We start from the raw sequence: 120,175 nt of genomic DNA on the forward strand, positions 1-120,175 counted from the left end.
TACGACCACTACGCATTATATTGAACGCTTATGAATAGCCTTCTTGTTCTTTATTGAAGCCTTCAAGACTACCAACAACATCAACAATTTTGAAGGCTGCAAAGCGTTTAAAGGCTAACGTATTCAAGCCAAGTCCCGGATACCATCGCACATTAGAGGTTTTGATAAGAAAAGCCCGGTTGGCTGCACAACCACCACGTGCAAACGTAATAAATGTGGAAAGCCTCAACATCAACGACGGTCTTGATAAACATCCGTCAAAATTACCAACGGAGTGGCCAATCTTAAAGGCTAGAAATCGTAGCAAGGCAAACCTAGCCAAGCCAAGTCGCGCATACAATCACACATCTCGAAAGCAATGTAAAGACGGGGGGGTGCCGGACGTTCAAAACTGACGCGACTGCAGACCGTCGGGGTTTCAACCCCTCCCTTTATCGGACGCGCTCTCCCGCTACACACTCGCACTTTGTCGCAGGAAAGTCCCGGCCTAGCCATGAAACGTCACAGGTATCCCCGAACGAGACGCGCGAGCTGCGACGGTTTGCTCGACGTATCGACGACCTGGCGCTTGTAAGGACGACGAAGCCGTCAGCAGCTTACGGCAGCCGAACACAAAGAGCGATTGCCAGTGGAGCGGTGATGATGCATTGTCTGACGCTGCAAGCCCTGCTATTGGCCTACCTCGGGCAAGTAGATCGCTCAACTTCTTTTCCATTCGCCGAACTTCAACTCGAAGATAAGAAGGATCGAGCCGCGATCAGCTGTTTCTTGGCGCCTCAAGCAATATCGCTCGCGCTTTTTTTTTTCTTTTTCTTTTTTTGGCTCAGGTGCCCACTCGTTCAGACGTCTTGCGAAAGTGGCTCGTGTGACCCCGTGCGTCGGGGCGCTATGCCAGCCCGAGAAGCTAGAAAAATGAAATAAATAGATAAGAAGAATATCGAAATAGCGGCAGGTTGACACGGTCGAGGGCTGTTTTGAACGCTTGTTCTCAACATAACGTGTCTGGCGGTCAGTGTTTTACGCGATTAAAAAAAAAAGCGCTTGATTATTGCGATGTTGACTTCGCTCGTAAAGTGGTGTGCCCTTGGATCTGCGTGTTATTTGTACGAGCGCACCTGTTGAGCGGCTGGAGCGCTACGTAAGAAAGCAAAACGAAAAAAAAAAATGAGAACATGCGGTTCATTCGAGGGTAAAGATGCGCAGAAACGAGCCCTCCGACCTCTTGACACATTTCAAACAGTCGTTTGAAATGTGTCGAGTCGTTTTTGAAATGTTTCTCGTTACTTCATAGTTACACTGGCGCATCATATGCATGATTTCGCGTTTTACATGGCATTCTTCCGCGTATAAGTTTCAGTCGCGAGTGAAATTTTACAGCTCAACACACGAGAAACAGCAATACGATGCTATACCGTATACGCTCGACTAAGAAGGGCCGCTCCCCAAACTTGGCAGCACAAATTTTCTGGGAAAAAAAAAGCCAGCAAGTGGCTGCGTTGTCTCGTTCCGAATATGACACATTTTGCAGGAGCTTACTATATATATCCTATTGTTAGGAATATATAGCGCGGCTATGAACGGGTTTTTTTTTTTTCGTAAAAGGATCGAACATTAAACAAAAATCTTACACATGTTGAATGGCCGCACCCCACTATGCGCACCCCGTCAAAATCGCGAGAGAAAAAAAAAGTGCTGCCCCACCACAAGTGTATACAATATTTGGCCTTTCTTGCGTATATTTACCGCATATATCATATAATACGACCACTTCACATGCCTAGGTATGTGCCCATTACAAAAAAAAAAAAACGTTACAAATGTACATACGATGATCTTCGTTTGCTTTTTTTTTATCACTCAATTCGCTCTTTTTGATATCTTATTTGTACTCACTGTTATACTTGTAGGGGACTTGCAGCATGCGGAAAAGATGCGTCCACCGTCACTTACTTTATGTTCAGCCAACAGTGGAGCACGGGTTACTGCAGCGCTGCACATGACAAGGTCAGTCTGGCACACTGGTTGCGTTCGGTTTTGTGACCGTTGCGATATTTTTTACTACTACTACTACTACTACTCGTAGTATCTTCATTTCATTTCTTGTCATACAAGAAAAGCGAAAAGAGAGGCAAAGGGCGTTTCATAGGCCTCTGTCACGGTGTAAGAATAGTTTATATTCTTACACCGTGGCCTCTGTACCTGTAGTTCCGTGACCGACAAACATTTCTTGCACAAGCAACAAAATTTTGCTACTACTACTCGTGGTATCTTCATTTCATTTCTTGTCATACAAAAAAAAAAAACGAAAAGAGAGGCAAATGGCGTTTCATAGGCCTCTGTACCTGTAGTTCCGTGACCAATAAACATTTCCTGCACAAACAACAAAAGTTTTCGACATATCATGTGACACATGCGCGGTAACAAGGGAATACTGCAAACAAAAACAGGTAACACGTGATACAAAATTAACACAAGCGCGTAGCCAGAAATGTCTCCGGGGGGGGGGGGGGGGTGACCACCACCTTCATTTCGGAAAGGGCACCCCTTTAAAATGGCCATTTTTTTGGTTCTCTATGCCATTGCGAAAAAATATTCGGGGATGGGAGGGGGGGGGGCATGGGTTTTGTGTGCTACTTCCTGGCTACAGCCCTGACTTCATCATCATCATCAGCCTGACTACGTCCACTGCAGGACAAAGTCTTCTCCCATGTTCCACCAGTCAACCCGGTCCTGTGCTTGCTGCTGCCAATTTATACCCGCAAACTTGTTAATCTCATCTGCCCGCCTAACCATTTGTCTCCCCTTCTGACTTGACATACTGCAAATACACAAGTCTTACACTTGAAAAAAAAAAGATTTAAAAAAGTGGAATAAAACTCAATGCGTCGTACCAACACAATGAAATCCCAGTAATTATTTCCAGTATAGACTTTCCAGTAATTATTTCCAGTAAGTTTGCGAAAAATTTGTTATAATAGTAATACCATGTGATTTTACGTCCCGAAACCAGGACATGATTATGAGAGGCGCGTAGTGAAAGGGCTCCGGAAATTTTGGCCATGTGGTGTTCTTGACCGTGCGCTGACGTCACACAGAACACTATAGCCTCGACCGTTTCGTCTCCACCGAAATACGACCGCCAAGGTCGGGGCTCGAACCTGCGACCTTTGGGTCAGCAGCAGAGCACCAAGACGCCACTGATCCACGGTGGCAACCGCGGTAGACTTGCGAACATTCGTTGACTTATATTCCGGGAATTCTCGTGTCAAAGCATCAGGTAAGCTTTCAGGGGACGAATATAAGTACACCGGCGTTTTCGACCACCGCCCACACCTGAAATTCGGGCGCCGTGATCGCTGGAGTAGAACCCGCGCCTTCGTGCTTACCAGTGCTGACACCAGGCCGTTTCCAAAAATAATAATAATAATAATAATAATAATAATAATAATAATAATAATAATAATAATAATAATAATAATGTTAACAATTTGCGACCTTGAAAGTTACATACCAGTCGCCCCGCCGTGGTGGTCTAGTGGCTAAGGTACTCGGCTGCTGAGCCGCATGTGGCGGCATCGAATCCCGGCTGCGGCGGCTGCATTTCTTATGGAGGCGGAAATGTTGTAGGCCCGTTTGCTCAGATTTGGGAGCACGTTAAAGAACCCCAGGTGGTCGAAATTTGCGGAGCCCTCCACTACGGCCTCTCTCATAATCATATGGTGGTTTTGGGGACGTTAAACCCCACATATCAATCAATCGAGTTACATACGAGTCGAGATCACCGAAAAATCTCTGCGGGTAAATGATGTTGGCTACTACGAAGGTGATAAATTAATTTTATTAGAAACATTCGCGGCCGGTACAATCTGAATTCCGTAATCAGTAATAGTTCTAACGTTCCTCGTTCACATCACGGTGCACAAGCATACTTAATTAGGGTTTTTTTTTTTTATGAAGGTGCATAATCTCATGGCCGTGGCACACTTTTGGACTATCTTGTGCAGTTAAACGGCCTACGGATAACCTAAATCAGGCCTAAATCAGTGCCTACGGATAAATTATTTCTTCTCAGCTTTATTGTCGTTAATTTCGCGATCGTAGCTTCGTATTAAACCAGAAAAAAACGAAGAATTAAAGTTTCATTTTTAGGGGGAGAAGCTCCTCACCCCGTGGATCGTACGTCCCGTGCCGTCGTCGTAGTAGTAGCCAGTTTCAAGGTCATTTCAAAGTGGTCATTTCACAGCATATCCTCGAGGTGAATGATGACGAGTGGGGCGAAGCGTCCGTCAGTCCGTCCGTGCTTCATCGTCATCGTTCACCTCGTGGATATGCTCCGATTTTTTTTTTTTCAATTGCGCACCCACATCGCAGCACCTAAATGTCATCGTGACGTCACAGATTTCAGTGCCTTTCGTCGTATTTTGGCGAAGTTGGTTTTGAACTTGTAATGTCACGCTTCGGGCTTCGTTAAAACGCAACTTAATCAGTTTTCTAACTGATAAAGAATATGTGTAATAAGCTCCAGCAGACGTCCTCAAAATATGTGACGTCACGGCGCGTCCTCAAAAATATGTGACGCCAATTCCGCTATGGGACCCTCCTTTTTTGCTAGCTGCACGTCATTATTCTGCATTTCCTGGCTCACGAAACATCTCGGGTCTGCACAACGGTATTTTCAATATTGTGGAAGGGAGAAGTTACTGTGACGGGACCTTTTTTTTTGTTATTGTTGACATTTCTTTATGATGATGATGATGGTGGTGGTGGTGACCGTCCCCTGTTTACGGCGGCACTATTTCGTCGAAATCAGCCACTGGTCAACTCTGACTGGCCTGGAGCTATGGTGGCTCACCATACTGGAGCTCTGCTAAGGTCTCCCCGATTGGATTAAAATGCCGTCATTACGAAACTCGATAAGTTGACAGCAGGGGCGAATCCAGCCACTCATTTTTTGTTTGGGGGGGGGGGGGTCTGAAGTAACGTTGGAGAAGGGGGCATGGCCATGACCTTGCATTTACTAGCTGAAAAATCCTTTATTAGCATAAATATGCTCATGCGTGCTCGCACTAGTTTCACTTACTTGTCCTAATTGGTGATAGCAGGTGGACTACAAGCACTGAAGTGAGGAGGGAGGGGCGCTGATAGACTTCAGGGAGCAAGGGCGATCGCCCCTCCCCCCCCCCCTCTAAATCCACCACTCGATGGCAGTATATGAAGGTGTATACAGGATAGCACCCCCGATCACCGTAGTTTAGAGACGCCAAGGCCAGTGTGACCAAGTAAAAAATAATAATAAAAATAAACTATGTAGATGAAGAGAAGAAAAAAGTAACTAAACTTGCTAACCTGCAGCGGTGGCTCATAGCGCTTGATTGCTGTCCCGAATGTCGCTGTATCGAATCTCGGCCAAGAAAAATGACACAGCTACGGTAACACCGTAGCTCCAGTTAACGCGGTGTTACCCAGTTAACGCGGTTACCCAGACAGCTAGCTTTAGTCAAAAAATAAGATTACGAGGGCGCGACCAAATTCGTTTTTGTTGTTGTATTAAGGGGGGGGGGGTCTGCCAAATTCTTTTTTTATCAAATTCGCAAGCATCAAAATTAAAGCAAATACCTCCTGTGAGTGGGAAGCATTTAATTTAGCAGCTTCTAACTTGCCGCTTTCGACGTTTTTTTTTTTTTGGTACGCATCCAAAAAACAGAGTCCGCAAAAAAATCAGAATTAAAACAAAAGAAAGCAGCATAGAACATGCGACGTACATAGTGGGGAGGGAGGTCGAAATTCCAGGCCACGCTTCCATAGGAATGCATGGGATAGTAGCCTGGGAACTTCTGATCCCCCCCCCCCCCGGCCCTTGTACGTATGCTTGCTTGTGTGCAGATACGTAGAAGTTGCAGCAATACACCGGCCGCGCTATGATGTAACAATAGCGCTATCAAACGTGTCGCGTCCGAATAAACTGCGCTATCTGCCGTTACAAAACCGTGCATCCGTAAGTGATAAGACACGGATGCGGACGCTGGCCGGACGATACGCGATTCTCAAACGGTGGTGCGCGATAAAGATAAAGCATAATGTTCTGTCACAACGCTCAATAATTAATTGAAACTTACTATCGGCGTCAAATAAAAAAGGTCACAGTTTCGCTGCAATTAAGAGCGAAGGGATGAATGCGATAGCAACAACTCGGAATGTAGCGCTGATAACGGCAAGCAGATTGAAACGCACAACGCGCTGCTCACGCACAAATGACGCACGAAAACAACGCACACGGGACGAGAGCGAACTAACAGCGTTTACCGCTTGACACGTAACGACGCACGAAACTTAGGTGAGTGCAAACTAAGTACGTACAGATGAGTACAGATGAGTCCAAACTAAGAAGTGCCCCAGTTGTTATACTTCGCTGAGTATGAAAAGCGCGCTCTTTTCGCAAACGGGGCCTGCGCAGCCAGCGAATTTACCTTTGTGTTGGGCACGGCAACTAACGAAATTGTTTCGGCGAAAGACGAAGGCACATGATTCTCCCCACCAAAAAAATAAGCCCCCCCCCCCCCCCATTTGTGAGGCGCAGTACGCGTGGGAGATAAGGGCGCATCGCGACGAGCTGGGGCTTGAGCGTGGGCGGCTTTCTTATTAAAGACGATAGTCTCTTTTTTTTTTCTTGAGTGTTCATATATATAGATACCTATACATAAACGGTGAATAAAGGCGACGGCGAAAAAAAAATGGCCCCGTATCTGCATCTAATCTGCAAACGTCGTCGAAAGACGATAGTCTTGCCTGTGAAGAGAGTGAACAATTTAGTTGATGTTCTGCGCAAGAAAACCGGTGTATGGTACTCTGGAGGCGCTGCGTTATAGTGCTTCGAGCGTGCAGCGGAGGCGAACGAGCGCATCAAGTCACGTCACACGTGAGACCATCTGGCAGTTTTCTGCGAAAACAAAGCGCGTGGCTCTGAGACGGTTGTGCGCACCCGTCTCAGAGGTGATAAGGGGTAGAACGCAAGGCGACGGGTAGGTGCCACCACCATCGTGTCTTAGCGAAGCGTTGGAAACACTCACTTTTTCGTGCAAGCGTTGCTTGGCCAGCGCAGCGTGATAAGCGCTACAGTCCTTAAAATTACTTATGTATGCATTTTCTAGTAAAAGATGCACATGCAGAATATATACGTCTTGTTATGGTGCCTGAGACTTGCGCAATAATTGCTTATTAATTGACAATTTCACAAGTATGAACGCTAAATCTTGAGCAACATTGGTGGGTGCTGCGGATGGGGTCGACCGTGTCAAGTACCTGGTGACGTTAAGAGTGGACAAACAGACAAATGTACAGACCTGACAACGGTAGACAGACAGACAGACAAAAATTTTTTGCGTCAAAAGTCCCCCAGGAATTTTCTATGAAAAGCCGGGACTGTGCACATGATTGCTATCGCAATAAACACCGAACAGCTGCAAGCATTCGCAATCGTACAGGAGGTATTCACGCGACGTCATCCGCAAGGGGCGCTAGCACGGCAGTCGCCATACTTGTGGTCTCGTGCTCGATCATCGTCGAGCCACAACCAAAGTTATCGGCAGCATGTGTTACGTTAATATTCTGCTAAACAAACGGATTAGTGAGGTGCAGTGCCGCCAAACAACACGCTGTCATATGCCGTATCACTGGCGGACCACGGCTAAGGCGGCGCCCCCATGTAGGAAGAGCTTAGTGAATACCAGCTTCCCTCCAGTCATCAATAAGGGCACGCATACCATTCGGCAGCACTGTGTATATACCCATCTCTCCGTGGTGTGTTAACTGGTAAGCACGTGCTAAACGACTGCGAATGCTTGCCGCTGTTTGGGTCTCAGCTGATGTCGATAAGGTACAAAAATTATCAAAGCACTCCTCACTACGCTTATTGCGCATCGGAACCAGGCGCGGCGAGATTGTCATCATGATCATCATGGGGGTCAAAGTACAGTGGCTAGAATATATTCTAGCCATTTTAGTGTAAGTCGTAGAATTTTCAGCGATATTTGCTACTGGAAACTGTGGGCCTGCAATTGTTCAACCACGCTGGGTATGGTGGGTAACGGATTTGCCTAATCTTCGTGCTTTTGATTTCAAACGCACTTGTGGCATTGGTTGTGGTGTTTTGGCATTTGTTTTGAATAAATAGAATGGATCGTTGTGAACAACGTGAGCAGATGAAATCGGCGGGCCTAAATAAAGGTCCCGGTGGTGAGGTGGAGCTGGTGAACCTTCGTTGAGCTTCGTCTTACAACAAAGCGGCTCCAAGCCAAACAGAGTCGAAAGAACGAAGCTTATAAAATTAGTCTTTAACCAATCATTCTCATGCATGCCGAAGCACAACTCAGTGGAGCTCCCATAGATGCTAGCACGAGATTTTCCTCTAGTGTTTATAAGCAAACTCTATGGTCAAATTATTTTGATTGAAGAGATGTTCTAACCCTGTACAAGTGTTTTCCATTGTATTAATTGTGGGTTCTATTACACTCCAGCTTCCGAACCTATACCAACTTACATCTACGACGCTATTAATGAGAGACATGCTGTGACTCATGCTTTTATTCCATTGTACACGCACTTCAGTGTCGCCCTGTCCTGCATGCCATCAATTGCTACGTCACATATCATTATCATACAAGTTCACGGCAATGTGATAAGCTTGATTTGGACATAGCAGAGTGCAGTCAGTGATCAGGCTTCCACTGTACATGAATGTGGCCATCACTATATTGATTGCCTCTGAACACAATCTCCAAGCCTTCGTGATAAGCACATCGACATTGAGTACAGTTATGTGATAAGAGTTGCAGTTACTACAGATTCCAGAGTGGGCTGTTTCTGGGAAACAATACTATCTAAGCAGCAATAACTAATGTGTGCAGCGCAAATGGACATAACAGCTAATACCTACCTCAATAAAAAGCACCCCTTCCTACATTCTGATGGTGTTGTCTTAATCTTTTTTTCTTGTGCTTTATGCCCCGCAGTGCATCAAGGAAAATGAAAGGAATTTCTGGACAGTACACGGACTATGGTAAGAATATTCACAATTCTCACAAAAATGCACAAATGTTTTGATGTGTAGTACAAAGATTCTTCAATTTTTTCAGAGCTTCCACTTTACTGGTCGCAGAGGTCTTTGTTATCAAGAAAATAATTTTATTGTAGAACAGAATTCATATGACCTAAGAACATACTTCCTATTACATTGATTTGCCTGTTAATCACAGATACAATGTCGCAGAACAAGAAATTTGGGCCCACGGCGTGAATCTTTAGGTTAAAAAAATGGATCAATCACTTATATTGACTTAGCTTAGGCATTGCATTGTACTATGAAAGTAACTGATATGCTTGGCGCTAACTGATGAAAATCACTGGTTAATAATGAGTCTGGTGCTATTCTCACCCCACCCACCATATTTTATTCTTTTAATTAACATTACATAAAAACATGTTTCCAACAGTAGTATGCTTGTGAAATCTTGTGAAAAGCATCAAGCCTTACTCATTCAAAAACTTCAATATAATCCCTTAATTGAAAGTAAAGCTAGTATAACACATTAATGGAAATGTCATTATTTCGATTACATTTCAATCTGTTCAGTGTGTAATGGAAACATTTGCCACTGTGACTCTTATGACTACAATCTTGTTCCCCGTTTGCAGGCCTTCTTCAAACTCCTCAACTCCAGAGTTCTGCAATCGAACGCTTCGCTACAATGCAACTACTCTCGGCGTGAGTGTACAACCGTTTGCACCGGATCTTTTCACGATGTCTATCCGAGACGGGCATAAGTGAGGACAGATAAACTACAATGTCATCAGTGGAACCAGCAGCCTCGCTAAAATGGATTTCGGGAAGCCCAAGCTGTACAGAGCATAGAGCTTTCTATAGATACACAAAAGATAACTCTGGAGCTAGTGTCTATGGAAGCTGCAACGCACGGCTTCGGCAAGCACGGGAGTAATGGGTAGTACACGAATTTGTCTAATTTTCGTACTTTCGGCTCTTTTTGGCTTCGCGTGGCTTGAAGCTGCTTTGTCACGGGACCACAATCGGCAAATGTTCAGTAATTCGTCTTCACCACCTTTACCATATAAGCTCACCGATTCAAATCGAATTATGAAGTTCGCAACGGTTTGTCCTTTTAGCTGAGACAAAACTGAAACATGAGCAAAGCCACGAGTGTGTTTGATGCGCACAAGCATGAATACTAGGCAAACTTGTGCATTACCCATCATTCCTGTGGTGGCTGAACGATCATAGCGCCAGAGTCCCCTCTGGTTAATTTTAGAAAACTCTATGGTACAGAAAAGCAAAAACAGAAAAGGCCACACACTAGATCTTTTCATTATCCTGAAACTTCTTGTAATGAATCGAGCATGTTTCTACCTTTGCCACAGCCATACAATGTTGGTGTGTGTGCTTGCCAGATGTGATGTAAACTCCTCTATTGTGATACATATATCCGAGTTGATCTTCTGCATAATAGTGCGAAGGGGGAGAACAGAAGCAGTGCAGAAAAAAACAGACACCTTTCCACATAATCTTTGTGCTTTCTATGTGAAGCATCAGAGCAGCTAGCCTACCAATTTATTGTTACATATATTCACATTTTAACACTGTTGTGCATGAGTTTTCTGTTTGCCTAGATCTATTTTTTTATGAGCGTGACACATGAGTAATTGTCTGCATTCCTAAGTATTTAAACACTATTACTCAAGTCCAGGCCAGTGAGATATTATGAAAGGTAATTATTTAAAAAGGTATATAAATATAATATATTATAACAGAAAGCACAATTTCTGCTCTGTGCATATAGGTCCCTGTCCTCACGTGTGTTCACAATTTTTAGAAGTGCAGCACACGTATTATTCATTCTTGGTGACTCAATCTATTTCCCTTGCAGCCACTGGTACCACAACTTGACCTGTATTGGCCATCTCTGACTAGCAGCAACAATAATATATTTTGGTGAGTTATCAATTTTGTAAGAAAGTGCATTCTTCAAAAACAGAATCGCACAGCCAGGCTACAATACAGCGGTGCGAAACCAAAGATATTCATTTAGCCATTTAGATTCCCTCGTAACCTTTAGCAGATTCAGGAGACGGCACGTGCAAGCACGGGAAATGCTGAATATATGATCATTAAAAAGAAAAGTTTAAATTTGATGTTCATTTTCTCATCTAATAGCCATCCTACTGAAAGAACAATTGGCAGAAATTGAGTAGTGAAAGTTACAAGATTAAATCTGTACTACCACCATTTTAATCATTCAAAGGAGGTCTGTGATCTATATAAGTGCACTAGCAGCAAGACTACGCATGCAGTCTTTTATCTAACCTATGTTTGTTCTCTCTCTCTCGTCTAGGAAACATGAATGGCAAAAGCATGGCACCTGTGCCACCATAGTGCCCGAGCTGGATGGTCTCTACAATTTTTTCAATGAAACTCTAACCCTGTATCTGAAGTACAATATCACTGAGTGAGTTTCACGTAAATTTATTTGGCTGGCAGCATACAGCTGTTTCCCAGAGTTTTCAAAACATAAAAGAAAAAGCTCCCAGTTTCACGCAAAGTACAACGCAGTAACATAAATTGAGTAGCCATGGCAGATCTCGTTCTTTCCGAATTTTTGCCTGCAGTTTTGGTTGTGTATATATTACTGAACTATATTACCAGGGAAATACATTCCAGTTAATAAGAGTTAAATTGACAAAGAAATGAACAGGGTTTCAGAAATTGTCTTGTTACAGAAATAAAGCATGAAATTAATCACACTAGATGCAGTTGTTCTATTTGAGCATGAATTTTCTCTAAAAGATTTAATTTACTGAGAATCTCACTACAAAACTGCGCGAAAAATCGACAAGAAACAGAGAAGGCACACACACAAGCGCAGACTAGCAACTGACAGTTTATTGAAAGAAAACACTTATATACCTAAAGAAAAACTATGACGTGAAAGATTAGAAGTTGGCAGTGAGATAATCAATCTCTAGTTGGTGCAAAGTCACCGAAGGCCTCGCAACACACGTGTCGCCATACTTGTGTATATAAAAAGCCTCCGCAACTTCTCTCGCTGTCCTATCCCTGTGCCGTGACAACACCCTTGTTTCGTGAAATAAAGGGGAACACTTGCAATCCCTGCAATGTAGGCACAGATTCGACGAAGGGTGGGCCTTCAGCGATGCCCTGTGATCCATTAGTCGGTTGTTCAAACATCTTCCAGTTTGCCCAATATAGCACCTACCACATGATAAGGGGATAAGATACACCGCACCAATTCCACACTCTACAAACGTTTCCCGGTGTTTGACCACACAAACATACCACTTTTTTTCTTTTCCTTCAGCTTTCCTATCCACCATTGCGCACACTCGGCCCAACTTATTCCTGGACGAAAAAACGACATTAACACCGAATCTATGTCCCACCTTTTTCATGCGGTGGGAGAAGGCATGAAGATAAGGAATGCACGTGTAAGGCAAACGTTTATCTATGCCCGCTCTGTCATTACCTTCCCGTTTTAGTTTCTTCAATAATCTTTCACTTAGAAGACCCAGCCTTCCTTCTGGGAAGTTCGATAACCTAAGCCTAGTAAGCTGGTCATGAAAAGCCTCCGACATCTGATGCGGGCACGATTTGCACAAAGCAGATTCGAGACACGAAGTGGCGACACCATTCTTGACCAGCTTTGAGTTACAGGAATGAAAATCAAGAATGGGCTTAATCGACCTCGGCGAATACCGCCAGCACGTGTGCTCCTGCCCAATCCTAATTTTCAAATCAAGAAACTGAATGCAGCCATCTTTCGGGACCTCAAAGGTAAATTTCAAACCCCGTCCTTTCTCATTAAACATTTTCAGCACATTAACCCTGGACCTGACACAGTTGTCCATTTCAACAAACACCAGATAATCATCAACGTATCTCATTGTCTTAATCGCTAAACTTTCTAAGCCTCCCTCAAGGTCTCGATCTATCCTCCCCAAGTATACCTCACTCAGTTTAGGGGCAACACGGGAACCTATGCACACACCCGATTTCTGCCTATACACACCACCTTTCCATTCTACCAAAGTCGAGCGAAGATACATCGACAACAGTTCCAGGAAGGACGCAACAGAAACTCCGCACTCATTTTGGAACTGTAGGGCGTCGTTGTGGTCCTGTATGCAGTCTCTCACACTTTTCATCAAGGTTTCATGCTCCAACGAGTAAAAAAGGTCCTCTACATCTATGCTAAACACTGACATAGGCCCGGGGGGTACCGTCCTCAGGAACTGAACGACTTCCTCGGAATTCTTCACCCGAAAAGGATCCTGCACCTTTAGAGATGATAGGTGCTTTTGCAGAAATGCTGATACCAAACATTGCCAAGTTCCGCGTTCTGAAACAACCACCCTAAAGGGATGGCCCTCCTTGTGTGTTTTGACGGTGAAGAAAAGGTTCAGCAAATTGCCTTTCGCACCTCGCACCGCCGCAGCCAACCCTTCAAGCCTCAGTTGTTCCAGTAAGGCGACGGCCTTTTTCTTCACCTCCTTTGGTTTTTCTTCAACCCGCTTGAGGTTCTTGTGAACAGCTTGCATGCCCTTCTCAGAAAAAGTCCTCTCATACATGAGGACGAAACTCCCTTCCTTGTCAGCAACTAATGCCAGGCCATGCCAACTTCGCCAGGCCATGCTAAGCGCATTTGCAAGATACAAAAATCCGAGTGGTGGAGACAGGCAAGGCTGTATGAAGACTGTCTTAAGACAACCTGCGGTGTTGTGGCAGGTAGGGCTGTGTGTGCTAGATACAGGGAATGGTGCGCCACCAGGTTTCGTATCACGGAATTCCTTTGGAACACGTTGCGGCCCATGCTCCCGAAGAAGAAAAAGAAGGAAGCACGGGAACCCTCTGCCAAAGTCATCTCTCTGGATGGCATCGTTTTGCCGGAAGCTCATCTGAAGACTCTAGGACTGGGACCAAAATTCTGCTTCGAGCCAACCCTTGGATTTCCAGAAATCTTGGCGGTGGCACGTTCCGTTGCTGAACGGGTGCCTGAAGGTGAAAGGGGAAGGTGCGTGGCAGAAGGAGCTGGTGTGGTGACTACGCTCAGTGGAAGCACTGGAAGGAAGTGCAAGTTGAATTCCTTGGTGGATTACATGGGTTCAAGCAGCATCAGGCCATTAGTTGCTGACAAGGAAGGGAGTTTCGTCCTCATGTATGAGAGGACTTTTTCTGAGAAGGGCATGCAAGCTGTTCACAAGAACCTCAAGCGGGTTGAAGAAAAACCAAAGGAGGTGAAGAAAAAGGCCGTCGCCTTACTGGAACAACTGAGGCTTGAAGGGTTGGCTGCGGCGGTGCGAGGTGCGAAAGGCAATTTGCTGAACCTTTTCTTCACCGTCAAAACACACAAGGAGGGCCATCCCTTTAGGGTGGTTGTTTCAGAACGCGGAACTTGGCAATGTTTGGTATCAGCATTTCTGCAAAAGCACCTATCATCTCTAAAGGTGCAGGATCCTTTTCGGGTGAAGAATTCCGAGGAAGTCGTTCAGTTCCTGAGGACGGTACCCCCCGGGCCTATGTCAGTGTTTAGCATAGATGTAGAGGACCTTTTTTACTCGTTGGAGCATGAAACCTTGATGAAAAGTGTGAGAGACTGCATACAGGACCACAACGACGCCCTACAGTTCCAAAATGAGTGCGGAGTTTCTGTTGCGTCCTTCCTGGAACTGTTGTCGATGTATCTTCGCTCGACTTTGGTAGAATGGAAAGGTGGTGTGTATAGGCAGAAATCGGGTGTGTGCATAGGTTCCCGTGTTGCCCCTAAACTGAGTGAGGTATACTTGGGGAGGATAGATCGAGACCTTGAGGGAGGCTTAGAAAGTTTAGCGCTTAAGACAATGAGATACGTTGATGATTATCTGGTGTTTGTTGAAATGGACAACTGTGTCAGGTCCAGGGTTAATGTGCTGAAAATGTTTAATGAGAAAGGACGGGGTTTGAAATTTACCTTTGAGGTCCCGAAAGATGGCTGCATTCAGTTTCTTGATTTGAAAATTAGGATTGGGCAGGAGCACACGTGCTGGCGGTATTCGCCGAGGTCGATTAAGCCCATTCTTGATTTTCATTCCTGTAACTCAAAGCTGGTCAAGAATGGTGTCGCCACTTCGTGTCTCGAATCTGCTTTGTGCAAATCGTGCCCGCATCAGATGTCGGAGGCTTTTCATGACCAGCTTACTAGGCTTAGGTTATCGAACTTCCCAGAAGGAAGGCTGGGTCTTCTAAGTGAAAGATTATTGAAGAAACTAAAACGGGAAGGTAATGACAGAGCGGGCATAGATAAACGTTTGCCTTACACGTGCATTCCTTATCTTCATGCCTTCTCCCACCGCATGAAAAAGGTGGGACATAGATTCGGTGTTAATGTCGTTTTTTCGTCCAGGAATAAGTTGGGCCGAGTGTGCGCAATGGTGGATAGGAAAGCTGAAGGAAAAGAAAAAAAGTGGTATGTTTGTGTGGTCAAACACCGGGAAACGTTTGTAGAGTGTGGAATTGGTGCGGTGTATCTTATCCCCTTATCATGTGGTAGGTGCTATATTGGGCAAACTGGAAGATGTTTGAACAACCGACTAATGGATCACAGGGCATCGCTGAAGGCCCACCCTTCGTCGAATCTGTGCCTACATTGCAGGGATTGCAAGTGTTCCCCTTTATTTCACGAAACAAGGGTGTTGTCACGGCACAGGGATAGGACAGCGAGAGAAGTTGCGGAGGCTTTTTATATACACAAGTATGGCGACACGTGTGTTGCGAGGCCTTCGGTGACTTTGCACCAACTAGAGATTGATTATCTCACTGCCAACTTCTAATCTTTCACGTCATAGTTTTTCTTTAGGTATATAAGTGTTTTCTTTCAATAAACTGTCAGTTGCTAGTCTGCGCTTGTGTGTGTGCCTTCTCTGTTTCTTGTCGATTTTTCGCGCAGTTTTGTAGTGATGTTTTACCAACTCGCCCAGCGTTCAGTACTCTTAACTGAGAATCTATTGCACTTGCTACCGCATGTTAGCTTTTGTTTGCTTTTTTTTTTGTAACTCAAAATCACGATTATTTAAGCTTGAGGAACGTTCCGTGCCAGCAAGTTTCAGTGCCCACCACAAGTACGGCATAATTCAAAAGTACGTATTTCAAAGAAGGTCGTATGATTGTTCTGAGCCAGAGCTCTGCTGCCTTAACAGTTCCAGTATCTTCAGAACAGGTTTTACTCCTTTGCTGCAGAGTGAAGATAAACTGAAGATATATTGGCAAGCCATCGCTGTAGAAACTGTGACCAAAGCTACTTTTTAATGTTTGAACCCTACAAATTTAGCCGTTGTCATTGCACATTTCAGATATCTACTGAACAGTGGTGTAGTGCCAACCTCAGAGAAAACATACCAGGTAAGGTGGTTGTGTTGAATACAGTGTGCACCCGTGGAACACCATGCAAAGTTTGCACCCGTGAGACACCATGTAAACAACTAAGTATGTTGCCCCCCCCCCCCCCCCCTTTTTACAGCTACAAACAATTAAAAATGCCCTGCACGATGATATCAAAGGAGCAGCTAACTTCGTGTGCTACTCAAGCAGGGTAAGTGCATGGTTATGATGTCATTCACAGACAAATTTATGATGTCAGTGCTTGGCAACTGTATCACTAAACTTGATGCCATGATTTTGGCTATATGGGAAACTGCTGCACTTATCTGCTTACGAGTGTTCAACTCTTCATTACTGCCCTTCTTGGCTGGCTAACGATTTCTTGTACCTTTACATATGGTAGTTCATTCCAGCCTCAATATGTTGACCTTAAATTTCCTAGAGGCTTTATAATACTCACTAATCACACATACAATTATTAGATATCATCTTGCTGTCATACCTCAAGTATCATAAGTTAAGCATAAGACCTTACTCTCATATCAAAGTCAGATGCTTGAAAAAGTTATTCTGGAAGGGCAAGTTAGTCCGGTAGGCCAAGTGGATTCGGCACACTTAATTTACTTTGCTATTTACCACAGCTGTCCACACTTTCTCTTTGATTTCTGTTTTCATCGATAGTAAGGCTTGTTCACATCACTGACCGCAGCTTGCGTTTCGAAGTACTGTGTCCACAAACAGTGCCAATTTATTTTTGTTAATCGATCTTACATGTAGAGACACTAATTGTTTTTTTATGCCAAATTGGCATCTGTTGAAGCATCATCGTTGATAGAGCTACATTTTTAGAAATAGTGAACAATGTGATATCTCGGAATAATTTTGTAAAGCTCTGTCAAAGTAGATGCCCTATGTATAGAGTCGGTACATGTAAGTGGTAGAGCCTGAACCGAGTAACAGATACAGGTATTTTAACAGAACATCCAAAGCAATAAGCATGTCAAAACTGTATACGTATAGTGTTTCTGTAGTATTTATTACAAGGCACATTCGGTGCATGCAACTCAAGGTCTGTGCTGGTGGCCAATCCAGAATGGTTCGAAGTATTGAGCAGTGGATTATGGGCGTAGCAGATGTTCTTTGTTGTTGTTGGTTTTAAATGGGGAAGGGGGCAATGTTATCAGAAGGGGGCGGGGTTAAGCATACTTTATGCATGTTCGCGGTTTTTGTGTGCGAGCTTGTATACATTTGTACACATGCAAAACTGAAAACTCTCCACCCCCCCGCCCCCCGGCTACGTCAGCGTCTGGGGGAGGGGCGGTAAAGCCATTGCATCATACAAACGCAGAGTAACGAAAAAAAAAAATATTCAGCAACCCCACTGCTGAGAAGTGTGGCAGCTTGGGCTAGTTGGTATGGCATGACGATAGTTATAGCGCGAGAGCAAAACGACGACACAGAGACAAGTCTTTCGTGTCCTTCTTGTCTCTGTGTCGTCGTTTTGTTCTCGCGCTATAACTATCGTCATGCCCACTGCTGAGTCTGCGCCCCAATTCGCTGTAGCCTGAAACAAATTCGTCACATCGTTTTATCTCACTCCTCCGGCATCTCGTTACGTTCCGTTGGAGCAGGTCCAATAAAAGTATCGTTCGCCTTTCGTACGACCAGTTGCGAATGGATTACATGAAATCACGCGGTAATATTAGTAATAGGGTCCGCGCTTCCAAACCGCGCTCGATGACCAACGCTGCGTTGCAAGCCAACAACAGTTGACGCTGCAGAAACGTAAAACGAGACCTCACCTCCTGAAAGCCCGGTTTCCCTTTGGAAGCGTCGTTGTAGCTTGAGCGGCGTGTTTCCATTGCTCACCCCGCTGCAGCAAAAGGTAGTCAAATCGCATCACGGGCATACGCGCAGACAGTGGTAACGCCGCCTCGACCTAGTGACGCCCGTTCCTCGCACCTTTCCTTCGTGACAAGACTCAGTCACGAGAGACTGCGTGTTGTGCGCGCTGGTTCTTGTCTTGTCTCCTAGGAGATCTTGGCTCATACTGGTTCATTGATGAGACGACGCATCGCGAGCAGCACGTTGCTACGAGGGCAGCAGGGCGATTCATCCACACGCAGTCCTTGCTTGAATCATCATCACGGCGTTGTAAACAAACGCCACCTCAGCACGGTCCTCGGTTTTTTCTTTTCCTTGTCGCTCGTTTCTACTGGACTTCGGCTCACTCTCTCACAGTACACTGGCTAGACTGACAGACAGCGGAGACGTGAAAACGCCGGCTGCTTCGTAGTAATCCGAAACTAAGCGCCGCTTGAAGAAAAAAAAGCAAACAAAATGTTCATTGTTGCCAACAGTGATTTGTGGTCTCGATAGTTCTCGTTCTTCGCTTCTCGTTGCCAAAGTTTCGCGCTGTTGGGGCCCGAGATTATCCTCTGGAGCTGCTACTTTTTGTCCGTGATAACAGTTTAGTGCTTGTTTTCTTTTTTTTTTTTTTTTGCCGGCTCGTGCGAAGTTGGTGGGTCATGGGTGGCGTCAGGATATTTTTACTGGGCGGAAAGGGGTACTCGCGGCTAGAGTGACCTACCTACTCACGGCAACTTCCACGGGGTGCAGAGAGGCGGGTAACCAAATGGTAGTATATAGGTGTTCTGTAGGGTAACTCATGCGTTTTATTTTGGCTATGTTTGCTCTTGGCGGGGGGGGGGGGGGGGGGAAGTGGTGCATAGAGGTGGTGTAATGATTGCCACGCTTCAATTAAAAGTTACAATTAAGTAACAATCCTTATGTTTTCTCTGGACGCAATTCCATGTTAGCTTCATATTGAAAAAAGGTCCCTGTAGCCATTCCTTTCATTTCATCCAAATGAAAGGAAAGTGAATGCGCAAAGATGGCACTCCTAGTAATAATGATAATAATAAACTAGCTTTCACTGGAGAGATTGCATACCTACTGGCAGTATCACCCCTACCTTTTTACTTCTTAAGTCGTTACACAAGGACGCCCTTGTGCTTCTACGTTCTTCTTGTGCTGTTCTGGCGCCTGAAATTTTCCCTCAATAAGATGAGTAGGCTGGGGTGTAGCAGGGCAGTGAAAGAAAGGGATGCACACAGGGTACGAAGTGGCCTTTGGCAGGGACGTGTTCATTTGGTGTGTTAGTTTTGTTCATGTTTGATACTCTGTATACTGTGTCTGTGCTACATGGAAAGACATAGCGTCCAAAAATCGGTAAGCTTACCTTTCAATTCTTCATGGTTGGTTATTAAATGCCCCAGCATAAATTGAAGATTTGCAGTTCAGCAGAACAACATTGAAGTGAGTCATTGTGTAGCTACTGTTGAGGCTGTCATTGCGAGGATAGCCTTAAATAAAATGATTTATTCTCCCAAGTGTTCGCTCTCCGAAAAGCTCAACTGGTTATGGGTAGAACAAGACTGACCGCAAGCTATATTTGTGCCTGATCGTGTTGTTGAACTTGATGCTGCTCGTGCAGTTTAACTGCATGTCATCCATTACCACAGGGAGAACCAGCACTGCACTCAGTCACAACAACAACAAAAAAAGCAGCACCCTCGTAGCCATGGATGTTTATCCCAGAGGGAATTAAAGAATTTACATCAAAGCTACATCTATTGATGTATACCCACTTTCGTGACATTGAGCACTTCTCAAGCACTTCAGATAACCGACTTTCCTAGCATATGTCTGAGACACTTTTGGAGCAGAAAGTTGACGTCCTATCGAATTCTGTCTGCAACAGCGTAAAAACCCTTTTCCCCCTTGCGCTTGACGCTTCCTAGCGAAGGCAGACGAGGCAGTTTTGACCAAAAGTGGGATTTATTCTTGTAACCTACGTTTGATCACAACTTTGCGACATGCTTGGTATAGTTTTGCAAATTAGTGTCACCTTGCCATATTTTTATTTTGCCTACAAAGACACCCCCTCCCCCCCCATTTTTCATGTGACCCCCCCCCCCCCCCCCCTCGTCATGTTGGCTTCATGCAACTTGGCCCTTCGCCTCAAAAGGTTGCCAACCCCTGGATATAGTAACGACAATCTTTAAACACTGAAAAGTGCTGCCAACTGGCCAAGTCAATAAAGATGCCAGATTTTGAATACAGAGCACATAAATACCTTAATGTAAAAGGTTATTTGGTTGTTGCTCTTGAGCGAGCGTGATACGCTGGATCGTTATCATTTGAGTCAGTATATTATTCACGTGTTCGCGAAAAACATGGTGTGAAGTTTAGCGCTCGTGCTGTCTTCGTCTCGCTTTTTCCTTTGTTTTTAAGCGCAACGAAATTGAAGACATGCAGCCCTTGATAAGTGCAGCATTTCCATTAGCTGAGAAAACGTACTAACAGTTCGAGCGAAAACTAGCTGGCACGATTGTCTTTCACAGGTGAAGGCAGTCGCACGGCTGTTCTAAGGGGGAAGCTTACATTTTTTCTAACGTCGTAACCAAGTTTATAGTTATCGCATTCAAATATACTTAAACCTCTATATAACGAACCTGGATATAATGAAATACTGGTTATAACTAAGCAAATGAAAAAATAGTCTCGTAATATATAGTGTTAGGAATAAACCTTCATAACAAATTTTCAGATATAACGAACTTGTTTTTTGCATAAGATGCAACTTTGTTATAATGAAGTATTATGCACTTTCAGTTTGGAGATTGTCATCGTTACTGCAAATTACATTACTGAAACTGAACTTTCATACGTTGTTCAAGACTCTGTTCCCTCTTGCATGCACTTTGCGGCAGAACTACTCCGCACCCGTCCTGGCCGAGATTCGATTCTGCCTCGACCGGCAGCTGCAGCCCATCGACTGCAAGGCGAAGCACTCCGGCTGTGGTCAAGGCAATGTCTACTACTTGGCCTTTGACAAAGACGGCGCCACCTCGCAGACGTCGCCACTTTCGTGGCTCCTTCACTGTAGCTGGCTCTTTGCAGTCAGTGTCATACCGATGCCCCTGTACCAGTTACGCTGAGAGCTGCACAAGGCACCGACAAGCAGGGGCGACGCCAGGATATTCTTACTGGGAGAATACTGACAGCGAGAGAGTTCCTTCAGGGGGTCACTAAGACTGGGAAGTTATGCGTTATTTGGACTAAGTTTCCTTCCTTTTGGGGGAAGGGAAGCAAAGGGGGGCTGGCGAAAATTTGTGGGGAGCTACAGCCCCCCTTCTCCAACGTGCCCCCTCCCTGGCGCTGCCCCTGCCAACATGGCATGCTTTGTATGGCTGCATGATTACGAAATGTTTACCGGTGTCCTTCATCACGCGGTCGCTTTCGATCGTGATCAGGCCCGATGCAGATTGTGTTTCTGAATCCTGACTAGGGTCCTCCGAGTAAGCTGCAGTAGGGAGCAAATTTGCTGTCGAGAAAATTTATCCTAGTGGTTTAATCGCAACCAGCAGTGCATCATGTAACAAGGGTATAAGGTTTCTTTATGATCAAGAGTTTTACAATAAACTTCGTCGTCGCTAGAAGACGTATACAGTTGAAGGTTGAACGTCGACCACAAAATTTAGAATTGAAAGATCATGTTTAGTTTCTTTCCAACTTTAGTGGTCAACGTACAAGTTTCAACTTTGCATGGCACAGCACCTTTTTTTACTTGTACAGCCTGTGAGCTGCATCGGCACAGAACATTTTCTACATGTACAGCCTATCAGCTGCGTTGGAATATTACTAGCAGTGTATGTTCTGAACTGCCGACTTGCCCCACCTGGTTCTTAGAACATGAACAGTGTCGGTTGCGACCCAGAAAGCTTTGTTGTAGCCCTGGTGACCCTACTGTGCTTCCTGAAGTCGAGTGGACTTCACAAACTTTTGTACTAGTGCGTGTTAGTGTTCTTGTACACACTAACTGTCCATTTGTTATTTGTCCTATTCTTCACTCTCTACTATCTTTTTTTTCCATCTCTAACTTTTTTCCATCTCTAACTATTATGACCCTTCCACACGTGTAGGCTCGCCAACTTTCCCCTTTCTTTCTTTCTCTTGGGTGACTGGTGAAGGGGTTGCAGGGTCAACTCTCACACTAGTTCACAGCTAGTTAGTGCTCTGATCTTTTATGTTATACTCAAAGACAACTTACAAGATAGATTTTTATTTTTTCTTTTTTTTTTTGCTTAAAAGAGGTTACAATTGGCTGTACAGAGATTCATTGCTACCCAGGCCTGTGTAATATGGGATATGCGAAATACTAGAAGCAGGCCAGCCGCTCCAAGCACCACTGAGCCAAGCGTAGGCCAGCAATTAGCCAGGATGTAGCCAAGATACTGCTGCTAGCACATCAGGATAAAATCTCGTATTCACACTTTGCTTCCACTTCTATTTTGTAAATTAATTGAGACATCTGAATTAGAGAACTTGCAGAATTTCAGGTGTTGCACTTACGTATGCGCGCAAACATTGTGATGGTCAAGAGTCCTCAGGCCTTATTAATCATATTTTTTTATTGAACTGATAAACCACATAGATTTTACTTAGCTCTCGCTACAATTCTCAAATGAAAAAAAAAAGGGAAAACCCTATGCTACAGATGCAACTACTTTGGTATCTGTACTGCCACATTTATTGCATGTCATACAATAACTTCGAAGCAATGACATATAATATACAAGCAGGCCATTTATAACCCACCATGCATAGTGGTCTAGTGGCTGCGATCTTGTCGTGCCAAGACCACAGGCTCAATTTACAGCCACAGTAGTCATCTCTATGGGAATGAAAAAATACACGTGTTAGTTTATGTGCACGTTAAGGTGCCCCAGATGGCCAGAGTTGGTCGCAAGTCATCTACTACAGCATACCTAATAATGATACTGAGGCCGTGCTACTTTAAACTCTACCGACAAACAGCAACACACGGTGCTCCTTTCTGGGAGTCGCTAATTTGCAGCTATGATTACAGCTAAAATGCATAGTGCACAGAAGAATGTGTTTGTCACATGATACATGGTATAACTATCTAGAATGTCTATTAGGAGACAGCAAGTCTACAGTATGGTATTGTGGCTATTCAGTGTCTTCACGATTGCTTCAGTGTAGGGGTGTGCGAAAATCGGATAGTCCAGGAAGAGAATCGGGCACATTATGAATATTTAACGTCTATTTGTACATGTAATATATTCACATTCTAGCAGAATTGAATTGGAGTACACACAGAGTATGAGCAACAAATAATCCAATTCTTCCCATACACGTATCTTTCAAGACAGCATAAATGGAAGTTTGGTTCCAAAAGCCTTCTCGCATCATGCAGGCTTTTATTCCTACGAGGGTGGACTTAACGATGCTTTTGCACCAATATTTTATGTATTTTTGAGGTGCAGTTGACACTTTTGAAGTATTCATAAACTATTCTAAAAACTTTCGCTCTTCCATTCAATTCACATATTGAAGTGAAGATTATTCGATTCAATAATCAAATTTTTCGCATATTCGCACACCCCTGCTTCATGTCTATGCAGGTATGAGTCTATCACTGTTAGCAGAGGGTCGAGCCTAGTTTCTGATAAAACGGAGTCATGCCGTCCTTTGCCATTAGACTCCTTTGAGCAAGGTAGCAAACGTCGCCGTCAACTACGTGTCAATGACGAAATGTATTGAGGCCGCAACGCTTCACAGGCCTCTGAAGGTGAAAGCCTATTGTTAAGTTTTTATTTTGTTATACATTGTTTTTAGTTATACTATTTTACACTCGCACACAATTTTGTGCTTATTTTATTCCCCGGTTTTATTTTCACCAAGAAACGTACTGCACTCAACTGATTCAATGAACTGCAACATTTACACGACGTTCGAAAGGGCTGTGCATCTTATTTAACCTGTGCAGTAAAAAGCAGCCTTTGTTCTCTTATACAACGACTATGCACTTTGCCAGCTTTCGCGCTTGAACGGCATCTTCGCACTGACTTTTAATTTAAATGCGCCACGACTATGTGCTTGAGTGTGAGCCGGATTCTTGTGCCAGAATATTGTCCATGAATTGCATGTGATTTTTTTTTTTAAATGTTGACACACCAGTGAGAAGAAAATAAACAACGTAATATATTTAAGCTGTCTATGTTTGCAAGTTTTATTATGTCCCCATTTGCTCAACGCAATGTGTCCCAACGTCCTCAATGTGTTCCCAGTTGTGTCCCCAATTTCTCGACGCTCTATGAAATGTAGTTTTCAGATCAAAGTAAAAGATCTTGCTTGCACTACAAAACATAAACTGCACTTCACTTAAGATAAAACTATTCATTTATATTTTATGACAATGCAAAATGCTGTAATCTCATGCTTAGGCTCATGCAAAACACATCAAATGTTATATTAAAAAAAAAGTTTATTTGCTGTACAAGGAATCAAACATAACACTGCAAAAACAAACAGGTCACGTAACTGTGTCCTTTGTGGCACGGAGTTTCCAAAAATTAACTAGAGGGGACTCTGGCACTACGATTGTTCTGCCACCATGCGAATGATGGGTAGTTCACAAATTTGCCTAATCTTCATGCTTGCGGGCTCCAAATGGACTTGTGGCTTTGTATATCGCTATGTTTTGGTTTTGTTTGAAATAGTAAAAGAATGGACCGTTATGAATTTGGTAAGCCGGTTTGAATTGGTTTGCCTAAAAAGGTAAAGTGCAACTGCTGAACAAGTGCCGGTTTTCGTTTCGTGACAAAGCAGCTCCGTGACACGTGAAGCCAAGCGGAGCCTCAAGTACGAAGATTAGACCAATTTGTTCACTACCCATCATTCCTATGCTGATCGAACCACCGTTCATTGCAGATCCCATAGGCACTAGCGCCAGAGTTCTCTCTAGTGTATTTACAGGAAACTCTATGCTTTGTGGAGCAGACAATGCATCCTGCACAAAACTTGTTAATGCCACCGGAAAGAATGCTGGAAATCAATTTTTTGTAACCGTTCAACATTCCACGATGAGAGCACTCAACAAAATGACCTTGTTAGACACTTTGGCTTGAGCAAATTGCACAGATTACGTAGTAAATATCAACAAACAAAACTAGCAACAAACGTTGCCTCGAAAGACATTTTAAAAATTTCGCGACACTTTTTAAAAAAACTGCGCAACTCTCAAAAGTAGAGCAAAAAGAAACACGCGTTCGACGATTATTACAAGAAGCGGGTTAATCGCGACACACCTGACAGAACTCTGTGCCAGTGGCTTACAAAGATTCGAGGTGTGATGACATTAATGACTTCGATATAATGGCAATTGAAGTGTACGGCACACATTTTCAATGACATAGAAACACACTCCTCCACTTCTCACTGGGTTGTGAAAGCTATTTGCACATGCAATATTATGAAAAATAAAGACTTTAAACCATGGCAATATAGGAAAGTGTTGTTTCTGATAAATGATGAACAATGCATCATCAGAAGCTTTGCAAGCGACTAGAATGCAGATTTGACACTCACAGCATCGCACCATATTGCACAATAATTTGGTATGAAAGACAAAATATAAAAAGATATGAAAAAAAAAGAGACTTGAAAGTAGAATGATTAATCAAGCAGTATTTGTCTATAAAATCCAAGTTTTAAAAGCATTAGTAGTATCAAGTATTTACCAATTATCTCAAACGAAAATTTGCAGCAACACTTACGAAACATTGTGCACCTATAAGATAGCTTGCAATTGATTTCAAATCTGGCTTCAGTGAGATATTTGCTTTTTTTTTTTTACCTGTTCTGCAGTTGACTGCTTGAATACACAAGTTGTGCTTAATCGCTCTATGCAAAACGTGGTGCACGTAATGCCGCTGTGGATGAAATGCAGCACTGAAATGGAGTATAATGTCTGTCATGGAAAAAGAACTGCCCATCTAGAATGAACGTGAAGTTTTGACATTCCGCAGCACAGCCCAGTGAGAACGCCAACTCGTAACGCTAATAACTCTCGTTCTACAAGGCACAGTGGAATTCAGCAATGGAGCAGAAAGCCGCGAACGAAATTCCCCGGCATGCCAGAGAACAAAAATATGTGTGCACAACGTTTGACATACGGCACTCCGTGCTATTACACGACTGTAGCTACAGATGATGCACACCGAGCGGGCGGGTGGGTGGCCGTGCATACAAAAAGGAAGCGTCGCGCAATTTCACAAGGACTTCTCAGTCACATCATCGCTATGTACAAAAACGAGGGGATGACAGTGCAACAACTCGTGACACTCATTCCCAGGATGCAATGCCCGGTCGGAAAACCCTTTGGTTAGGAAGGCAGACGTCTCCGGGACGCAGCTGCCGTACTATAGATGTAGGTGGCACACAAGTGGGATCACATTTGCAAAGTTGCAACAACATACAGACAGGGCAGTTAAACTCCATACTCTGCCCGTGGCGAGGATCTTTGGTAGGACCGATGTTGTAAGACATAGAAGTAGACTACTGGCAGGTCAAAAGCTGATAGGCCTGCCGAAATGTGGCACAGCAGCCTGTTATTTACACAAGCTGCAAGCGACGCCTCACTCTACAATTGCATCCCTTCACAACTTGGCAGCAGAGCGTTACATTTTTCCCGATTCAAGTGTAAGCAAAATTAATGTCGTAAATTTCACCAGGTAAGACTGTTAAGAAAAAAAAAAGCGAGAATTACGAATGCTAACTGCAGAAAAGAGCTTTCATATTCGTTTGTAACTACTATTGAAAGTCTTTGCTTGTATGTGATTAAAAAAACAAAAGATACGCATGAATGGTGAAACTGCAGTTCCACCTACTTGTGCACTATGCTCAGTGGCAGCAAGACAATTTGCACACCACAAGACTCGAGAGCAATTGTTGCGAAGCATTTGTGTGATTTCCATTTCAGAACTAATACTGTAGGGCTTACTCAAGTCGTAACCATGTATAACTTACCCACACTCAAGATTATTATCACCTACGGCGAACTAAAATTTTGCGCCAACCGCCAAATGAGTTTGGACGAGCATATTGGGGCAAATTGAAGTATTAGGTCATCTGGAGAGAACGACACTACAACTTCAAGGAAGCATGCGCGAGCCTGAAGACAGTACTGTCTGCACTGAAGCTTATGCTGCTGCACATGGCAGCTTTCGCATGCCAGTAGTCTACTACACAATACAGAAGCGTACAACACCGTGCCCTTGCTGCAGAAAGATGTAAAGTTTCAGACGAAGTGCTTTCAGGCCTGAGAAATATCGCATGGCCTAGCAACGAAAGTGTAATACCCTGCTAAGCACGTACTCATAAAGTGAAGCACTTGCTACACGAAAACTGACTTTGGTGCCCTGCTTAGAAGAACACACACAAAATACACTGGTGCTAACCTGTGAAGCCAAACAACCTTGCACTTACGTATCAAAGCAATACTCCTTGTAATGCAATTAGGTGACACCAAAGTTATTTCATAATAACGGCGTTCACAAAAAGTGCCCCAGACTAAAGCATATAATGTAAACGTATTCAAGGTTGAAAAGCTAAATGACTTAGCTGTTTGAAAGTCTGAAAGAAATGTATGTACACTGAATGAAAAGTATTTAAAATAAATAAAATCAATCATAAACTTTGCTTTGGCTGTGCAGAAGGGTGGCCAGTACCACTCTTTACAAGAGCGTAAATTTGGGCGTTTTTTTCGTCGCACTTGTTTTCTCTTGGGCTCTCGCATTCTTCTGCTCCTTTTTCTTTTTTTCTTTAACTGGGCAAAGCTGACCTCATTAAAGTTCTTTCTGTATGGTTTCCTGCTGTTCCAAAATAGAAAGGTTTGTGAAGTGTAATTTTTCATGAACTGCTAATACCACTTATAGACAGATGGAGGAGCAGCTTAAAAGCTGCTGACCGCTCAATAATGTCAATGCAAACAAGGTGGTCTTGCCTGACAGCCACAACCAATTCCTTAATACCATTTTTTTAACAAGCATACAGAAATACTGCATTTTATGTTACCAAGTTCAACTGACATTTAATTTTCAGGGTAAAAACGGCAGGTTGCTGTGAACACTCCGAGTTAAATTTGGCCAAGCTACGTTTCTTACATAGGTTAGCTTTAATAAGTATATTTAATCATTCTTACGACTTTACGTGACCGCACGGTGTGAAGCAAACACTGCCAACGTATCACTGTATGCAAGGGCCAAATAATCCCGTGAACTAGAATTTCCACAAACGGCCTTCTTATGAGACTGGCGATAATAACAAAACTGACTTTTACATCACACCCGCCAGCCAGTACTTCAACTTCGCTTTTCTGCCTTCAAGATACAGCTAATAGGGAGTTTTCGAATAGGGGCCCCAAAGAAATATCGTCAAGGCCACTGCGCATGCGCAAAACCCAAACCACGTTTGGGTTTTGGGTTGGGGCGCTATTTCTCGAATTTAGCAAAAGCCCCAAAGCCTGCCCAAACGTTTTGGGTCAGACAAGCGTGACGGCACCCACTAAAGCGACAGCTTTCGGCCAAGACTAGAGTGACATGGAATAGGGGGAATGTCCAAGGCGCCGGAGACACTATTCGAAAACTCATCGCTCCTGCTTGACCAAGAGCGTTCGTACGCAGAGGGCTTTTGAAAACTCCCCAATTCAAAATTCCCTAATATTTCTGTGAAAAAAATACTTGCTCGTTTTATATACAATCTTCAACAGGGACTACAGAACAAGCTTTGCCCAGCTTAAGTGCACACTGAAATAAGTTTAGATGTACCCAAGGCAGTATGCCCGTTCTCAAATTTCACCCTTAAACACTTGAAGAGTTCCTGAAGAAATAGATCCTGAGAACTCTTGCTGCAACACATACTAAGTAAGATAAAATGACTTGGTTAAAAAAAGCACCGAAAGTTGTAACGACATTGGGTTTAAAGGCGACAGGCATGTCGCTGCCTTTGCGCTCAGTTCCTTCTTCAGCAAGAAACATACATTAAAAAAATTTTTAAGTGTGTACAGGATTGGTATGCTGCACGAGAACACTGGCATAAAATGAATTAACACATCTGGCACAAATCGCTGCGTAGTGCCCGCCGGGCTATACACCACGCAGAAAAATATGGCAACATACAACGCAATCACCCTGTCCCAGCAAGAAAAATAAAGAAACAAACAGCAGGTGTAAAAAGATATTACAACAAATGCAATGAAATGCAAACAAGAAAACAGAACGAGAATAAAGAACTAACGACAATAATAAGGTCTATATACAAGTATAAAAAGGCAATATAGTACTGGAAACAATATCTTTGGGCATCTAAAAAAGCAACTGGTTTTAGGACGACACTTTAGGAAGTTTTTGGGCATTTTAAAACAGCAACCGCACACTAGTGAATGTTGCAGCGAACTGTAGACTGCGACATAAGAATGACTCGCAGAATAAACCGAGACGGCCAAGCCGAAAACCAGCAAAACAAAAGTTTCAGGTCATCTGGGTGCCACAAGATAATGCAGCGAAGTGCTACAAAACAAACTGCCACAGACCTCAAAACATTAACTAATTAACCAACATTCACAACATTCAAAGTGCCTCGAATATTAAAAAAGTGCTGCATAAAACAACCAACAAAAGAATCAACAAACATTTACCGTTGGGCTTTTCCGCTAAAACGCAATAAGACAATGCCTACCTTGAAAGTGCTTCGCAATATGTTGTGCACCTCAATGAACTCTTTTGTAAGGCAATAAATAAACTGTGTTGACATCCAAAAAAGTGTAAGAAGATGGCCAATTTTGAAAGGAACACTGCTTCTAAGGACAATAAAAGAGCTGCGGGGGCTGGCTAAGAATAATTCCCAAAGATGGATATCCTCATCAGGAACGTTATCTACAAGCTAAAACTGTTCCTTCGAACAAAAATATGTATCAGTGCAGCTTTCTCACATTTTTTAGCTCACTACGACGTTCCCTAGATAAACATAACCATTAATACCATGTATAACCCACCAACATGTATTTTTAACAAAAGTAGTAGGTAATCTTTACGGACGTCTACAACGGAATCTAACACGTACTGTTGGTATTCAAGTGACACTTCGCAGACAATTCAGAGCAGTTGCCATGAAGCAAGAAAGCATGGCAGTGTCGTCATCTGATGCTTGTGGTAATGTTGAATGGTCCTTTAAAGCAGCTAAAAGAAGAGCTATTCTGCCGATAACGAACTCCTTGGCTTTCATAAAATCGCCTGATTTACTGCGTAGCTCACCTAATGGCCAAGGTGTCATTCGGGAAGCATCATATCATGATAAAGATCAGTCAAGTAGCTGTCATGAGATTTGCCTAGTTTTTCACAAGCACGGAAAGCAAGCCTACGAAATAAGAAAAAAGACACAGCTACCGATTCCGCTGCACTCTGAATGCAGTCCTTTTCTAAGTAAAAAACCATTACCTCATGATGAATAGGCAATCCAAGCCTTTACAAACAGCCAACAAATTTCTGATTAACACTTGGATTGCCACGAGAAAGAGAGAAAATTTAATTAGTTGTATTATTTAGGGTGCAACGAAAAAACAGCTGGTAGTAGACCCTGACCACAACATTCGTGTGCGATTTGTGGAGTGTACTCTCATTATTTTTATACTGTCAACATTCAGTTGAGACAGCAGTTAGTATAAGAAAGGCCTCTTCAATTTACCTGCGCAAGTTGTGGTCGAGTTCGAAGCAGAGAAATACAGGGCTTCACAAGTGGCAAAAAACACCTATTTTTACTGCCCGCAACTTTCATTTTTTCCAGCCATCCCGTGCTCGTAACGATAAAGTACATTAACCTTTATCGCTATGAGCGCAGGAGGAGGTGTAAATGTGTGATGATGTACTGTTGGGATCAGTGTTGATCGATACATAGGTGGCATTTTGAAGAATAAACTTTGGTCCAAATTTACCACTCATTTGTGCTTCCTGTTCCTTCAAGTCTTGCCCCTACTTGTAAAAAAACAAATTTCTATAAACTCGCCCGAAGTTCGGTTCCTGCACAAGCCCGACTACTCAGAACTACAGGGCAACTGGAAGAGGCAAATCCGAGAGGCACGAGACCCCACTTCACAGGTACCATACATATGACACGTACACTCCATAAAACACCACTAGATGAACGAGGAAAGCATCACCTCACAGCTGAGATGGCTCTTCCCCTCGAGACACGCTGCCGTGTAGCAACCTCGGAGCAACGCGAGCTGGAAAATACCTTTCGTACCAGAAGAGAGACGACTGGAAGAGTGGAGGTGGATACCCACAACGCTGCGGGTGCTACCTGTGCACAGTGGAGACAGAGCTGCTTCTAAGACAGAGTTGGTGGTCTCGGACGTCACCCCAGCCCCCGTTACCCTTTGGCGGCTTCAGGTTGCGCTGCATGCCGCGCTTGACCTGCGCGAAAGTAAAACGCGAGGATAACGAGGGAAAAAAACTTAAATATTGCAGTTTAGCCGCAACGGTGATGCAATAAATACAACAGGTAAAATTGTAAGTAACACGAAGTAAAGCTAGCAGCTAAATCCCTCAAATCAAATTTCACAAAACTCTACAAAACGCTGCTGTAAGGAAATATGGCCACTTCAGGAAGTGGAGTGCCCTTTCTGCTGTCTCATCTCTATGCATAGTAAGCAGTGAAAGCACAGCACGTACAAAGGTATACAAGCCATCTAATAATGTCTGCCAAATAAAGTGCATGCCATCACTCACAAGCCCACTGAATCAAAGCTATCAGTTGCTGCTCGAGAGATGCAGCCCCCCCCTAACGGCGCCCCTTCATGCTCCTTCACCCAATGAAGAATGAGGGGGTGGCTATTCTTCTCAACTTGAGAAGCCGTCAAGCAAGACCTCGCAAGAGGGGCAGTGTTATCGCATGCGCCCTTTGCGCAACGGAGATGGCCGTCTGGTCTAACCTCTACTTTAGCCCCACTTGTTCCCCGCAGTCTCTCACGCACTTCTACTATTGTTTCATTTTTATTTAGAGCATATGTTATCGCTATGTTATCGATTTGGACTTTAACAGAACATGACAACAATGGCGAAAGCCAACGTCTGCCAAGAGGGTCCATATAATTGTTACCATAATGAAAAATCGAAGCAGAAACTTCCAACTGGAGGATTGTCCCACAGTGTATAAAGACCACTTGGACTTGCATCAGTTACCTTAACATATGGCAACATTAGCATACATTAGCCATCGTTAGCAAACACCAGCAGACATTAACCATCAATGAGCCAACACCTGACAGCACTATCCACCATTAACCTGTGCGAAAAGTAAATTCAAAATCAGTGTGCAAGCCATTGCCAAAGGGCAGGTGTTAGTAGTATGCAACTAAATACTGGGAGGCAGCACAGGGTGCATGCAGATATCTCCAAATTAAATAGCTCATTCTCAATGAAGTCCAGGACCTATCCGATTTTATTTGAATGTACAAGAAAGGCAGCGCTTACCTGAATGCCCTTGGGAAACAAGTACGAGCGGGCGGAGCCTATCACATTTCTCGCCTGTTGCACCATCTTTTGACTCGAGCAGTTCTTACTCCGGTGGTGCACGCCACTGCAACAAGCAGGAAGGCAGAATGCAAACAAAAGAAAAAGAAGCCGTTTCCCACACTGCCAGTGACTATGAGCTTGTCTGACAATGCAATCGACCCTGCAGCTCTTTTTGTAAATCCGGAAATTTTCGAGCCTGTGGAAGTGTAGCGACGTTTGAAAACCCCTCCTGCAGGGGTAACTCCAGAAGGATTCTGCTTGAGCCAATTCTTCAGGAGCCTACACGATGTCAATTTTATTGCCACAAGCACTTCATTCTGTATTATCATGTAAATTACCATTTGGTGCAGACCACACTGGAATGTCCGAGAACCTTCAAGATTGTAGCAGGCTTTTGATAAGGTTGCACGTGCGACATGAGTAGTCAGGTTTATTCTAAAATCTATGTGGCCACCAGTCATATCATCGAGATGTCCATTCCTGTATGTATAAAAGCTGATGCATTTTAACAGTTACCAATTAATCAATGACAAACACACACAGTAAAACAGACTATGTAGCAGTATTCAGTTAAAAAAAAAACTACCATAAGCTATGCTACATCGCAGCATGCATGCATACCTCAAGAAAGTTAAAAGGTGGCCAGTCCCTTCTGCACTAGTTGCAATTAGCACATAAGTTTGAAAAGACCGCCTCAAAAGCAAGGCAACATATCGACGGGAATCTGAAGCATGTTTTCCTGCAAACGTATTGTTCAAAAATGTACAAAATCTAAAACATAACATCCCCCCCCCCTATCACAAAACGAGCCCAGATACAACCCCAACTTAGGCTCGGAAAGCAGTCATCAATGGCTAGTGTTAGCACAAGACGACGTGATAAGCAGGCAAGGAAAGCACGCACCACTCGCCGGTATGAAAGACGCGGGTGGACTTGACCACCATGGCCTGGATGGGCGCCGAGAGGCACATCGTGCTGACCCGGTACAGCGACCAGTCCCAGTTGTAGTCATCAAAGTGACAGAACATCTGCGTGATGCCACATGAGGGTACATTGTACAATATGAAAGCTTAGGCACCCTCTGAATGTTACACAGATGGTCTTCAGTTCACCAAGACATTACACCTACGTTTTTTTTCTGTGCACTGTACAATCATGAGACGGAATCCTAACCATGCCAGCAACATCCCAAGTGAGACAGATAAAAAACACACAGATAAATGACTACAGTTACCTTGATGAGAGCCAACAGACTATAATGCCAAGGAAAACATAGGGGGTGTTATTAATAGTAATTGTAATGTAAATGTTGAAAAAGAGAAGTGGAGGAAAAGGTAGACAAAAAGGTAATATACGAGAGATCATTGGTCAGCTGCCAGCTCACGTGCTACGTGACACCATCAGGCAAAAAGAGTGGTCCACACTCCCACATTTAAACGCAGATATATACCCCACAAAGTATACGGAAAAAAATATCTTTTAGTGCAATTTTATTTCTTTGCATGCACATTACAATTACTTCTAACAACATCCCCTATACATACAAACCTCATTATAGCAAAGTTGCACCTTACACGAAACTATAGTTCGTTATATCTGAAAACTCGTTATAAAGGTACAATTGCAATGTGATGTTTAACGTCCCAAAACCACCATATGATTATGAGAGGCGCCGTAGTGGAGAACTCCGGAAATTTAGACCACGTGGAGTTCTTTAACGTGCACCCAACTCTGAGCACACGGGCCTACAGCATTTTCACCTCCATTGAAAATGCAGCCGCCGCAGCCGGGATTCCATACCACGACCTGCAGGTCAGCAGCGGAATACCTTAGCCACTAGACCACCGCGACAGGGCTTTTATAAAGGTATATTCCTAAAACTGTATCTATAGCCATTTAGAGCAGTAACCAGTCGCACATCTTCCAATGCGACTCCTTTAGCTTCTAAGCTCGAGCAGTTGCACCACATATTTGACTGTACAGAACTATGCTTAAATGAAAGCATGTTTATTTAGAATAACCCATTCAGAATATTTAAAGGGTACTGGACTTATCTCCCTAAAAATTCCCTCCTCCAGGCTTTATATTTTCATGCACAACTTACTATCATTCATTACAACTTCAATAAATAACTTATCATTACCTCAGCTCGTGGACCGCTAAGTTCTCTCCATGGGCAAATACCAAAAAAGTCTTACTAAAAATCTCTAAATCGGCCCCAGAACAGTGCACATTTGGCAAATAAAGACAAGACTAAGTTTATCATAATCCTCACGTTTGAACAGTTGTCGCGGATTGTGACCCAAAGATCTCTGTAGAGGACCATTCCCATGTTGTGCTTGCTGGAAGACCACTGAAGAATCTCAACCTAGTCGGAAATTTCGTAGAGCAAAAGAGCACATTTGAAGTCTGGAATTTCAACAATCGTGACCAAATTAACTCAGCACTAAGAACAAGACACTCTACAATGCGACCATCAACTAGCAAGGGCGTAGTCAAAAATTTTTTCCAGGGGGGAAGGGTTGAACCACCTCCCCCTTGGCTAGACCCATGTGTACTAGAAAATACTGCAAGCTTCGATGCAATTCTCTCACATCAATGTTCAGAGACACCAACTCACCTCACATTTAGGACACATGAACAAATTACACATTACAATGCCTTTGAAATAAGCCTAATTAACTGGAATAAATCACAATTTATCTTGGAAATGCATAGCAGTGCCGTTAAAACAGTGTAAGTGTTCTTTTTTTTTTTTTTTTTGCACCCATAGTGCAACAGGAAAGCACAGACAAATGCAGTAGAAAAGTAAATGCAGTACAAGAAGAGACATTTTCATAGCACTGCTTTACAAAAAGTTGTAGCTGGCAAATAAAGTTACGGTATTGAGATGCCATCAGAAAACAGAACTGAATGAGAGGGAAACATTCCATAAAAATTTCGAATATCTGCACGAAGGACCAATGCTTTATGCACTGACAGAAATTGTGAGACTGCTTCAGAATATAGATTGTATGAAAATCATGGTACTAGTATTCATGTTCATTTAGCAGCAGCAATGTCTTTATTGTCTCATTCTAACTAAGGCAACCTAAATTAACATTCGATTCAACAAAAATCACTTTTGACAAGCACGTACGTCATGCCGCTAGCGTACACAGCACAACGTGCTGTGTAGGCTAGGCTCGAGCGAATATTCGAGCACTTCAAATATTCGAACAAGTACTAACGTATTTAAATTTGCTTTGATACAAACTTAAATTACAGGACATTTCGAAGTACTATTTGAAATTAACCAATAGGTGTACATTAGTTCACATGTAACGCCCTGTAAAGGTGGTTTCGCTACAGCGAAAAAAGTGCTGCGCATATGAAAAACAACTATCCAGGGGAAATCAATCCCTCTTCAAGGTTAAATGAAAACATATTGCCCTCGCATCGATTCATCTCTTTTTAAGATTAAAATCTTCTTATGCTAGCTGATATGCTCTAAGTATAGTAAATTTTAAAGCGTAACATCATCATTGACATTTTTTATCGAAAATCAAATTCTGCTACTATTCAAAGTTGCTTCCACTTCCTTTGAACCAAGAAGAATGACATTTGTGCATGCCTCATTTCAAACTTATAAACAAATTGCGAAGATCAGTTTGGTCATGAGAAATATGCTAATTTTTTTTCATAATACTCGGTATGTGCTATTCGAATTCAATTTAAAATGATTCGAACCAGCTCACTATTTGCTTCGAATTCCCTTCAAGCCAAAAATTCAATAAATTCTAGTCACGCAAGCCTAGTCTAGGCTTAAAGGTTCAGAAAACCATGAATGTGACGCCGACAGTTTTGAAGTTAGAAGAAATTACAAAAAATTAAAAGCATGAGAGAGTGTGGCATAAAAATCCTGTACACGCAGCACGCACCTGGTTTCCGGTTATGTGATAGTTGAAGGACTTAGCGTAGCTTCCCAGGACCAACATGGAACACTGTTTGTGACTGAAAAAATGCACAATAAAATGTATTAGAGATGAAGCGCACAAGAACGCAATAATCTCATTATAAAGCCATATTTCCATGTCACAAACATGAATTCACAACTCTTCTTTTTGAAGTAAGCACAGCTATGAAACAGTAGGAGTGCAACAAGTTGCGTATAAAAATATAACAATAACGAAAGTTTTGGATCCAAGTATTGAGAGCTGAAGCATGACGTACAAATAAAATGTATTTGTTGAAAGATAGTTTTAATGGTGGGTGGTTGAGCAAATTGATTACTAATCAAATTTTAACTCTAACATCTGTTAATTATTGGCTGGTCATTTTCAAAAATACCGTACATCCCGGATATATCGAACTCAAAGGGGATTGCAAAATAGTTCCAATATATCGATAATTCGACGTAATAAATATGCACACTTAAGGCATATTAATGCATTGCAGCTCTGAAACAGCTTTTGGAAATCGTAATAAGTGTTGATAAGACGATTCGCTCACAGAATGCTCAAGTAGAGGTCACAACTTCTTTTGCACGTTACTGCCTGCCTTTATTTCACATGAAAATAGACTGTAGACTTGTCTTGCTCTTGTACACCATCATGTTCATCAAGTCATTCTCATTAATCGAGCACTAAAGCTTTCGGAATAAACAAGTTCAGCCCCTTCAGCGGCAATAGCAGTGATTGACGATGAGCGCCGATGCAAGCTTTGTAGCGCGGTAAGATGTTTAGCTGTGGCATTAGCGTCTTCATAACCACACGGGCACAGTTCCGGGGCATTGGCAACGTCAGCCATGATATCAGCCTCGGTGCAGTAAGAAACAGCGATGTCGCCGTATGCACAGATGAAGTTACTTTCTGTACTCCTGTACAAGGTAGCACCGGGAAATGCTAATAAGTAGTAAAATTAACCAAGGAACCATTGTTAGCTAACATGACGCAGACTAGGTCGTCACCTGTCACCAAAGCTACCGATGAAACTGTGCACGACGGTGCCTTGCTTGGCGTCGTTCCCAAGCACGAGTTATCGTGTTATTCCTACGAGTGACACAATGTTTATTTCGACTTCCGATGGAAAATTCAGCTGTAACAAGTGAGAACTACTGAAGTGCACAAGCCGAAAGTGGCAACGCTTTCCACAAACAACAAACTTAACGACCACATACCCCCCCCCTACTGGTATCTTGGCGATGGCGATGACACTAGGGGTTTTGAAGCGGCAAGCCAAAAGTAAGAAAAAGCGTGGCCTCCGAGATCCGTATTTTACAACCGAAAACAACAAAAACACGTCAGTAGGTTGCGGATCCCAAAAGCCATACATTTTGTGCCCGCATGCAATGATGCTTGAGCAAACGAGGAAGCATTGATGTGATTTTGGCGTCCTCGGTAATTGGTCCCTAATTGGTCCCTTTGGAAACACTGTGTCCCCGCGTTACAACCTACAATTGATTGCGCATCACCTGCCAGAGCACTCACAAACACTGCGCAACCAACGAATTACACCGTCTCTTCGTCACCTGAGCCAGGAGCGATAGAAGCTTGTTAGAACGCGGCCGAAAAATGAGCAATCTGTCGGAACAAATGCACTTCCTGGGCTTCGGCCCGGCGCAGGGTTCGATATATCAGATGTTACGCTTTGCGGGAGTTCGATATACATGTGCGACAGTCCCATAATTTTGCATGGAAAATTCAAAGGGATGAGTCAACTGTTCGATGTAGCGAATAATTCAATATATCCGAGTTTCGTATATCCAAAATCGACTGTATTACTACTCTTCAGCCATGTTGTTGGGTTCATTGCCTCATTTTTTTTGCACTGTACTTTACATTCAACAGAAAGTCATCATTATGTTACCTGCATTAGGGTCCAAAATGTCCCCCTCTAACAATTTCCCTATTGCCAACCGCAGTGATATATTTAGACAAAGATTATGCCTTCATGCAGCCAAATGTTATATATTATTTCGCCTAGTAATGCGAGGTCTCTATCAATGAGGAAATGCGTAATAGCTACAGACACTCGACACTACCAACACTGTCAATGTGCTGAGTATGCATCAATGTTTTAACCCAACTCTTGCAACGAGCGCTTATGGGGCAATGTTAATTAAAAAGATTGATTGAATGATTGACCGCACAAAATGTTCATCACAAGGCCACAATATAACGGGAAACAGTTTGTTTGAAATTTTGTTGATGCAAAACTGCATCCAATAGTAGCAAGTTAAAAGCTCAGTTGCTATCCTGGCATAAATGAGACAGCTTGATGGAAGCGCCACAAAAAGCCCACCTGGTTTGCTGTTCAGCTTTCATAAGCCGCAGTACGTGCAGGAAATCGGGAGTGACGTAGTGGTCCTCTTCTAAAAGAATGAACGGTCCGGCGTGATCTTTCGTCACATTCAGGCCATCCATGACACGGTTCATCTGAAAAGGAGGCACTCGAGTTTTTGATTGATTATCGATTAGAAGTACAAGTGATAGATTTCACACGATAAATATGTTGAAAATGAACACAAAGTTGAACAAATGACGACTTTCTGGGGATGAGAGAAAAAAAACAAAAGAAAAAAAAGCAGACAAGGGTAATGGCGATCCATATACTCATTGTGCACAAGTTAATGATGTCTCTTTGCCTTAAAGGGAAATTGAACACAAAAACATATTTGCAGTCGTTACATTTTAATTACTGTCTTTAGAGAAATGGAAAAATAAGATTACTCTGTCAGCCAGAAACTTTTACTTTGTGTAAACTTGTAACTGTAAAAGGGTTAGTTTTCAGTACAGATAACTCTTACTGTAACACCTTCTTTTTGTTGATAACATGCCTGCAACTGGTATCGTGACTTTTTTTTTTTTTTTTTGATCCCACAAAAGTGTTGTCCGAGACCACTTACCCGTTTCTGTCATTCGTATATTGGACGGCTCTTCATTTAGTCGAGCAAATCATCACACCATCTTTTTTTTTTTTGTTCTCATTTCTTTATACACATACCTACCTTGTAATTACAGTGTCCAGAGGCCATGAGAATAAGTACATACTATTAAGCATTAACTCTAAGTAGTAAATATTAACAAAACTAAAAAATGGCAGTCCCTTTCATTAATGCTAAGAAAAGCAGAGGCAAAACCCTGCACTCTCACATTTGATTCACCTCATGCACATAATGGTCACTTCTGATAATTCGTCATACACTCCCCTTACTTCGCATTTCATTTATCCTTAATTACTTTTCATTCTCACCCAAGGAATGTGAGCATGTGACACTTGCGACTTCTGGTACCATTTAGTATGTTAAGGGGGGGCGCGGCAAGTAAAGTGCCGATTTTGGTCAAAATATGCGATTTTCTGATTTATTTTTTTTCGTAATCTTCAGACCTTCAACTTCCTTGTTCTAAAATATTACAGCGAAACGTGCGCTACAAATCCCGCAAATAGTGTTTTTGCCGAGGCTAGTCGCCGAAAAGTGCGAAAAAAAAAGCCCCTGAAACGGTGTTGTTCACGCCGCACAAACGCGCCAAGTTGTTGACCGTAGGCCGCCATTTTGGTAGCTTTGGAAAGAGGAGAAAGCCGGCTTCCCGATGGTCGCGGTCTCGTATTTCGCCGAGTGAAAATAAAAGCGCGAGGAGCAAGTAAAAAAACAAAAACGAAGAACGGCAATTGGCTGCGCGGGTCACGTGGTAGCAGGCGCGACCTCTTACTGGTCAAAGCTGCGCCGCGCACCTTGGCAACCTTGGAAGCGCGAGCGCATCTGCGGCCGCCGAGTCGAGAATCATCCGGCGTGCGCTTCGTTTTTTGCCAGTTGGCTGTTTTTGTGATAGTTCGCGTGCTTTTTTTACCAAGCTTTGTTTACATCAGTGGTCTCTTCTGAGTGCTTGCTCATACTGCGGTGCTATGTTGTCGCAAAAAAAGTTCCGGAGCGTCCACAAGTACGGCAAGCGTCGGAAAGCTTGGAACAAAGGGCAGACGACTGCGGCTGCCGTCCCAGTCGCAGTTCCGAACGGAGCATGCTCTTCAAGCGTCACGGAGCCTCTACTCAGACCCTTCGCTGATTGTTGTGAGGCCGAGAGTGTGGAATGTGCCACATCGTCGTATGTCAGACCGCCGGATGCCGTCGACCGTGATGGACGCTCTCGCGAACCCGATTGCGGTGGCACCGCGTCGGCAGCCGTTGCAACTCCGGGCGTGCGCGCGTCGAACATTCTATCGCGAGTTTCGGCCCAGATTCCGAGCAGTGAAGAAATCGCGCAGCGGGCGCAGACAAGGCGGGATGTTTTGGATGCCGTAGCATCGAAGTCCGCTTCAAAGCGGAAGCTCGAGCTTCTGAACGAAGGCTGCGACGAAAATGACGGCGGTAAGGACTCCACATTCTTCATTGTAAATAAGAAGATGCTGAACGGTCTGCTTTCGTCAGTAAAGTGCAACAAGTGCGACGAAGGGTCGATACGCCTCGAGACTACGCACTGCCTTGGACTCGCGGCGAGGATGGAACTTTTTTGTGACAATTGTGGCATAGTGAACAGTGCGTGGTCGTCCCCGAGGTGCTCCGGGCAACAAAAAACGAACCCCTTTGAGGTAAACGTGCGTGCTTTGAGGGCTGTGCAGTCAGTTGGCAGAAAACAATCTGCCATAAATGACATTTTTTCTGCGATGGACATTTCGCATCGAGCACTGCACCACAAGTCCTACCAGAGACTGCAAAGGAAGTACAGCCACCCTGCCACCACATCAGCTGCCACCCGCATTGAAGCAGAAAGTGCACAGAAGGTGCATGACATTTACAAGGACCTAGGAGGAGTGCCAGGCAACATTGACGTCATTTACGACGGCACGTGGATGACGAGGGGGCACAGAAGTCATATTGGCGTGGGCTGTGTAATCGAGCTGTACACAGGCTTGGTCTTGGACCACTGTGTCCTGTCCAACTACTGCCAAGGCTGTGCTGTTGGCCCCAAGCCTGGTGACGACAACTATGAGGAATGGCTTGAGAAACACAAGCCACAGTGCCAAAAGAACACCGATGCTAATGCAGGCCAAATGGAAGTAGAAGCAGCGAGGATCATGTTTGAAAGATCGTTTACCAAGTACAAGCTTCGATACATCAATGTGCTCTGCGAAGGTGACAGCCGTACGTACCTTGCCCTCACGCAAGACAAGGTGTATGGCTACATGTTGATTAAGAAACAGGAGTGTGTGAACCATGTGAAAAAAAGAATGGGCACTTCCTTGCGCAACCTTCTTGATGAGCACAAATCCAAAGGCCGAGGACTGAGCATGGGTGGCAAAGGCCGGCTGACGCAGGGCCTTATAAAGAAGTTGACGAATTATTATGGCTGGGCCATTAAGAGCCACCCCAACGATGTTCCTGGCATGGAGAGGGCCATCATGGCCACTTATTACCATGTAACATCCACAGACCAGGATCCACACCACGACCTGTGCCCAAGTGGGACTGACTCCTGGTGCCCGCACAATCAGGCATTGGCCAAGGGAGAGCCGCTGCCGCCTCACAAACATAAACTGCCCCCTCACGTGCGAGTGGCACTGCTGCCAATCTACAAGCGCCTCTCGAACAAAGAGCTCCTTGAAAGGTGTGCGCAGGGAAAAACCCAGAACGCTGTGGAGAGTATGAACAGCCTCATTTGGTCACTCCAGTCCAAGAGCCAGTTCGCCTCCCTTCGAAGTGTGGAAAGTGCAGTTGCAGATGCAGTCTGCCGTTTCAATGGTGGCTGCAAGAGTGCGCTGCAAGAGATCACTGCTCAACTGGGCTTCAATCCAGGAGACTGCTCTTTGCGGCGAGCAGCCGAAAAGGATGCCAAAAGGGTGAAGAGGGCTCAAAAGGCGCATTGTTCCACGACAAAGAAGCGCAAAACTGGGTTGCGCTCTACAGAGGCCAAGGCCACAGCATCTCAGGATTACTGCCCAGGAGGATTCTGAGTGTTTTAGGCATGTTGTGAACTTCCAAACAAGAGTGAACTTTCAAAGTCAGTTTTCTCAACTCTTGATTTTCGCCTATGTGCCTTCGCTAGAACATCTGTCATTTTTTAACAAAGACTGATAGAGTCGTTCCGTTTTTTGCACTAGGCTCAGGAGGCCTTTAGCAGTGCAATAAAGCTTTATCTCTCTTCTTACTCATCATTTAAAATTTTTAGAACACATTTTATAATTACTGCGATGTGTGCGCAAAACAACATCCATGTTTTGGAAATTTTATTTATGGTTACAAGAACTAGAAAAATCAACTAATAGCTTCTTTGCACAAGTTGATGCTTTGGGAACATAATAATATGAAAAAATAATTTCATTTAGCAATAATTATCTCTTTAAGTGTGAAGAGCATTAATTAGTATAATTATGCTTGTAACTCAAAAAGTACAAGAGGTATTTGAAAACGGTTTTCATATTTGGAATCCTCACAATCATCCACATACACACACCAAATTTCATCACAAACAGTACATTAATAAAAAAATTAGTTTTACTTGCCACGTCCCCCCTTAACAAGCACCAGACACTAGATTTTTTATTTTACACGAGCCACACGAGGCTTTCACCACAAAATAAACGAAGGACTTGCGGGAGCGCCGCCGTATTCATACCTTCCACCACCAATGATGCTTCGTCTGGGAAAACTTGGCTTCTCGGTAGTGGCCGAAACTGTCCGGGTGCAAGGCATTGTTGCATCCCAGCTTGATCGCACTGCAGTCAGAAACATAACATCAATCAAACACACATTTATTTTGCAAAGCATGCTTTAGAACGAAAGACATGTACAGCCGTTACTTTTATAAGAGGGAACGCACAAGCGCGTGGCAAGTAGCCTTGTGTTGCACACGTTGCACGGCGCTGCGGTGAAATGTAAAAATAAAACAAGAACGCGGTGCCGTTTCATTTTCTCCTTGCATTCCCGTCATGAACGTGCCTATCTTTATTTTACGCTTTCTTTTTTATATCTGTACACTGTTGGGAGGTTTCAGCGAACAACAATCATTCTTGATAAGGACAGTTGCTATCACAGCTTTGAGCTAATGCTCTCGCAACAGCTCAAAGGGCTAAAAAAAAAAATTTAAGGAAACTGTAAGGAGAGCTGCATCGAGTCTTTTTGAAGGAGATTTACTAATCCCATGAAAAGAGAATTGTGACGCTCATAGTTTAGGCAATACCATCGCAGCAATCTGAACTCATATGTTGCCTGCTATATTTTTATGGTGCGGGCTCAGGATTTGTTTTTCTTACCTCACAGTAAAGAATGTACTCATATGTGTTGCAACAGAGCTGAGAACTTACTCTTCTTTCTTAATGTTTCGGGGACAGTCGTTCTGGTTTTGGCCGGGAAATTGGTTCGGGTACAGCTGGATGGAGTGGGGCAGAAAGATCTGCATCATCTGCAAAGTGAGATATGCCCAGTAAGGCGTAGTGCCAGACAACACTTGACTGTAGTCCATTCTCCTTTCTTTAGTGAGGTTGCAGGCCTCACGCCTTATATTCAGCTAAGCAGCGTTTGAACATTTATGCAGACATGCTCAAACTTCATTATAGGTGCACTTCCATTAGTATATTAAAAAAACTTGTTATAAAGGTAATTCCTAACTCTGCATCGATTGCAAGACTACTTTTCATTCACTTCGTTATAAGAAATATTTCGTTATATCCATGTGCGTTACATCAAGGTCCGAGTGTACTATATTTCGAAGTCCCAAACTACACAACACCTAACGTGCATCTAATAAAGATAAGACATATTGTTAGCAACAGTATGATAATGTGGAAGTGCTACATGTTGCTTGGACTGTTCAAGTTTCAGCACAAGCTTTAGTATTTCATAATTGTAATCATCGTCAGCCTATTTAATGTCCTCAGCAAAATGAGATTAAGGCCTCTTCCAATGATCTCAAATGCACCCCATGTTGTGTGAGCAGATTTCATTTTATGCTTGTGAACTTTTCAAGTCAGTCACTCTATCTAAACCTCTGTCATCTTTTGCTACGTGCTTAGTCTCTTCGTGTATCCATATAATCGATCTAATTGACTTTCGGGTACAGTCGAGCTTCTAAATAACGGAATCACCAGGAAAGCGCTTTTTCTTCAATATCGCGAGAATTTCGTGATTACGAAAAGACAAAAGTATGCATGCCAACTGCCTAATTCACAGAACCAAGATTTATCCAAAGAAGCCGCTGATCTTGCTCTGTTTCACGATACCCCTCCTAAAGCGCCAAAAATTTGCACTTTCAAATGGCGATGGCACATTTATGAAAGGCCAGTCAATAGTGCGCGTTAGTGAAGTGCAGGAGATCTCGGTGTCCACACGGAGAGGCGCGGCAGCAAGGAATTATGCAGCAATTAATACGGTGACTTCTGGGAACCTGGATTTCTCAGACAAAAACAAAGTAGTATACGGCAAGATTTACAGAAACTACTCTATTGGGTGATACTACTATTTATTTTCCTATAATGCATTTTGTTAAATTATAATTCCTGACAATTATAGATAGTATGCAGCAAAAAAAATTTCAGCCATATTAGCATAGTATATTCATTTCGCATTTGAAATTAATTTGAAACAATTGCATCAGCATTACCGGCTAGAGAAGCTCTCTCTAGCAGTTGTACCACACGATTTGTCTTTGTATTTGACAAAGCAAGGTTGCCAAAAGGCACCTAAAGAAATAAGCTTTTGGAAATTGCGTATGTCTTGTTCTAATGCAGCTATTATAAATATATAAATTTGGAATCTGCCAGCAAAAACTGAATAAGTTAATTAAATTTCATTAAGCTTGCCTTAATAATAAAAAAAGATTGCTTTAAGACTTACGTCCCTTTCCGAGATGTTCTCAAGAGTTGACCTTTCACTCTGGCATGAAATGTTATTTGCCTTTAATGTCCCTTTAATGTCACCTAGAATGTTAGCGACCTTTGCTTGCTATCTATGTAGCACACAATAAACATGTGTAACATACCTTGCAAAAGTCGACTTTGTATGGCAGGCTCTCGACAACAGGGCTGTACTCGTCGTGACTGAAGATGACTAGGGTGCGGTTGATGTCACGTGCGGAGCGGAGTGAATCGATTAGCGCCACCAGGTAGTGCCACCGGTTGTGCACCTGAATCACTATCACGGGGTCGTCGGGCTGCAGCGGTCCAAACAGCTCCAGGTTGTGGACCATCTGTTTGAACGAATGGCGAACTCAAAGTGACTCGGATTGAAACAGTAAACTGGTAAAGTTGGTGTGCTAACACCTCTGCGATAATGGTGCACAACAAAGATGGCACCGTTTTGTTCGAGTGAAACTTTTTTTGTGTGGGTACTCCTACAAGTTGTACTGACATTGATGTATTAAAACCTTGTGCTGAATTCTATGCATTGAAATTTATGTACTGAAGTCATTTTAGAGTGCTCATCTTGATTTGAGGCATAAGAACTGTCACAAACTGAAGTGGGACATATGCCTTTGTCAGGCTATTTTTCCCTTTAACCATTGTCCCTGCAGGGAGCTCTGTATCCTGTTTATTATAAAAAAAAGCTTTACTATAACTTTCACTACTGCTACTACTCTACTACTGTGAGAATTAATTTTCACCTGAATGCATTGTGGCACTGTCAATAATGCATAGAGTACCACTAAAACAGACACTTGATGCATGCCAGAAAACCAGGGCACATCGGAACAACCTGGCACAGCAACATACTCATAATACAGAACCTACTAAAGCTGGTTGAATTAATTACACTCTCAGGGAGTGATGCAGCAGTACGTGTGCGCTGTTTTACCGAATCGCTATAAGAATAGACGAGGCACATTTGCTGGCAGGGAACCAGTGCACGTAACATGCATACACAGGCCTATCACTCATCTTTAAGAGTTGAAGGCAAGATAACTAATAAGACAGATTCATATGGACATGCACACATCTAAAATTATTAGCGGCTAATGTAGCCTAGGCCAGGCTTAATATCAAGTGTGCGCTATGCAAGTGAGCTGCACAACGTACTATGCAATTTCTAGGTGCTATGCAATGCTACGCAATTCCTAGGTGAATTTAAAAACTTTCGCGATCCTCCGATATGATGATGATATATGTTGTTTAATGGCCCAAGGGCCATTGATGGCCAAAGAGCGCCAGGAAATGATATCGGATGAGAGCAATGGTTATGTTAAATGGCTGTAAAAGGGCCTAAGATTCTGCGCTCTAAAGGTGCGTAAGACATATATTTATTAAAATCATGAAAGTGAAGTGAAGCATGCCTGGTGAGAATGAGTCTTAAGTTATGATGACACCATAGAATGGGAGTGTTATATTAGCACCGATACCTCGCCGGCGCCCTTGGTCCCAAGGGCTGGGAGACAGGTGCTCTCTTTGGATGTAGCATCCGCAGCAGCAGCCTCCTTTCAGAGGCCGTGCTACCGATCACTTGAGTAGATAACATGGAAAGTATTTACTTCCTTTAAGAATGCATTCAATGCATTATATTTAAAAAGAGGTTCGCGACCAATAAACATAGCTGGGTGAAGGGGTATGTGTTCCTTGTACGCTAGTGGAAAATGTTTTTTCCTGTAAGCCTCTAGCTCAGAGCATTCAAGGAGTATGTGAAGTACGGTAAGTGGACGGCCACATCTTTGACAGCTGGGTGGGTCACCACCGGACAAAAGGTGTGTGTGCGTGCTGTGTGTGTGTCCTATTCTAAGCCGACAGAGACTGACCTCCGTACGGCGTGTTTTCGACGTGGGTGGCCAGTTATCGAGGTATGGTTTAATCAAGTGTAACTTGTTATGAGTTTGTTGATCCCATAACTTCTGCCAGTGAGCCCTGAGCTTTTCCGTATGTTTGGTTTTAGGTCCATTATAGGGACAGCAACTGAAGAGTTGGCAGAGCTTCCGTTAATTGACCTGGCGAGCTGGTCAGCCAACACATTTCCTTCGATCTCGCGATGTCCTGGCACCCAGCACACGACGATATGTTGCTTGGAAGTATAGGCCGCGCAGAGTATTAAATAGAGGGATATAATTATAGGGTTTCTGTGTTTTTTAAGATTTTTCAACGCTTTTACGACACTCAGGGAGTCTGTGTATATAACTACCCTTGGCGTATTCAATTCTTTGATGTGTTTAACGGCTACGAATAACGCGTAAGCCTCGGCTGTAAAAATGCTTGTGTTGGTGGACAGAACGCCGGCATCCGAGAAGGATGGGCCGATCGCCACATAGGACACGCCAGTATGGGACTTGGATGCATCAGTATAATATTCTGGACAGTCGTATTTATGTTGCAGCTCTAAGAAATACATCCGAATGTGTATGGGGGAGGCATGCTTTGTGACAGCTACGAAAGATGTGTCACAGTCTATAACCTGCCACTGCCATGGCGGGAGCCGCAGAGCGGGGGGGCTGAGGTGGTATTCAAACAGTGGGACATCTGTTTCTTCAGCTAGGTCTCTGACACGCAGCGAGAAAGGGCGTGCCATTGCGGGTCGATTTTAAAAAAGTTGAGAGCTGGACAGGTCGTTGATGGTGGAATATGCAGGTTGCTCACTGTTCGCATTTACTTTAAGGAAATATATGAAGGAAGAATATGTTCTCTGCAGATGGAGTGACCACTCGTCCGATTCTACATAAAGGCTTTCAACTGGGCTTGTTCTAAAGGCGCCTGTGGACAGGCGGATGCCTTGATGATGAACAGGGTCCGACATTTTCAGAGCGCTTGGCGTGGCAGAGTGATAGACTATTGACCCATGCTCAAGACGTGAGCGTATAAGGCTTCTATACAGATTCATGAGGCACTTTCTGTCGCTGCCCCACGTTGTTCGTGACAGCACCTTTAGGATATTCATTGTTTTCAAGCATTTATTTTTAAGATGTTTTATGTGCGGTACAAAGCTTAACTTCGCATCTAAAATTATACCTAGGAACTTATGTTCTGTGTTTACGGGTAGACGCTCACCCTTAACGACCAGTTCAGGATCAGGGTGCAAGCCTCTTTTTCGTGAAAAAAAGGACACAGGTGCTTTTCTGTGGGTTCAGTTTGAACCCGTTTTCATCAGCCCATTTGGATACCTTGTTAAGGGCGAGCTGAACCTGTCGCTCACAGATCCCAAGAGAACACAATTGAAAACCTATCTGCATATCGTCGACATATGTTGAATAAAAGATATTACGTGGAATGTACAGACGGACGGAGAGAATTCATTTTTATAATAAAGAGCGTACAGCTGAGCACCCCACCCTGTGGCACTCCGGTTTCCTGTACAAAGGTTCGGGACAGAACATTGCTCACTCTAACGCAGAAGGTACGATCAGACAGATAGCTTTCAATGACACTGAACATATTACCGTGTATACCTATGTGTGAGAGGTCTCTCAATATTCCAAACCTCCACGTGGTATCGTAGGCCTTCTCCATGTCGAGGAACACAGATAAGAAAAACTGATTATGAACAAAAGCCTCACGTATGTGTGCCTCGATACGTATAAGATGGTCGGTGGTAGATCGGCCCTCTCTAAACCTGCACTGGTATGGGTCGAGCAATTTGTTTGTTTCTAAGTAGTGGAGTAAGCGGCAATTAATCATTTTTTCAAATAGTTTGCAGAGGCAGCTTGTTAACGCTATAGGTCTGTAACTTGATGCAGTAGAGGGATCCTTTCCCTGCTTCAAAATTGGAATTATAACAGCCTCCTTCCAGGAGGAGGGGATCACACCTGAAAACCATATGCGATTATAAAGAGAGAGGAGGGTTTCTTTAGTTTCGGAGGGTAGTTCCTTCAGCATCGCGTACATTACGTTGTCAGAACCTGGGGTAGATGTATTACAGCAGCTGAGTGCTGTTCTCAGTTCTGCAAAGCAGAATGGTGCATTATATGCCTCATTTCTTGCGGATTTTCTTTCTAACTTCTGTTTTTCTATTCGTGCCTTGTAATTCTGGAAGGATTCGGAGTAGTGTGAGGAGCTCGATATATGTTCGAAATGTGTGCCAAGAAAGTTGGCTTGATCCTCCAAGCTTTCCCCGAGGCTATTTACAAGTGGAAGGGAATACGTTTGTTGGCCCTTAATTTTCTTTACCTTATTCCACACTTTTCCCTCATCTGTGTACGAGTTGATACTCGACATAAACTTTGTCCAGCTCTCTCGTCTAGCTTGTCGACGCGTTCTCCTTGCCTGCGATTTGACCCGCTTGAAATTTTCCAGGTTTTCTGCTGTAGGGGAATCGCGAAGCAACGCCCATGCTTTGTTTTGAGTGGTCCGTGCTTTCCTGCATGCGTCGTTCCACCATGGGACTCGCCGTTTAGAAGACATGCCGCTCGTTTTAGCAATACATTTAGATGCGGCATCAAGTATAAAAGCTGTAAAATACGTGACAGCGTCATCTATGGTCAGGGCAGACAGCTCAGTCCATGTCATGTGTGTAAGAGTTCTATACCCTTCCCAATCAGCTGAGTCAATCTTCCATCGAGGAACCTGCGGGGGTAGTTGATCTTTGTTCGGCGCACTCAGGATGATTGGGAAGTGGTCACTCCCATAAGGGTTTTTAAGAACGTTCCACTTAAAAACAGGTAAAAGGGACGGTGATGAAATGCTAAGATCTATGGAGGAGTACGTGTTGTTTGCAAGGCTAAAATACGTAGGCTCCTTTATATTTAAAAGACATAAACAAGAAGAGAAAAGGAGCTGCTCAATGAGACGGCCTCACGCATCACAGTGAGCATCGCCCCACAGGACATTGTGTGCAATAAAATCACCTAGAACCAGAAACGGCTCTGGAAGTTCATCTATTAATGATTCTAGATCGCGTCTGTGTAGCCGTTGATGCGGTGGTATGTACACAGAACATATGGTAATGAGTTTGTTAAAAAGTACAGCTCGAATGGCCACTGCCTCAAGGGCCGTTTGGAGCTTCAAATGCTGGCATGCTATACTACGATCCGCTATAATGGCTACACCGCCAGATGGTACGACAGCATCCTCCCGGTCTTTTTGGAAAATAATATATTGTCGTAGGAAGTCCTTGTGCTTAGGAGTTAGAAGTTCTTGGACGTCATCTAAATTTCTAAGTATTCCCCTTACGTTCCACTGTATGATTTTGTCCATAGTGGAAAAAAAGGGAAAAAGTGCTGTGTGCAGAGAAGACGGAGATTAGCTCATTTAACAGGGCCTTTGTCAGGCCCTGTAATCGGCGTTCTGTCTTTTTTGGGGCGGTCGAGGGAAGCTCGCCGCTCCTTCGGCGCTTCCTGCGCCGTTTGGCTTGAACTGGTGTCCATAGCCTCTTGCGAGGCACTGGACGACCGCTCTAAAGAGCGATCTGTGCGTCGCTTAGACTTCGCTTCGATCGACGAAGTCTTTGTCCCCACCGAGCTGGGGGTCGATGAAGCCCCCTTAGCCTCGTGATTGCCCTGGCTGCTGCCAGAGCTTGTAGAGGTCACTGGTGTGGACAGGCTGAATGTGGGCAGGGCAGCGCTGACTGCTCCCATCGTAGGGGCTTGTGGCATTGGCCTCGGCACGCTAGGCGCGGTCCGGGCAACTGCCAAGGGCCTTTGTGGTGCCGCCCCTCGTTGCACCACTTCGGCAAAAGATGTTTTTAGTGCCAATGATAACGAGACCCGTTGTCTTGCTTCCCTGAATGTGATATTTTCCTTAACTTTTATAGTTATTATTTCTTTTTCTCTTTTCTAGGCTGGGCACGCTCTGGAGTATGCGGGGTGACTACCTTCGCAGTTAGCACAGAGGACCTCGTCATGACTACATTCATCAGCACGGTGGCCGGTTGTGCCACACTTAGCACACATCAGCTGTCCTCGGCAGCTCTGGGATGCATGACCAAATCGGTGGCATTTTAAACAACGCCTCGGGTTTGGAATGAAGGGTCGGACATGGAGTTTTACATAGCCAGTTTCGAGAGTCTCAGGTAAGGTGGTTGAGTTGAAGGTGAGTATTAAGTGCTTTGTTGCTATTTCGTTGTTGTTACGTCTGATTTTGATGCGCTGGACATGTATTACACCTTGGTCCTTCCATCCATCAAAGAGCTCTTCTTCACTCAGTGTCATCAAATCTTTGTCCGATATTACGCCCTTCGCTGTATTCATGGTACGATGTGCGCTCACAGAGACGGGGATGTTACCAAAGGCTACAAGGTGCGAGAGTTTAATGTACTGTTCTTTGTCTTTTAATTCGAGAAGCAGATCTCCACTTGCCATCTTCGTGGCCTTATAACCGGTTCCAATGGTCTCTCTCAAGCACTTGGCAACAAGGAAGGGTGAGATTGCTCTAGCTTTTGTAGATGATTGTTTGCAGTAGAGGACATGGTATTTTGGGAAAGTTTCTCTGTTTTTGGGCCAAAGTAGTAAAGTTGCGTCGGTGCGTACCCTTTTCGAGGCACGATCAGTTAGAGAGGTGGTCGAGGATCCCATGGGAAAATGTGGCTTTTTCGGTAACGGCGCCTACCACCCACCACGGAGTCCAACAAGGGGACGTGGCAGAGCATGTGGGCATGTCTGCGCAACGCCAGAAGTACGCAGTTACTATAACCCAATATGGTTTACCCTAGTTTGGATAGCCACACAAGGTTAACCCTTGCCGCCAGAAAAAACAGAAGTAAATTGAAGAGAGGAGAGAACAGGAAAGATTGAAAGTAAGAGGAAAAGACGAAGAAGGAGAAAAAGAGACAGGAAAAGGCGACTGCCGGTTTCCCCTGGGTGGGTCAGCCCAGGGGTGCCGTCTACGTGAAGCCGGGGCCAAAGGGGTGTGTTGCCTCTGCCGGGGGGCCTTAAAGGTCCAATCACCTAGCATTGGCTCAACCCCCAGGATCCCCTTTTCCCCGGACACGGCAAAGCCACGCACAACTAGGCGTGGGAGGGAGTCAAAACTCCCCCGTTAGCTCGGGTCCGTGGTGTCGCTACACACCAAACGCCTACTTGCGCAGGCGCCCCTGCGGGGAATCCTCCGATATAACCACTGGTATTTTTACAGAGTAGCCACAAAAGCGAGAAGGTAACCTTCTAGATTCAGCAGAAATGTGGCCAGATGAAAGCGAGAAAGCAACAAACCTGTGCCTGGTTGAGCTGCGCGACATACTCGCGCAGGATCTCGACCTCCCGCGTGCTGTTGAAGAGGGTCCACGTGTGGTTCGGCGGGGAGGATGCGGAGGATCCTGGCGAGCCCTCCTCGATGGGGACCTGTCCCAGCAGTGTGAGGCGCATCTGGAGCCACACGAAGGTGACCAGGCAGGCGAGTGCCAGGAACCGGAGGGGCCGCACCCTCCGCACGTGCCGAGTCACCCACCCCATTGGCCGGCACGGGGCGTGCCTGCGGAGCAGCCTGCAGGCCTCACCTGCGTCGCAGGTTTAGTTTCACTTTTTCCCGCTTCCAGTTTATCAGCTCAAGGACCTCGCTTAGGGGGTTCTACGTACAAGGTGAACATACAGAAAAACAACAAAAAGAAAGAATACAATGACAACAAACAGTTAACCAGGCAAAATGCAGTTTTCAACAATCTGGGCAAGAATGTCTGGGCAGCTGATCGATGATGATAATGCTGTGAGAAAGGCCAGTTCATTTGGACATACTCCCTTTTCATATGATACTCCGAACTATCAGCACTACAAGGAACCTGCCTGACTGGCCTACAAAGTTGGCGGACTGGGTTATTCAAGGAGGGCCAATACCAAAGCCACTGCGAAGCCATTAATGAGACCTTGGTGGGCTACTGGTCAAACAGCGAAATATGAGACCACACTTTGCTAGAAGTGCTCCAGGTGTTGATTAGAATTTAGTGTTCATTTATTTATTTTAATTCTCAAAATAAGGGTATTCTCTTTTTTTTTCCTCTCTTTTTCACAACCCAAAAAATGTTTATATCAATAACCAGTAGCCAATATAAAGACATGAAAAACCTTGAAAGCTAGATTTCCAGTTTTATTGCTTCAAATAACGCCTTAATTGTGAGTGATAGAAGAGTATAAAGGATACATTATCATGCTTGATTACAGAAGAAAAACACCCAAAAAAACAGCTTCCATGGAGAAAACATTTTAAATCACTCCAAGACTAATGAAAACCATTATTGGATAATTTAAGCGGGCAAAATGAAGATAAGGATAGTTTCCTAGAGACACAACCACAACTAATGTACATTTATGCAATAACATGTTACTCATACTTAGAACTTTGCCGATTGCTAAAAATACTACTCATGTTAGTAATGGAAGAGACAAAGTTTGAAGTCACAAGTTGAGAGCCCTACAGCACAACTGCCTACAGTACAACTGGCACATTATATGTACAAGCTAATCTGCCAGTTGAGAAATGTTGACATCAGGAGGACATTATTTTTGCATGACTCCACACAAGAGTACAGTATAACCCTGCTCACGTCTCTCACTTACACAGGCTCCTTGCGTGTAACGTTTCTGGCGTACCATCCCAGTGAACACTCTGCAGATACCATTGTACCAGAATTGTGATTTTCACATGTCGTTCTGGCAATGCTCCAGCCTGATGTGTTGAGAAGTGTCGATGTACTCGATGTGCCGATGAAGTAAGTGAATGGATTTGGTAATGTGGATTTCGACAAAGACATCAAAATGCTGGCAGAGTCATGAAAAATACACCATACTTTCGTGAAGGACTTCCTTACACCTGAAACTGATTATTTTTTTGCAAGACGAACCTGCGCACAATGTGTCTGTTTTATTGTTTGCTGCACTTTTTCCCTAAGTTCACTGTATGTTCTCAATATGTTTTATGGCTCTGCTTTTTTTTTTCCCCGTGGTCCCATAGTGGAGAGTTCTTACAATATAGACAACAGTCATGCTCACTGGCGACACCTGCCACCTTGCCTCAAGACGGCTTTCAAAGAAAGAAATGTAAATTGTTCAGAATCCAGAAAGCACATAACATGAACTAGAAAAGCAGAAATGTCTTGTTAGGCAAGCAAATTTATGACTTGAGAAGGAAAGAAATAGTAAAAAAAAGAAATTGGTGGACCCTTGAGCTTCGCCTTTAAAAGTTCGACACGATAGCGATATCTTGTTCTCAGTGCAGTATTGTGTGTGCCTTTTGTAGAGGGTGATCAGCTTCAAACTATGAAGCCATTATGATAATCATGTTCTGATGCATGATGGCAATGTACGCTTGTATCGCGCATTATTATGGCAGTATTTCATGTCGTATTGTGAAGCATGTATACAGGACACGTGCGTGTGTAAAGCATAAAAGTCATCTTCGCTCCATTTCCAAGCAGAGGAAGTTATTTTCACTGCATTCACAAGCAGACGTGTGGCAGTGCGGCAGAACACCCCCTTACCACGCAATCGACCCAGGCTCGATCCCCACTCGCACCCATGGATGGATGGATGGTAAAACTTTATTTCGTCAGAAAGCAACTGAGGATGGTTCCGTGTTAGATGGCCATCAACCCAAGGTTGGCGGCGACCTGTGTGGCCCACTCCACGACCCTTAACTGGACGACTGGGTCTGAGCCGGTAAACACGGCCTCCCAGTGCTCAAGAAAGGGATCACGCATAATATCCACAGGCGACGGCACTATGCTACATTCCCAAAGTATGTGATCATATGTTGCCACAGCCTGACACTATTTGCACTGCGGCTTAATCTCCTCCGGGTACATTTTGTTCGACACGTAAGGATTGGGAAAAGATCGCGTCTGCAGTTTTCTCCAGATGCATTCCTGCGCCTTAGTCAACCGCTTGTGCGGGGGCGGATAAAACCTCCGCTCTAGTTTATAATTATTCGTTATGTCATAAAAGGACACCAGCCCATCTCTCGCGGACCTCCCTGGAACTGGCGGTCCTGTACCCGGCTGACGAAACCTCGAGCATTCAGGTGAGCCGCCTCGTTCCCAGGGTTCCCAGAGTGTGCTGGTACCCAGACAATTTCTATTTCTCTAATTTCTCGTCCCGTGGCCTCATGCAGAAATCGCGCGGCGGTCGCCAATATTCTGCTACTGTCAGGCTAATTAGAAGAATCGCTAACCGTAAGAGCGGGGTTAAAAAAAAAGAACTCTGTAAGCTGGTACAGGCGTTTGTGCTCAGCAGGATTACTTACGCGACACCTTATATGAAGTTGGATGCTGCAGAAAAAGGTAAAGTCGAGGCTATGATCTGGCAAGCTTACAAGGCAGCGCTTGGGTTGCCTAACAACGCGCCTACAGAAAGGCTGTTTAAACTAGGGGTACACAACACCCTGGATGAATTATGGGAGGCGCATCTGGTGATGCAGCACGCTAGGCTTTCGACAACCAAAGCGGGCAGGATCATATTGGAAAGGATTGGCATTGGAGCAGAGGCTCCCACTGGGGCCACTAAAATGCAGGTGCGGCGAGAGCTACATACGGCCCTGTACATAAAACCTTTGCCCAAAAATATGCATCAGATTCACCATATGCAGCGCAGGCAGGCAAGAGCCAGAGCTTTACACGTTGAGTACGGCGAGTACAAAGCGGCAGTCTATACAGATGTTGCGGAATATAAGGACAAAGACGCTTTTGTGATTGTGGTGGTGGACAGGCGGGGACGCTTGGTCGCCTCTGGATCGGTCAAAACCCGCTCCTCAGAAACTGCAGAGGAAGCGGCAATAGCGCTAGCTATAACTAATTCGCAGTCGGATTTGATTTTCAGTGATTCAAAGACAGCCATCTGAAACTCGCACCCATAATTTTTTACTCATTATTCACATTTGCATATTTCATGATTTTTCGGTCATGCACGAGATGATGGTTTTTTTGGCTAATGCTGGAATTTTTGCAAAACGAGCTGTTCAATGCTGTCGCATTAATAGTAGTAGAGAGGAGAAGAGAATACAGAGCTGACACAACTATCATTTGCTCTAGTATCTTCAGCACTACTCCTTTTTGAACATCCTAATTAGGAAGGGTTGAAGGATGTCCCATGACTATCGCAATAGGGGAGAGTGGGTATCATACGCACCAGACAAACGCTACAGTCAGAAAACCCCTCAGGCCGCTGAACGAGGAACAGCAATGTAGTATCAAGCTGGCACAAACTCGGTGTTTGCCAAAACTAGAGCGGATGCACAACCATCGCAGAAATAGCACTAGAGCACTTTCACACGAAGCCAGCAAGGCAGCTGTTTCCTGAATCGTGCAGCTATATCAGAAGCTACGTGCCAAAGGTCATGGAACAGATGCAGCTGCATACTAGAATGACAACGTAGAATCAACTCAACACAGATGGAGTAAGTGCAAACCCCCTCACCCTTCCCTCAACAGAAAGAACAGGAAATGAGGTCTATTTACATCTCTTTCTGAGGAAAAAAAAAAACGCTATATTTTATATCAACTAGCACAGCTGTATGTGAGGTTGTAAGCTAAATGAAAACATGTAACACTTTCCAGCTTAAAAAAAAACATTTTAGCAAAAGTCTTCATTTGCTCACGCAAACTGTAAAAGAAGCAGAAATTTGTTTTCATGACTCTGGTCTAAGAGGCTAACATGTTCATACACCCGTGTATTAATTTATAGGCACAGATTAAAGACCAGCAGGTGAAACAGCAAACTTGACCACGCAAATTGCCAGATTTAATCTGTAGAACCCCATCGTGATGGACCTCATATCCGTACCTTGGTTTTGACACTTACAAGTCTAGACTTTTTCTTTTTGAAACACGCTGGAACTTGACTGCTTTTAACATTGTATCTGTAAATTAATGTTAAAAATACAGTGTAATGTCAGAAGCAGGTTTTGAGGATCACTTTACTGTAATTAAAGGTGTGCATATCCCGTGACAGTTTGCCCCAGTCCAATTAGACAGACCCGTTTTCTAAGCTTTGCAACGTCGCAGCTGCTGAAAAAGATTTCAGTAGCACTAGCCATCAATCAGCATGAAAAAAATAGCTCATCTCCTAAAAATATGGTAGAAGCTACATGATAATCTATCAGGATACTAGAATTGCCAGAATAATTTTCCTTGTCATCTCGCCCAAGGTTGACCTATGCTAATTACAATGAGAAATTAATGTGGACAATTGACATTCTGCCGCACAAATAGCAAGAGTGCAAGTGGCCTTCTCTATATTCTTAATTAATCGATAAGGTCATCCAGTTAACTAAATGCTGAGCATATGGCAAAAAATTCATGGCATACATAGAAGACGCAACAAGAAGCCATCTTGACAACTTTTATGTTGTTTTCAAGAACACTATTTCTTTCTTTCTTTATTTTTTTCATTTTGTGCCTCCAAAGTCACGCACCTATAGCTATGTATATGAGTGCTCACAATATGCGTGCGTAAGTGACAGGTGCAACCTATCTGTCAGTGGTGACTGACTAATTAACATGTGGGGTTTAACGTCCAAAAACCACCATGATTATGAGAAACGTCGTGGTGGAGGGCTCCGGAAATTTTGATCACCCGGGGTTCTTTAACGTGCACCCAAATCCAAGCACACAGGCTTACAGCATTTTCGCCTCTATCAAAAATGCAGCCGGGATTGACCTACGGGTCAGCAGCCAAGTACCTTGGCCATCTTCCAGTGGTGTCAACAAAAGTAGCCTTTATAGTACAATTTCACGGATGCAACATTCACAGATACAGCTTAAAGGCAACAATGAACTTAATACCACATCTTTACCAACAAGGTTCACCTTTACTTAGCAATTGGTAGTTTTCATATCGAGATTTAGAAAACAATAACAGTTGAAGAAAGTACGTTTTGCTCTATTCTTCTAACGTGCCTTTGTACTGAAGTGTTCATTGGCAAATTTCACACTTCTTTTCGCTAACTGTACATGCAGAGGTGGAAAAGTCTACACATATACACAACCCCCATGTGATGAGGCTGATTCCTATCACAAAGAAAATGTAGGTATTATTTTTTGAAATCCAAGCCCACAAGCACAGATGTTGCACTATGTCTGGTTTCAATAGTGGCATGCCATATGCTAACAGCTACGTCAATTAACCCTCACCTTCACTAATATCACGATTCTTCTATCTATGACTGTCAAATTCGACTAAGAACAGTGAAACACATACAGGCTACAAAAATTAACCAAAATGATGTTTTGTAACACAAACTCTCCTCAAGTTCCTAATAATTAAGTACATACCATAAATGCAACATCATAAAAGATGATTTTTCAACATACATCCTCACTTATTTGCGAATGTTATGTTGGCCGAGATGCTTAAGCCATTTACGTAAGCAACATTTCTGTGTCTAGTATAGCATTTTCAGTGGTAATCGCCAGTACTTCCAACTTTCAAAAGGCCGCCATACTCTTGCACTGGTGTTGCATTTTTCTGCAATGCTGAAGCATCCAGTAAAGCACATTCGCCCACAATTGCTTAGCATGAGCGAATCAATGCCACAAACTAAAGCAAGGATGCTGTGAACGCTAATCAAATTGTACATGGTAAGCACAGGTGTTCTGATGCGTATACTTTGTGTGACCTTAATTATTCCTCCGAAACAGTGCTGTTTCTCATAAAACTCGAAAATGAGTGCCACACATCTAGCTCAACTAAAACAATGGGGCAAGGAACGATTAAACCACGGCAATTTTTTTTTTCTTTGGCGTACGTACATGACCTACAGACAAAGTTTGACATGTTATCAGAGGGACACTACTTTAAATGTTGCTTGAAAAGCAGATAGTTCACAACAGACAAAGAAAGGATGGGAGAAGCAACATTCATTTTCTCGAAACAGGATAACAATGAAAATGTCATTCATGGTTGTTTTCTTTATAAAATGCCACAGCGCACATGTTGAGGTGGTGGCGCTATATAAACAAGGCTTCTATACCACGATGGCAATGATATTTGAAGAGAGGCTGACACAACACAAATTATGCTTGTGGGAGCTTATTCAAACTGAAAACAACGTATACTTTTTTTTTTTTACAAAATGGCTCAATTTTACTGCAGATATATGTGGTGCGCACAGCATGCACATAATGTTACAATTTTGTCACCAATTGTTCCTTCATATTGTGTTCACATCCGACAAATCCTGTACGAAGATATATTAGAGGGAAGCAACTCATTCGAGGCAGAAAATGTTGCGCAATGGCGCGTAATTTTTTGCAAAGAGGTATTAATAAACGCGATATAACGAATCGCATAATAAGAAACGAAGGTTTCTACTCATATAGTATTCTGTTATTTTAAGAGAAGAACTTTATAAATGAAATCGAAAATGACTGCCCGCATTTTCATTGTATCGACAGCGCAACACGGCCGGGCTAAGAAGCCGTACGTACCAATGCGACAACATGCACATGCATCAGTGCCATAGCAGAACTGCACGGTTTATGCAGGGAAACTAGGCTATTCTTTGCGTGCTGCGGATGCGATAACGACAGGTCGACAAGGGAACTCAAAGATGTTGCTGTACGCAAGATATACAACAACATATATCGATGTTGCAAGTCCGTAAACACGGCCGCTCTTTCCAGCATAAAATTTTGAGACGGGGCACTTCCAACGCGGCGGCGACCGCGCATAGAAGAAAGGCAATCCGTTGTCTGACCTTTGCGTCGGCAAATCTCCGAGAGCGACGAAAAAGTGGTGGCACGTCACAGTAGCGCACGGGTGGGAGCGACGCACGCATTCAGATTCGGTGCGGCTGTCTGGGACAAAAACCACCCGAAAACAAAGGAGGAACTACGACGATAGAACTGGCTGCGCCCGCGATATGCGCCGTGACCGATGTAGCTGTATCTCCCGTTGTTATCTCCGGCACCGAAGGCACGCCAGCGCGGCGCTCCAGGGGGGCGCGACTCGACGTGAGGAGGAACTCAACGCGCGCGCCGTTCGCATGCGCGCGTTCAACATAACGGTGCCCCGCCGCTTTAAAAGCCCGGCCCCACCAGAAGGCCGCGCGAGGTTAGCGATTCCTCGCCAATCTCCGCAACAAGCGACTCGGAACGGACACCAGCGGCCTTGCGCACCTGTCAGCCAGATGCGCACGGAAGTCGCCGGTCTGTAACGAGCGGCATTTAAAGCAGCCCAGGATGCATTTGTACGGGTTACTATCGCAACTGAGAGGAACAATCAATACAGCGTCGTCGCCAGGCCGGATCGCGACAACAGCTGACCGCGTCGGATCCGTGAGCCCATCGCGACGTTATAACGGAACCTCGGCAGTGCGAGTAGCCGTGGCGATCAACGTGAGTGGCGAAAACAAAAACGGGGAACACGAAATACCATAATTTGCCGCTGGGATCCTTCGCCGCCTTCGCCGCACGCACGGCCAACCGCTTGGCCGCCGCTGCTAACGTAGTCCTCGCTTACGTGATGCTCCCTGCACCTCTTCGCCGCTAGCCTCCCCCCTCGCAGAGCGCAACACAACGTAAAGAAAACGAAAACAAAACTATGAAAAAAACGCTTTTGCACAGCCAAAGACTTCTGATATACCTCCTCTGCGATATTTCTATGCATTGCATAAGTTCCCCGATTAGGTATCTTCACTAGTGTCTTTTAGTGTTCAAAAACTCAAGTAGAGATATTTTGTAGTTATTATAAATAACTATATAAACTTCATGGTAAACACATTGTTAGTACGGTAGTGGCAAATAAAATAAAACAAATTTCAATCTACAAAAACACTTTTTTTGTTTTATCAGTGCTGCCACCACTCGAAGAAAAACAAAACTAAAAGAGCGGCAAGTTGGCATCATGGCGAGCACATGGCACCAGTTTTCATTTTCGCGAAGCATGGGACGACGCGATTGAGCCTCGAACCGACGTGAATTCCGCACCTGGGTTCGTTTGACTGATCCACCGAGATGCCGCTGACTCACCAATACCTGCGCTTCACCAGCGGGCCCACGTTCGGCGTCCTGGCCAGCGCCGAGGCGAGGGTCGCCTTCGTGCGCTACCAAAACACGGCGTCCCGCTACTACGCCGTGACGGCCTGCGAGAACGTGCTCCTTTGGGACACCAAGACCAAGCAGAAGGTGAAGACCTTCTCGGGCCAGAAGCACTCGTCGACGTGCCTCGCCACGAGCCCCGATCACCGACATGTGGCCGTCGGATACGCCGACGGCGCGGTGCGCGTGTTCGACGTCTCGGCAGACCACGGAGAACCCGCGATCACGTTCCAGGGCCACAAGGCGGCCGTGACGAGCCTGGACTTCGACGAAGGGAGGCTCGCCTCGGCGGGAAAAGACGCGGTGATCATCCTTTGGGACGTCGTCGGCGAAGCCGGTATGTTCCGGCTCAAGGGCCACAAGGGAGCGGTGACGCGATGCCGCTTCATGCGCCGACGTCCCAACGTGCTAGTCTCCAGCTCTAAGGACACCTTCGTCAAGTTCTGGGACCTGGAGACGCAGCACTGCTTCAAGACGCTCGTCGGCCATCGCGGCGAGGTGTGGGACTTCTTGCTGGTGCGCTCCGACGGCTGGCTTGTGACGGGCAGCGCTGACAGCGAATTGAGGGTCTGGGCGATCGCCGACAAGCAGCCGTCGGCGGGACAGGAGAGCTCGGGAGACACGGCGGAGGCGAAGAAGAGCCGACCGGACGCCGCTGAGGACACCACCACGGGGCGTAGCGGTGACGTCGAGGACGACGAAGAGGTGGAAGACGAGGCGGGTTGCCCGCTGACGTGTACCAAGTTCGGCAGCGTCATGCGGGAAGGCAGAGGCAGGGTGTGCTCCTTGGCCGTGGACTCGTCGGAGAGGGCCATTCTCTGCCACGGCGTCGATTCCTTGGTCGAAGTCTTCAAGTTGAATGATGAAGCAGAGATCAAAATCAAACTTCAGAAGCGACAGCGCAAGCTGCGGAAGCAACGCCTGAAGTTATCCTCGGAGGAACAGCCGGAAGAGGAGGAGCCAAAAGTCGACGTCACCATTGCCGACACGGTCGAGAGGTTGCAGACCTTCAAGTGCACCAGCAAGCCCTGCTGCCTCGACATCTTCTCCGCCAAGAACGGTCTGGCAAAAGCTGCTGTCGGTCTCAAGAACAACCAAGTTGAATTCTACGTCTTTAACATGACAGACAAGACTGTCGCGCCCGTGCTGGCCGAGAGCATTCAACTCGCCGGGCACAGGAGCGATGTGAGGGCCCTGTCCTTCAGTTCCGACAATACCGGTATCCTGTCGGTCAGCGGCGAGACGATCAAGGTATGGGGTCGCACCAGTCAGCAGTGCCTGCGAACCATGGCGTGCGACTACGGACTCTGCTGTTCTTTTCTGCCCGGGGACAGGCACTGCATCGTGGGCACCAAGACCGGAAAGCTCCAGCTCTTCGACATCGGAGCCAAGACTCTGATTGAGGAAGTCGAGGCACACGCCGGTCCTGTCTGGTCCCTGGACATTTATTCGGATCATAGAGGCCTCGTTTCGGGTAGTGGTGACAAGACCGTCAAATTCTGGGACTTCGACCTCATCAGCAGGGACAGCAACAAGTCCCTGACGCTGGTCCACACGAGAACTCTGGAAATGGGAGAAGACGTTCTCTGCGTTCGTGTAACCCCCAACGGCAAGCTGCTTGCAGTGTCACTCATGGACAGCACCATTAAAGTTTTCTTCATGGACACGCTCAAGTTTTTTCTGTCCCTGTACGGACATAAGTTCCCTGCGCTCTGCATGGATGTCAGCTACGACAGCAACCTTCTGGCAACCGGGTCGGCTGATCGCAGCGTCAAGATTTGGGGCCTTGACTTTGGCGACTGTCATCGGTCTATCCTTGCGCATGATGACAGTGTGATGTGCCTCAGGTTCTTGCCCAAGACACACATGTTCTTCACTGGAGGCAAAGACTCGACCATCAAGCAGTGGGATGCAGACAACTTTCAGAAGGTGGCTGCCAGTTCAGTCCTCTCTTGCGTCCCATTATTTTGCACTCTCAATATTTCATGAATATATACCAACTGGCCTGCCTGTCAACCCTTCTACTAGTTGTAATAACAGTGATGTAATAGTACGCTGGTTACTGGATACACCAGTAGAATATTGTGTTGCCATGTCCTTATCTTGACATTAAGTTACATAGTATAAGCACGGGTATGATTAGTGTCTCTTGCATTGTTTTCAGCTGCAAGCATTGTGTTCATATAGGAGGTATTCACGTGACATAGTCTGCAAGGGGCGCTAGCGCAGTAGTCGCTATACTTGCGATCCCATTGGCAGACGTCATCATTAGACTACAACCAAATTTCTCAGCATCATGTTTTATTTTGATATTTCTTGGGGAAAGCGGTGTAGTGAACTGGAATGCCACCAAGCATCAGACTGTCATATGCTGGATCGATAAACAACCGCGCCTATGGCGATGCACTTGCTGGCAGCCCCGCAGAGCACAACGCAAAGAAAATGAAAACAAAACTATGGAAAACCAAGTTTTTATTGTTTTGCATGGTTTGCCCACAGCCAGCACGAGTCGGTTGTGTACCTTTGACTTGTGCCAACGACACACAGATAAAGGGAAAGTGTTCTGGATGGTGCAATATAATCACAAAACATATTTATTTAGTTCAGGTTATCGAGCGCGATATAAAAAAAAGTTGTGGATGACACTGACAGATACGAACTGTAAATATGATAAGGGTTGTTTCTGAATTCTTGCCTGCAAGGTATTCCCAAGCTATTTGCTACTACCACTGGTACTTTATTTGATGTAATCTTGGGTCAAAAGATGTGGAGACGCTTAGTGCGGGTATGCACTGAGCCTTGATCTGCATGGCGGCACCACTATCGCCGTACCATTTTGTCGGTTCGTTTGTATGTGATGCCTGCGCTGTTCATGCATCAGCATGCAAAAGATCTTCTGGAGGTCCGTATTCCATGTCACTGTATGGATCTCGGACAAAGCCCGAGTGGCAAAATACTGAGTGTGTGGCAAATGGGCGAACCTTCGAAATGGTGAATGAACCCTCTGCTAGAACTCTTTGCAGAGAACTTCAAGTACATAAACACTATAGCAAAAGCTAAATGTGTTCATTGTATGGCATCAGATGGTGATGTATCGGTCACTAATCTCATGCCCTTACGTCTTAACTACATTGTCTTTTTTAGATTGTTACCCTCGAGGGCCACCAGGCGGAAGTGTGGGCGCTGGCCATCAGCCCCGACGGACGGCACGTCGTCACGGCCTCGCACGACCGGTCCCTGCGCCTCTGGCTCAAGACCGAAGAACCCCTCGTACTCGAGGAGGAGCGCGAGAACGAGAGGGAGGCCGAGTTTGAGGCTAACACAAACCTCGAGGAAGCGGTCATCCCGAGGGAGGGCGGCAAGGACGAGCTGGGACTGGCCGCAAAAAAGACAACCGAGACCGTCAAGATCGCGGAGCGACTGTTGGAGGCCATCGACGTCTACAGGGAGCACAAGGGGAAGCTGCGGGAATACGAAGTCGAGCGCAAGGCGTCGGCGGAACCGGTCGCTCCTCCCGCACCACACCCGCTCATGACGGTCTACCAGACTACCTGCCCGGAACGGTACATGCTAGAGACACTCAGGAGGATACGCTACAGCGAACTTGAAGAAACGCTGCTTGTTCTTCCATTTGGATATGTCGTCGACCTACTCAAGGTTGGTGTGTTGCATGGAGCATGCTCAACCAAAAATAAGTCAGGCAAGGACAGGACGTTCTTGATGCACTAGGAGTGTCTTTCAGATAACGAAGTCCAAACGATGTACAGTCACCTGTGTGAATGAAAGTTAGTAGTCGAAAATCGACAAAAGGATGGGCTTATTTAAGCTTGCATTGTTAATGCTCATGATTTATCAAGGCAGAGGCATTATATTTCTCATGCTGATGTGGCTTTGAACAATAAGCAACGCGACCACCCACGCACCTCGTGAATGATGGTACGTACGCTGGATATTCACTTTGTCAGCAGTTTTTGTGTGATTTAAAGGATATAAAAACAGGCCTAAATGCAAATATTACATGACTGTGCCAGCTGCTTGTTTATCTTTATGGAATTTATGTGATTACACGTATGATAAAAAAGCTAATTGTATGGCTTATGTCTTCGTGTCGTTTTAGCCGCGTGCGTAAGATTTTTGTCCGTCGTGTTCTTTGTAGAGTGGCCTGTATGCATTGTGCTGGTAGTACTTTTAAAAATTAAACTCCTGCATCGAGAGGATGGTGGTACTGTGAAAAGCAATTAAGCATTAATAACTAACTTTACATATCATTGCTCAGAAAATATACTTATTGGATAGACTGTACAATCTTTCAAACACTGCAGTCGTTTGTATTGTTGCAGTACCTGACAAGGGTGCAATTTATGTGCACTGACCATGCATACAACTGTGTGTCCATTCCCTTCAGGCACTCGCCGAACTACTGAGTCGCAACTGGGAGGCAGAACTGTGCTGCCGCTGCCTGTTTTTCCTGCTGCGAGTGCACAGCGGACAGATCGGGGCCACCTCAGCGCTCGTGTCGACAGTGGATAGCCTGCGGCTTTGCACTCTCAACCACCTGGACCAAGCCAGAGACGAAGTCGGCTTCAACCTGGCTGGCCTTGACTTTCTACAGCGAGAGATCGACGCGCGGGAAGAAGTGGCGCTCTTTACGGACGCGACGAGAGCGTTTAAGGAGAGGAAAAAGAGGAAGGCGAAAAAGGAGCGAGCCATACTTTCTGTTGTGGCATCATGACGAGCTCATTGTAATCAATGTGACAGTGGCAGACAACAAATTGTGATGGACATTTATATATATGAGCTACAAAGTGCGAGAAGTAAAACAACGTTTTGAAAACCGGACGTTGGCACTCATGCACTGCAGTCATGACATATTAAGCTGTCGGTGCTTAAACATTTGTATCTGCTCTAGTGGACATTAAATACCTTTGAGTATAGAAGGTATCGCAAGAGTGGTGCACATGTGCGTCTTGGATAGGACAGCTGTGATGCTCGATTAGGCAGATGCATATTATCAAAGGCAATACCTTTCCAAGCTATCAAAGAATGACCTTGCTATTAGTCTCTGTTGCCTCGCAAATATCCTACCGCAAAAATTTTCCAGACATGCCGAGTACACAGAGGAAGAAACATTTAGGAAGCGCAACTCCACTCTTTGAGGCGACCTGATAATGTCACATTGCTGGGCAGCCAATTCATGGTGGAGGCACCTTGTGGCAGAAAAAAGTGATTGCCAATGTTTCGATTTCTTAACGAACGGTCGCGCACGTTACTCGCATTCCGCTGCTATCACAGAGTGGAGTCGCCAAGTGTGTTCGGGCGCGCTCAGCTGGTAGCGTTTCCTTTTCTGCCTTTTATGGTTGCGGCTTTGTGCCGGCAACTGAAATGTCTCTGTTGGAGCGCATAATACAGAGCACGCAATTTTTTTATTTTATGTGATGTTATCTGGACGGCTGTTCTAAAGGGAGTGTTACCTCCTAAATATTTCTTCTTCCGTGGCCGGGTGTAAACAGAATTATCGCATAAAACATTCTCTCAACTAAAAGCGCGCTTTAGGGGCAATATGCCAGAGTGTGCCGAACATGAATCGGTGGCACCCAAAGCCGTGTATAGAAACAATTCACGAAAGTCACATAGCTTGCTTTGTGTGAATGTGAATGTTTTTTATTTATTTACAAATGACGTACCGAGTGACACATGGCTGATAACCACTCAGGACGAACTGGGCAGGCCAAAGAGCTTCACCGTTCCTGCGTCTTGATCGCGCTCCCCTTTATCGTCGCAGGCGAATGCCAGCAGGTGGCGCTTGGGATGCCATGCTATGGTGAAGGTGGGCGACTCGCAGGGTACTTCAAAGATCTTTTCCCCTGCAAGTACGAAAGAATCGTGACTCCGTACAAAATAATAACTTCCTTGTTTCATATAAGACAACAGCTGGAGCTGCATAAGCCAGTTACAATAACCTGAGTGGCAATGCAAGGCACAGTTGTGACCTTATTCAGACAAGATCAGCCTCAAAATTTCATAGCCTTGAGTTCAATGTTTATGTATCAAAGCGGTGAGATAACCGATGCCCAGCTGCCTCGTTCTGCCGTCATTTTCATCTTGCACATTGTTTTACTGCAACATTTCTATCAGTCCTTGTTCCGTAGTAATAATGATGATATATTCTGTTTATTCACACATTTTATGTATAGTAGTAGTGCAACATGCAAATTGATGCACAGTCAAGTACTAAATTTCTTACTGCACCCCCTCGCCAATCCCCAACGTGCACCTTGGTTTTACATATGGAGTTGCTATAAAACAGTTCACCTAAATTATTCCCTAAATCATTCCATTATTAGAGGAGTTCCATTAGTTTTCCATCATTCCATTATTAGAGAAGAAATCGCAGTTTCCTGTTACCGCACAACGAGGCGGTAAGCGTCTCCGTCAACAGAGGTACTCCCCGTCCCATTTTTCTGGGCAAACATACCACAATTTTGCCCGGTCCCAGCCTTCTTTTGTGCGCTACAGGCAAAAGAACACATTACTCACATTGACCAAAACGTCTACCCAACTATAACTCATCCATGAAACAAAACTATCGGAGGAAAAAACACTTTGACTTGATTTGCAAAAGCTCTACCTTTCGTGAAACTGACTTTTACTTATTAAGACATAATAATGCCTATGATGTTGGAGATTACAGAAGGAATGGACAATGAGCTTATTGTTATACGTACACTGGAACCTCACTATAGCGAAGCTGTGTCTTACACAAAAATGAGTTTGTTATAACCGAAAATTTCTTATAAAAGTATATTCTTAACACTATCAATTGTAAGATTATTCCTGATTGACTTTGTTATAAATGATATTTCATTACATCAGGGTTCGTTATGTCGAGGTTTGAATATAGATGGTCATGATATTACGATGAAAGAAGTGAACATGTTTACAGTAGTAGTACGAATTTACAACAAAATTCCACTTGCAAACTCAAGTAAAGTTATAAGAATGTTGCCCCTATCCATCAAAAGCGTGCACACTTACCAGTTTCCACGTCGGCAATGTCAATAAGCAGATCTTCCGATGCAGATGCCAACATTTTGCCGTCGTAGCTGAAGCTGATGGTCCGCACTGGCCACTCCAACCTGAGGAAAAAAGAACAAAATGAAAAGAAAAAAAGCCAACTGATGCATAACGACGTCTTTAAAAGGATACTGAAAAAAATTTTTGCCGCCAAGATTTTCAACCAAATTGAAAGATTGGTTCCTGAAATCGACAGAGACAACTTTCATGCCAGGTAGAAACTACAGGAAAATAATGAATTTAAGGCATTTTTCACAAACTGCCAGTTCTAGCGGCCACGCCGTTGACTGCAGGAGGTGACGTTTGGTGACATCAAACCCACCCGAAACAGAGAAGCCAACAATGCCAGCCATCGCTTGCGTCTCTTGACTCACTCGTTGATCTCCCCCTCTGTTTCCCAGAACCGGTATGAAAAGCAATGGTTGCGAACAATGCCCCCGCCTGAGGCAAAGCATCAGCACTTTCGCGGAACGAGGAGAGTGGAATGAAAGCAGAGGTGGAGAAACGGAAGAGGAGGGCGGGAACTCGTCCACCCTGTCTGCACCACGGCTCTCGCTCACCTGAAGCCGCCGCACGCTGACAATCCATCCAAGATACAGCCAACTGTTCGAAAATATGGGACATTAACTCTGTTTATCAGAACAGCCACATCTTCGGAGTAAAATTACGAAGTTTCCTCAGTTTGTACAATTTTCATTCCACATCCCTTCAGTGTAAAAGTTACTCTACTAGTTCTAAGAAATTACCATTTCACAATAGCAAAAGTACTGCCGCTGTCATGGGATGACACTTGGCAAGCCAGACAACACGTAAAAATTAAACGCAGGTGACACCCCCAACCTGAGGTTCTTGCATCAGGACACCATAACATCACGGCTTTTAAAAACATTGGGAGCTGCATAATTATTTATCAGTGAAAATGAACTACATTATATGACCACAGAGCTAGAGATTTAACAAGGCAATCTTCAGGAAGTTTTATTCCACCAACGTGGCCAAAACATGCAATATACAGTCGCATTGCTGTTATCACACAAACATCCAGATGCTGAAGCTTTGACAAGAAACTTTCAAAAAGGAAACTTTGACCTTCATTAGTTTGTATAATAATAAATGTAATGGAAAAATCAATAAAAACAGAGCATGTCAAGGAAAAATAATTATTCTAAACTGATCTATTGTTTAACTTTGCTGTTTCTTTGTTAAAAAAGTAACAGCGTGAGACACCATACAAGAGAAAGAATTTCATTTGTTCCTTTTTTTGTCCTGTGTCTTATACTGTTTTTCATTCTTGAAGTGTCGCATATTAGCTCCAGTTTTCAAGCAGAAATGATGTGTTCTGCTACTGCTGCACAACGGTGCAATAGTGCGACAAAGCAGACACATATTAGGGAAGCGGTCATTACTTAAGTGACCTGGCGAGAGCGACTGATTGAGAAACACAGGCACACATCATGTCTAAGAGCTGGTATGCACTTACCAAAAAGGGTTGCGATGTAAATAGATCAGCCAGCATTGCAACCTCCGTTTTGTGAAAATGTACTTCCTCAAGCGCAGACACCATTGCGATAACAAAATAAATTGTGTAAACGCACCGAGAGAACGTCCGGAGGCAGGCCAACTCTTGGACGTCCCACAGACTGACCAGGGCATCCACGCTGCCTGTGGCAAAGTACTTGCCTGTCGGATCAAACTCAATGCAGATGCAGTTGGCCGGATGAGCATTGAGTACCGTTTGCAGCTGTAGGTCAGGGTAGCTGCACACAAGAAATAGCGAATGACACTGAAATTGACACCAAGGCATTGTAGTAGGCTAGTTTGATGCCATTGTCAAAATTTAAAAACCAGTGAGAAACACAAGGCACGGAGAAATAAAATGACGAAACCGGCCATCGAGCCTGTCTCGTCGTTTTCTTTCTCGGCGCTTCGCGTTTCTCACTGGCTTTTACTGAATATGACATCGAAATCGTGTTGCACCTGGTTACTTGCAGTTCTAAAACTGGAGCACACCGTATGCATTCGGAATGAATGCACAGAAATTTTGACAAATTCATTTTATAGTAGGTAAAATCCTACACAACACATGCCAAATTCACGGAATCGTTGCCGTGCACAGTGCAACCATTTTTTTTTTCCTCACAGAATGCAGTACCAAAGTAAGCGGGCACTAATTCGTAAACCTCACAGTGCCAAATATGTCACATTATCAAGTGTCTCTTTGGGTGACATATAAGTGCAAGGACAAATCGATGGGTAAAGTCAGTGCCGTTCTACTACCAGCTAAGGTATTGTTATTGTAGATAAGTGCAATAGTTCGCCACTATGATATTGAGGCTAAAAAATGTATAGAATACAAATTTTACACCTAATGACAACCCGACCCATCCTCGAAATCACACTGCCTAAAGAAACTTCACCTAGAACTCACCTGAGAATGTGGATGCAACCCTGGCCACTGGTGAGGAAGAAGTGTGTGTTGGTGTTGTTCCAAGAGATCTCGTTGACCTCAAACTTGAACTGCTGGTCCGTGCGGACCTTGTGCGATCGGACGTCAATGAAGGACACCAAGTCTTCCTTGTTTCCGACAGCAATTGTCTGCCCATCGGGTGCCCAGCAGATGTTGATGTTCTCGCCTGAAACAGGGTTTTTTTTTTTTTTCTTTTTGCTTAAAAATGCAAAGGCCAGTTGACGATCTTTCATCAGTTCGGAAGCTTCTTTTCCATGAAATTCGTACAGATTTCATTTGTAGGCTCAAGTTAAAAATTCGTGGATGAAACCTTTCCCACTAACCAGTTGAAGGAGTATACATGTCTATCAATGTCAGACAACCTAATGAACGCATAGGACAATTAGGGCAGGAAAACACAACGGATGTTCGTAGTCTTTAACTGTAATACAGTAATTGGGATTAATTAAACTGAATAAAAAATCTCCTTTCCACTGACGTGACCTGAACCTGAATGTGTTTGTATGTGTCAGTAATTCAGAAACAATTGCCAGGCAAAGGAAATGCACTTGTGTCCTGATGACAGAAAGCTGAGCCCTCTCAGATATGTAAACCAAATTACTTCATTGAAGTGGTGGAAGGTCAGGGCTTTTAAAAAATAAGTCACCTTTAGTGCCAACCACGGCTATCGACTTTTGTGTCCGTGCATCCCACAACCGGACAGTTTTGTCCAAGCTTGCCGTTGCCAAGTGGTCCGGGTTCGAAGGGTGCCAGCACAGTTGGTCGACGCTGTCTCCGTGACCTTTGAAGACGTGGTCCTTCGCCTAGACAAGGGTATGCAGAATGAGAGGTTACCTTCCAGTTTTGCACTTGCAGTTAGACTTAAGTAATGAAAATTTGGGGCGTTTAGGGGAGGGTTCCGGTAACTTGGATTACCTGGGGTCCTTTAACGTGCGCCTAACTCTAAGCACAAAGGCCTATAGCGCTTCGCTTCTATCACAATGCGGCCGCGACGGCCGGGATTCGATCCTACGACCTTCGGGTCAGCAGTCCACGGTGGGTAGTAAACGCAGCACTTTTTCTACAAAACGCAAGCTACGTTTACTGCAAAATAAGTGAGAAGCCGAGGTTTCACTCAACGAAGCCAAGTCATTTACGAGGCGCGCACGCCGTAGTGGGGGGATTGAGATCAACTATCAAAACTTGGGTTTCCTCAACGCACGTCTAAACCGAAGTGCACGGGCACTTTCGATTTGCACTCCAGTCGTGATGTGACCGGGACTCGACCCCGCGTCATCGTGCTGTAACTCTGGAGATCAGACTATTGTTCCAAGTTGGCCTTGCGCAAGTAGCGGAGATCGCCGTGTCAATCGTCCGTGTACGCGTTTAGTTCAAGTAAGCAAGCACCTTCGACTCCGAGGGCTGTAAACAGAATTCTATTAATTTTCTACCTAAGCGTGATGCCAGCATTAAATACCGATTAAAAAATGAGCACCCCCGTTTCACCGGTCCAGTGGGAGTTCGAACGCTGCCTTTGCACGAACTCGTGCGCCCGCCCCAAGCACGAAAGGCACAAGAAACATTATTTGTCGGGTCTTTCAGCGCAAAACCTTGCTTCATCCTCGCATATAATAAATGCGGGGTAAGGTTGTGTCACCAAGTGCAGTCTTACGACACGGTGCAGAATCAAAACGCCGCCGTTCACGCTACTTGCCATGCGATCCTTGTCCAAGACGAAGATGCTGACGGTCTTGTCAAAGCTGCCGCAGGCCAGGCGACGGCCATCGCAACTCCAGTTGACGGAGTGAACTTTCGACGAGTGTGCCTGGTAATCTTTGACGCGGCTGTTGGCCTGGAAGAAAGCGGTGAGCGCCTGGGAATGGGCCGATTGCTGCTGGTTCCAGCTCCTATTCGGCGCCATGTCGAAACGGAGTTGACGACGAACGCTATCGACATCAAGAGAGCGCGCCATGCTTGCTCCGTTGAATAAGCGAATAATCCAACCTGAGCCACGGTAGTTGCATATATGCCTACTTGTGGCGTAAGTTTCGATTGAGAGAAGCTATTTCTAAAACACATACACTAGATTTACAAAATCTCCAATATATATAAAACCGAAACCGAAACTACATGCTTTCTTTCAATTTTGTCTTTTTTTTTTGCACAATTTTGTAAGTTTGATAGCAAACGTAGGAGCAAGAACGAGTGCTAAAAATGCATCACAAGATGTGTTGTTACGAGGAGTGCCACATAACGGCCAGCAAACAGGAAGAAACAATCTAAATATGGAAATTTCAAAGAACAATGCATGCATCTTCTTGTGCTGTTCCTCGTCATGTTCTTCATCACGGCTTATTAGCCTAAAATGTACGACAGCCCTTCAGAGTGCAAATCACTCACCAAGGTCAACTAATTTAGTGGGTGATTCATCGAAGAAGAGAAACGAAAATACCAACATTTAACAGCAAGAGGGCCACAGTTTGTGTCGACTTGGCCATGAACACTCTTGTGCTGTTCTAAAGCAGCCTTCCGTTAAGTTTTGATGTTCCTTTTGCTACGTACCTGTTCTCTGCCGGGCAAGGCACAACACGATCGCAAGATGCTCGCAAACCTAAACAATAAATTTATTTACATTGTGTACACCTGCTATAGAGCTGGATGAATCATGCCACACTGCAGGCACATCTACGACACGCCAGTCCACTTTTCGCTGACAGCCCACAGCCAACTTGAGGCGATCCTGTCTTCGGCAATCGGATTTGGTGCTGTCACTTTGCAGTCGCTGGGTGAAAGACATGAAAAGTCCATATACACTCTGTAACACCGACAGTGCTGGAGAAGTTAACACAACAGATTCACACCTATTTTCCTATGATTGAATTATTCAGCATGTTGCACATTTCATACATTCAAAATTCACAACACATGTGGAATATTGCAAGAGTGCGCTGTTGATAGAGAAAGCTAAGGCACCCATGAAAACAAGCAATCAACACGTGAAATGGGCCCAACATTCATTTCACATGTCTCGCTTCTTCGTTTTGTTTCATGCCATAGCGTTCTCAATTGACTAAGGAACAGGCAATCCAAGGCATCAATACTAATGTGCATGCCACAGAGCTAATGCAATACATAAGCTAGCAAGCTTTATGTCAGCCTTTGCAAAAATTAAGATGCCATTTCGTTAACGGCCTTACGAGCTGCAGATGAAGTCATTTGCATAATGAAAAAATAGAAAATAATAATTAGCTGTTAGCTACAGGTAAATTTCCTTATCCGAAGATTGTTTATTCACGACCAAGTAGAACAGATGAAAGTTAGTTATCACAGCCATAATGATTATTGCAGTAAACCCTGTGCAGTTAAATTTTTTTATTTCATAGTGAAGGTATCTGTAAATCATTTTGCACTATACTTTTAGCCTGAGATTTGATTCCATTTATAGAAAAATAGAACGATAATGAATTGAGCATAAATATATATTTATTTTACAGAACAGTTATGTCTAAAACTGTAAAACACACAGAGCAAGGTATATTGGTATTTTCCCATTATGTTGTAATCGAATATTGAGTGCCTCAATATGTAAGTTTAAGGCATTTACTGACAGTTCTTATTAGGTCACATCTCAAATAACTAACACGATTCGAAAGGCAGTGCTATGTCCTTACCAAAAGTACTTCCCACTATGCTCTTTGAGGCCGTCACTTAGAGCACAATACATGATGCCCTGGACACCCTGCTGTGGAGTCTTGGCAAAGAGCCACAGCAACGGCTTGGCAAACAGCGTGGCCGTCCACGAAGACGCAATTCCCATGTAGCGCGTGATATCCGTGTTGACGATTCCCGGATGCACCGCAAACACCGATACGCCTGTACCTGAGGTAGAAGAAAACAGGCAAGCAATGTTTTGGGGGCTGCCAAAAGGAAGACAAATACGTGTTGCACTCACTTGCTGCATAACTGGTGAAGACAATTCCGTGAAAAGATCAAATGATTTTTGGCTACTTACGACACAAAACTAAAATCTTTGCGGCATGAAGCACAATATTATTCGCTCATTTGTTCGCGGGAGCCTTGGCCACTTATGGGCATTGCCTAACTCTATTCAAGATCGTTTTGGGCCCCTTTAATTGAGTACAATATTCCACAGCATTTTAAAAAGGACATTTTCATTTTTTTGATGCAGTTAACAAGCTCCTCACACAGTTTTGTTTTTAAAGTTCCCGTGCCCCTGCATTCGCAAGCGAACCTCACCACAATGGACATAAGAAAGACGGGGTCAGCGCAGTTCACTGGTTTTGCGAATTTGTCCTGCATCAGGTTGAAAACGCTGGACGACAATTCACTAGTCATAAATTACGTGCACCACGTCCAACTGACACTCCAAGCCACAGCTGCTGCTAGTATGCCATGACTTGACATTGACCTATGTCAAATTGCATTCACCCATCCCCATTAAACTGCCTCCATATTGACACCAAAAGCGGTTTTTAATGTAGTTTTAATGCAGCGAAATAAAATTTATTCAGTGCATTCCAAGGCACCACGATACTCTTTTTGGGGTTCTCAACACAACAGTTTTTATGAAGAGAAACTAAGCGAAAATTTTTAAATTTACATCGCTACACCTTTCAAGCATTTCAAGCTAGGTGCCTATACAATGAAAAACCTGTACTTTATATCTAACGTAATTTAATATTTTGAATGTATTTGCAAGGAGCCACAAACTACTGTTCACCTTTCAGTTTCTCGGCAAGTTCCTTAGTGAACAATACATTTGCGAGCTTGCTCTGGTTGTAGGCAGTGGCAGGATCATATTCCTTGTCTGAGTTGAGGTCAGTGTAGTTGATCTTTCCTCTCTGGTGAGCCGTGCTAGCTACATTTATCACACGGCTTGGTGCTGCAGCCTTGACCTTGTCTAGAAGCAGGCTGGTCAGGCAAAAATGACCTGTTGGTTAATTAAAACGACAAACAAGTTAATAATAATGGCAGTTTACCAGGTTTCACGCACCAGAACCAGGATATTATCAAAAAAACTGCTTTCTCAACACACAGGTTCATATAGAGTGCTTCGTGCAGTTACTCCGGTGTAATATAAAATTTTCCCAGTCGCACCGTTGCTCCCATCTGCCAACAGGTTCAGTGATGCCGTAAATGCAGCACGCTTGAAGATCTGACCCTCTCCCGGTGATGTTCACATCTAGATGCACCGAGAAGGCACCTCTGTTGCCGGAAATCATACTACACGCATATTGCCAATGTCTGGGAGCATGCGCGTAGGTGCCCAACCACGAGGATGAACGGCCATCCCCGCTCCCACTCCGAGCTCAACTGGTTGGAGCTGCAACCACTACTTTAAATATATATTGTTCATAATCTCGTTGAACAGGGGTCTCGTCATTCACGTAACGATATGATGAATAACGAAAGAAGGATATGTCATGGGCTCATTTTCTTTTTTTTTAGACACAACCTAATGAAAACAAGAGAAAAAAATTAGGGCGCCCTTAAGCTTTGCCTATGAGAGTTGAATGCAATAGCGATATTCTGTTCCTAGTTCATACTTCAAACACTTAGAGAATGAAATCTTTTCAAACTTGCGATACACCCACTACATGGCCTTAAGGGTCCGGTAGTGTGTGTGCCTCTTGTAGTGGGTGGTTGGCTTTAAATCAGAAAGTCATTATGAGAATCCCATGTTCTGACACCCGATAGCAATGTACGATTGCACCACGCATTATTACTGCAATATTTCCTGTCGTATTATGAAGCATCTATACAGGACGCGTGTGCTTGTAAAGCATGAAAGTTACTTTCACTGCATTTCCAAGCAGAGGAAGTTATTTGCCATATATTCACAAGCAGAAGCGTGGCTGTGTGGCAAAACACCAGACCCAGAATTTTTTTCATAATGTATTTTATTTGAGTCTTTCTCAATTTTTCGCTCACAACCAATGTTACTGGCACCAGGATTTCTACAAAACGAGCTCTTTAATGCTGTTGCATTAATAAAACTAATGAGGATAAGGGAGACATGTCTTGACTGTCGTACTAATTACAATGAATGGAACAGGTGGTGCTATCTGGTGGTAGACTGCACAACCAGGCAAGTGCAAAATTAAATAAAACAAGTGAGTGCTACTTCATCTTACAAAAATGGACATTCTGGCTGGCCTCTGAAACACACTTGTTTACTATAGAATTCCAATCAAACAACCCCACCTCCTTCCTGAGGAGATATAAAATATGAGCCCCTCTTCGCCCCTCCAACCAGTTTCACTGTTCTATTCCCCATTTTTATTCACCCAACTAGGGAAAATGAAAACACTGAATGCATACATATTCAATGAAGCATTTAATTAGAAGCCCAGATGTGAATCGTTGATATGTAGCGATTCTTCCGTTGGCAATTTAAATTTTGATTTATGAACGAGCAAAGGGCCCCTTCCAAATCTTGACGAAATATGCTTCACCATATGCTTGCTCGGGAGTTTACAGCAGTTTGAAAATAGTGGGTGAAAACAATGTTGTGTGTAACAGAAAACGAGCCCTTAAATTGCCCAGCTTTTGTCAACTGCAGTATATTAATTACAACATAAACGTAGATGAATCAGAGTCGATGAAAAATCCGCTTGCAGGGACCGAACCTACAATCTTCGGATAACTCATCCAGTTCGGTCCATTCCTGCGACAAGTTCATTTTCACATCCACTAACATCCACTATCATCATTACTATACAGTAGACTCATTAAATGGAGCCTGAAGTAACCAGGAAAATATGTTTCAACTGGACTTCCGTTTAGCGAGGGAAGAACGGGAGTGTGGAATTCAAGAGTGAAACCAATCATCATGCTATAGGCAGTTTAGTTTATTGGATTTCCGTTCATTTACAGTCCACAGTGCTGAACTTAGAACATACAAGTCGTAACTCCCAGACATTTCTTAGCTTCATTATATGTTTTCATTAGATATAATTAATGGCCACAGGGTAGTGGGAGATGAAGATTAATTTCGACCCCCTGAGTTTCATTAACATTGACCTAAATCTAAGTACATCTGTGCTCTAGAATTTGGTCCCTATCTAAGTGCACTCACCAAGGGTAGGAATCAAACCTGCGTCAGTCAATTTTTGAAAAGCTATCAAGAAACTTTATTTCAGTCTCCACAAACATCACAGAAGCTGGGCCCTTTGATCTAATGGTGTAATAATAGTAATTGTTGGAGCTAAATGTCCTGAAACCACGATATGATTACAAAGAATGCCTTGAAGAAGGGTTTTGAAAATTTTACAATCTCGGGTTCTTATCTGCACATTTAAATTTAAGTAATCTGGAACGTGCTCGCAAGCATGTGTGATGCTCCCAGTCGTACCCTTTGGGGGATTTTATACTATGACAACTACTTGAACTACAGTAGACCAGCGGCATTTACTGAGAAGTCTGCAGTTGCACAGGCATTCAAAAATACAGGACCTGTTGGTACACTGCAATACCTTTGTTATAAACAAAATTCTTTATGAGCATTCATTCGCTACATGCACATATTTGCAAGAAACACTTCAGATCATGTATCCCAGCATGTGACATGTGTTCTTAATGTCGAGGTTTGATCAATCTTCGTCTTGAAAATTGAAGTCGTGAACGAGTCAGCTACGATAAGTATAAAATAAAGTGCAAGCACATTTACCAAGATGGTTTACACCAAGCTGCATTTCAAAGCCATCCTTTGTCAGCAGCTTTGGACATCTCATGACACCAGCATTGTTCACAAGTATGTCAATCTGCTTCACGCCTGCAGAAAATAATAAAGTTCTATTAATATAAAACAATCAAAAATTTTCACACCATTGCAATGCGATTGTTAACTAAGACAATTAACAAACATCAGTAGCTAAAACTAACGATTATTAAATGTAGCTTTGATATCTTCATTTCTTATTTTCCTGACATGATCAGTAAGACACCACGATAACTCTAGATGTAAATTATCCCAAAGACACTTTACTTGGTAGGGGAATTTTTGTTTCTCGGTGCCAAAGTTCAATTTAAAGAGAAATATACGACTGGATTTGAAGAGCGTCGACTGTGGAGCTGGTTCACGCAAAACGATTACTGATATGCAATCAGCGAAAAAAAAGAAAACTACAACATTGTGTAAGTACCTTGATTTTTTTTGCGTTAATTCTAGCTCTCGGTGACATAACGGTGTCAGTAAGTTCAGCAGCAATTTTCACTATTAGTATGTCGCTCCCTTACTGCAAATGAGAACTCCCATGCTCCAAATGCTTTCAAAGCATTAATTCTCCCCCTTCCTCCTTATCCATTTGATCAAATTGCTTTGGGTTCCAGGACATAAGGACCTATTTATGAATGAAATGGCAGATGCGCTGGCAAAGTCATATTTAAATTGGCCTGTAATTGAGGTATTACTGGCATCCAAATTTATTATAGGTGCTAGATTAAGAAGCAAACTGCTGTTAGATGAACTTTATGCACCTCCACTAATAGCCACATCAAAATTCAAGCACTTCGTGTATCATTGAAATAGTAAAATATGTCAAATTCAAGTAATGACAGACTTAATCACTAGACTGCGTTGTCAGAGTCCGCAGCTAAATTTATATTTACACAGTCTGGCAGCTCATTGTCCTTATTGTGGAGTAACGAGTCAACCCAAAATTACCTCATTTTCTATAATAAATACTCTGCCTTAGCAAAAACACATTGGGTGTCATTTTCCGCCACCTTGGAACGGGCTTATATGTGCAAAATGTGCTTTCTTTTGGGGCTTAGTCTCTTGGCCACAGTGACTGGAAGATTGCCGAAGCATTGCAAGAGTTCATCAAAGGTTCAAAGAGGTTTATGTTTTGAAATAATTATTCGCTAAACTTTTTTGTTTTACTTTTCCAAATTCATTTTTATTTCAAGTGCACCGCTTCATTGTTTCTATTCCAATACAGTTTATTGCTCCATTATAAAATTCATCCTGTTTCATCTTTTGTCTTTCTCGTAATTAGACCAACACTTTTTATTATAGAAGCCTTTCATAAAAACTAACAGGTTCTTGGCCAATCCCCCAGCGTGAGTGTGCGCCACATATTCAAGGAACTTGACTTGATTACTCGGCTAACTTAATCCGTGGATACGCCAGTTAATCATAATGGCTGAGGTTTAACACGCCACCACAACACGATTGTGAGGCATACTATAGTGGGGGGGGGGGGGGGGGGGCTACATACGTTCTCTGCGTTTCGCGTCCATCGAAGTGCGGTCGCCGCGGTCAAGGGAATCGTACCCGCGACCTCGAGCTTGACCACGCACTGTGTTTCGGCGATCGGATCCAAACAGTTTACGGTATGATTGGGGGATGTTTCACTGCGCGTGAAGTAAGCTTTTGGTCATTTATTTTTTGGTAAGCTTGCATCGAAGCTCGCGACAAATTGCGCCAATGCCTTTCGCCGGTAGTTAACGCGCGAATTGCAAGTGCAGCTTGGAACGGGGCGGGGCGATCCGGGTCGTCCCAAGCGGAATCGAAGCAATCAAATTGGTCAATCGATTGACCACAGTTTTTAAACTCTGAGTAAAGTACGCGGTCCGTAAGCGCATGCGAGGTAAAATAACAGTATTTACACTCGCAACCAGGATGTCTAGCTTCCGTGTGTCGCACGTGTTTTAGGCGTTTTCGTCAGGTTGCGCGCTTAAGCTAACGCGTTCAAAAGGCCCACGTTAGTGAGCAAGACAAACTCACTCTCATTGATTCTCGCCGCGAAATTGCGTATCGACTCCAAGGAGGCGAGGTCCAACTCTTCGCAGACAACTCGCTTGTTCCGAGTCTGCGTCATGATTTCGGCCCTGACCCGTCGGCACTTGGTCAGGTCCCGGCAAGCCATGATGACGCTGGCGCCTGAAAAAAAAAAAAAATGAAGGCGTATGGCTCGGGTTAAACTTGCGCAAGCGAGATCTCACCTTTAGTGGCGAACTCTTTAGCAGCCGCTCTGCCCAGACCTGTGTTGGCACCCGTAATTACGACAAGCTTGCCGTCCAGTTTCTTGTCCTCATCGTAGCGGCAACCGCCCACGTAATATTCCCTGAAAAAAAAAAAAAACGGGTCGCTGAGAAACTGGGGATGCTGCAAAGCATGTCGAGTACGCTAAGCTGTCCCATCTTCGCGAGATGCTGGCTAACCTGAAAAGCAGTACCGCCCCGACTCCGGTGCCGACCGCGCTCAGCAAAACCACGGGCTTAGATTTTAGCAACGAAACCATGGTTTCAAGCTGCTGCAAACGGTAGTTTCACGAGTGAATGTGCCAAGCACTTGCGCTACCGGAGCTCAAATATCGATTTGCCGAGCAGGCGAGCAGGCGTGTTGGGCCGATCAGCTGTTTATAAATGATAAGCCCTAGCCGCATTGCAGCACCTGAAAACAGAAACTAAAAAGCACACAATAAAGCGCGTGTTTCTCATTAATACAAATGCAATTCATACAAAACTATTGTTATACGATACTGTATGTTGCTATGTTGGTGAATGTTGACGACGTTTATAAAACAACCATAAAATAATTGAGCTAATTTAGTCATCATGTAAAGCACGCAAACTCGACAGTTTCGCAAGCGATCAGCAGAGGGGTTGCCATCAAAACCAAGCAAAACAAGTTGCAGGTGTTTTTCACCATTTCGGCACCGTCAGAGTATCACATGCGAATTAGGTTTGCTCAGCGAAGACCTGCTGGTAATCCCGGATGAGTCTGATCCGTCGTCACTATCTAAGCGGAACTATTATGGCGGTATAAAGCCCGCGCTTACGTAATGTCGTAGGCTCGCGAAGTCGCTGCCGTCTCGTTGATCCAGCAGCTGTGAGCCCAGAAGCAAGCAGTCATGGCAGGACTGTCGGTCACGCTCACGAAAGACCGGACGTTCCCGGTGAACTTCACCTGCCAGAGATGCTGTCAGCCCCTACGACTGGACGCGTCTTTCTCGTCCATCGACGAGCAGACCCTCTCGGAACTGTCGGAGCCGATGCTGAGTCAGTCGGACCCCGTCGAGCTGTGCGGTCCTTCGCCCGCGGTCCACTACCGCGTCCCCGAGGAAGGCGTCTCGCGTCGCGCGGTCGAACCCATACGCTTCGTGGAGAGCGGCAACGGCTTCATGCTGGTCGGCGAAAGCGCGGCCGTCGTGGACACGACCATCAGCCACAAGCTGGACGTCGAGACGCGCCTGTTCGAGCTGATGACGAACCAGTCGGCGGTCGACTACCCCATCTGCGAGGAGTGCACGGACAACCTTCTGGACCAGATGGAGCGGCAGCTGGACCTGGCCGAGGACGAGTGCAAGGACTACAGGAAGTACCTCGAACAGCTGACCAACGGCGAGGACGAGGTGGTCAACCTGGACGAGCTGGACGCCGAGTTCCGGAAGCTGGAACGGGAGGAACGCGAGCTCCTGGAGGCCGTCGAGAAGATCGAGAAGGAACGCAGTGACGTCGCGAGCGAACGCAGGCAACTGGCCGATCGGCTGGAGCGACTTCGCGCCGACGAGGACCGCTACTGGCGCGAGTACTCGGACCTGAACCGGCAGCTGATGCAGTGCTCCGACGACCACGCCAGCGTCGAGCGCCAGCTCAGGTACTCGGAGAGCAAGCTGAGTCAGCTGCACAAGACGAACGTGTTCAACGCCACGTTCCACATCTGGCACAACGGGCACTTCGGCACCATCAACAACTTCCGACTGGGCCGGCTGCCCAACGTGCCCGTGGAGTGGTCCGAGATCAACATGGCCTGGGGTCAGACAGTGCTGCTGCTCCACTCGCTGGCCGAGAAGATGGAGATGACCTTCCTGAGGTACCGGCTGGTACCCTTCGGCAACCACTCGTACCTGATGTGCCTCGAAGACCCGACTCGGGAACTGCCCCTGTACTTCGCCGGCGGCTTCAAGTTCCTGTGGGACACCAAATTCGATCACGCCATGGTGGCGTTCCTGGACTGCCTGCAGCAGTTCAAGGAGCAGGTCTGCTTGATCGGCCACTGTTATGAGCCAACCTGTCGTAGTGGTCTAATTGTTATGGTGCTTGGCTGCTGCGGCCTCATTTCAATGGAAGCGAAATGATTGAAGGCCGTGTACGCAAATTTGGGTGCACGTGAACGAACCACAAGTAGTCAAAATTTTCTGAGTCCTCTACGAGGTCCTTCGTATTCATCCGGGTTTTGGGACGTAAAACCTCAACAATTTTTATTATCGTTAATATTATTATTATACTATTGCATTAACAGTGTTATGAAAACGGCTAGTTCATAGCTCTGTGTGCGTGTTTAGTGGGCACTTGCATGTCACTTGCAAAACGACAAGTGCGGGCAAAAGAAGCATGTACAGACAGACGATTGGCTATTGTGCCAGAGCGTTACTAGCAACACAACAAGAACAAGACAATGAAACGCACACAGGCAAACTGATGCCCGCCTGTTTGCACTGTACATTTCTTGTTAGTGACTCGCTAGCAGAGAACAAGTAACTGTATTGATTGCTCACACCTGCCACTTTCGCTCCTGCAAAGTTTGTGAACAACAGCAGACATCATTTCTGCAATACTCGAGTTCAGAAAGACTGCGGTGATCGCACAAAGCCTGCGCTAATGCTGTGCTGTGGTAAAAGTTCATTTGTCAAAAGGTGTCAGGATGCGCTCCAAATCAAGTGATTGGGAGTGTCCTTGGTACTATAAAAGGCCAACACAATTCTATCCTCACAAAATGGCCATGCACGACAATATTGCACAGCAGGATGGACAAGTGATGTCATATGGAAGGCTGAGTAACCTCTGGAAAGTCGGAACAGGACTTGTTAGTAAACAGAAGCACAGGTACTATTGACATAAAAGCATTGTTTCAATGTGCAACAGAATCTTCACTGAAAGGCACTATTGTACTTGGAGACAACTCGTGATTTTTTTTTGCTTGTATAATGTATCTCTTTAGATTTTTTTGTACTTCATGGCGTGCTTAGCATAACTGCGTTGATACATAAAGAATTTGCACAAACGAGAAACATGACATGTAAACTTGAACAGGGCAAGGGAGTCCAGGAAGCACTTACACGACTGTGTGATAGGGGTGAGTTGTTTGAATACATTATTTGAAAAATGACTGAAGTTTTCTACCCTCAAGAAGAAAATTTCTTGCACTGCCATATTACAGGAGGCATAACACAGACTAATACGTATTCATGGGGCAAGACCCAGGGCATACTAAACAAATTAAGTTCAAATATCTCGCGGTCACCTCTGTTGCAGTTCGTAGCGCTACAGATGATAGCAGGGTGTCGTATCTTCAGCCACGCTGTACTTCTGCTTAAAATAATAAGATTGCTAAAACCCATCACACTTATCTAACATAAAACCTTGTCGTAAGGTTTTGCACTTCTCGCAGAGCAGACACATTGCATATACATGAGAAACGGGTCAGATTTGGGTAGGCGAGTTAAACATCATGCTTTTACGACAATAAATGTAACCGTGGGTGGTAGACAACTATAGACAGAATTGCCTCTTTATGAAACCTCAAAAAAAAAAGAGCAAATGAGCTGTGAAGACAGCCTATTATAAATGCATTACTGTCCCGACGTGAGCACGTCTGTTCTCTATCGATGCAGGTGAGCAAGATGGACTCCAACTTCTGCCTTCCCTACCGGATAGACAAGGGCAAGATCGAGGACAGCAACACTGGCCAGTCGTGCTCCATCAAGATCCAGTTCAACTCGGAAGAGCAGTGGACCAAGGCTCTCAAGTTCATGCTCACAAATCTCAAGTGGGGACTGGCCTGGGTCTCCGCACACTTCGCAGCCCGCGAGGCAGCCAGCTGATCCGAATCTTCAAAGTTGCAATGCGTAAACGACCGCGTGTACAACTTCTGTATATATGCCTGATGTGATATAAAACTGTGCAGTTCAGTGTGTAGTTGCTCGGTGCGAGTGTGCTTCTCTCAATAGGAAGGCTTACAGATGATCAAGCCAAAGAATGCTTAAGATTGTGTTCATTCTAAAAAGACAGGGCCTTAAAACAAGTACACAAGAAAAAAGTCGACACACCGCAGATGCTAACAACTGAAGATGTACACGACGCAAAAGAAAGAAGGCACAAAAACTTATCTGCGCATGCCCATATATGGACCCATCAATCTGGCACGCGTGGTGGTCCATGTGAAAGATAACTTTTAAGGCACTTGATGTCATCTTGATGCAAGTTGTTTGGTGGTAGGCTCACGCCTGCACTACCACTATAGTCGATACACCCCGTGCCTCAGTCATGAGACGCATTTTTTCAATCCTATGCTGGTACAAAACTGCATTCATTGAATTTAGGCACGCACTTACAGTCTTGACAATGTACAGAAATAATAGAAGGCAAGCCTCCTGGTAGCAATCTTTTGTGTTCCAATAATCTCTAGTTAATGCACTGGCCTGTCTGTTTAACTTATAAGCGGCCACAGCTAAAAGGTACCTTGAAGTCATTTGTACGGAAATTGGTGACTCTGTTGGTGTGTTTCCCGAAACAAATATCAGTTCGCTTCTTGTTCTTTTACTTTCTCATTCTTCCTCTGCACAGCAGCAAAATCTTACCGAGCTTGTTGGCAGCCCTAAAACCGTATCTACTTCCTACTTTGAGTATGCAAGCCCGCGAGATACCGAATCAATGTACGGTATATCTACGACACGTTTACTCCTATCGCATTCTGCAAGCATGCTCGGACTCAACATAACAGACTTCAAACGTTCACCCACCGTGGCCACAGCAACAATGGAATAACCTACATTTATAAGGCCCGTAACCTGCGTTTTAAACCTATCACCCATTTTGTGCTCGCAAAAACTTCGTAAAGGCCAACTTGAGACAAGACGCGGCTACACTGTTTTTTACAACTTTTTGAGTGCTTGAACGAGAAATTTAACATCAGTCTTGTAGATCTCCGAAAATACTCCCAGCATACGTGATTCTTCTGAAATGTCAAGGCAATGTCTAGAAATTTTATTCCACTAATCTGAGGCAATTCATTTGTAAAGTTCGGCCCTCCTCCATTTAATTGGAAATCTTCGCTCACTAAGGTTACCATGGTTTCAAAATCCTTAAACAAAAAAAAAAACAAGTAATCATCCACATAACAAAAAAGCCTCAATATAATTACCAAAATTGCCTTTTAAACATTTGTCAACCTTGCTGAGGTATAAAGCACTAAGAACGGGAGCAACCTTAGAACCAATACATATTCTAGATTTCTATATACAATCGCCTTCCTTCCAAGCTACCAGTGTCGACTTTACATACATGGAAATAATAAATGCTGCCTTTCTAAAAAATCTCTGTATAAAAACCACACATATCAATGAAAGCCGTCTCATGCCCTTGTTTGTTAATACCATCATTAACACATTTTAACAAGTCCTCACGTGGCAAACTGTAATAAAGGTCCTCAATATTCATACCAAGAGCTCTACAGCCGCTGGGATATTTGTGAGAAAAGAAACGAACTAACTCCCGAGAATTAAGTATATGAAAAGGGGATGAAAAACTCGTTAAGCAGTTTGTGCTTTTACTGAAAAATCTATTCTAAGCTAATTTGCCTTCTTAACATTACAAGCTATGCTCTCAAGGTTACGTCTTAATGAAAGGTCAAGAGCATGTTGCCTTACTACCAATGATTTAAGCGTTGTTGGCATCCCAAAATTCTTTTTCACGGCTGTTAATGCTTTTTCCGAGTACCTACTGTCCGGCATAATAACTAAATACTCTTCCTTATCTAAAATTACTGGTCCGAGTTCCTTCTCTACACAATAATCAACCAAAGGCCGAATAGCATCGGGACATTTGAGATGCATACCAGATTCCTTGATACAAGCAACGCAGTCTGAAATGCAGTGTAAGGGCTCTTCCTCTGGAAATAGTCTAGTGATAGTATGTGGCATAGTTAAAACATCTATTGGTTTGAGATTTGGCTTAGAACAGCATTTTGGGCCTAAAGCTAGTGGCAGTCATTATAAAGGGTTCGTGGTGTCCCGACTACTGACTTTCTTGTGTCCGTGTTTGAATGCCCTTCTCTTTTAGATTGAATACATCCCAACTAACTCAGCCGTGTGTTACAAGATTGTGGTTTGCAGTTTTAAACAGGACTACTGTATGCATGAATTGAAGCAGGGTAATTTACAGGTAAGACACTGCCCTCACAACCGCTCCCTCTGAGGTTAAAGACTTAGCATATACTTCTATAATTAGACCGAAACTTGAATATGCCTGCGTTATTTGGGATCCTCACACTAAAACCAATATCGACTGCCTCGAAAGAATTCAAAGAAGGGCCGTCCGCTTTATTTATGGTATGTACGGTCTAACAGACTCCGTTTCTGCCCTGATGGAAAGACATGGTATCCCAACATTAGAATCCCGACGTAAATTATTTAGGCTAAAATTACTTTACCAATTAGTTAACTGGAAGCTCTTATTTGATCACAGCCCCTATATTAGTCGCCTGGAAACATGGCGCGGTCGTCATTCACACTCCCTTGCCTTAACTCCGTATTTCGCCAAAACTAATCTCTTCAAATTTTCGTTTTTCCCGTGCACAATCTGTGAGTGGAACAATTTACCGTTTGCCGCCCTGCTGTCGACAGATTCTATTGACGCACATGTTTTCCTGAGGATGTAAAAATGATTTGCAGTTTTATTATTCACTGATCCTTTTTGTTGATTGCTTACTTTAAGTGCCATGTTGCTTTCCCTTTCTTTTGATAAAAAAAATAAAAAATGAGATTCTCACAATCCCACTTAATTCATTGCTGTTATGATAAGCTTGGTTGCATTATTGTTGTATGTGTGTGATGATTGGATTATTGTATGCTGTGTGATGCTTGGCTTGATTGCTTACTGCCTGTACCATTCCTGCTTGGGCTCCATGCCTGCAGTATCTTGTAAATAAAATAAATAAATAATTAACAGTTTCCAACTCTGGTCACATCGGTGTCATATGTCAGTTCAAACACAAATAAGAGCCAACATTGTCCAAGAGACCGAATTCGTTGGGACATGATACAGTTACGTCAACTAATTGCACATATAAGTTGTTGCACTAAAGAATGGAATGCCGTTTTCGAATCCATGAGCAGGGTACATGTATTAGAGGTGAAAAATTGAAGAGGGCAGTCAGTCACGGGATCGAGGAAAATTGAAGCGGTAGAGTACAGTACGAATAACTTTACAGAAAGCATCCATTCTAAAGACGGGGCATGCAGTTACATTCCACGAGAGGGGTACAAACCTAAAACCTCCACACTAATCCTGCAGCACACTCGCTTTTATGCTACCGCAGTGGAAGTTGTCCCATACACACTCTCAGGATATTAAAGTGATAGTGTTTCTTGGCTAGCTTGCAGGAAGCACGCACCCTCCAGATGTCCGCAACAACCGTGTCCGAAAAGCACACGACCTATCCTCTCTCTCTGGGACCGACGCCGACGTCATAACTACTTACGTGTGCTCGTCTCGTAAAAATATGCTTAGTGATACTCTGCGGCTTTCATATGTTTAACCCTGGGAGTTTCTCTGCACCATTCACTGCCAGTGGCTGCATGCCAACATGCACAGGGAGCCTGGATTTAGGTAGGAAGGTTTGAGATGGTATGGTGAAAGAAAATGTGAAACATGCAAGTACATTGCTCTTGTCGAGCGATGGTCCTTGCTGAAAGTTTCACGACTGAAACGGTTTCTCAGACGTCAGCTATGCTACCCTGAAAGGTAAAAAAACCTTTAATCTAAGCTACATGCTTGGACAGCATATTCAGTTCAACCCGTTTATAAGAGGCATGCTCTGGGCAGCCATTCTTGTCTTTTATAATGTCTCTTATAAGCAGAGGACCTCCTATGCGCATTCCTATCCCTCGTATCTTACTGTAGGCACGCTGGTGCCTCATATGGTATATGAGTATTTGTCTCTTACATCAATGTTTCTTATAAAGGGGTTCGACTGTAACAGCAAAGTGGTCCACCTACTTAACTTTGGGGCATCCATCCACGTACAAAAAACACATGTGACCTTCTCCGAGTGACAATACACATCACGTGACAATGATCCCCACAATTTGCGACATAAAATTGCACGATAACCTCACTGCACGACGTCTTGTGATGACATCGTCAGCAACAAGGTGGGGCAATCTCCAAGGCAATACGATACCAAGTGTGGTGCACTTGAGAGCTGCTGCTCATATGTAGTTCACTACATCGGTGAATTCTAGTCTGTGCTGACAGTCTTGCACAGCAGGTAAGGGTCGACCCGACTGCACACTGAGAATGCTCTAGGAGCAGTATTTATGAAGCAGTGGCAGGGGAGTATGCTTGCAAGCTCTACCGACATGGCTCTCGACTTTACCTGAAAGTGTAGAGTCGAGATTTCTACATGTAATGAGTCGAATTTAGCGCTAGGGAAGTAATGCCCGCATCTCAAGAATTTTAGGTATGCTTAGAGCGAGTGTGCGCACATACGTCTCCTTCATGTAGTCTTAAATCTTTTTTCCTCCGTGTTGCAAAAAGTTCCAGATGCACCATCCTACAATGTGCAATTTTAAGCACACTGGCGCTACAGCCCACATTTTTTAGGCACAGCGTAGAGTCTCGCATTAAATTCCACAAGAACCTGCCCTGTATGCCAGAAGCAGATTGTGACAGTAGTAATATAAACAAAAAGTAGGGCGTCTGCATAAGCTTTCTTCGTTGTGCCTGAAACCAATAGGGGGCATTATGAAAGTTCTCCGATAAAAGCGATACTAAAGGGCACAAACATTTCAATGGAGGCCAGCGCACTCGTGGCTAGAGGTAATTGAAAATTTCACTATATGTTCTTGCTAGCACTAAATTTTCAGTGGTATAAAGATGCTTTCCTTTATAGCACATTAAGTTACCCAATGAATGAAATTACAGAAGACTGATTGAACAGAACATGAAGGGACCAGGGAAATAGTATGTTCCCTTAAACAGGAGTTCCGTTTACCGAGAGACGACCAAGGGTGCAGAATACAAGAATGGAATCAGTCGTGCAGAAGCACTCGTTCCATTTAAGTAGCGATTCCGTTGAACATATTTCCATTTACCGAGAGTCTTCTGCAAACATTAGCCAAGCCGCACTTAAACTTGCACGTCAACTCCACAACACATCAAGCCTCAAGCATAACACACTTGATGGGACAAAAGTAACACAGTGCAAACGTATTTTCTTTCCCAACTGTTTATTAACCTCTGTTTTGAAAGGAGAAAGACATGCCTCTATTAACAACCTCGAAACTTTCAAGCGGCCGCTACACATTGCAAGCCGCCTTCAATCGATGCAAATCCTCAATGCGGCCAAGATGGCAAAAATCTACAACCGCAAGTTGGCCTTCCCGCGCTGAAGCACAGCAAGACACAACCACAGCTTCGTTGCCGCGAACGAGCCTCGAAACGTCAATGGCCATGCGACATCGCAGGCTCCGGCGAAGACGAAAACGCGCGCTCTCAGATTCCTCCCCGCGAAGTAGCAGTGCGGGCTCTTTCTAGTCGTGACGCCAGCTTAATTGTCGTCCCTCCCCAACCCTTCTCACCCCATCCCTCCGAAGCAGACATGGCAGATTTCGTTTTAAACAGGTGTGGTTATCGGAACCCACTAGAGCTGTACACCAACAGTGATAGTAGCGCCTTTCCAAACGAGAGCAAAATATTTTACAGGGCGGTTTACGACTTCTAGTATGAACGGCTTTGAAAAGAACGAACGGGCTAGTCCGACGGAAAATCTACGAGTGCATACAATAGAAATCTACATCAGCTTCAAGGTCGATTCGTTTCTCTGCAAGATACAGAAAACAAGTGCCATGTTTTAATTGCTGTTTTTAGCGTTCCGTCATGGAGCTTTATGTTGTGGTTAGATGAAGAGGGAGCTCGTTTTCAACATTTCATCGATACGAAATTACACTGTAACCACCTCAGAGTGAACTCCTAATGAGGCAGTTCAGTGCAATTTGTTTCCAAGGAACTGTTGCAAACGAGACAACCCCGACAAAGAGTGGCTGCATAAGAAGAGAGCGTTGACGGAAAGCTTCTTGAAACCCGTTTCACTGCCCCGCAAGTCACTGTCACATTACCGATGCAAGTTTCAAACAGATTTTCAGCGTGTACAATGCAGATAGAGGGCACACCTTTATCCCACGAAAAACCACACTTGCAGGCAAACCGAAACATGTTGGTAGCTTAGACATTGGTGCAGATTTACGGCTGCCTCTCTTCGACAATCAAACTGCTTCGAACGCACAAAAGACGCATTATCGTAGCCTGTGCGGGCATAGATGTCACTTTGCAACCCATTGTGATGTTAAGTCTATCACACGACACGTTGCTGCCAAGACTGCAGACTAGGTGCGCGAATGACGTGGGAACAAGTCTGGCGACTCATCCAAACAAACGCATCCTAAGAAAGATGTCATCTACGCGAAAAGCATCAATTTCGACTACTAGACTGTCCGAACAGGCTGATTCGCACACAGAAAACTAAAACACAACTGGCAAATGTGAGAACTATGCTACCTCCCCAGTATCCCAATTCCATTCCCAGCAAAAGTTACGGGCAATACACTAAGTCAGACAAAAATGAATGCGGGAAAGGCTCTCTCTTTTAATACAAAAAGAATGGCAACACAAGAATCGGCCACAAAATGCACTTAATAAAGCTCTTTCCTAGTCAGCACAGTGGTTGGCAAAATGTTGACAGCTCTCGATTGTCAACAGCAATGAAACCATTAGAAACAGCCAAAATGAATTTCAGGATAAGCACAGATGGCGGCACATATTTTGAGTGTGCTCGCTATATAAACATTTCAAACTATACCGGTCAAAGCATGCAAGAGAAAAGTTAGGAAAATTTCTTGTAGACTAGCTCAGCACAAGAAGAGTCAAATATGCACCTCTCCGCTAACAGATCAGGTCTTGTCAAGTAACACCTCCATGATAGTGGAGCTTTTAGACAAAACGAAAGAAAGCACATTAGGGAAACGAGTTTCGAGGCATCATTACGTGTCTGTGCTAACATATGCTCTCCCTGCAGGCTGGTTACCAAAAGGTTCAAGCCCCCTCCCTACCCTGTTCATAAGAAGTCCAAAACATTTCATGCTCTGCGTACCAAGCGACATCACTCGCGAAACTACAACAAAATGAGTCGGGAAAGCTTGTATCGATTCATATCATAACCGCTTCAGGCACTAATATCGCTCTTGCAGTGTGTGCTCTTTCAATGCCTAAAGCGTTTGTAATATGTCCACCAAAATAAGAAGGGGCGGGGCCGGGATAACAAAAAAAAAAACGGTAAGAATGCAAACAAGATGACAAAATTAAAAAATAAACATTGGTGCAAGATGAGCGTTTTACACAAGAAACAATGACGCGATGAGAGAGGCGTACACATCGAAAAGGAGACCTAAGGGTGGCAACCGAGCTTATACAAATGAGGACAGGAAATAAGCGCAGGGTTGTTCCGCGGGCGCCGCACGATCCGTAGGACAATCGGCCGAACTGGCAGCGAAAGAGGCGGAAGCAACGTGGAAACAGAGGAGGAGTGAGGAAGAGGCGGGCATGTAGCTCTTGCTTTCGGTGGTGGTGGGTAATAGAGCCACTTGTTTGTTGCAATCGAATTGTCTGTCCTCTTTTGCAATGTTTTTTTTTTCATCACCCCTTTTCCCACAGCTGGCGTTCACTTCTTCTTGACTGGCCCCCGAGGCGGTGTCACGGGCCGCCCGGAGTTGAGACCACCGTACTGGTACTTCGCTTTCTTTTCGGAGGGTTTCAGGATCTGCATGAGAACCAGGGGCAATGGTATTAGGAATGCATGTGTTGAAGATAAACTCCTTTCTTCTAAGTTGTTTATGAGGTACATTATACCAGTTGATCATGTGCAATGAGTCATCAAAGAACAGGAGACAAAATGGCAAGCTCCTGAACTCCAGCATACCAGTCCTTTTGCACTTCAACCCACTGAAATGTGGTCGCCACGGCTGGGAATAAGAACCTGTGCCTTCAAGGTAAGTGGCGCGACAAGCCTAGCCGGCGAAGCTACAACAGTGCGTCCTCTGCGTTTCTGTCAGTCCAGACCTCCGTTTGACAAGTGTGGGAGCTCTTTCCATTCAGTTTACCACAGTCACAAAAACTTCTAGCATACCGCAGGACTGCCATTAAAGATACACCCGAGAGAAAAACGATTTCTCTCACAACAGTCAATTACCCTTTTGTAATTCCAAAATCCCCCCGCTTTTCGCGAGAAGTCACTAAGCAAGCAAAGAGACGCTCGGCAAACGAAACGACATGCAAGAAGAGAAGGTAAGTGCCGATACCACTTTGAAATTCCCGCACCAACTGTCGTGACGGCTTGGACTTTGGTGGTAGTATCTACTCTGTCCTAAATAGTTCCGAACCAATAGAAATTGTCATGTCGCATTGGCCATGTCTTTCAAGTTGCCCGTCAACGTTCCCGCACCGTTACTTTTGCTGCCTCATTTTTTCTTTGTGCAGCAAAAGACTGGAATGACCTCCCCCACCATATTGCAGCAATCACCTGTCCATCAACATTTATGCATAGCGTCACAAGCCATTTTTCAAACTAATTCATGGCTTTTTTTATACGTTTTTTGTAACCCCACCCCTTATGTAAAGTCCCCCTGGGGACCTTTAAGGTAATAAAATGAAATGAAATGAAGAGCGTTGTCCTCCGAAGGGGCCACAGGCTGAACATGCCACTGTCCCTGAACACTCCAAATAATCTTTGAAATCCGTGACGTCACGCACATAGATTTCACAACGAAAATTAGAAATGAAACCACTAGCTTGACTTTTCTGCACTAATAGAATTTTCAGCACATGATTTATCAATCCGAATTAGTTCATTGTTTGACATTATTAAGACTTCTAGCACTGTCTGCAAGGCAATCCTAAACAATGCATCCCATATGCTTTCGACAAGGGGCGTCTCACCACATCTTTTCTGACAAGTACATTCCTACTTTAGCGCAAGCGAAAGACATGAAAACATCTTGCCAACTTATCCTTGCTTTCTGCTCTAGTTCTTTGCGCATTGATTTCAACAGCAAGGCCTTTTCGTCCATAAGCCAACCCACCTGGAAACTGCACATCAGCGTCTCATCGACAGACATCATGCCACCAGCATTGTCGAATTCGCCACAATAGTTTGGCGCTGAGAAGAGGGTCACCAGCTGGCGTTTGGCGAAAAACTCGTACCCGTCCTCAACGACCTGCGGAATAAACAAGCATGACACTGCAGCCCACTGGGAGAGAAAGGCCAACAGACAACAATATACGGTCTTGTAAATTAAGCTCGATACATTAAATTAAATAAGTACCTAAGGATTTAAATTTCAGGCTAGCACCCATGTTGGAAGAAAAGGAGTAGCCTCTAAAGCAACAGGAAGACGTCATCACAAGTTCACAGTTAATCCCACAGCTTACATAATGCAAAACTTTGCCCACAGCACCTCGAACGTCACTGTGAACAAATATCCCCCTTCCCTTTTCCAGCTACCGTCAGTACTTATCACATTCCAATACCATTGTGATAATGCCCAACACAACTTCACATGGCCTAACTGGTTTTCAGCAAAACTACTTTCCAAGCCCCGTTTCACTAAATAAAGCACTGTGACAAAGCACATCCTAAGCACTAGTCTTCTGGGAGTTGTGGCTATTAGAGCTAAAAACGCCAATCATAAAACGCATCTGAATATTTCACACATGCAACAGCACAGCAGTTGAGTTGAGAGCTTATACTACAACACAAGAACTGGAGTTTTACATGCCAAAACCACAACATGATAATGATGCAGGCACTCTTGGAACATTCGGGACATTTGGAGCATCTGGTGATTTGTAACCTGCTCAGACATCGTACATTACACAGGCTCCTAGCCTTCTGCCTCAGTCAAAGTGCTGCTGGAATCGAACTTACCACCTCAGGGTCGGCTTCTAAAGCAATGCCTTTCAGCTACACGAGACACGAATTTTCTCAACACCGACAACACCGAGTGGCTCAGCTACGACCCACCGACTCACCTGGTGAGCTCTGCATATTAAGTCGAGGTCGTGCCTGTTGAGGAACTTGGAGACCACGTCTGCCCCAAACGTAAAGGAGACGCCACGGTCGTTCTCGCCCCAGCCCTGGACGTCCTTGTCGGGATCCGACCAGAGCAGGTCGCACAGGAGACCTGCGTTAACCAAGCCACGGGGCTCGTAAGCGACGACACACGCTTGGCAAAATTATGCAGGAAGGCCTCCACGCCACAAGCAATTCACCTGCATGGCTACGGGGGAAAGCCTCGGACCAAGAACATATACCCTTGCGGTAAGTCATCTACTGAACATCACAGAACCGATGATAGCCCCACAGTAAAATTGGCACATTTCAAAGCCATTACTGCAACCGTGTGGTGACGGATGCAAGACAAGAGCATAACTGGAGTGTGAGATGTTTGCATAAATGCAAGTTAGTCCCTACAAGTGAGTACGACTTCAGTAAACTGACACCTCACTCATCAAAGCTGTAAAATGACTCATCGAAGCTGTAAATGAGTAATTTCCTGTCAATTTTCAACATACAAGCAACCAAATCTGACCAAGTGTACCAGCACATCCTGCTGGACAAAGTTGCATGGTACAATACAACACCACTAAACTTCGTCAAAATGCTCCGTACAGAGCTTATTCCAGTGTTTGCAGTGGGTTGCATGCAAATTAATTTAAATTTAGATAGGTGCTTTCACGGCTTAGCATCCCTCTACCGCAGCTAAACAACCTTTACAGGAGGTTGCTACAGACAAACATTTATTTATTAATTTTGAATACTTCCAAAATATTGAACAATTTAAATTTGAATCAAAGCGAATTCCAATTCAGTAATATTGGTTCGAATATTTGCAAGAGCCTACTTTTATTTCCTTACTTGTTACAAAATCAGTCAGGAGCATTGCTTTGCACCTGTGATTGCCAAATACTTGCTTGTATATGATGTAATGATTTGGACCATAATAGCTAAACAAGCATCGCTCCTTTAGCTGAAGCACACCAAACCACTACTGTTTTTAAATGGCTTAATGAGCACACCAATAGTGCCGTGAGAAGGATGCCGATTGGTGCAAAACCACATGCATATAACGAACAGATTTGCATACAGAGATCTGGAAACCAGTTAGCCCCAGCTTGGAAGTGTCAAACATGAGCGCTGACGTTCCAGTAGCCGTCGTTCCATGACCATGCGTACTTGCTCCTCAAGAAGCCCGCAATCGCCACCGCTTTCTTGCGCGAGCACTGCCCCACCAGCGAAGTGCAACACGACTGCTTCCATTTCTCAAACCCAACAACCCAACTCCAGACGAGGCAGAAGCACGTCCATTCTGCAAGATAGCACCTCAAACAGCACACGGGCAACTACGGCAGAAGACACAAAAACAGGACCGCCCCACACGACAGCAGTAACCCTTGCATCCTCACAAAATCCTTGACTTGATGTTGACCCAACAGTTGAGCGAGCGCAGTGCTACCCCTCGGCCTAAGCTGCCACGTTTCTTAAGAATCGCTCTGTCGTGCTGATGCAGAGTGACGCACTTCGAAAGAAAAGCGCTGCAGCCACAGACTATCTGTAATTCGGACACAGTGTTGTGTTATGTTGGAGATAGTTTGAGAATAGTGCTAAGTCAAAAAGGAAGCGTTACAAATTTCAAACTCATGACGTTGAATTGGGAAACAAAGCTGCATGACTTATAAGCAGCATGTTTGGCCTACCATGTGATTTGTCAAATGCGTGTGGCATAAGCACCATATTCAACATTATACTCAACAAGTAACATTCTGTCCTGCATATCCGGGGTTTGTTTGCTGCACTACTTGCTTTGAAACCTGACAGTTTTGGGTGGAGTAATTTACCGCACTCTCGTTCCCACCATCTCCAGTTCATGATGCATCAGTGCAGTACAGACGAGAATGCTTACATGAGAACCAAGATTGCATTTAGAGGCCAGATTGGCAGACTCAAAGCAGTTATTACAAGCAATTACATAGATCACTGAACTAAGATGACTAGCCTCGATTTGCTACACACTTGCGAGCACATTACACAACTTCTTTCACTGTCTACGTAAATTCTCATCAAAGCTTTGCCACTAGAAACACCAGTTTTAGATTTTACACCAAGCACAAGCTAACGAATGGGAAGGCACAACAGAATTGGTGGCAAAGCAACATACCTGTGTCCGGAACGTCTGTCGGTCGCATAATGCGCCTGATCTGTTCCATAGACTGGAGGTCAGGGGAGAGCCCTGCAGTGGTGACAACGTGCCATTTCTTAGCACTAGTGGAATGCCCGACAGCCCCCTTCCCACTCATCACTTTAAGTCAAGAAAGCAAAGCAACGACAATGCACTCAAGGTAACAATACACACTGAAGCAGTGTTCAACCTCAGACATGACAGATACAGATAATCCGAAATAGTATCTGAAGTGAACACGAATTTAAATGCCGCCTGTCTCAAACAGTTCGTGTCCATGAATGTTTAAGGACTGGGCACATGTCCATGAATGTTTAAGGACTAAACACATTGTTCCAGGTATTTATGCTGGCCAATTAGCCCCATTACACAAGACTACGATAAGGGCCAGCTTTGAGAAAACACCCTTTTGCAACAGTTCGTAAAGCTCCACAACTGTGACTGTCATGCTTCTACAATTCTCTTTCAAAAGCTGCATCATTTACAGTATCATCTATGCAACATGCTTCCAGATGCAGGACCATTCCCTACACTTAGCACTGCCTACACGAAAAAATTAAACAAATAAATATTATTCACATAATATTTATGTGAGTAACTTGCTCGTTAAATAAACATTAATTATCAAACAAGTTACACTTTAAACGGGCTAACCTTTAAACAGACAATATATAGGCCGAATATCGTTGGAAAAGCCCACAGCGACAGGATATCGCCATTTCTTGGCAACCAGCACGCGATACAAACACCCACCCAATTCTGCTTTGCCTAAGGCTGCAAATGATGAAACAGCAAATCAAGCAAGTTTCAGTCCTTACACTACCTGAAGCTGGTCTCGTTTAAAATAGAATAAACTTTGGATACAGCAAACTTTCCCAGCTCGGTTATTATGGTGCACTGTTACGAGTACCGACGGTACAGCTTACAAAGCGCACGTAACCACAGTAACTCTAATAACCACGAAGAGCACGCAAGCATATGGTTAAGTTGCTCTTGTGCAGAAAACTAAATGCAAAGCACGTCTCACCGCCATGGCAGCAGAAGATCTTCTCGTCGATGATGGCGGCGATGGGCAGACAGTTGAAGCAGTCGGTGAACGTTTTCCAGAGCTTGATGTTGTAGCGCCGTTTGCACTCGTCGTAGAAGCCGTAGATGCGGTTGATGGATGCACATTCGTGGTTACCCCGAAGCAGGAAGAAGTTTTCGGGGTACTTGATCTTGTAGGCGAGCAGCAGGCAGATGGTCTCCAGCGACTGCTTGCCCCGGTCAACGTAGTCGCCCAGGAAAAGGTAGTTGGCCTCGGGAGGAAAGCCACCATACTCGAAGAGCCGCAGCAGGTCCGTGTACTGGCCATGGATATCACCTGCACGCACACGGAAAGCAAAAGAAGGAACTTTTGATCCCCGAGCTTTAACCATTCGAGATGCTTTGTACACAACCACGTACGCCCCTTCTTGCTAGTGAATGCACTTTTGTTCAAGTTCATTCAGAAGTGTAGTATTATATAAAGCGTCATGCTTGAAATCAACATTTTTGTATGTCTGGTGGACGGCACCGGTTATTTCAGATTGACTGGGCTTAGCGATCCCGAGTTTCACTTGGGATCTTTGTCAAGCATAATTACGGCGTCCGGCACTGGCTATGACGCAACAGTCGCAGTTCTCAAACGCCCTGTAGTCTGGTTCACAATACCGCTGATGATGGCTCAAGTTGATGCGCGCTTACCGTTTTGTCGTGGTCGCATGGTTGTGCCAACCGTATGCCATTTGCTGTGGTACTTTGTCACCTTCCGGTTGTTCGCCTCGAGTCTCTACATAATGACCAGACGATGGGTGCGAGCGAGGTCGGACGTGTCTTCACCCCCCCCCCCCCCCCCAATCAAGATTGTCACGGTTGTCCAATGGCATCTCCATCTCGCTTCCTCTCCCTCCCAATTTGTTGATGCCCCATCAAGATTGTCGCGGTTGTCCAACGGCATCACCATCTCGCTTCCTCTCCCTCCCGATTTGTCGATGCCCGGTTGACCAATGACGGATGTCTCGAAAAACACCACTCTGCTGTTGTCCGCATGTCTTCCAGTGGCAGACTGAATGAGCTGGCTTTTGTCGGTAAAGGGCTCACATGCCCTTGACAGATGTGGCATCATCTATCGCTTTGATTTCTAGAAGCGGCACCTCGCTCAGCAGTATGTGAGCACCTGAACATATATTGCCAATGACTGCTTTAAAGGCTGGGCAATATATATATGAACTTATTTTCATTAAGATGCAACTTCACTATTATAGGGTGCGAGTGTATACACATGTGGACCCGGCAGAATAAAACACATTCGGTTGTCCCTCAGAACCGTAGCTTGTGTCCTCTCTTTGTCCAGTCTTCTAGTGCCATTCTATACTGCAAATTATTAACCAGTCAGATCGAATGCGCGCCCTACGATGGACAAATTTGTACTCACCGCAAATTTTGAGCTGTGCCTCAAGCCTGTAAATTATTAACCAGTCAGACCGAATGCGCACCACTACGACGGACAAATTTGTACTCACCACAAATTTTGAGCGGTGCCTCAAGCTCAAGCAGGATTGGCTGGCTGAGGAAAATCTCCCGCGACTTTAAGCAGAGGCCGCGAACCTCCGCCTCCGTCAGCTGCACAGTCTTTCCTGGGCGGCATCCCCGAACTGCAGGATGGAAGCGTACGAGAAGAAACCATCATACTTCAGCTTCACACCGCCCGTTTTGGCACAGCACGAGCCCACGCCCGTCACTGTAAAGTCATACAAGTGTTCTAAGCTTGTCCACATATACACCAGGGGTCAAAAAATATATCCTGCCAAAAAATGAACATACACAGGAAACGATAAAGACAGAAAAGAGGCTAGATCACTGTTTAAAATCTTGAGTGAATAGTAGTGCGAAGATTACATACAGCGATTGTGACATGACCAAGTGACCACATGGGTGCATATGCTTGAGCCTGGCATTTGTGAATAAACAGTCGGTAGCCTAATCTCTTTCCCGTCTTCTCCGTTTCCTGTATACGTTCATTTTTTGGCTGGATGTGTTTTCCCGATGCAATGCACTAATTAGCCCCAACAAAGAACGATATTATATACCAGAGGTCTTGAAGACGCACGCTGTGTACGTTTCACTAAACCCCCAGTACTTTACATAAAACATTTCCGCAGCTTACATACATGGCACTCGCATTATTTACACACCTGTTGAAATTAACAGAACATTGTTCAGGTAAGCTACAGAGGTGAAACTGGTCTCAAGACTCCCTCTTAACAAGGCTCCAGACATAGTAACCATTGCACAACATCTCTACATTTCGGAATCAATGCCCAGATTTCAGTCCTGTTGGAGATCAGTATCAATATGTTTCTCGAATCCAGATGCCAAATCCCTTCATTAGTTACTAAAATGTCATTACTGCAATGTTGTGTAACATGTTTTTTGCTCACAAACCCATTATGTCAGACTGTAACGTCAGTCAGGTTTGGAGCTGCAAACTCGTCTCCACGAGTATCGCGCCTCGGGGAAACTACCGGTACGGAGTTGTCAGCCTGCCGCGGTAGCTTAGAAGCGTTGTGCTGCTAGCCTTCAGGTCACCGGTAATGGCAGCTGCATTTCGATAGGTGTTAAATGTAACAAATGCAACAACACTCGTGCGTGATTATAAGGCATGCACACCATAGTGAAAGGCTCCAGAAATTTCAATCACCCAGGGTTCTTTAATGAGCACTTAAAATGCAAGTACACAGGCCTCCCGTATTTCACTTCCGCCGAAATGGGACCGCCGCTGTCAGGATAGACCTTGCGACATTCGGGTGCTGGATCAGAGCACTGTAGCCACAGTACGCCCGTGGCAGCTAATAAAGGCATCTCCAGAAACAATGAGCACAGATACAAAAGCTGTAAAGGTCAGCAGATAGCACAAAGCAGGATTACAAAACATCAGCTAGACGTGCAATTACATTTTTCTTTTTTTTTTTGCGTGTCCACACAGTACTTGTTACCTCCCATATAACTTTTGGGTCACATTTTTCAGATGCTCTAAATAATACTACACGAGGTTTTACGTGCCAAAACCACCACATGATTATGAGGCATGCCATAGTGAGCTTATTTTCACCATGTGGAGTTTTTTAACACGACCTGTCATCACACCAGTACACGATTCTCTAGCATTGCGCTTCGATCAACATGCAACTGCCACCGCTGAGATCGAACCTGCAATCTTTGGGTCAGCACTTGTGATGCTCTTAGGAATACTCTTTTTTAAGGGACACTAAAGCTTAAAAAAAAAACCTCATTATTATATTGCTCTCTTATACATAATTGGGAAGCACACAAAAGAAAACACACAAGGGAAAGAAACAGGACAAGTGCTGGTCTAACTGAAATTTTATTTGAAGGAAAGTGCACGTGCACGCGCACGCACACACACACACACACACACACACAAAAGAAAATCACGCACCACACATATATGTATGCTTTCCTTCAAATAAACCTTCAGTTGTTAAACCAGCGCTTGTCCTGTTTTCTTCCCTTGTGTGTTTCCTTTTTTGCACTGCCCAATTACGGATAAGTTCTAACTCGCCCACCTTTCAGTTCTACTCTGATTTCAATATCATCACACCAGGTGTGAGAAGACACTCGGCAAGCGGAAAAAAACTAAAAAAAAAAGCTGGCGAAGATGCGTTGCAAGTTCCTGCACCAAATGCTATGCCGTCACTGGTTTTGAAGACTTTTACCAGGTCCTACACAAGTCTTCTGACGGAGCTGTCGACTTGTCACACCAAATTGCAGGGAATTTCGTTGAGCCAATAACGCGAAAATACGAGAAACACTGAAACGTGACGTCACGTGTGGTAATTTCAGGGCAAAATTAAAAAATGAAGCTTTGATCTCGATTTTCACCTCTGTTAGCAAATCTATGACTGCAAAAATAATGACATTAGAGAGACTACAACTTATCACGGCAAAAGCAATTCATTGTTTTAATTTAGTGTGCCTTTAACCAATTATGTCATTGCTCAATATATGAACACTAGCACATGGAACATCAAAAAAGAGTTAAAAGTGTCCGTAATTCTTTTGTCTCTGGATGTATGTATCAAAATGTAGCATTCAATGTATGGCTATAGGAGTGAAATTGATAAAAAAAGGGGAGTGACAGGATAAAAAAAAACCTCCCAGATGTCATCGTCCACTAATCTGCCAGACACATTGTTGAACCAAAATACACTGGACCACAGACCAGCAGCAAGTTCAAAAAAAAAAAGTGACTGCCCAAAAATTCCCTACAGATGATTTACCAGCAAACAAACTTCCAGTCCCAATGTTTATCACTGGGTCAATTGTAATGGTTCACTAGTCTTCCTCAATTATTGGTTACGTCTGTCCTGAAATCATAACTGTGTCGCCTGTGTGTTCCCTACACTTTGAGTACTTGGATTTACCTAATTAGCTGAGGACATGCACACTGGAAGATTTTGCGTACACAAGACTGACAATTTCGGTTTTACCTGGCCATAAACCACTTTGCTGTATAAGAGCCTCTATTCTATGTTCAGTCTTCAGTCTTATTCAGGACCAAGTAATAGGCCTGCTTTGGCTTACGTCTACAGTTTGCATCCCATCAGCGTAATTTCCACTGGAAAGCTTATATCAAGGACCTCTCTAGGCGCCCGATTCGTAGCGACACGACACGGTCTCGAGCAATTCACTTTCTTTAATGTTGGCAAAGTGCTGCGGGGTTCAATGCGCTGATGTGGTCAAGAGTACCACGATGTCCCGAATCGTCGCCTTTTTTTTTTTTTTTTTCAAGTAACTGAACGCACTCCACCGTGGACGATCCACTAGGTGGATATTTCGAGTCCCCAGTTTTCTCTGCTGCACTGCACAAAAGCACTACGGGCAGAGTGCACAACACTCCCTTGGATGTGTGGACACCAACCATCTGAATGGTGTGCAGTAGTTTTGTACAATGGATGCACGCATTCTGTTCAATGTAAATACATCTAGTATTGAAACAAATGACTAAGCAACAAAATAGAAGTAAGAACTTTGTGTTTGCCATGCCTTGTTACAGCTCAGCTTTGTTGTTCCACAAAAGAATCACACAGACCATTTATCACTCACTCTGCCCCCCCCCCCCTGCTCAAACTATTTAGAGATGTCTACCTCACTCTAATTCTTAAGAATTAGCAAAAACGAAAGGTTTCCTTCAATGCCACTCTCCCTATCCCTCTCACACACACAAACCAAGGCTAAACCTCAGGAAGGATGTTATTGCGTGATGCAATGCTGTTCCGAGCTATACCTAACTGCAGGAAAGGGTGTTGTAGAGGAAAAAAACAAAAAAAAAACGGGGTTCTTAAAAAGAGCTAGCGTCTTTCCGGTTTTCGCGCACGCGCGTGCCCCCCCCCCCTCCAGACCTCCTCAAATGATGAGCACACTTCAACAAACGAAAACGACGACAACACAAGGGAGAGGGGCCTTAGAAGAGGAGAGACACGGGACCAGCGTCTTCTACGGTACACGCCGAAGTCGCATGAAGCACGCTCGAGTCGCCCCCCCCCCCCCCATCCTTCGCCCAAACCCTTCCACCCCAATTAGGCGGAACAAATAACTCCTGGAACAATGTCCCCTCACGTGGCCGCGGCAAATCGTTTACGGGGGGAGGGGGGGCATCGCAAGAAGCCGAGACAAAGTCGACGGGAGACCCGTCGTAGCGTAACCCAAAATGCGCAACACTTTAGCATGTACTACGAAGAAGCGTGGAAGAAGAGTCGTAGGACACGAGACGTATGTGTGTGTGTACTGGGAGGCTCCAAAAACGGGTCCTACGAGCACTAGACGCAAAGGAATAAAAATAAAAGTGACGCGGGCGAGAGAGACAGCGCAGCACGTGTTCTGCCTCGCCAATTAGAAACAATGGAGCGCGCAGCGCCAGGGACGATTCGTCAACCGGTCGCCCCCGTTGCATGCGCCGGCGACAATCGGGTTACCTCAAACGACCTAGACGGTTGTCGCCCGAACCCGCCCCGGGAAGAAGCCTTCCATATCTACAAACACGCGCACCAATTTACAGTTTTTTTTTTTTTCTTTTTCTCAAGGTGTCGATCAATGCAGAATCGAACTTTTCGTGCTGCACCAGACATGTTCTAAAGACGCAGCGCTCATTTCGATAGGCTTTATTCGGTTATCCATTCACGAAACCGAAATACCCTGTAGCACTCGATTCGCGAGAAAAAAAAACACCCGTGAAGCGATACTGCGTTTCCCGAGGCAAGACGAAAATCGTAGCGCAAAAGGACATACAGACACGAAAATTTAGCGTGTGGGCCAAATTAGTAACAACAGCGATCGCACAGGGTCGCGTCTAATCCAAGCTTTGCGCATCTGCGTCCCGTCTCGAAAAACTAAAAAAACGGAAGAGCCGGACGGCGAGTCGCCGCTTCGGTCGATTTCCGCGTTTCACAACACCAAAGAGAGGACGGAAACGGTCTAACCTGGCCGCATAGATTACCTCGTGTTTATTTTAAATAGCGGCGGGATGGGGCAGCACGAAGGAACGGAGGGGGTAATCCCCTACAGACGCACGAAATCCTTCGGGGCCGCGACGGATTTTGCGCAAGAACAAAAAAAACCCTAGCAAAAACGACGGGACAGGGATCATGAGCGCCCCTCCGCTTACCCTCGCCCCGATGCTCCCCCAACCCCCGCACACACTCCCATCCTACCAACGGCACGCAGTACAAGCCGAGGCGGGGCACCTGAGCCAGCTGAGGACAGCTGGACCCCGTGCCTTACCCGCGCCGTCACCAGTAAATGCCCACGAGATTTTCAAGGTTAAAATACAAGCGGAGGGGGGCGAGAGGTTGCCGCTCCTCTCGGAGCGAATCTCCGCGATCACCAAAAAAAACCACTTCGCCCCCATACATCGCCGAGCGGCGGTAAAAAGAAAACGGGGCGACTAGTTTTATCTCGCGCTATCTCCTTGCTTATTTTTATTTGTCGGGGCGCGAGCTGGAACCCGTTCGCCGATGCGACACGCTCGCTGAGAACGAGCACGGCTAGGCGGTGGCGATTCAGCTAAGCCTACCCACGAGACCGAGCTGCAGCCGGGAGCGCACTGCAAAAAAGCGAACGGTGCAAAAAGGTCGCACCGACGAAAATTGTCGTAGACAAGAGTTCGCCGCGCGCCGAAAAGGCTTAGACGCGCGATGCGTCACGGGAAAAGAAAGCACGGGATGTTTTTTTTGCGTCGCGTCGGACCAAGGTGCGGCTGCGGAAATAGGGGCAGGTTCACGGATGGCGAGAGACGAGCCTTGGCAGCGGCCCCGCAACTCCCGAGGTTGCGAGCATGACGGGGGGCCTGGCGCGCAGTAACGATACTGCGACGCGATGTGCGCTTTATCCGTCATAGCGAGCGCAACGCTGCATGTGAAGAGAATACAGCGAGAAAACAACGCCCCAGCTTATCGCGACAGGCACATCCCGCGCACGCGAGCCCCAGGCATCGGCCATTTCTTTCGTACCACCGTTCTCCCCCTCCCTCCACTCCCCGACCAGCGCTAAGTAGGGTGCTCGCGTTCTCGAAGCGGGTTCCACGAACGTTTACGCGGGTGTGACCACGGTTACTGCCAACTGTAGCCTCGTAAGAAAGCCATAACCTCGTCCTTTTGCGCTTCTGAAGCCGCGTCGCGCGGTTACAAATGAGAGATATAAGAAAAAAAGAACCTGCTCCAACGGCCGCTGCTGCCAGTGACAATGACAGTATGCAAGGCAGAGAAAAAAAACCTGCGCCTACCGGCGTCCTAAACAGAGCCTAGTTGGGCGTGAAACAACGCTCGAACCCGCTCAACGGCGACTCCGAACATACATTCACTGCTTCGAGTGGTGAAACGAGCGTAAATCGAAGGTTTTCTCACCTTCTAAGAGCCTGGAAATTATGCTGTCTACGTTCAGGTCTCCCTCCGCCATTTTCACCCGCTGATGACATCAAACGCGCTCCAACAGAGACCGACGGCGCATGCGCGGCAGTCGGTGCGATCGCCGCGCCACGGCGCGTAGTGCGGCGTGCACTCGCGAAACAGCTTTTATTTTTTCTGCTCGTCTTGTTGCGTTGTTCCTGTTTCTTTTGCGGCGCCTCTCCGCACCGCCAGCACAGATGGCTTCCGGAGTACGTTTTATTCGGCGTTCTTTTCCGCTATCGGCCCCTTTGGGAATCGGAAACACCCTCCTTTCTCAGGCGCAGTCCACTAGTCAGCCATTCCCAAAGGAAAAAACACACACCGCAGTCGTTGTCAGTGTTGTAAATGACATGCACTTTGCCCACTCAGACAATAAATGCTGCGAAAAGAAATGCCGCCACCGCTCTCCTGCTTTGAGTAGGCAAGGGTCATCGCTCGAAGATCGTCCTTATGAAATGTAAATGCAGAAACATCAACAGTATTCATCGAACGAGCCATCGTGTACCCTGTATGCTATTTGGTTATCCTCCATTCCCACTGCCCCCCCCCTCCACCCCCATCCATGTTTCTTTAGTGATTTTTACTGAAATTTAGTAATCTCAAGGCTCGACTTTCTGCAATGCTTTCAGTTAATTTACAATTAATAATACGGTAATTGTACTATCAGCCTGTTCTGGCGTCTCTCGTAATCATATGGTGGTTTTGGGACGTTAAACCCCACATATCAATCATCAGCCTTCTCAATCAAGTGAGCTATTATGCAGCCAATTGTTCCTATTTAAACTTTTAACTATAGCTGGTTAATTTTGCATTTGAACAAGTGTAACACTTTTGCTATGCCCACTAGAACGGCAACATATACCTAATAAATGAAAAGACAAATGGATGCGAACTCATCTTACATGAGTATATTTATCGCAGGAAACATAAACCAAAACAATTAAATACATTGTTTTTATTGAATGTTAATTACTCCTCATACATTATCGGGAGTAAAATAACGACACTGCACGAATTATCTGTGACACGCTATTTTGTTATAGTTCTTCAGCTGTGAGGGAATAAAGCAACGGGGAAATGGGTTGAAGCAGCTTTATATTAAGAACGAATCGTTGTGATCAAAGTTTGAAGTTTATATACGCAAGTAGAAATCTTGAGGCACACACCCACTGAAGGAGTGGAGCACGCACACACCACATGCACACACCCAGGGGTTTAAAGACACACTGAAGGCAAATATTAAGTCGACGTTGATTGTTGAAATAGCGATCCAGAAACCTCGTAGTGATACGTTTGTACCAAGGAAGTGCTTATATTGACATAAAATCACGTTTTAGTGGCGAATGTTTGCAGAGTCCTGACTGGCCCTATATGTATGACTCCCTTTAAAGAAACGCATTAACTCTCTCTCGGGTCACGCGATTCCTCGACAAGAGTAATAATGTTCACCAGAGGGAGTTGGTCAGTCGCGTCATTGTATTGCGAACTAAGACATATCAGGCCAAATACGAAGAGGTAGACATGGTATGCAGTGCGTGTGGAGTGGAAGAAGAAACTGCCGAACACTTGATAATGTTCTATAAAGGGCTTCACCCTATAGTTCAGGATGATGGCGCAGAGTTTTTCAAAGCACTGGGGTTTAGGGACAGTGAGGGCAAAATAGACTTTAAGCGGGTAAAATTAACTAGAAGGAGGTTATCCGATTGGTGGCTTAAGTCAAGGCACGAGTGAAAATTAAACCCTTCACTGCAAAGTACGAATCCTCAACCTCACTATTTAAGGGGAAAAAAATAAATGTAGTTTTTGGTTCACTAGGTATTACGGCTTATTACGGCTTGGTGGCGCTAGCCACCACCCGATCTAAAGGGTACAGCCATATCCATCCATCCAAGAAGAGTCACATAAGTGGCAAGTTAGGACTCCCAAAACGGAGTCAAATGACTGTTTCTTTTCAGTTTTTTTTTTTTTTACACATTGAACGTTTTGTTGTCAGACAACTCATTCGTGCCCATTCAATTTTACCAACAGTCAGGGGGGCAGTGGTTTTAAAATGGGAGAAAAGTGAGCCCCGCAACTGGCTGCAGCTAAAAATTTCCATTATAAGGTACAGAGTAGCCGATCCCCCTTGTGGGTATGAGCCAAGATCTTCTTGGCGGCGAGACAAGAGAAGTGCGACACATCCGCAGTAGCTCACGAGGGAATGGGATAAGGAAGGGTTTAAAAAGGACAGGGTGAAAAGTAAAGATAGAGAAAGACGACGATCAGGACAAGATCGAAGGAGTCCGAGGACGGGGCACCACTCGGCGAGGAGACTTATATGACGTGGTACGATTAATTGATTGGCGCCTCACGATCCATTCGTCAATTAGCCCTGTTACTATACATGCACAACAACAAGTATTTCCGCGACGCTTCACTTGGCCCGTAGTAACACACGAACGAGGCGAATAAGGGACGAAGGCTCGGCGAATGCACCGACTGCCGTGCAACGCGAGTCTCCTCTTCCATGACGTGGTCCAGCACGTGCTTAGCATCCTGGAGAGAGAGAGAGAGAGAGAAACAACATTTTTCGCGCATCCGGCGTGCGGGAAGTCACCGGCCGCGCAGGGCGCGGGTATTCCCTATCTAAAGACTATGGCTCATAGTCCTATAGTCCCAGGCCCTAGATCTTGAGGACGTTGTGCTCTGGCTTGGCGTTGGATACTCGGGCTCCTCCGCTCCCGTTGTCCGGGGCGTCGGTTCCCTTTCTCGTCTGCTTTGCCAGGGCCTCCTCAAGCCGCTGGATGGCCCTTCGTTGTGTGTTTGAGTCTTGGGAGCATCCTGGAACGCCAGGGGCCGAAAGCGGCGCCCCCACGGGTTTGACGCGAGTAGGTTGCTGCTCCGGGACGTCCGAGCACGCTAGTGTCTCGCTTTAATCCCCCTTCCCCCTTTATGCCGGATCGTCAATAAAGTTGTTTCACTCACCCACTCTTCCATGACGTATGATCACCGATGCGAAGTGAATACGCGTTGGGGACTCCCTGGTGGGTGCGAGTGCACTCGGAGGAGCGACTTGCACGAAACCGTCACGTGACTTCCGGGAGCTCGCGTGTGCAGAGTGATACAATACACTCAGCACCACGGGTCAGTTCGATACGCCATGCATACGTGGGCTTTCTGCGTTCAGAACGGAATGCACGCCCGTGCATGGAAAAGAAGAGTGCACGATATGCTTGTGTTTTTACAAACTCTGTTGTGTGGTGCGCACACGTTTCTATGCAGTGTGGACACATTTATGTCTATGGTGTGGACACTCAGTGTTGAAAAACGTGAACTCATCGTGTAAGTGTCGTGCTATGTGCATGTGTATATATAGCCTTGTGTTTGCTACAAAATGTGCGATTTCGACTTTTGTGTGCAAGACAAGAGGAGTAGCCGGCGCCACGCATTGCCACCAACCTCTCCTTATATACATTTAATTAAAAAAAAATAGTAGTGTAACACCTCGCGTATACGAGCGTGCGTATGGGATCGAGGTTTAAAGGTTTGTTGGTATTTGGGCTTTCTATATAAAGGAACCCTAAACCACGTCTAGCCTGAAGACGAGGCAGTGTTTTCTATCTCGCCTTCACTACCCTTCGTGAAGGCGATATCTCCTGTACTCGCCGGGTACTTCTTCAAAAGGCACGGGTACAGTGTAATAATAATAATAATAATAATAATAATAATAATAATAATAATAATAATAATAATAATAATAATAATAATAATAATAATAATAATAATAAGAAGAAGAAGAAGAAGAAGAAGAAGAAGAAGAATTGATGGGGTTTAACGTCCCAAAACCATGATACAGTTATGGTTGGACTGTGCCCCACGGGACGGCTTTATGCTCTCCCATAGTGAAGTATCAACCGCTTTTTTTAAACACAAACAATTCACTACTGATATCACTCGTATGTAGACCAATCGAGTGTGCGTGTCGTAATGACGTCACGCGAATCCCATTTCTGGCGTTACGAAGCGCTCCATAAAGGCGAGAAACGTTGAGAAAATAACACACTTGTTTTTTTTTTGTCTTGTTGTTTTCTTTTTTGTATTTTCAGAGGCTCTTTAGGGGCCATGTAAATGAAATATTGTGGTCAAGTGGTTTGAAATATTTTATTTGTATTTGTTTGTACGGTGAGCACGTCAGTCGCCTCTTGGCTCTCTCTGGCACTAGAAATCACTCCATATAAGTAATTATTTGTTTATTTAAATAATTATTTATCATGTGAACTTTTTGTGTTCCCAAGCAGCTCGTAGAGTGGGAGTGTTAATATTGAATGAATAAATTAAACTGCTTTCGTAAGACTCAGTTCTACACAAAATGGCATCAGGGAAGGAAACAAGTAGACCACTTCCTTTATTCCTCCAACAGCGTTTTTTTGTTGTTGTTGTTGGAAATTCTTGTAATGCATTTAAAATACACCTTGATTAAGTAAATCCTATAGCTGTTGTTGGTCCCTTTCAGAAACAAATGAATGAGCTTTGCTAGCTCTAAATTCCGGAGTATACAGGCGAGTCATCCAAAACGATATACCATGTTGCCAGGAGGGCCGTTGGTGGCTACATTGCGCCAAGTTGGCTACTTTTCGACCCATTTGGCGACGAAGATTTCCAGTTGGCACCATTACCATTTCATGGCTTACCTTTAATCCTTTTACATATTCAAAGTTCGAATCCAAGTGTGTTTTTTTATGTACAAATTTGTTTCTTTTTTTTTCCTATTTCGTGCGATAGTTGTTGGAACCACCGGCGGTGGAGGACTATACGGCATCGCACGCGACCTTTGTGATCCCATAACAGCTGTCGCTTTAAAAAAAATCGGGGGAGGGGGGGGGAGGAAGGAAGCTAAAGCGGCATATTCAGTTGTCGCTAGGAGTTTGTCACTTTCACATCGTATTGAATCGATCGGCTTTGACTATTGCGTCATCGCACACATTACTACTTACGTCAGACGTTACTTCGTTCGTAAAGACAGGCAGACAGACAGAGAACTTTATTCCTGAGAAACGCTGCTCCTTTAGGGCAACGTCGCGGGCCGCTCCCACGTAGGAACGGGGAGGCCTAGCCTCGCCGCCGCATCGTAGGCTCTCTGGACAGCTCGTATAGTTGTGGTATAGCAACTCTGAACTTCGTAAGGCAGAGTCCCAATCTCCTTCTGGGAGCCGACTTGGGTCCCGCAACGAGGGGCACTGCCAGAGCATATGTGCTAAGTCACTAACCTCGCATCAATCAGGACAGGTTGAGTCAAAAGCCTCTGAGGAGACTATGCCGAGGAAAAATAGGCTTGGATTGGACCTGGTCTGGAGCGTTCTAAACGTGATGGCCTGAGGTCTAGACAACTTGTGGTGCGGAGGGGCGAATGACCGCCTGCTCAACTGGAAGTGTTTAGCCACCTCACTGAATGCAAGTAAAGCGTCCCTGAACATCTCACTGCCAACCACGTTCGTAAAGAAGGGAAGGAATACAAAGTGTCTGTGCCTTGGGTTATGCACGTAAGATACAATCTTCGTTGTGATCAAATTTCGACGTGGAGTTCATACTACATATACTAAGTTGAGAATGCCAACCCACACCACCTGCCTGCCCGGGCCGCTTAGCTAACATTCTGAACTACCGGATGAACTTATTCTGTATACATGCGGTATAACTGTAGGCGCTGCTATGGTAGCGGTGCTCGGCTGTTCACACAAAGGTCGCGGGTTCGACTCCGATCGCATTTCGATGGAGGCGAAAGGCGATGGAGAGAAACGTGATGTCAGGGTGCAGCCTAAAGATCACAACACGGCCGCAATTTCCCGAGCCCTCCATTAAGGCGAGCCGTAGTGACATAGCGGTTTCGATACGTAGGCTAAAACCCCGGATATTGTTATTACGGCGAAAGCATTAGATGATCATCAGATGCGTAAACTGACCGTCGGCGCCCCGTGGCGCTGGCGTCAAGACGAGTGATGCGAATTATCATCACACGGTGACGTTAGCGCAAGACGTCGGAGATCGTAAAAAACTGTGACGTCAGCGCACGCCATCGGCGCTTGTTCAACGGTGCGCCATCGCGGCAAAGCTATATTAGCTGCGGAAAGTCTTTGGAAGGGGTCTCGCAGGAACAGTCCATCGACCAAGAAGGGAAAACAAATACAGACGGTTTTCACATTCGAGTCTTCTTAGGCGAATGCATAATTCTGACCCTGTGATGTTTATATTGTTATTGCAGAGATGCTGTGCGCTTATTGCCACAACTTTGCACCTCACACCCTTCCACTAGCAGCGTTTAGAAGCACACGTTGAGGACTTAGTGGGGCATTGCTTCAAAAAAAAAAGGGGGGGGGGGGATTGTGCAAAGAAAAAATGTAGCATAGTTTAGACCATGAGCAGGATTCCTCTTCGGGGAGAGAAGGAGAGGTGGAGGGGACAAAGGTGCCTCGCTTCACCCTCTCCCTATTTAGTAAAAGTATGGGTGAGGCTGTGCCTCACCCATTCTTAGGTAATGAAAAGACGCCCCCCCCCCCCCCCCGCGTCAGACACCTCCACCCATGAGAGACGCCTCTGTATCCAACGTTAATCGAACTTTTTCCTTGTCTGCATCGACCTCTATGCGATTCTCTCGTCAAGAAACCCGTACAATAGTACGAGATATCTACTACGCGAACCTGGCCCGCTAAAGTTCGATTACCGCGGCGCCGGTATACAGGTTCACTCGCAAGTATCGACGACGTTGCCAGGCCAACGGCCGCACGGATGTACGGGAGAATCGGGAGATTTCGCAACGCGCCGCTACAAAGGAAGGAACACTGCGCAGATACCGGGGCGCTGTTGCAGCAGAACTGTGCTGTGCGCAGGATGTGTCAACTCCTTGACCCTGACTGGTCATCGTCGTGGTCACGTGTCCTGCAGGGACGGACGAGGAGAAGACGGTTGCAGCGTCGGTCAATGCACGCGTGCGATGCGGTAGGCGCGACGTGTGACAGTTGGCAAACACTGTGCTGCCACGTACAGTGACAACGCAAAGCACTGAGCTTAGAAAGTGAAAGAAATGAAAGGGGCCTTCAAGTCTCTTCTGCATTCGCCTAAAGGCCTGACCACACGTACGCGTCGCAGCGTCTCTGTGCATGTTCTCTTTTTTTTAGATGCGAGGCAGCTCTTTGACTAGCCTGTGTAACGATGTCCCTCCGTCCGCAACGCTCCACTCGCCGCAGGTGTTGGAGCGGTGCCAAGTAGCTCACGCCCTTTTAGCAGTGCACGCTGACGTCTCTCTCGATCGCCTGCCACCCGCTCTCCGCGTGTCAGCTCTCTCTTTCGCTTCTCCATCTCCACCACTCGGAACGCTGGAGCCCGCTCCTCACGTGGGCATCATCTCACCCGCGCCACCTCTCTCCATCTGTCGGCGAGAAGAAGCCGCGAGTCTCGAAAATCTCGCGGCGCCGACAATGTGGACAGCGCGCCGCTGCTTGCCGCGTGATCGCGCCGACGCAGAAATTCTTTTTCGGAGGAGCGAGAGGTAGGTTCATCCGTAATGCGTCTCTATATGTGCTTATATGCACATATGCACGACGCACTGAAAACTTTTGGAGTAATTAGAATCCCCCCCCCCCCCCCGCTACACCAGTGTGTCGATTCCGTTGAACGCTCCACCCCAATCACTGCCTCAAGAGCCTAACTGCACCCAACGCAATTATGGACGGCCTCCGTGATCTGAGGGATGTGAAAGCTATCTGCACCTTGCATGGTTTTGTAGCGCCTCCGAGATCACTCTACGTTTGACCAAGCGGCTATGCCATCCGATGACGTCATCAAGCGACGGCCCGTTATGCGAAGTCGCAATGTCGCCACGCATCTCTGTGACCTGCATCCGGTGTCGTTATGGCGTTGTGTGGTGGCCTCATCCCATGATGATGATTTGTATCGACGTCGGCGACGCCGACTGTCAATTTTCACGTCCGATGAGGCATCTGAGGCTTTCACCTTTTATAAAATAATCATATTAAAACGTCCTCGTCAGGTGCACAAATGTGTGAAAGTGGCATGGAGTTGGCGGCTTTACAAGGCTATACGCAATACCTAAAGATTCGCGTATACTTCTTCCACTGTGAGGCGGAAAACGATATATGTATAACATTAACGTATCCAAGGACAGCAGCACGAGTGAGGGAACAGAAATGGTATAATCGATATTATAGTTGACCTATCTGCGAAAAAAAAAAGAACCTGGGCAGGCCAAGAGGTGTAGATGACGTTTATGGATGCGAAAGTCTTTATAAACTCTGGTGTATGCAACGGACCACCTAACACGCTGATTCATGCCAGCGGAATGAATGTCAAGGGAAGGTATAGGGAAGCTATAGGCACACCTTTCCACGATATACTGGTATACCAACCATCTCGTGAAGTTCTTGCCATATCAGTGGACGCATTGGTCGTCAGCACATATGTGCGCATGACGTAGCATATAAATGCGCAAAAGCTTACTCCTGACTGCGTGACCCGATCGCTCAGAAGTGCACAGCTCACGGAGCTCAACACGTAGCTCTGACGTCATCCGAAGAAGAGACTGCGGGGGCACATGCGACCGAGTGATCGAGGTGCTGACGTGAGAACATCGATAGGTGCGCTGGCTGTGATACGTGCATAACTGAGTGTGATTGTGACGGTAACTGCATGCGCAAGCAGGAGGCGTTAAATAGCAGCTAGGGTATATAAACTAGCTGCAGCACGAGCGCAGAGGACGTGGCTCATGGCTGAGTGAGTTTCGCAGGCAGTACAGAACACGTCCTGCATAACTGGTAACGCAAGTCTGTGGACACTCTATACAGATCAACGATTATACGATAATTGCTGCTGAGGTTTAACGTCCCAAAATCACCATACGAAGTTTGTCAGCAAGCACTGTCATTTGAACGAACGAAACAAAGCTAATCTCTACCCATACTAAAAATAAAACCATAACTCACATACGGGTCATTCCTGAAGGATGTTTAGTGTCAAGATTTTAACATGCTTATACGGACATCCATAATAAATCGAGACGCCGTTTTTGAATAATATAGTATGTTTTTTTTTTCTCGGTTATCTCTCAAAACATGGTCAACACATGGGATGCCTCAAGAAAAAAAATTATTAGGCCAGTCATGCCTGTGTAGTCCCGAACATGCATACTTAAGAAAATTAAAAAAAAAGAAATGTGGAGTGGTGATGTGCGGGCCGTGGGGCGAAAACGAGAGGCTCGCGGGCCACGTGTTTGGGACCCCATGCTCTAGATAAATTGTGTACCTATGGCCCAGTAACGTAAGCAGGGGGGGGGGGGGGGGGCTAGTTTTCGGGGAGTTCAAACCGTGTGTTTTACCGATAATAAGTAATAAAAAATAGGTGTTTTTCAAAGCCTTAAGTAAGTGCTCTCCTTTTCTCCTCCTCCTTTCAAAAATTCCTGGCCAGCAGTACACGGGAACTCGGGGTGGAAACGCACACGCTGCAACAAAAGAACTTGTCGCAGCAGCACGCAGTGACGCGTAAGCAGAACGACTAAAGTTTTGTCATGTCGATTTGATTTGTGGGGTTTAACGTCCCAAAATCACTATTTCATTATGAGAGACGCCGTAGTGGAGGGCTCCGGAAATTTCGACCACCTGGGGTTCTTTTACGTGTACCCAAATCTGAGCACACGGGCCTACAACATTTTCGCCTCCATCGGAAATGCAGCCACCACAGCCGGGATAGTTTTGTCATGTCAATGACGTCACGTAGCTTCGCCACAGCGAAACTATCGTTAAACCGAAACTAATCATAAGAGGCTATCGGTTGTGACAGGATACACACGGCCGCAATGTTAAACGTATCTGTCGTGCGATCAGTGGTGCGTGCATTCTTGCACAACCTTCAGGTAACAATCGCATGCGTCCACAGTAAACAGATGCAAGCGCAAGGTCGATTTCAATGCGGTGTGCCACTGTGCGGACCTGCTACCGCATACGCAATAGGTGCGATATGCGAGCCCCTTTTTTGCGATCACGATTAATTTCTTTCTGCATCGATGCACGTCTACCTATTCGAGCTCGCATAGGTGCGCGCATGTTGTACAAACATCCTGTTTCACGAAAACTGTTCAGCACTGTGAAGGCCCGAGCTCCGTATAACCGCTACAACGCCGCGGCGGGTTTAATCTTTTTTACGGAATGCTAGCCAGAACTTGATTAATCCGAGCCACCAGCTACAATTTTTCTTTCTTCCTACCGTGTGTGTGTGTCATTGGAACAGCTGTAAGCATGATATCTGGAAAGCTAAGAATAATCAGCTGAACATTTGCTAACGCTACGTATATCCTGGTATAGCTGAGCTAAGCCACTGCCATTTTTTTTTAGATCGAATTGTTTAACGAGCCGGGATATTGAGATAGGGATGTTGAAACAAAGAACAGACTATATCGTGGTCGGAATGCTATACGCGATTCCGCCTGTTACTGCAAGTGTGATACGCGAGTCTTATGGCGACAGGCTTCCACGAGGATGCACATTTTTTTAATGCGACATAATGCGGATCAACGATGCGTTGGTTTCGCTGTTGCATCACATCCACCGCGTATGCACACCTCTCCACCGGATGCAGTGTAACTGAGAACGAAAGAACAAACAGAAAGAAACAAAGAACTGCTTGCATTGTATACTGCAGCCACCGCAGGCGCGTATACGTATACACCAGTACACGTCCTGTTATCATATATCGAGGCACGCAGGATGCCCCTGCCGCGCACACCTTCGTCGTCTGCTATTTATAAATGCGCAGCTCGCTGTCGTCTGCTCGCGCTTTTGACGTCATCGGACGAATCGATGCAGCCTGCACGGAGTGCGGGCGGGAGTGTAGGCCTCGCCGAGGATGTTATACGTCGTTTGCGAAGCGCCATCCAATATATATTAACGACTTTCCCGCACCTGCGAGGGCGAGCGAGCAAGCGAGCAGTTGGTAAACAGCGACGGTGATTTTATGGCGAGTGCGTCACGCATATGAGCGTCTATATATAGCCACATATCTAGGGACGAGGTTTAGTATGTACTTCTGGACGCTGCGGGGCCGCGGGACCACGATCCGGTGCGGTGAATTACGCAGTAACCTATAGAAGCGTACGCTGTTGCAATAAGCAGTGGAAGGGAAAACAGATGTATAGATTATATAGACTATTTCACCTAAGACACATGGGCGCGGCCATCTTGGGCTGCTAAGCCGATGTTTTCTTGTTTTTCTTTTCATATTGCAACGTGAATGAATGACCCCATGAAACATGATATGGACCAATCCAGCCATTTTCGTATAACATTCGAAAGTCGAAGGTTAAAAAAAGAAATCTTCGCTTTTCTGGGGGGAAGTGATTTTAAAAGAAAAGAAGAGAAAAGTGAGGCCCGTAACTGTCTCTCAGGAGGAAGACACCTCAACAGTAGCTCACAAGAGATGGGGTAGAAAAGGGAAATAAAGGGTAGGATTAAAAAGGTAGAGAGATAGAGAGAGAGAGGAAGAAGAGAGCGAGGCGCAGGGACAGCGAACGACGAAGTAAGGAGAAGACAGGAAAGATGGACACGGTTGCAAGAGTCCGAGGACGGGGCACCACTGGCGAGAGCTCTTGTCGGCGACAGGAGATGGCGTAGGGCTAATCCAGTCGGTCAGAGCTACGCTGTCGTCGTCGTTGGGGGCCGGCGTGAGGAGGTGGCGTGTAGGACCAGCCCAGTCGGCCAGAGCTGCGCTGTCGTCGGAGATCGCGAGGGCACAACCGGTCGACACGGAATCCAGCGAGCGAGTCCTCTTGGCTCATCTAAGGTGAAGGCGCGGTGACATCTGCGCGGCTTTGAATGCATCACACGTATAGCACATCTTCCCGTGCCGCAATTTCGGGGCTGTCGAGCGTGACGTCATTGCAACCATCGGCGTCCTCGACGGACGGTCGCCAAAACAAAACCCATGCGCAGAACGAAGGCCAAACGCTTCTCCTCTCCACCTTCGCATCGAAGAATTTCACTCTCATCTTTTTCATCTTATCTTACCTTTTGAGTGAATTCGAGCACCTTCCTGCCATTTTTTTTTCCTTTTACAAACTTCTCTGCGAGATAAGAAATTGTCTAGACACATACGCAAACACCAAGGACGCGTATACATGTGCACTTTGAAATCCATTAGGATATATCCGCATGCATATATATGGCCGATGTTACTAGTTTTGTATGTTCTGTAAGAATCTGTTTCTGTATTCACACTGCAGGGAGATGAGTTGTACTTCAAAATAGAGCCTTCAATGTTCAAACTAAAGCTACACAATGACCAATTTCAAGCCGACAGCTGGCCAAGTTCGACAGCGTATAGTGTACTAGAGTAATGTTATCATTTACAAGTAAACTATAGTGCACAGAGGCGTTATGATAGGGTAAGGCGGATTATCGACTGAAAATTGGTGCTATAGCTGATGTTTTGTGGTCGACTTTATGAGTGGTGGAGTTGGGTAAACAACATTTGGGTGAATGGATGAATACCTTCACTGAAGTCTTTCGGTCAATGACTGCCCGCCTAAGGTGTGAGAAGGGGTAGGGTTGGCCTGGAATAATTGGGTGGAAGGTCTGAATCATCTTGCGGCGGGGTTGTTAGGGTTTTGTCGTGGGGGGGGGGGGGGCACATGCACCACTTTTTTCACCCGCCTCATACACTTGTGAAAAATGGGCGGTGCAGTTGCCTGCAAATGTCGCAAGGCTAGATCCGTCAGCAACCTACAACATCCTAATGCCCGTTTCGTTGCGCTATCACTGTTATCAAAATACTCCATTATCAAACTACCAACAAGCCTAAGTTACATCTTAAAACTGAAAAAAATTAAGATTGCATGCTTTGTCAGTCAGTGGACTTGAAATAGAGTGACGGTAAGTATGACCAATGTCAGGTGCCTCTTCTAAATATGTGTAAGTTTTTTTCTTTATTCTATGCTCAATCCATGTAAACTGATAATCAACAGCGTCGTTTCGACCTCTTTGAGGAGTGCGTATTTGCCAACCTTCTACGATAAGCACGAACTACATCTCAAACGCTATCAGCTTGAAAATTTGTATCACGTGCAGAGCAGGACGCGAATATTCCGCACCAACCACCATTAATCATCACGACCGCCAATTTCAATATCAAGGTCGTATGTACGTGAAGAAGAATTGACGGCCGCGAAGCAAGAGAGCAATAAACACCTCACAATACATCAATAACACCCTAAAAAAGAGGGCGCGGTGATCATTATACGCACCTTTCGAGCCAAGGCAGCTCATGCGTGCACGTACGTACTTAATTTTCCCGGGGCGACGTGTAAGCGCGAGCACGGAACGACGGTCACGCTCTCAATTTTTTTATTATTTTTTTCTTTTAGAACGAAAGACAACGGTCAGAATCGCTCAACCACGTGTTCTCACAGCGATTCTTCATGCACGCCACGGCAATTGTCGAAAAAAAAAAAAGATGGAAAGCCGCAAACGAAAGAACAAAGCGAACGCCGCCGACGTCGGCAAGTCGTGAGCGTCCAAAAAGAGCAGTATAGCGTTTCACTTTCATCGTCATTTCACGAAGCACGACCGCGGTTCCAAGGTCGCCGGTGCGGCGACAGAGGGCGGTA

General features: G+C 45.0%; 7 protein-coding genes across 9 annotated transcripts; 3 read left to right on the plus strand and 4 right to left on the minus strand.

The window, feature by feature from the left end:
* The first annotated feature begins 432 nt into the window (after positions 1 to 432).
* LOC119166738 (ribonuclease Oy) lies at positions 433 to 21,687 on the plus strand. Its single transcript, XM_037418065.2, has 9 exons — positions 433 to 686; positions 1,908 to 2,004; positions 9,009 to 9,055; positions 9,691 to 9,760; positions 10,935 to 10,999; positions 11,400 to 11,513; positions 16,408 to 16,456; positions 16,575 to 16,646; positions 21,211 to 21,687. The coding sequence occupies exons 1-9, from the start codon at positions 640 to 642 to the stop codon at positions 21,436 to 21,438; spliced, it is 789 nt and encodes a 262-aa protein (XP_037273962.2). The 5' UTR covers positions 433 to 639; the 3' UTR covers positions 21,439 to 21,687.
* Positions 21,688 to 31,217: 9,530 nt separating this feature from the next.
* Positions 31,218 to 61,182, minus strand: LOC119166737 (alpha-1,6-mannosyl-glycoprotein 2-beta-N-acetylglucosaminyltransferase-like). 2 transcript variants are annotated; one of them, XM_037418064.2, is made up of 11 exons: positions 61,047 to 61,182; positions 52,902 to 53,185; positions 45,828 to 46,034; positions 44,155 to 44,252; positions 43,467 to 43,566; positions 39,160 to 39,293; positions 36,798 to 36,870; positions 35,153 to 35,245; positions 33,781 to 33,905; positions 32,836 to 32,941; positions 31,218 to 31,776 (listed from the first exon to the last, which is right to left on the minus strand). In XM_037418064.2, the coding sequence occupies exons 2-11, from the start codon at positions 53,139 to 53,141 to the stop codon at positions 31,660 to 31,662; spliced, it is 1,293 nt and encodes a 430-aa protein (XP_037273961.2). In that variant the 5' UTR covers positions 53,142 to 53,185; positions 61,047 to 61,182; the 3' UTR covers positions 31,218 to 31,659. The 2 variants fall into 2 exon arrangements, with proteins under 2 accessions (XP_037273961.2, XP_075723467.1); XM_075867352.1 differs by lacking the exon at positions 61,047 to 61,182 and adding an exon at positions 60,370 to 60,501.
* Positions 61,183 to 61,506: 324 nt separating this feature from the next.
* LOC119166736 (WD repeat-containing protein 3) lies at positions 61,507 to 66,648 on the plus strand. Its single transcript, XM_037418063.2, has 3 exons — positions 61,507 to 63,640; positions 64,856 to 65,368; positions 66,117 to 66,648. The coding sequence occupies exons 1-3, from the start codon at positions 61,628 to 61,630 to the stop codon at positions 66,441 to 66,443; spliced, it is 2,853 nt and encodes a 950-aa protein (XP_037273960.2). The 5' UTR covers positions 61,507 to 61,627; the 3' UTR covers positions 66,444 to 66,648.
* A 698-nt stretch (positions 66,649 to 67,346) lies between these two features.
* Positions 67,347 to 73,235, minus strand: tex (THO complex 3 homolog tex). Its single transcript, XM_037418062.2, has 6 exons — positions 72,946 to 73,235; positions 71,899 to 72,055; positions 71,214 to 71,418; positions 70,381 to 70,542; positions 68,747 to 68,847; positions 67,347 to 67,575 (listed from the first exon to the last, which is right to left on the minus strand). Exons 1-6 carry the CDS (start codon positions 73,201 to 73,203, stop codon positions 67,421 to 67,423), a joined length of 1,038 nt encoding a protein of 345 aa, XP_037273959.2. The 5' UTR covers positions 73,204 to 73,235; the 3' UTR covers positions 67,347 to 67,420.
* Positions 73,236 to 73,834: 599 nt separating this feature from the next.
* Positions 73,835 to 81,625, minus strand: LOC119166734 (retinol dehydrogenase 13-like). Of its 2 annotated transcripts, none has more exons than XM_075867353.1 (7): positions 81,420 to 81,625; positions 81,240 to 81,322; positions 80,983 to 81,138; positions 78,922 to 79,026; positions 75,973 to 76,182; positions 74,903 to 75,110; positions 73,835 to 74,013 (listed from the first exon to the last, which is right to left on the minus strand). In XM_075867353.1, exons 1-7 carry the CDS (start codon positions 81,497 to 81,499, stop codon positions 73,917 to 73,919), a joined length of 939 nt encoding a protein of 312 aa, XP_075723468.1. In that variant the 5' UTR covers positions 81,500 to 81,625; the 3' UTR covers positions 73,835 to 73,916. The 2 variants fall into 2 exon arrangements, with proteins under 2 accessions (XP_075723468.1, XP_037273958.2); XM_037418061.2 differs by having other exon boundaries at positions 81,201 to 81,322.
* Positions 81,626 to 81,861: 236 nt separating this feature from the next.
* On the plus strand, positions 81,862 to 85,178 carry Atg6 (Beclin-1-like Atg6). The gene is made up of 2 exons (XM_037418060.2): positions 81,862 to 83,239; positions 84,875 to 85,178. The coding sequence occupies exons 1-2, from the start codon at positions 82,112 to 82,114 to the stop codon at positions 85,082 to 85,084; spliced, it is 1,338 nt and encodes a 445-aa protein (XP_037273957.2). The 5' UTR covers positions 81,862 to 82,111; the 3' UTR covers positions 85,085 to 85,178.
* Positions 85,179 to 92,564: 7,386 nt separating this feature from the next.
* Positions 92,565 to 106,643, minus strand: LOC119166732 (serine/threonine-protein phosphatase PP1-beta catalytic subunit). The gene is made up of 7 exons (XM_037418059.2): positions 106,492 to 106,643; positions 100,093 to 100,224; positions 98,577 to 98,912; positions 97,529 to 97,600; positions 95,343 to 95,494; positions 94,394 to 94,528; positions 92,565 to 93,075 (listed from the first exon to the last, which is right to left on the minus strand). The coding sequence occupies exons 1-7, from the start codon at positions 106,541 to 106,543 to the stop codon at positions 92,977 to 92,979; spliced, it is 978 nt and encodes a 325-aa protein (XP_037273956.1). The 5' UTR covers positions 106,544 to 106,643; the 3' UTR covers positions 92,565 to 92,976.
* Positions 106,644 to 120,175: the final 13,532 nt, after the last annotated feature.

This window comes from Rhipicephalus microplus, chromosome 6 (assembly GCF_043290135.1).
Source record: "Rhipicephalus microplus isolate Deutch F79 chromosome 6, USDA_Rmic, whole genome shotgun sequence".
Classification (NCBI taxonomy): domain Eukaryota; kingdom Metazoa; phylum Arthropoda; class Arachnida; order Ixodida; family Ixodidae; genus Rhipicephalus; species Rhipicephalus microplus.

Coding starts and splice junctions, on each gene's coding strand:
- LOC119166738 (XM_037418065.2), top strand. CDS start 640: ATGATGCATTGTCTGACGCTGCAAGCCCTGCTATTGGCCTACCTCGG. Junction 11,000..11,399: donor AGCAACAATAATATATTTTG/GTGAGTTATCAA, acceptor TCTCTCGTCTAG/GAAACATGAATGGCAAAAGC. Junction 16,647..21,210: donor TCGTGTGCTACTCAAGCAGG/GTAAGTGCATGG, acceptor ACTTTGCGGCAG/AACTACTCCGCACCCGTCCT.
- LOC119166737 (XM_037418064.2), bottom strand. CDS start 53,141: ATGGGGTGGGTGACTCGGCACGTGCGGAGGGTGCGGCCCCTCCGGTTC. Junction 44,253..45,827: donor ACAAAGTCGACTTTTGCAAG/GTATGTTACACA, acceptor CTCACTTTGCAG/ATGATGCAGATCTTTCTGCC. Junction 43,567..44,154: donor CGAAACATTAAGAAAGAAGA/GTAAGTTCTCAG, acceptor TTCTGACTGCAG/TGCGATCAAGCTGGGATGCA.
- LOC119166736 (XM_037418063.2), top strand. CDS start 61,628: ATGCCGCTGACTCACCAATACCTGCGCTTCACCAGCGGGCCCACGTTC. Junction 63,641..64,855: donor ATGCAGACAACTTTCAGAAG/GTGGCTGCCAGT, acceptor TGTCTTTTTTAG/ATTGTTACCCTCGAGGGCCA. Junction 65,369..66,116: donor ATGTCGTCGACCTACTCAAG/GTTGGTGTGTTG, acceptor CATTCCCTTCAG/GCACTCGCCGAACTACTGAG.
- tex (XM_037418062.2), bottom strand. CDS start 73,203: ATGGCGCGCTCTCTTGATGTCGATAGCGTTCGTCGTCAACTCCGTTTC. Junction 71,419..71,898: donor AGCCGTGGTTGGCACTAAAG/GTGACTTATTTT, acceptor ACCCTGTTTCAG/GCGAGAACATCAACATCTGC. Junction 68,848..70,380: donor TGCCTCCGGACGTTCTCTCG/GTGCGTTTACAC, acceptor TTTTTTCCTCAG/GTTGGAGTGGCCAGTGCGGA.
- LOC119166734 (XM_037418061.2), bottom strand. CDS start 81,499: ATGGTTTCGTTGCTAAAATCTAAGCCCGTGGTTTTGCTGAGCGCGGTC. Junction 81,139..81,200: donor TAAAGAGTTCGCCACTAAAG/GTGAGATCTCGC, acceptor TTTTTTTTTCAG/GCGCCAGCGTCATCATGGCT. Junction 79,027..80,982: donor CGCGGCGAGAATCAATGAGA/GTGAGTTTGTCT, acceptor TATTTTCTGCAG/GCGTGAAGCAGATTGACATA.
- Atg6 (XM_037418060.2), top strand. CDS start 82,112: ATGGCAGGACTGTCGGTCACGCTCACGAAAGACCGGACGTTCCCGGTG. Junction 83,240..84,874: donor TGCAGCAGTTCAAGGAGCAG/GTCTGCTTGATC, acceptor CTATCGATGCAG/GTGAGCAAGATGGACTCCAA.
- LOC119166732 (XM_037418059.2), bottom strand. CDS start 106,543: ATGGCGGAGGGAGACCTGAACGTAGACAGCATAATTTCCAGGCTCTTA. Junction 97,601..98,576: donor GATCTTCTGCTGCCATGGCG/GTGAGACGTGCT, acceptor TCACCACTGCAG/GGCTCTCCCCTGACCTCCAG. Junction 94,529..95,342: donor TAATATGCAGAGCTCACCAG/GTGAGTCGGTGG, acceptor TTTATTCCGCAG/GTCGTTGAGGACGGGTACGA.